Genomic DNA, 103601 nt, shown 5'->3' on the forward strand with positions numbered 1-103601 from the left:
AGCCACACTCATACTCGAGGGGAACCTTTTCAACCTGGCAACAACATTCTTCACGTGAACTCCAGTCATCCTCCCAGTGGATTTTGAGCCGTCTGGAACGCTCTTCCTTCTCATGTTAGAACGCCACTTGGAGCTATGCACTTTAAAATTATCAAGATGGAAAACTAATTTCTTTAAAACTCCTTTTGGTGTTCAGTTTGTTGTCCTTCCCCCGGCACACTCCCATTAGCAACGGTTGGCTACGTACGGTGCGAAAGAAGTTCAACATGCGTACGTTCTTCATTTCTATTCTTAATTGTTTTGCACTCCGGGCCTCCTGCAGTGAGTAAGTGGCTGAGGTATGTGTTTGTCAATGTCCTGCCGTCAAAGCTATCCAAAAGATAAGGATCAGCCCTGCTGGAAACTCTTCACCAAAATACACAACGAGCAAAAGGCTGTAGAATCACAAGGGGAAGTGAAACTAAACCAACTGGAAAAAAAAAACCTGCAATGTTATTTACCACATTTGAGGTCATTGCCACAAATTGTCCATACAATAAGACTTGGCTGTGGCGTGTTCTATGTTTTGGTTATATTATGATGCAACGCCGTTATTGGTAATGCAGAACACCACCAAGAGATAGCATTGTAATGCTGAACGCCACACTTCAATGTTGTGAGTCCAACTCTGTGCTGGTTATTACAAGGTCCTGGGTGGTGCTGATCAACGGTGTTGCTGTGAAAGCAGTGACATGTGACCACACAGACAAAGGTCACCCTTATAGCCTTAATAGACGTTACGGGTAAGTTCTGCTCGTGAGCACCTACGAAAGCTGGCACTATACACGAAGAGGTGGGTGGCCAGCACTACGCCCGACCGCCTTTGTTTCCCCAGTGCCAATGTTTAGACACTGCACCAGGTACTCATTTAAGGCTGAGTCAACCTATGCGCGGCCCATGACCGGTTCAGATAATCGTGACGGGTGTTGGTGGCCGTGAGTGGGAATCGAACTTGGGTCGCCGGGTTCATAGCGCAGCGAATTAACCGCTGCACCACTGGCTCCCCACATGTTACACGTGATCAAACGCACACACACACTTCACCAGTTGGACATTTTTCAGGACCCGTGACATACCCACAACTCAAAGAGGAATTTTTTTGAGGCAGCATTCCAACACGTAGTCCATATTTTTTGCTCAAGTTTGTTTTGTACTCAAAATGCAAACACCACATGGCATTTGCTAAAACCGTCAAGCAAGAGTTTGGTAGGCATATTATTAATATGATGCACACATTCTTATGGGACAATAAAACATAGAATATGTACAACAGCCAAAGCAAACCATGGCAAACACAAACATACTGTACACATAGGAATAGGTTTTACCCTTTTAACTGGCACAGTTTTGAGTTGTACGCCTTTTGGCGTCTTCTGGTCCAACACCAATGGAGACTAGGCTCTAAGAAAAGCTGTCTCGGGTGTGGACCAATCAAATTCAAGGACAGTGCATATTATTATCAGAGTTGTCTTTTTTGTTTTCATTTTGACTGCTTGTGTTGTGGTTATTGCAAACATGATGCCTTGAATAAAGGTGTCAGTTTTTGTGCCAGTTAAATGGGTAAAACCTATTCCTATATCTTGTTTCTGGCAAAGGAGGTCTCATAATACTGTACACAATTTACAAAAGGTTCATTACGCACTCGTAAAATAATGTTTTGCAAGGGTGGGGAAATTTCGCCGCACGTATGATGCCGGCTTCCCCACAAACAAACCCGGTCTATTGACCCACGCGTGAGCTTTTTTCACAATTATCTCACTACCGCAGCAAACCTGACTGCCAACAAACAAGACTCAGGTCGCCGCTCCCTCTATCAACGAGCAACAAGCAGTCCGATGACGCCAGAGCTCTCTCGTGTCGGAGCGAAAAATGTCTCGCAAAAGCTTAATATTCACGGGGCATCGGAAAGGACCACTCCGTGCCGCATATCTCAATTTGAAAAAGCCACAGCGCCGCTCACGTGAAAGCTGGTCGCGGTTGCAGCTACAGTCACGCATTTTCTACAAACATCAGTGGAGTGCAATATTAAATTTTTTTACGAAAAATCTGCCAAGACTCCTATGAGATATCACTGTGCTTTTCAGAGGGCCGAGTATATGACCAGTGTGTCCAAGTAATATATTTTGAGTGGGCATTGAGACACTAAAAATATTAATTCAACTGTGGGTAGGTATAGATATTTTAATATTGATAAGGGAACGTCACGTGCCAAGCGTGTTTTTTTTACTATTACAGTATAGTCTTCATAAAGTAAATCACATCGCAAGCTGTACATGGGCTTAGGTTGGTCTTCGTGGAAATAACAGCGTTTGGTTGAAGATAATTGATAATGGGTTACACCCCAAGCCCCCAAATGAATCAGCTAAGTTTGAAAACGCAAATGGCAAATGTTTTACTTAGCAACGAGCGACGAGGACCGCCATTCGCCACCACGGCGCTCGTGCCAGGCCAGGTGCACTCGGAGGCCACGTGAAGTGTCGAAGGCTCGCTGGCAGGAGGTCACGGGACAGACCCAGGTGGCCACGGGTTGACGGACCGAGATGAGCAACCACGTAGGCGCATCACCCATCCGAATGAACGATTCAACTTGCAATGCGTCGCGCGCTCTCTCTCTCGGTTAGACAACCACTCGGAGATGCAAGGAACCACAGAAGGGCAGCATTTGCAGCCATGCCCCCCCCTCACCCAAGCTCTGCCATCCTTCACATATTAAGATGTTTTTGGCCAATGAATAAGGGTCTATGCTGGAAGCATACACACCGAAACGCAATGTGGTATTCATCAACAACCTACATGTTTTGCAGGGACCTTTTACAATGCATGGTTCCCCCACCCCGCCCCCCCCCCAAAGGACTCATGACCAGTGCAGTGCTGACGTGCAAACTGTCACGTGTCCAGCAATGCAAAGCCTGAGTGGAGCACCCTTGATCACAGCAAAGCGCACAATCTACTCCACCTGCCATGGACTTCTCGACCCACAACTGCGGGAATATTATTTCCCATAATGCAGGTTTTTTGGATGAGATTGCGTAAATGTGTCGTTAAACCCGCCACCACCCGACACAGCCAATTAGTAAGGTTTGCCACGTAAACAGAACGTGCCAATTCGTTACTAGTACATTACACCGGTGTGTTGGAGAGCCAAGCCACAACATTTACAATCTGAGTACGACGTTTCGCGAGTAATTCAGATTGTAAATGTTGTGACGAATCCGACAACTTACCCAACATCTTAGCAGGAGCTTTCCATCCTGTGGTGTACTACAAATCCGGCATGGCACATTGAGGGGGTGGAGTGACCAGTACCGTACCCCATCCGCCTTTGTCTCCCCAGTACTGTTTGCACACTGCAACCGGGTACTCATTTGAGGCCGAGTTGACCTTGGCGAGGCCCAGGATGCGTTCACACACGGTAAATGCCGGTGATGTTAGTTGTGTGCGCCGGGAATCGAACTTAGGTCACAGGGTGCGTAAACGAGCGTGTGCAAACCGCTCCGGTGACGTCCCACAGAGTGCCGGTACCATGACACACTTGGCTTGATTTCAGTTGGAACTCGTGGTTTCACGACACTGGGGCAAGGGTAACCAACGCCGCATGTGCACCGGGCCACACATATTATTAAAGAGCTACGGCATTTGCGGTATTTACGTTACTGTTCTTCACTGATTTTCAGAGGGGGGAGGGCAGCGGGCAACTTTCGCCGATAAGACATCAGCGTTGAGGCCGCCACGCATTTGAAACCACGGGGAGGGGGGGGGGGTGACAGCAGCACGATGATGATGATGCATACCGTGTCAACCCATTCGGTTTAACCCGTATTCTTGTATAAGGAAATTGAGTTTTCAGGTCCATTCGGCGAACAGCCGTTTCAATGCGGACAAAACATTTTTTTGGTCTATTTATCTGTGTTTCTTCCTTGTGATGGGACTTTGCAAGATGAACGTTGGGATTTAGAAGGGGCACGGGATGACCAATCAGGTCTGAATTGGCCTATAATAAGCTAAGGGCACCGATAATGGGTGGACAGCTGTGATGATGGGGACGTGTATTCAGCAAGGCCACCAGGGGCCACCAGCGGACCACGGGGACTTGCATCGAGGACTCAAACACGGCCCCCGCACGGCGAGCCACGAGGGCCAGCAGGGAGCTGGGAACTGGTCCCTGTCGCTCGCATTCGCGAGTGTGGAGCGGAAATGTACATTTTCTTGCACGCAGCCGCGCATGTGTAGCTCTTTCATAGGTTGGCAGAGGGTGTTCATGTCAACGGTGGCCCCGTTACACACGCAGTGCATGCGCTTATTGCCCCGTAATGTTTCTCTTTCTGAGTCCACCACCCCCCACCTAAATACCTCCCACGTTCCACAAACTTGTGCCCCTAAAATGGAATGGGGAGGAGGAGTTGGGGGTGATGGCCTTTAGTGCCATATGTGTTACAAATGTGTAACACATATGGCACTGTGTGTTACACATTGTTTAAAACAACATTTTGAAACTTGGAATATCTACCCACATATTTTTTGCATTCCAAGTTGGCTAGTGTGCTGCACGGCCATAAACGTGTTTTTCGGAGCCGCTTCGCGCCCACACACAAAGACAAAGATCCCCCGTATAGCCTGAACAGACTGTTGGGGCAAGTGCTGTTAGCGAGTAGCACCTGTGAGTGCCGGCACGGCACACGAGGTGGTTGGTGGCCAGCACCACGGGCGGCCGCCTTTGTCTCCCCAGTGGCGACGTTTACAACACACCGCACCAGATACTCATTTGAGGCCGAGTCGACCTAGGGGAGGCCCAGGACCGGTTAAGACAATCGTCACCGGTGTTGGCCATGAGCGTGAATCGAACCCCGGGTCGCCAGGTTCGAAGCGCAGCGCACTAACCGCTACACCACCGCTCCCCGCTACACACACACACGCGTGGGTTTGTGCGACACGCGCTTAAATCACAAGGCTTGCCGCGTGTGTTTCTCGAGATCCTCAAGCCTGCCGAGCGTTTCTGTTCGTGTCGTAGCAACCCAAGTACAACACTCTGCACACGCGCGTCCGGATCTACACGGAGTCGTGACCAGCTCACAATTGTGATGTACGAATAACCTTAAGACGAATAAATATTTACGTTTCCATTGCTAAGGTTGGCCGGAGTTTCCCCCGTCGCCGGATGGGGAGCACATCACACGGTTGCGCGCATGATGAGTCACGTGAAAAAACAACTCGCTTATTCAAAGGCACATTCAGTGACCCCCCCCCCCCCCCCTTCAAAGTTGCTCATTTTCTCTCTGCCACTCCGTTCATCGTCTGTGACGTTACGCACACTCATAGGCGGGTCTACCTCTACGGCCTTTATGTGCCGTCGAAGGACCGTTGCCCGAAACGTCGTCCACTATATACTTTCCTTTCAACGCAGTGCCATCGATGAATGCGTTGAGGTTTGTGTTGTTGTTGTTGTTTATTCGTTGTGCTACAGTGCACCGCGTGTCAACACAGTATCGGAAAAAAATCAAACGTTTCACTTTACATAGGCTGGGTTCATGTTTTTGATTTGACAGTACATTATCAACAAACACTGCCCTCTGCACCACCAACAGTTTCATTTCGCTCGCGATTTTGGAACCTCGGTAACGTTGGCACGTCCACATGGGGAGTCACGACGTCTCGGAAAACAGCCGTCGACTCATCCCCTCGTTCCATTTGACAAAGACTGCCCCCAAACCCGCGCCTGCCTGCCCCCCACACAACAGGGCAAAACAACAATAAGGGGTAGGCTTACTGCGGCCAGCCAGCGCTGTTATCAATGCGTCTCCACGCCTAAAGTCCACTCTCAGCGATTAAATGACCAAAGCCAGCCGCAAAACTGTAACACTATTTAAACCATTTTATTTGTTGACCAGGTGTAAGTCCCACTGAGCCAAGTAGCTCTTTGTCAGAAGCGACTTGGACATCACCGACGATAGCTTCAGCGAAGCGGCTCATCGTCACGTGCAAATACATCGCAGCCAAACGTTCTAAACGCGCGATGTTGATTCTCAATGTGGAGGGGAAACACCGGAAAACCCCGAGCAAAATCCACGCGACCATGTGGAGAAAGAATCGCAAACTCCAAATATACAGCAGCAGGCGTCAGGGTCGGGATCGAACCCATGGACTCCTGTATACCGGGCGAGGGAGTTAACATCTCTACACCAGTCATCACCACGTGGTGCATAAGCGGGTAGCTTGTGCCTCAAACCAAAAGGTCACCATGGAATTGGTACAGGGAGGATCAGTTTAGATTTAAAACTCATTTTTTTTAACTGCTTTTCGTATTTATTCATAATAAAGGGGTTGTTTTTGGTTAGAGTAAATATAACTGTGCCGTTAACCCACCACCATCCAACTCAGCCAATTAGTGAGGGATGTCAAGTAAACAAAACGTGTCAATTAGGTACAACAAACTGGTGTGCTAAAGTAGTAACTAGCTGGGCACGTCTTGTTTACGTGACAAAGCTTACTTGCTCTTTGGTTCTTTACTTATTGGCAGTGTCGAGTGGTGGTGTGTTAACGACACATTTTTATTGACGCGATCTCACGTGGGAAAAAACAACCTTTATAATATCAGTTCCGAAAGCGTACGTGTTAAACTTTGTGCTTAATTTGTTGTTTTGCCCCCGCACCTCCGGCTAGCGCGGTTGGCTACGTACGGTGTGAAAGAAGTTCAACATAAATACACACAAGATGGCCAGCGAACCTTTCAGTGTTTAAGTCTAAACATTCCAACACGTTGGTGCCATGGTAGTTGTTTTGTTAGGAGCGGGCGCGTAGACGGGCGGAGGGGCGCTTGCCAATCTCAGTCAACAATGACCGCAAACAGTTCTCTTGCCGAGTCGTCTCGAACCATCACGTGTCAGCCACCAGTTCTCTTGCCGAGTCGTCTCGAGTCATCACGTGTCAGCCACCAGTTCTCTTGCTGAGTCATCTCGAGCCATCACGTGTCAGCCACCAGTTCTCTTGCTGAGTCGTCTCGAACCATCACGTGTCAGCCACCAGTTCTCTTGCTGAGTCATCTCGAACCATCACGTGTCAGCCACCAGTTCTCTTGCTGAGTCAGCTCGAACCATCACGTGTCAGCCACCAGTTCTCTTGCTGAGTCATCTCGAACCATCACGTGTCAGCCACCAGTTCTCTTGCTGAGTCGTCTCGAACCATCACGTGTCAGCCACCAGTTCTCTTGCTGAGTCATCTCGAACCATCACGTGTCAGCCACCAGTTCTCTTGCTGAGTCATCTCGAACCATCACGTGACAGCCACCAGTTCTCTTGCTGAGTCGCCTCGAACCATCACGTGTCAGCCACCAGTTCTCTTGCCGAGTCGTCTCGAACCATCACGTGTCAGCCACCAGTTCTCTTGCTGAGTCATCTCGAACCATCACGTGTCAGCCACCAGTTCTCTTGCTGAGTCGTCTCCAGCCATCACGTGTCAGCCACCAGTTTTCTTGCTGAGTCGTCTCGAGTCATCACGTGACAGCCACCAGTTCTCTTGCTGAGTCATCTCGAACCATCACGTGTCAGCCACCAGTTCTCTTGCCGAGTCGTCTCGAACCATCACGTGTCAGCCACCAGTTCTCTTGCTGAGTCATCTCGAACCATCACGTGACAGCCACCAATTCTCTTGCTGAGTCGTCTCGAACCATCACGTGTCAGCCACCAGTTCTCTTGCTGAGTCATCTCGAACCATCACGTGACAGCCACCAGTTCTCTTGCCGAGTCGTCTCGAGTCATCACGTGACAGCCACCAGTTCTCTTGCTGAGTCATCTCGAGCCATCACGTGTCAGCCACCAGTTCTCTTGCTGAGTCGTCTCAAGTGATCACGTGACAGCCACCAGTTCTCTTGCTGAGTCGTCTCGAACCATCACGTGTCAGCTACCAGTTCTCTTGCTGAGTCGTCTCCAGCCATCACGTGTCAGCCACCAGTTCTCTTGCTGAGTCGCCTCGAGTAATCACGTGTCAGCCACCAGTTCTCTTGCTGAGTCGTCTCGAGTCATCACGTGTCAGCCACCAGTTCTCTTGCCGAGTCGTCTCGAGCCATCACGTACCAGCCACCATCCACTTTTAAAATCATTTAGAAAATCTTAAGCACATAGACCGTGTTCCAAATCTGCATTGGGCATACAACTTGGTTCTGCATTTCATCATCATCATGAGCCACTGTCTGGATAAAGGTCACCCTTTATGCCATTACCATCGCATAACGTCCCGCGTTGCCAGTGTTGTGTAGCAGGGTTGGCCTTGGCCCTGGCGAAAGGAATGACACGGGCCCCCCCCCCCTCTCCAGCGTACCCCCTTCTCCAACGTACCCCCTCTCTTCGTAACCCAGCACCTTCGCACTCCGGCTTGTCGACCCCGGTGCAGTTGCACCGCCTGCACCCCCGCCGCACTCCCCACCTCATTCCTGCACGCACGCGTGACCCCATCTCACCGCTCCATCTCCGCGGCCGTCGTCCTCCCGGGCGCATTCTCTCCTTTGAGCCATCTCATCAGCGGTCTTGTCCATCAGCCATTACGCTCCTTCTAGTAGTGGATGCAAATCTTCCCAATCCCTAATTTTTTTATTTGTTTGTATAAACAGTGAAGATGACGATTCTGATTTACATTTAACAAGTGTGGGGGGTGGGGGGGGGTAGGGAGAGTACAAAAAGAGAGTTTTAAAAAAAAACGTCACTTTGGTCTTGAGCGTGGTAGAGAGGAGACCAGTTTCGCTTCTCTTTCGTCCCACGTCCGCTACTTTCCCGGGTACGGTGGAGGAGGGTAGCCAGGCCCGGGGCCCGTGCTTTGGGCCGCGTAGGGGGGCGGCAGGTCGGCTCCCACTGCCGGACTGTACGGACTGTACGGCGGTGGCGGGGGGAAGCCTGCACAGGCCGGACACAGGGTCATGGGTAAGGAAGGGGCAAGTCAGGGATGGGAGGGGTACTGCCAAAGGTCCGCCCCGCGACGCCTGTCACAGGCTGCTGGGGCGAGTGCCGTTAGCGAGCAGCGCCTACGAGGCACCGGCACGGCACGCGAGGGGGGTGGGTGGCCAGCAACCACGCCCGGCCGCCTTTGTCTCCCCCCAGCGGCGATGTTTTTTACACACCGCACCAGGTACTCATAGAGGCCGAATCGACCCTAGGGGAGGGCCCAGGACCGATTCAGATAATCGTCCCCTGGCGTTGGCCGCGAGCGGGAATCGAGCCCGGGTCAGCGGGTCCGTAGTCGTCGCGCGCTCACCGCTACGCTACCGCTCCCCCACGGAGACGGATGGGGGTGGGGAACTCCCAGGGCACGCGCACGGAGAACCGCTTTGCAACAGGACACCAGCTCCGCAGCCCCACGCACTGCACCGCACAAAGAGGCGAGCAAACGCCAACAGTGCAAAGGGGATCTCCGGTGAGGCTCCAGCGGGAGTGGGAGGGCTTATGGCCATGGGTTGTAAGGCCAAGACGACGGGACAGGGGTTTCTTCATTAGTTTGGGGTTTGGAGTAATGGTGCAGTTTGCTTGACTAACGTGGTTAGTGGCAGGGCAGGGGTCGGGAACCTTTTTGGCTGAGATAGCCATGAAAGCCACACATTTTAAAATAAATTTCTGTGAGAGCCATTAAATATTTTTTAACGCTGAATACAACTAAAGAAATGTCAGCTAAGATTTATTTGCGAGCCAGATGCAGTCATCAAAAGAGCCACATCTGGCTCGCGAGCCATAGGTTGCCGACCCCTGGGGTAGGGGTAGTGTTTACTTGGCTATTGTGGTTGGGGCTCTCTGGCCTCTCTCTATGCGCTGTGAAGAAGGCCCATTTACCAACACGCTGCCTATCATACGCCTTTTCTTTTTAAGGCAGTGTTATTGCCGAATGAGCCGAGTATTTTTTTTTCCTTTGTTATTGGACGGTTGAGTAATTTGTTTATGTTGGGAGTAGTGCTGGACCCTACTTGGGGTAGGCGTTTGGTTGGTTGGGGAGGTAAATATTCGGGCTACAGATTGGTTGGATGGTGTGGCTGTGGGTATGGGCAGGGTGAGCGACTGGGCCAGTTTGTTAGTTTATTGTGGTTAGGCGTAGCTGCAATGGAACATTTAATAATTAAACCAGCGCACGCATGCGCCGGATCGTGAAAGGTGCGAATGAGCACTGTTAATCGCCAATGAGGATAATCCGCCCGTGGATAAACGAGAGTCACCTTGCAGAAGCAACCCAACAGAAATTCGTATATTTCGTCTTCAACTGGCCGTCGACGGAGCGGCTGATGATTAAAGCGAGCGTGTGCCTTCAAAACATTCCACTAACTCTTTAACAAGCACGCTTTATCCGCAGCCCAGATGGCCTGGCTACAAATTGCCGAAGCGTCGCTAAATTCCACGCGGTCTGCGCAAGACCCATCCGTTGCGACTTGCCTTCCCATCAAATTCAAAATTAGAAGAAAAAAAAACCGCTATCCCTATTTATTATTTGTTTCATTTACTTCGGAGACTTTTTTTTTGTGCGTGCTAAATATTCGCCGCGCACGGTTGCACTTAATCTTGCTCGGTCGATGTTAGCCGCCGAGGTCGTGACGGGCTTAACTCATTCCTGTTGCTCCGTGGCCCCCTGTACCGTTTCCAGTCCTGCCGCGACGTGCACCCGATGCCCACTTAATATTTCGGTCCGATATCGGCACGCGAATTAAACACCGACCGACCGACCGACCGATCGACCAACCGACCCGCACCCACCGTACTTACTATAACCCTCGCCGGCCGGCACAGTGACGGTGCTGAGGGCGTTGGAGCGCGCCGGCGACGCCATGCCCACCCTGCGCTGGCTCGACTTGAGGCAGGAGCAGATGCACACGGCCACGGCCGCGATGATCCCCAGCAGGAAGACGAGGCCCAGCACGATGCCGGCGATCGCCGCACCCCTGCACCGCGCACGCAACCGCAATGACGCGACGGGCGCGCCGCACTGCTGGACGTCTGCGAAAAAGAGCTTTGTCGCTCGTCGGATTTCCTCCAGCGTCATATGTTTCCGATTGCGATTCTGAAATGCCCGGGGGATTTGTCACGCCCCGCATTGTGTTTTTGCCCCCCACCCCCCCCCCCCACCCCTTTCTAGCAAATGATGATCTGGCTGCTCGGTCATACAAAAGACGGGGATCTGAAAAACGAAGTTCGACTGGCTGGAGGAGTTTATTCACAAACTCGTAATACGACAAAAATGAGATTTTACATTTTAGATCCGGCCCTCTACGCTGCATCGCGCACCGCCACGCTCTGCTCTCCGCACGTTGAACTTCTTTCGCACCGTACGTAGGCATCCGTGCCTTGCGGGGGATTAGCTTGGGCAATGCTGCAGGGGGTGGAGGGGGAGTTATGTTGAAAGTGGCGGTGGGGCTAAACGCATTCGGCGGAGACCTGCTCCTGCAGATGGATGCCAACTCTGAGTGGACCCCTTCAGAACGGGGCCAGAAGAATGAATGGAGGAGGGGACAAGGAGGGGGGACCGGCGCCGCAGGCATGCACTCACGTCAGCACGTTGCCCACGTAGGAGAGGTACGAGCAGCAGTAGGCCATGTCGTCGGAGCTGCAGCAGTACTTCTCCAGGTCGCACGAGTCGTAGCACTGCGCCAGCGCCACGTCTGCCAAACACAGGCGCAGCGCGATCACGGCAATTAAAACGCATCGTGAGATGCGCGCGCGCGTGTGTGTGTATGTATGTATGCGTGTGTGTAGATATAGTGGGGAGCCGTGGTGTAGCGGTTAGCGCGCTGCGCTACAAACCCGGCGACCCGAGTTCGATTCCCGTTCACGGCCCACACCGGTGACGATTATCAGAACCGGTCCTGGGTCTCCCCTAGGTCGACTCAGCCTCAAATGAGTACCTGGTGCGGTGTAAACTTCGCCAAATAGGGAGACAAAGGCGGTCGGGTGTGATGTTGGTCACCCACCTCCTCGTGTGCCGTTCCGACCTTCAAAGGTGCTCGCTAACAGCACATGCCCCAACAGTCTGTTAAGGCTATACGGGGGATTTTTGTCTTTCTTTATATGGGTGTAAAATTTGAAATCACTTTCAGTTGTTTTGTTGATCCACTGTTGGATGAAGGCCTCCGCAAGCCGCGTGGGTCACGGGGAGGTGGGGTGGGGGGATTGTTTGACCATACTTCACCATGCTGGTTCGTGGGGGTTGGTCAAGTGTGGGGACCAGGACCAAGTTTGCTACGAATCGCCACTGATGTTGGCCGAGACTGGCAGGGTCGCTGGGTTCACAGTGCAGTGCGCTAACCACTGCACCGCCGCTCCCCCTCAAATGGCATTAACAGGTGGATTGCTCAATTGTCAAGAACTGCTCTCGCAGCTGTCGGAGCACACGTGCATGTGTTAATGCAGAGAGCCCCTCTGTCAATCCACTGCTTGACATATGTCTGTACGTTGAATTTCTTTCGTAGCCAACCCTGCTAATCGGAGGTGCAGGGGAAGGACAGCAAACTAAAGACAAAAAAAGCAGTTCGGAAGAAATGAGTTTTCAATCTCGATGATTTAAAAGCGCCCAGCTCCGGTGGCTTCCTAATGTCGCAAGAGCATTCCAGACGGCCGCAGAAGCGCACCTGGAAGCGCGCGCGATGCGTCGACCACCGTCTTTCTTCGACGGTTAAGCTAGAATTTCGATTTAAAGCTTTCGTGACTGCAATGATTCATCTTCTTTGGTTCTTTCGGTAAAGTCACGTAGAATGAGAATAAAATAGTCTCGTCCCTTCACCTGATGAAGGCCGCTTGTGTTGTGGCCGAAACGTCGTGAGAATATTATTGCGTTATTTTATTTTATCAATTTATTATTTTATTCTCATTCTACGTGACTTTACCGAAAGAACCAAAGAAGAGGTCGGCTAGGAGCCGCGGATGACCGGGGTTCGCGAGACGACGGTTCATGCTCCTTGACACAATCGGGAAGCACGAACCACCGCGTCTAGAGTGAGTTTCCAATCTATCGATACGGAGCATCCAGAACAGCAGCGGGCGGTAGACATCGAAGCGAAGAACGGACCCAGCAGCTGGCTCTTGCTGCACCGCCGCCCTCTGTTGACAACGCAGCTCCGCAGGGCTGTGCGCGAGCACTATCCAGGCACAATCACGTGTTTTCGCCGCGCAATCCGATGAGATAACCGCTGTCCAAATGAAGGAAAACGCGCGCATCTAAATAGTCTGAAGAAGAGGGGGGGGGGGGCCCTCCGTTTTGAGGGGCGTGGAATGCTAGACGGCAGAGGGGTACAGTTGAGATGGATAGATACAAACGAGATGGCTTCACGGCAGAAGCGTGTTTGGAGACGCCTTAAGAAAAAGGACAGAGGCGGTCATAGGCAAAGTAGACACATTCTCAAGCCCGCACTTAACCGGGGCAAGGGGTTTCAGCCACGTACACTGTCAGAGGGAGGGAAAAACACATTTACACATCCTAATCTGCCTTGTATAATGTATACACCGCAATGCCAAAGAGGCTTCATTTGGCAAATGACCCTGTCTTCAATACGGAGGGCAGATAACAAGCGCAACAACAGCAGCACACGATACACCATGGCTTTGTGCAAGTATCATTTGGATGCGACCGCTATCTCGAGACGCTGCACGGACAAAGTTGGGCGTGTTTACTCTGCAGAGAGACAGAGGGCTGGATGGGGGAGGCGGACAGTCCGCATGAAGGACGGAAAGTCTTTTTGCTCGAGCCTGGACTTGGAACAGGGCTGGGGGGGGGGGTAGGCTAAGGGTGGAAGGAGTCGAGGGCAGATTGGTGGAAGGTGCACTTCAGTTGCGGTGCCCGCAAGCCGACGGAGAAACGCCGACACGCGAAGAAGAGACACGTGAAAACGGTCCCCGCGTGGAAAACTGTGGCACGATCTTTCACGTGTGACCTGTAGTTGTTAGAAGAAGAAAAAAATCAGTCCATGGCTCAGCCCGCCCGCCCCCCCCCCCCTCCGTTTCAAACTGGATCCACCTCCAGCGACGTCAATGTCCATCAGAGAAGCCACTGATGTAATGCACTTTTACATCTTAATTTAAAACTCGTTTTTTGAGAACTGCTTTTTGTGTTGGGTTGTCCTTCCCCCGCACCTCCGATGAGCACGGCTGGCTACGTACGGTGCGAAATAAGTCAAATGTTTCGATTTAAAGCTTTCGTGACTGCAGGGATTCATATTCTTGGTTATTTCGGTAAAGGCACGTAGAAGGGAAATAATAAAATAATAAAAATAAAACAATAAAATTCTCACGACGTTTCGGCCACAACGCAAGCAGCCGTCCTCAGGTGAACAAACAGAGCTGTTGCGAGAATTTTATTACGACTTTACCGAAGAACCAATAATATAAGTTAAATGTTCACTTCATCCACCATACGCTTTGCCTTTTCCGTCATAAGGGACTGTTTACAACGACGGTGGCAAGTACACACGGACACTGCGGTCGATGTGGAAGTATGTATGTATGTTTAACACGTAGGCTTTCGCGACCAGTATCATCCATAACATAGGACAATTACTAAGGTTTAAAACGACGGTGTTGCTGTACTAGTAACGAATTGGCATGTTCTGTTTTCGTGACAAACCTTACTAATTGGCTGTGTCGGATGGTGGCGGGTTTAACGACACATTTATATTTACGCGATCTAACCCAAAAAAAACTATAGTATGTATGTTGAACTTATTTCACCCCGTACATAGCCAACCGTGGAGGTGCAGCAGGGGTAAGACAACAAACTTAATACAAAAAGCGGATCTAAACCAACAAGTGTTTTTAATCCACATTTAAAAGTGCATAGCTCCCGAGGTAGAAAAATAAACACATACGTGGGGTCCATTCCTAAACCCTAAAAAAGTCTTCAATACCTGGGTCCAGAATGGCAATTACCTGGCCACCCCCCTCCAAATAAAATCCTTCCCTCCCTTCCCACCTGCTCTGATGAGTCTGGTGTGCCCGATACCGTCGACGCAAATGGCGATGCCGATCAGAATATCAGGATGTTGCGATGTTGGATTGCGAGCGAGGATGTGGAAGAAAAAAAAACGTTACTTTAAAAAAATGGTGCATAGCTCCCAATGGCTTCCTAATATCGGAAGGAAAGAGCTTTCCAGACGGCCCCGCAGGAGGGCATCTGAACGCGCTCTCTCCAGAGCTCTGCTCCTCTCATAGAGGCAGGCTCTTCAGCCGGCCAGCGGTGGTCGTGAGCAAGCAATTGTAGGGCTGCACCTTTACCGCGGTTATAGCCCATTTAACCGTGACATGAGGTGCTCACCGCATGCAAGTGTTGTAAATGCACGCGGCACACTTGCGTTAATTTTGGTGACTCACTTAAAAACGACACGACCCTTTCCTGATGCAAACGGCACAACGTGTGGCTCTGGTTGGCATATCCGTACGTGTAAAATGTTCAGGGAACGTTATATCCGACTAAACTTTGACAAGACGCGATTATGGCTAAAGAGGGCGGCATGCGTGAGGAAGCTTTGACTTTACAAAAACGGACTCGGTTACGCTACATTTTCAAACTATTTGTGTAAATGCGCAGCCCCCCTTTGTTGTCGACCCACTGCTGGATGAGGGCCTTGTCAATCCACTGCTGGATGAGGGCCTTGTCAATCCACTGCTGGATGAGGGCCTTGTCAATCCACTGCTGGATGAGGGCCTTGCCAATCCATTGCTGGATGTGCGGGTTGGCACGATACTTCGTTCGCCACACCGATCAGTCAGCTGTTGGTGAAGGGCTAGAACCATGGAGCCATTGAGCTCCGCGAGTGGCTAGGAGATGTTAACTCCCTTGCCTGGTACACAGGAGGTCGTGGGTTCGATCCCGACCCTGACGGCTGTTGTATATTTGGAGTTTGCGTGTCTCTCTCTCTCTCGCTCTCCCCGTGGTCGCGTGGATTTTTCTCCGGGTCCTCCGGTTTTTCCCCCTCCACATTTAGAAACAATGTCGCGCGTTTATAGAGTGCTAGCGGTAAGTACCCGGCGTTGCCCGGGCGAAAAAGACAGACACACACATCGACTTACACACAGACATCGACGCACACACATAGAAACACATCGACTTACACGCACACATATGGACTCACACAGACATCGACTTTAGACACACACACATGGAGTTACACACACACATGGAGATATACACACACACACATCGACTCACACACACACATAGACTTACACGCACATATGGACTCACACATGTACGTACAGACACTCACACATGTACGTACAGACACACACATGGACTCACACGCACACATGGTGTTGGTGTTATACATGTTAACATCAGAGGAATTTTGATTTAAAGCTTTCGTGACTGCAGGGATTCATATTATTGGTTCTTTCAGTAAAGTCACGTAGAAGGGAAACAATAAAATAATAAAAATATAAAACAAAATTATCACGATGTTTCGACTGCAACACAAGCAATCATTATCAGTGATCACTGCTTCATTTTTGGGGTGAGATCATCAGCCAGACCCAAAGCCCCCCCGAAATTGGTTGAGAAGCACTCTATGAGACACTTCAGCACTCAGGCATTTACTAATGATGTGCTTCACTCGGATATTGACAAGGTCTGTGATATCCCCAACCTGACTACGGCTTGGCAGACCTTTAAGTACACGTTTCTCCAAATTCTTAACAAACATGCTCCGTTGGTTAGATTTAAAACTCAAGGCAACCGCCCACCATGGTTTGATCCTATGATTACAAAGCTCATGAAAACTAAGGACAAGGCTTGGGCATGTGCTCAGAAAAGTAATTTGGTCAATGACTGGCTAGAATACAGGATTTTAAGGAATAGATGCGTCAAAAAAATACGGCATGCAAAAAATGCCTACTTTTCCTCCACTCTCCTGGAATCACATGGAAATGCCAGGATTTTCTGGAAAACAATCAAATGTATCGAAAAGGCATCCAGAACAGACAATCTGCCCGTTGAGCTAAACCGAAATGGGGAATATTTTTCAGATCCCAAAAAAATAGTTGACAATTTTAACCTTCATTTTTCCGAAGCTGGTAATCTTTTTGACAATGTATTGGGAGTCACCCCTGCTCATGCAAATTCCTACACCCCTGTCCAAACATTAAACGAATTTAGTTTCCAGCCAATCCACGAAAGTAATGTTCTGAAACAACTGTCTTACCTCAAAGGGTCCTCCTCTACTGGAGCAGATAGTATTCCCATCTTTGCTCTACTGTTGGTCACCTAATATACAAACCTATAGCCCATATTTTCAACCTGTCCATCAAAGAAGCATCAGTTCCTCTAGAATGGAAACATTCCTATGTCCGTCCACTTCAGAAAGGGGGCCCTAAAGCTGATCCAAATAACTACCGACCTATCTCAATTTTGACTTGTCCAAAGCTTTTGATACAGTAAACCACAACACCCTGCTTAGTAAACTGTTGCCTCGTGTTTCCGAAAACGCAGTAAAATGGTTACAAAATTACCTCTTTTCTCGCACCCAAACTGTATTCACAGATTATGAGACCTCCTTTGCCAGTAACAAGATATAGGAATAGGTTTTACCCTTTTAACTGGCACAAAAACTGACACCTTTATTCAAGGCATCATGTTTGCAAACAGATGGTTGGAGGTCAAACAGTGTTAAGATAACAAAAGGGGTTCCACAGGGTTCCATCCTCGGCCCCCTTTTGTTTGCTCTTTATATGTCAATGACTTGGGCACTGACCTGGATCATTCCAGGGTAAATCTTTTTGCAGATGACACGATACTGATTTACTGCTGGCCGCTCTCCGGATGACGTGATTGCTAAGCTCCAGGGTGATTTCAATAAACTACAACATCAGCTAGTTTCTCTTAAACTAGTCCTGAATACCTCCAAAACCAAGGTGCTATGCTTCTCACCAGGACTAAAGCAGGATGTTATTTTTCCCCAATTACATTCCTTAAATAATTATCAAATAGAGCAAGTCAAGATCTGTAAGTATCTTGGGGTCATCCTGGATTCAGAACTGAATTTTGAAGATCACATTGATTATATTGGTAAAAAGACAAAAAATTAAAATTGGTTTTCTGTATCGACACAAGCACTGCTTCCCCCCTATGTTCCGTTTGGAATTGATCAAAGCTACCATACTGCCCCTACTTGATTACTGTGACATCGTGTATAAATCAGCCCCAAGTACTGTACTGAAGAAGCTTGATTCCATCTATCACTCGGCCTTAAGATTTACATTGAACTGCCCATATAGGACTCACCACTGTGATATCTACATTGGGTCAAATGTTCGACGGCTTGTGCACCAGATCTTATTTATTCACGATGTACTTACAAAAAAATCCGCAGACTACCTGCTGGATCTCCTCTCTGTTTCAAAGAACAAATTTGACCTCAGGTCTTCGCTCATTTACCAGCTTCACATTCCCTATTGCCATACAAAAACTGGAGGAAGGGCCTTTGCTATTGATGCCCCCAGGGTCTGGAACGCTATTGCCAATAAACTGCAACTTGAATCGCTACCAAAGAGATCTTCCCTCAAAACTGCTCTAGAGGAGTTGTACACCCCTAGCTGCAACTATTCATTGGCGTAAAATAAAATAAAATGTTTCTCTCCGGATGACACTGCAAAGTATTATCTGTATTTTGATTTAGCGTGCTGATCTTAAAGGTGCATTGAAAAATTTGATACTCCGACTGATGCTTCTGTTGTTGTGGAGTAACTCATGCAGCCAGCTATGGCTCTAGGGTTTGGTGTTACATGTTATTTATGTAGTTTATTGTTAAAAATTCGGTCACAGTCCCTATGATCACTATTACAATGCAATTATGGCTTTATTTTTTATTTTTTGGCGATTTCGAAAAGTTTTTTGGTTTGGACATGTTTATTTTGTTGTAGTACGGAGTTAGACTGATGGCCTTAATCTAAGTTTTCTTGTGGTTGTTGTTGTTGTTTGACTTGCATTCCACTGGGATTTTTGCACACAGCTTTGGTGTACGGTGCGTTTTCAGGAATATTTTGCTGTTGTTTTCATGGATTTTCTGTTTGCACAGTCACATAGTCACTTAAAGATGTTTTCTTGTTCATGTTTTTTGTTTGTTGTGGTTGCACCCGATTCAAGAGCCGATTGGCTCACAGGGCTATACCAAATGAATAAATAAAAATAAATAACTAAACACCTCACTACATCTGTGTATCGTGTCTTTGTGTCCCACACCTCACTACATCTGTGTATCTTGTCTGTGTCTCCCACACCTCACTACATCTGTGTCTCCCACACCTCACTACATCTGTGTATCTTGTCCGTGTCTCCCACACCTCACTACATCTGTGTATCTTGTCTGTGTCTCCCACACCTCACTACATCTGTGTATCGTGTCTGTGTGGCCCACACCACACTACATCTGTGTATCTTGTCCGTATGTCCCACACCTCACTACATCTGTGTCTCCCACACCTCACTACATCTGTGTATCTTGTCCGTATGTCCCACACCTCACTACATCTGTGTCTCCCACACCTCACTACATCTGTGTATCATGTCCGTGTCTCCCACATCACACTACATCTGTGTATCTTGTCTGTGTCTCCCACACCTCACTACATCTGTGTATCTTGTCTGTCTCCCACATCACACTACATCTGTGTATCTTGTCCGTGTGTCCCACACCTCACTACATCTGTGTGTCCCACACCTCACTACATCTGTGTATCTTGTCCGTGTCTCCCACATCAGACTACATCTGTGTATCATGTCCGTGTCTCCCACATCACACTACATCTGTGTATCGTGTCTGTGTGTCCCACACCTCACTACATCTGTGTATCTTGTCCGTGTCTCCCACATCACACTACATCTATGTATCGTGTCTCTGTGTCTCCCACATCACACTACATCTGTGTATCGTGTCTGTGTGTCCCACACCTCACTGCATCCCTTGTGCACATACTGTCGTCCATTCAGTCGTCTCTCGTCGCAGGGCGCTGTAAAAGTTGAAAAGGTCCCCCAACAAATGATTTTCTGTTTCGGGGCCCCAAAGAAGACATTGGGACTGACCCGACAACCACAGTAGCTAGGAGATGTTAACTACCTCGCCTGGTCTCCAGAAGGTCATGGGTTCGTTCCCAACCCTGACGACTGCTCTATATTTGGAGTTTGCGTCTTTATCTCTCTCTCCGTGGTCACGTGGATTTTTTAGAATCAACATCACGCGTTCAGAGTGTTTGGCTGCTGTTATAAATTCCGACGTAATGAAGATAAGCCACTTCGTTTGAGTTATGATTTGTGATAGCCAGGTCGCTTATGAAAAAAACAACTTTATAGCTCCGTTGACTTTACCTGGTAAAATTTACAAAAAAAATAGATTTTAGTGTTTTAGTTTTTAACCACGATGTCTCCCCTACACCATCCACGACAACCACGTGGCTCACGCAGACAAACACGTGGCTCACGCAGACAACCACGTGGCTCACGCAGACAATCACGTGGCTCACGCAGACAATCACACGGGCACGGCTCTGTGGCCGTGGGAACAAAAATAAACACAATGCAGGCACGACTCGTAGACGTCGTCGGACAAAAAAACCCACGGGACATGGACATTTCCCAACCACGATCGGGCACAAACCACGGACAAGCAAGTCTGTCCACGCCACGTGTGGGTGGGAGAGCGGACGACGACACATCGAGTGTGGATCGGTTCGGGACAAGAACACGCCAAGAGCGAGCACGCAAAAGGCACGCGGAAGAAGGCGCGCGCTCGCTTGTTGGAGTTATGCCGAAGAGACGGCGAGGGGGGCGGACATAACAAGGGGGTTATCAAGTTCAGGGGTTCTGCGTCTTCTCGGCCTGGGGGCACGCACGTCATGGGGGGGCACGCACGTCATGGGGGGCACACACGTCATGGGGGGGCACGCACGCCATGGGGGGGGGCACGCACGCCATGGGGGGCACACACGTCATGGGGGGGGGCACGCACGTCATGGGGGGGCACGCACGTCATGGGGGGGGCACGCACGCCATGGGGGGGGCACGCACGTCATGGGGGGCACGCACGTCATGGGGGGGGCACGCACGCCATGGGGAGGGGCACGCACGTTATGGGGGGCACACACGTCATGGGGGGCACGCACGTCATGGGGGGGCACGCACGTCATGGGGGGGCACGCACGTCATGGGGGGGTACGCACGCCATGGGGGGGGCACGCACGCCATGGGGGGGGGCACGCACGCCATGGGGGGGCGAGATGCCCTTTCTGGGGGGGGGGGAAATGCGAGACATGGCCAGAATTTTTGAGAAGGTAAATAATCGAAAACACAAGTTAAGCACGGGCACGTCAGCTACAACTTTTATAATCGAGGTGTTTTGGGTTAGATCGCGTAAATGTGTCGTTAAACCCTCCATCACCCGACAGCCAAGTTGTAAGGGTTGTCGCGTAAACAGAACATGCCAATTCATCACTAGCACAGCAACGTCACTATTATGGATGATATTAGTCGCGAAAGCTTTACGTGTTAAACTGACAACTTTGTCCCATCAAACCCTGTGTATGTGTTTAACATTATACACGTTGTGTGCGAATGAAACCCGTAGGGGGTTGCAAGGCCGCAGTAAGAAGGGTTTAGGGCCCACGCCGATCGACAGCGACAAGACCCCGGGCATGGAGAGAGACCGACTTGCTGAGAAAAGTGCTTGGACGAAAGTGGCCTTGGGCTCGGCGCGTCGGAACAAGGGACTGCTACGATGGGCGGCGGACGGGAAAACTTCGCCCGAGAAGGCAGCCCCGGAGAAGCACCGCGAACGATCGAGGGATGGAGCCGTGGAACGAGAAAGTCCGAGTGTCAGACGCTTCGCGGATCGTCCCATCGCATCGACCGCCAGAGATTGCGGAACGGCGCCCGGTGGGGTTGGCTCTCCAACCAGCAGTGGATTGATCGTGGCCGATGACGACGACGAGAGCGAGAGACGGCTTTGAGAGGCCTCCATCCAGCAGTGGATAAGACCGTGACCCGGCGCGGTGGGGAACAACTCACCGACAAAGGCGATCACCGCCAAGAGGGCAGGCGAAGTGGCGCGCAGACGCGAAGGCATCATCACGCATTCTTTCTTGCGAGACAAAAGATCTCCCTCTCTATAGCAGCAGCAGCAGCAACGGCGGCTGATAAATCTCGTGTCGTCTCTTCCCCCCCACCACCACCACCTCTCTCTCTTTCTCTCTCGAGCTCTCGTCCCACGCAGGGGATAGCGGCACAAATCACGACAGATTAAAAACCCCTAACCTAAGTAGGGCGGGGGGGGGGTAAGCGCAGGGTTTGAGAACTTATCGGCTGAGATGTTTTTGGATCAGCCCAAACTCTGTGTGGCGTTCCGTTCCCCTCCCCGCCACGGAGTTACAACAACGTCAGCTGCTCGCTTCGCGCTCCCTCTCACGGCACGCACGTGGCAGGGAGACTCTGTGGCTCTGCTGTGCTGCGTGCTGCCTTCTCTCCACAACCACCTCCCTCCCTCCCCTGCACCCTCCTCCTCTGCCACCTCCCTCTCCTGCCCCCGCCCCCCCTCCTACTCTGCCCCCCCTCCTCCTCTGCCCCTCCTCCTCCTCCTCTGCCCCCCCCCTCCTCTGCCCCCCTCCTCCTCTGCCCCCCCTCCTCCTCTGCCCCCCCTCCTCCTCTGCCCCTCCTCCTCTGCCACCCCCTCCTCCTCTGCCACCCCCTCCTCCTCTGCCCCTCCCTCTCCTGCCCCCGCCCCCCCTCCTCCTCTGCCCCTCCCTCCTCTGCCACCTCCCTCTCCTGCCCCCCCCCTCCATCCTCTGCCCCCCCTCCTCCTCTGCCCCCCCCTTCCTCCTCTGCCCCCCCTCCTCCCTCCCTACCCCCCTACTCGCGTCACATTTGTTGGAAGTAGAAAAGAAAACCCAATCGCGCACACAAAGACCACGCTTCCCCCGCCACCCCACCACCACCAAAGACAAAGGTGTCCCGGATAGGCTTTTAACATACAGATTTTACACAGCGCACCAAGCAACTCGTTTGAGGCTGAGTGAGGCCCGAGGACCGGTCCAGAGAGTGGGAATCGAACTCGGGAGGCTGGGTTCGTAGCGGCGGCCCGCTAACCGCTGAACCACCGCTCGCCCACCATCACCACCCCGATCATCATCATTCCCCCACCCCAGGCCGCATCTTCCCTCCCACGCTATGCGCCACCTCGTGGGCTGGCTCTCGTAAGAGCATCAATTGGGAGGAAACCTTGGCTTTCACGACCAATATTGTGGTTCGGAATTGATTTCCAATGGGTTACAATGTTCCATAGATCGCGTTGGTAAACTGCCATTCTCTAGCTACGTAACCCTCCGTCACCCCGACAGAGCCAATTAAATTAAATGAAGCTGTCGCCGACGGTGGAAGGTTCTCGTGACACATGTACGCTGACCACTCAATCTTCGGCTGCCCATCGCGAACGATGGTGCCTTGCTGAGAACAGCGAGTGGATTGGCAGCAGCTACAGCAGCTACAGCCAGCGTTTTCCCCTGCGCGCCGGTGGGATGAGAGGGCACCAGACCCCTGAGCAGAAGCATCGTCCGCAGTGTGGTCAGATAGCCGCTCCTCGTCTGCTGGATTCGTGTTGTCCCGCTGCTGCTCTTGCTTTTGTTATCCTTTTCTTTTCAAGGGGCCGTCCATAAATGACGTCACATACCTTGGGGGGGGGGGGGGGTCAGACATTTGTGACGATGTGTGACGATGTGGGGGGAGGGGGGTTTGAGAAATGTGACGTCACATCAAAATGCGCAACTTTAAATAAATATAAACAATATAATTGTTGTGACAACACAAATTTTGATTAATTTTAATTAACTATATTATTTAAATTGACTAAGGTCACCTTTTATTTATTCCATGAATGAGCATTTTGCTTCTCCATGGGAGAATAGAGAAGCATACATTTTGTATTTTTTAATGATTGCTATTAAACATTTTTATTTTAATGATTCTTCCAGGGCTTTTCATTCTGTGGAATATGTGATTGTTATAATTGTACTCTCCATTTTGCTTCGTTCTACTACAAAGTTTCAAGTATTTTTTTATATAGTTATAATTACCTTTAATATTTTATAATTATAAGATAATTTCAATATAATATTCTGAACATCTGCAGTTTCATGCTAAATTTCAGCTTTCCAACGCCTCCTTTTTAATAAATGTTTTCTTTATAACATCAGAGTGCAGCGCCACATTAAATACGCACTGCAATGACAATAGTTTAAAGTGATTTGAAGCATGCTTTATTTTCAAAATGGAAATATGGTTTTTGGGGGGGGGGGGCAGAGCTTTGTGACGTCATATTTGAGGGGAGTCTGACGTTTTTGTGACGCCGTGTGAGGAGGGGGGGAGGGGGAGTCAACAATCGGCCAAAATCGCGTGACGTCATTTATGGACGGCTACCAACCCTCTTCACCGAGTCGGTGGCAGCGAGCGCTTGGGCTCTGACATTTCCTCCCACGTGTCCACATTGATATTGTTGGCTGTCTTGAGGTGTCTTTGTAGCGACGTTTGTTTTGGCCACCGGGAAGACGCATGCTTCAGCCTCTCTGAGTCCACCGTCAAGAAGGGTTTCTGGAAGCCGACGTTCTGGCATTCCGAATGTTCGTGCCCTGACCATTTCAACCGAGAGGGGGTAACTGTTTCCCTTCTACACTGGGAAGTCCCAGCTCTAGCCAGCACCTCGGTTGCTCTGTAATTAAGTCTTGGCCAGTTCGTCCTCGTGATTTGTTCCAAATGTGCTCAGCTGTGGACGCGTCAGTTTCTTCACGTGCCGCCTGTTTGGTGCCACGTGTTTCCACAGAGTAAAGTGGTGGACGAATGACCAGTGGCTCTGTTAGGCCTTTACTTTGGTGGACATTTTGATACCAGGCTGGGGACCGGCCGCGCCTATCGAGGCTACCGAATGCCTGAGATGCAGCTTGAAGGCCCTGCGTGATCTCCGCGTCTGCAGAGTCGTCGTTACGAGCTCCACCAATGACGAAAACATTTCTGGGTGAACGTCGATTACATTTTCGTCTGTTTTTTGCTGGTTATGATAACATCTCAGTCTTATATTCTTTGGGTCTTTCTGTAAAGTCACGTAGGTATAGGTTCAAAGAAAATAACAAAAATAACCAAAACTACGATGTTTCGATCACAAAACAAGTGATCGAAACGTCGTAGTTTTTTGTTATTTTTGTTATTTTTTTAACCTATCTACGTGACTTTACCGAAAGACCCAAAGAAAATTAATTCCTGCAGTCACGAAACCTTTAAGTCAAGATCTCAGTCTTACTCGTGTTGATTCTTGGCCCCAAATTGGTTCGCAGCAGCAGCAACAGCACTTGGGTTTCGCGATTTCTTGAATGTCACTCCGCCTGCGTCATCGGCCAAAAAAAGCACAAGTTCTCGAACACACTGTTCTCTCACTTTGGTGTGAGCACGTAGCCTGACCAGATTAAACAGCGTGCCATCGCTCTGCGGTTCGTGTCTATAGACGCCGGTGTGAAGATTGACTCTGAGCACTGCTGCGAGGAAGAGAGTGAGGTGGGTGGGGGGCACCACACAAATCCCTCTTTCACTCCATGACCAAATATTAAAAAGGGGTCTGCCCAAATTTCCCGCGACCGATACCCTGCCAGTCGTGTTCTCATGAAACTGTCTGCTGACGTTTTTACAAAGTGCTCTGGACATCCTAGAGGCTCTTAGAACTTTCCAGAGTGTGTGTGTGTTTGTTTTTCAGTCCACCCTGTCGAAGGCCTTCGAGAAATCGACAACAAAACCCCACAAACAAATCTTGGTGCTGCCCGGCCGCTTTTTCGTGTATTTGTCTAAAGGGTGAAAAAAATCACGTCGTTTGTTGATCTTCCTGCACGAAAACCACACTGACTCTCGGGTAGGACTCGCTCCGCTATGATTTTCAGCCTACTCAGGAGTATCTTGGCAAGGATCTGCAAAAGCCACACCACCATCTCTTCTTTCCTCGCGTGTCTTCCCACTCCAGAAAACGGTGTGCGTCTTCCTCTCTAGTTTTGGTCTCTCGGAGGGCTGCGATATCGATATCGATATGACGATGACGAGCTCCTTTCGCCGGACACACATATCAGTCATTTCAGGTCGATCAGAAGCAACCCTGTCAAGGTAAGTGTCCGGACACCCCAAGGAGTAATTCCCATCTTTACGTTACCCGTCCGTTTTTCTTACCGCGCCCCGCTGGCCAGAGTTGTGCTGAATCAATGCCCCAACACATCGTTGTGCAAAAATAAGTTCGAGACGGATACAAGAAGGAGGCATTGCCTCTCGTGTACGAGGTTTGTGGTTGGAGTGGTGGCGCATCAGTTAGCGCACTGCTCTACAAGCAGGGCAGGTTTGAGTTTGATTATTGGCCCAGGCTTCTGGAGGACATCACTGCTCGTGCTGACAACCCATTGGGGGCCGGAGGCAGATTTTATTTTCTGGGCCACCTTTTCAAATGATTTTTTTAAATCCCAGTGAGGTGACAGAAGACACACTCTGCAGACTGGAGATAGAGGTTAGAAACAATGTAGACAAAAACAGAGATGGAGTGCTGTGAAAAAAGAGAGATTGATGTACTCGCTTGCTCTTCATGTAAATGATCTAGTTTTGTTTATAGTGATTTCAAAATGAACCAGTATTTCATACAGCGATATTTTTTCATGAACCAGGGGCCCCTTGAGCTATTTGGAGGCACTACGCCTTTCCCTTTGTTTCGCTTATACCTCGTGTGCAGAGTTTAGTGAGAGACGCGTAAAGTCATTGAAATAAAAACAAATCTATATTATCCCCTCCCCCCATGTATTGGGGTATCTATAAATGGATCACCCTGTTCGTACATTAAACAGCGCGCGTGCCATCGTGATGAATCATTAACAGCTCTCCGTTGGCATGGCGGCAGAGTCATCGCTATCACCTCCGTGCGCTAATCTGTTTGTCGATTGTTTCTGGCGGGAGGGGGGGGAGCGTCTTTCGCGGGTTGCAATTCGCGTTGTTCCCCCACCCACCACTCACCACCCGCGCCCACTCCAAATCGAAAGGAGAATCGCGCGAACAAACCCGCGTGCGTTGCGTTCGAGTGAGCGCAAATTGGGACAAATGCGGGCAGATCAAAGTGTGGATTACGGCAGGTGAGACCAATCACCCAGACTCTACATAAGGACCCGCCGATGACAAATCGGGCACTCATCTCCGCCCTCCCTCCACGCCGTGTGGAGGTTCGGACGGCCATGGGATTCCGCGAGACATTCGAGAAGTCGGTCAGGCGCCTGGCGCCGCTCTCCGTGGTTCTGGAACTTCTCGTGCTCGGTCTGCTGGTGGCTCCGAGTTCTCCCGAGGTGTCGGCGGTTCGCAACGTTTGCCCAAGCACCGTGGGAGCCGACGCAGGCGTTCTTGGGGAGACGTTGCGATGGACGGTGCTGCAGGTACCCGCGCATCTTCTTCCTCGTCCTGGTGGTGATGCTGATGCTGTTGGAGAGCCTGCGAATTTGCAGGCAAGTTCGTGATGTTGGTGGTGATTATGATGATGATTACTTCGTCGTCCTGATAAATCGAATTGATGATTATATGATGACGCCTGTCTTGCTGGTGCTGCTGGTGATGAATAGTCAATGAAGGCTTTTGTGATCAATATTATCCTTAATAGGTTTTTACCATTTAGGATGTCTATGAACAATATCCCTAACTATATTTAGCATTAAGATTGTTTGTACGATATTACAATTTTTGCTTTATTTTTTCAACGTTCCGGTTTGCTTTAGAGGGGAGAGGGGAACTATGAAATGTACGCACGTGACAATCGAATTAATTGGCTGTCTGGCGGTGGAGAGTTTTCGGTGCTAATTTATGTTACAGCTGTTCGTAGTGGTGATTTGAGTGGGGAGAGGTGGTGCAGTGATTGGCACACGGCGACCCGAGGTTGGGACTAATATATCCGAATCGGTGCTACGTCTGCTCGAACCTTAAATGAGTAACTTGTGCGGGTTGTGAAAACGGCACTTTGGTGAACACACCGGCAACCGAGCGGGTGAGCGCGGTGCTGACCCCACACGACCCCAGAGCTCGCGTGTGCCGGCTTGAGACGCTCGATTAAATCCCTTTGCCCCCCCCCCCCCCCGTCTGTTTTAAAGGCTACACGGGGGGGGGGGGGTAGAATCTTTGGCTTTGTAGAATTGTAAAATGTAGCGGTAATGTAGTACTAATTGGTGATTCTACCATCCTTCAAGTCTCGACTTGCGCTTTCGGTGGCGATTTTTTTTTGTTAACTTAACTTGCATTGGCGAAATGCAGTGACGGTGGTTGTGGTGGTGCCGGCATTCTGATTCCACAATATTCACAGGAGGTGGGTGTGTGATGGCCGAGCTGCTAGGTGTGGTGTGCGAATGGCGAGAGATGTTGACTACCTCACCTGGTATACAGAAGGACGTGGTTTCAATACCAATTCTGACGCGTGCTATATATTTTGAATTGCATGTTATCTCTCCTCTTTAGTGGCGTGGATTTTTCTCCGGGTCCTCCGGTTTTTCCTTCCCTTTACAAACCTGCGTTTTGGAGTATTTGTGGCTGCTTGTAAATTTACACATGACAAGCCACGTAGTTGAGTTAGCATTTGTGGCCAGGCCAATTCTGAACAAGAGCTACATATCTCGGTGGGCCTTGTTCAAATTGAAAACGGGGGAGGGGGGGGGCGGTGTTTGTCTGGACAGCCGTAGTGACTGCTGCGCCCCTTGACCCCCAGCCGCTCGGCCTTGCTAACCCCGCGGCTCTCCACTGGCGACCCCAGGTCCTCGTCGAGGCCACCGTGGCCGTTGCGGGCCCCGGCACCTGCGAGTGGACCGCCTCGTGGCAGTGCTCGCCGGGCTGCGAGCGGCCCCTCGCGGTGGTCCGGGGGCGGACCGTGATCGCGTCCGGGCCGAGATGTTGGACCTTGGCAGTGGCTTCCTTCACGGTGCCGGTGTGGTCCTGCGTGGGGTGCACGCTGCGGTAATGCCATTCGCTGCCCCCCCCCCCCGCCACCTCTCTCTGGAAAAGGTGGCAAGATAACTAGTTTGTAATTGCCAGCGAAACGTCACGATACTCGAATTGTAAATGTTGTGGGTTTACTGTCCAATACACCGGTGTGCTGAACTAGTTAATAACTAGTTAATAATTGGCACGTTTTGTTTACGTGACGAACCTTTAATTTTTGTAACCCGATTCAAGAGCTTCTTGGCTCCACAGGGCAATTCTAAGATCAACTGTGCCCGCAGGCACGAGTGTCTCTGCAGCCCGGACGGGGTGGCAGGCGCACCAGCAATGAAGGGCCAAGGTCGGCCCGTTGCCATGGTGGCGCACCTCGACGTCCGTCGCCGTAGCGATTCCGGGAGGCCCAACACCCCACCGTGGGCAGCCTTCCCGCTGGTCCTCAGGTGGGTTGGTGCATCTCTTGCTGGTGATGTTGAGGCCATCTGGGGTGGAGATTTGTGGCAGGTGCAAGCTTTGAGCGAGCCACCAACATCCATCCCATCTCGGTGCTGGCTTACCAGTGTGGACCCCTTATCACATCTCTGGGTTGCTTTTTAAAATTTTGCCATGCTCTTTTACATTTTCACGATTATGGCGATGTCAGTTTCCTCTAGTTTCCAATATGTATTGCGTATGATTGTATTGTCTTGCCTTTACTGGACTTGCAGTGCAAGTACAGATTAGTTGCGTTTCTCGACCACCTCGCTATAAGCCTGCCAAAATAATCCTAATCGTTGCAACTGTTTTGGCCTAGAACTCTTGTACCACGTACATCAATTAAATTCACAACCAAAATTATCAGCTTCTACAGCTGCTATTCTGTCAATTACACCAGAGTTTTGCAAGGCACTTGATAATTGCTAATCATTATTGATGTCACTCTTTTAATCTTGCCATATTTGTTTTTTGATTAAGACAAAAATAAAATGTTACGTACAAGCCACGACATGAGCTTTTTCAAAATACACTAAGATTATGTACATGGCATCGTACGAGATATCAGCATCGCCATATCCTAGCAACTAAATATTTCAAGAGACGTCTGATTTCGTACGGCCTAATGAAGGGCGAGCGACAGACCTATTTGGAGACTCCTTTGCAAGCGTTTCATACCCTTTGCATTGCCCCGCGTTTGTGGCTTGTCGATGAGATCGCCCACCTTTAGTTTTGTACACGTCTTTTTGGGCAGTGTGAAGTTGACTGCTTTCTGTGGTTTGTTTATTCATAGCCACGGCCTCGTACAAGTGTCAGCTGTTGTGTGGCATGCTGTATAAAGTGTTTCTAGTTGCACGTGTGATTTACGGCTACACCTTTATGAATCCAGCGCCCGCCGGGTTCGATTCCCGCTCACAGCCAACAGCCGTGACGATTATCTGACCCGGTCCTGGGCCTCCCCGAGGTCGACTCTGCCTCAAATGAGTACCTGGTGCTGTGTGTAAATATCGCCAATTAGCGATACAAAGCACGGCCGGGTATGCTGTCCCCTGGCCTTTTAGGTGCTCGAACAGCACTTGCCCCAACAGTCTAAAGGCTATACGTGGGATCTTTGTCTTTAAAACGGGGGGGCTTTTTCAAAGGGGGACGTCTGTGCTTCGTTTTTCTTTGTCTGGCGACCAGAACTCCTGTGCTAAAGAGGCCCATGGCTCCTTTCCAACTTCGTAATGAAAAATCTGACGTTTTGCTTGTTGGGAGATTATTTTTCAAGTTCTCTCGTTGGTGGTGGTGAGCGGCCCACACTTGAAACTGTTGCGCAATACAATAATAATAATATTAATTATGTAATGTTGCTGCCTTCGAGTTGGCAACTGATCAAAACGTTATTGGGGTGGGGAGATTGTTCTGCAACCGGTCACACGACTAGTATAATAGCGTTTTATGTTTTGACAAAATGGGGTTTGAGCGCTTTATGCACTCTTTTGCTATACTGTTTTTAAAATGTGTCCCATAACATTAGCACTTTATTGTGTTCTTTGTCGCGATCAAAAATTTGAAATTAAGTCGCGCATGATTTCTAAAGCAAATTAATATGAAAAATACCGGTTCCATCTTGACATTTTATCCCGCCAAGCTAAATCTAGATTGGACTTTGCCTCTTCCGGCGATTTTATTCCATTATAAATGAATCGTTACCCATGACCAAATTTCCTGCAATGCACCCGGTTTTCATATCTCGGAAGCCAAGCAGGAATGAGCTTGGCTAGCTTGTGCATGGATGTCCAACGTGGACGAAGAGTTTATGGGTTGCAGGGCTACTTGGTGGGCAAGCGGATGAGCGGTGCGGGAAAAATCTGTACTTGACGTCCACGCTGCTTCGTCATCGCCAACGTGCACTGACCAGCATGGTGAAGTAGAGCCGAATAAATTCCTTTGACACTGCGTTGGGGGGGGGAGGGCCTCGTCCACCAAGTGAATTGACTGACACAAGGGTTGACACTTGTAGCGTTGTCATCTATGAGATCGTTTTCAAGTTGCTGCTTTTTTCGTGCAACCCAGGGAGAGCATCTCGACAGCAAGGCATATAAGCAATGCAAAACAAATGCAAATGTTAAGTACAACGATCAAGCAAATAAAAATTGGCACAAGCGGTTCACATGGGGAAAATTAACCGTATCGCAGCCTGCCAGTGGCGATAGATTTTAATTGGTGGGTTGGGGGGGGCGACAATTTGGATGTAATCCCAATTGTGTACTTTGCGGGTAATTTTTCTCAAGTTTAAATAAATGTGGGCCCTGAATGGTGGCTCACAATGGCCTGCCCCTTGCTAGTGGCATCGGTGGGGGGGGAGGGGGGAGAGCTTTTAAGGTCTACCATGGCAGATGGCAGGTAGTGGTGATAATACACTTGCAGGAATAATCAGAGGGGGTGGCCATTGGATTTGACCCGCAAACCGTTAGAATTAAAGGCGAACGCGCTGCTGCTGGGTAATTTTTACACCTTTTTGTGTTTTTTGGCAGTGGAGTGCTAAAAACGTTTTGGGGAGGGGGGGGGCAAATTCTGCTAAATCAAGTGAAACGGAGTTTGGCTCGTACTCCCAACTACTAAATTGATGTCGGATCGGGGGTTCTTAACCATTACTGCAGCCTTGCACCCCTTTGAGTCTCAAAGGGCATCTTGCACCCCGAGTTGGGAACTACTCTTAGATAGATTAAAAATGTAATGCCTCCCCAAGAATAATTAATGGTTTGTAATATAACTTGATGTGCCTGTTTTTTTTTCAGCTGTCGATCTCCTGGGTAACCTGTTGGGGGTGTGGGAAGAAGTGGAGGGGGGGGGGTGGGGCAACTGCTCCCTTTGTCCCCAACCTCCAAATGCCCTCGGGTTGTCGGCACCTTCCCACGACCAGGCTTTGTCTTGTCTCCGTGCCGGTGTCCGTCCTGCGCACCAGGATAAGCAGCCGGTGCCTTCGGCCGCTGAGGATCTCCACGTGGGACAAGGACGGGGATCTCGTCCGGTGCCGCTATGCCACGCAAGAGGAGTGTGACGCGTGCGACGCTGCCGTGCCCGGCATGACGCTGCACGAGGCGAGGGCTCAACCCAAATCTATAAACCATTAAACTAGATTTGTTGTTTTTTATCAGGTGTAGCCCACTGAGCTGTGTAGCGCTTTTTCCATAAGTGACATGGCTGTCGTTAAATTATTGGTGCAACGAAGTGGTTTATCACGTGGAAATTTGATAGCAGCCAAATAATCCTGAATGTGGGGAGAAACCAGAGGACCTGGAGGGGGGGGGGGGGGAAGGAAAAAAATCCATGGAGGCAGAACATGCAGACTCCCAGATATATATACAGCAGGTGTCGGTCTGGATCGAACCCACGACCTCCTGCTTGGCAGGCGAGGCAGTTAACATCTCGCCACCGCGGCGCCCTAAAATTGTTAGTTTGGCTGCTACGGTCCCGGTTTTGGGAATGGATGTCCTGTCGCAGTATGAGCTTTCACGCAGTACATGGCCAACCTTGCTCAATGGAGGTGCGGTGGGTGAAGGACAACAAACTGAACTTTATTAATTTCTTTAACGTTTTCAATCTAGATTTAAAAGTGCATAGCGCTCGGTGGCTTCCTACTATCAGGAGGAAGAGCATTCCAGCCACTAACACGTGCTAGTAGACTTTCGCAGCCACTAACACGTGCTAGTAGACTTTCGCAACCAATATTTCTAAAAGGTTTTGTGTTAGATCGCATAAATATAAATGTTGTTAAAACCGCCATCACCCAACAGCTAATTAGTAAGGTGTATCATGTAAACAAAACGTGCCAATTGGTTACTACGTCAGCACATAAGTGTGGTGAAGACTTAAGCTGGTGATTAGAACTACCATCGTCGGTCGCTTAGCCAGCATTGTGGTGAAGTCTTCCTGTTTTGTGGCATTCTCGATTGCCTCTATAGCAAAGGGGTGGATGTCTCTGCTTGTAACGGTTGCCCGCGTGGTGGTGGTGCTGCTGCAGGAGGAGTGTGCGTTCACGTTTGGCAGCTCGCGACACGCCGTCCCTGGGCAGTTTGTCGTCTCTGTGGTGGTGGAAGATTTCCCCGCGTCCCCCGTGGGCCCAAACGGCCCCGCGAAGTCCCCATCTCGAGCCTTGTCGTCCGTGCCGTTGCAGTTTACACTGATCGGTAAATAAAGCGTCGGACACTGGACCGGGGCCACGTTTATCCTCGGTTGTGAAGTGGTGCGCTAACGTAGTGGTTCTCCACTGCGCTGTTATCCAGGGTTGGGCTCGTGTTCACGATGCTAGCAGCGTTGGTGGTGAGTTGCATCTGAACTCTTCTGGGCCCCATCGACAAAGCTGGCAACTCGTACGGTTTACCCCATATTCTTGTAAAGGGTTAATTTGGTTTTCAGGTCCACATGGCGTGCAGCCGTCTCAATACGGGCAAAAAACTAAAGGAAATTATTATTTTTTCTCTCTTGTGATGGGACTTTGTAGGATGAACGTTGAGATTTAAGGGCACGGTGTGACTAATAAGGTGTGAATTTGGTCTAAGGTAGGCACTGATATAAGGGGTTGACGGGTATACATCGATGTTGCGTTGAACTTGAAATGAGTATCTGGTGCAGCGTGTAAAATAAATGTCTATATTGTCACGTGACAAGAATGGGCAGGCTTCATGCCGTGACCTTGCCACCACATTGGCTGTGCTTGCTCTCCTAGCAATTGGTCCTAAAAGGCCAAGACGGTTCCTTGCCTGACCTGGGAAGCCTTGTATTTGCCACCCAGTGTTGAAGCTCATCGGATTCCTCTCGGGTTATACATATTCCGTAATAACACAAATGTAATGTAGCTTTTGGCCCTTTGCGATTGTCCGCTTCTCTCCCAAGTCTCCCAGGCGGATGGCGACTGCTCTGCGGAGCCGGCGTTCACCGGGAGGACTCCCGAGCACGGTGCAGTCTTCCGCACGGTCGCCGGCACCCGTCTGGACGTCCCCGTTGACGTCTTGGTGTCCCGGCATCCCCGGGGCAGGTGAGCGGCGGCGACTCCTCCTTCAGCCAGCATCGTCGTCCAGCAGTTGCCATTCGGGAGGGTTGTACGACTGACGCGTGGGATACTTCACCCCCCCCCCCCCCCCCCCACGTAAAATGAATTGCCAATCATGATATTGGTCGGTCGTGACAGCTCTGACTGCTGTACTGTTTTTTATTGTTGCAAATGGTAATTTTGCGTGGCTGTTGACTGTGAGTGACGTCTCTCGTGGGCCGCCGACCCCCACCCTCCGTGTGGAAATGAAGTCGCGGATCACCGGTGGCTCATCCCCCCCCGCCCCCCGAACCCCCAGCCATACGGTGGTGCAGTACGCGAGTCTCGGAGCAAGCGGCGTTACGGTTGGCGCGCTGCGATCCCTGCCCCCGAGTTCGATTCCCGCTCACGGACAAACACCGGTGACGATTCTCTGAACCCGTCCTGGGCCTCTCCCCTAGGTCGATTCGGCCTCAAATGACTACCTGGTACGACTTGTAAATATTGCCACCTGGGAAGGATCGGGCGGCTGGGGGCGTGGTGCTGGCCACCCACCTTCGTGTGCTGTGCCCCCCTTAAAGTGCTAAGCTCTTGAACAGCACTTGTCCCCCCCCCTGCCCCCCCAGCAGGTGGCCGTCAGCGGAGCTGCTCGTGGTGTGTGGCGGGGCACTCGCCGGCGATGTAATCGCCGACCCCGCCAACCCCGGCCTCCTCCGCGCAACCCTGCTGTGGGTTCCGCCTGCGGGGGATGGCAGCCCGAGAAGGATTTGCTTTTACGTGGAGGACTCTGCCGGGTTGGTTTGCTCCCCCCCTCCCCCCCCCCCCCCCCCCACATCGTCTCAAACCAGCAGGAGTGGAACTTCTACATTCCTCCATCCCTTGGGGGTTGGCTGAGGTGGGAGGCAGTGCAATATCCTCGGTATAATTGTGGACGGGATGTACAGTGGGCCCCTGCATTGGCGAGGGAGGTTTTTTTTCCCCCCTTTTGGGGAGGTACCTGAAACTAAAAAAAATTCGGAACGGAATGACATCATTGACGTCGGTCTTCACTCTGCAGACGCGTCACATCCCAGACAGGCCCTATATGTGAAACGGTAGCGACCGATGGTATTGAATTTTGGCTTCGTAATTGGCTTTTTTTTCGAGTCTCGGTTTCCTCCACTGTACTTTTTGTAGTTTAAGTTAATAATTGGTGTTCGTTTTTGGTTTGGTGCCATGTTGCTGTAATGCCACGTGTTTCTTCTCCATCCCTCCACCACCCAATGGCCGTTTTTTTCATGCAGTTGTCACATGGGCGAAGTGTTTTGGTTTGTCCAGCAAAAAGTGCAATGTTGCTAAGCGCTCGCAAAATTAACATGTAGGCTTTCGCGACCATGTTATCCGTAGAGGTTTTTGGGTTGGATCGCGTTAATATAAATACTTGACCAAATCTTGCTAATTAGCTGCGGTCGGGTGGTGATGGGTTTAACGATGCATTATATTTATGCGCTTTAACCCAATAACTTCTATGCTCAAGCAAAATGTACAATCCTACATTAATTTCACTATTCCTTAATTACAGTACAATGTATTCTTTTAAAATGAAAAAAAGGCTTGTACATTACACGCTGTAAATGGGCTAAAGCTTGCTCTTAATGGAAATCGTCGGGGTTTTGTCCACAACTGACTTCAATGGGGCACTTCGCCCCCTGCATTTGCCCCGCAATTTTTTACGTTACGACCTTAAAAGCACAACTGGTGACCGATATTTGATTGCCTTCATATTCAACGGTGTTGTAACATGTTCGGACCAGGAGGGGGGGGGGGGGTGTCTTTTTTTACGTGGGCGACCCCGGTTCAAAATAAATGCCTCTTCCCCAAAACGTAACGTACCCCGGAAATGGCTTAAACGCCTTGCCCGCGAGGTGTGCACGTGGAACTTCTTGAGCACCGTAAGTAGCCAACCGTGCTGATTGGAGATGTGGGGGGGGGGGGACAAATTAGAAAAAGTAAATGCAAAAAATAAAACGATTCTAACCCCAATTAAATAAAAAAAACTGATATGTAACGATTATGAAGTGGGGGGCGGTGCCTTAAATTGACCTGTGCATGACTAACCGCTCCACTATTAGATCTTAATGTAAAACCGATGCAGCATTTTTCTGTGTGGGGGAGCTTCGCTGTTTTGAATTGTGCAGCCTGGTTTAGTACACCTGGTCGAAGCCCATAAATAATGCCTTGGTGGGTCCTGTTCGCTGACATTGGAGCTTGGCGTGGCTTACAAGGAGTGCAACGTTTTTCCACTTGAGAGCTGTGGTGCGTGCAATGACGATTCTACACGTGGATTCGAGCCTTGTTATGGCCTCTGAGAATCTGAGGTCCATTCGCGTGTAACCTGGGCCAAAGGCAAACTACGAATGCACTTTGCATAAATGAGAATTTACATTTAACAGCCCTTCTGTCAATCCACTACAGGAAGAGGGCCTCTGTATCCCATGACATCACCACCATGATCGGTGCAGATTGGCGAAGGCAGAGAGCATAGATGTAGGATTGTAATGCACGTTCAACGATGGCTATTGATGAATGCCCTATGCATCACGATAGAAACAACTCCCAGTCGTGCTCGAGCCACGGCAGAAGTTTAACCGTAAATGGCTTGGTGATAAAGTTTTTTTGGGGGGGGGAGGATTAGGAGATGATATTTTGGTCGTGAAAAGTCAAGGTGTGAAACTGGCTTCGTGTTTATTTTTTTAAGCGTACATCCCCAATGGTACGGTGCCTTCGTTTCAGGCGACAGAGCGAGGTGAGGTGTTTTACCGTGGTCGTCACGGCAAAGAAGTGGCTCTCGTTCAAAGGCGCAAGACTCCTGGGTACGACCTTTAAACTGGACCGGTGATGGTACCTCAACGGGCGTGGGGGGGGGGATGGAACTGGACATCCCCCAGCAATACCCCTCACCAACTCGTGGCTCTCGCTCCACCATTGTCAATGACCATCCTGGTTGGCCCTCATCCATTCTAGTGATTTTTAGTTTTTGTTTTGGCGTCGTGCTTTTTACCTCAAAGCTTTGAGTGACACGGGTACTGCCAAAAATATTTGGGGGGGGGGGGGTGTAAAATTCCAATCAAAATAATTTTGGAGTGTAATTATTCTTATTTGCCAATTTTTTGACCACGACGCCGCCACACAAGTGGCCTATGCTTTGCGAATGACGCCACCCGGAATCTGTTAATGTCCATTATGGAGCAGACTGTGTTCAAGTAGTCATATCACGGTTATTACACCAACTAATAACCAAGGTGGCTGCTGAGAAATTTAACCCTGAACCTCTAGCAAGTGGCCAACGTGCCTTTACCCGCATTGAGTTCCCAGCCCACCACGCCCAATTGTCTTGTTTAAGAGTGGCGGTGGTGGCGTCGGAGCGTTCATCGTGCAATTCCGCTTGTATCGGTCCCACAATACAGGCGGAGGGCATCACGGTGGCCGTTCACGCCGTGGATTTATGCCGCCTGGAGAGCTCAGGGCCACGGGGTTCACTGTGGTGGGCGCTCGCAGCAACGTGGAGGTCGTCAACTTCACCGTCACGTTCAACCAGGAGGTGAGGTCGTCGTCTTCCGGCCACGGGCAGTGGCCTTTGGTTTCTGACCGAGGTAGTTTTCCGGAATGGAATGGCGTGGGGTTGGAGAGGTTTTGTGTACGACTTTACCCACGTGTAGCGACGGGTTGCATGCTGGGGATGTGCAAGATCTCACCGTGTTGGTCCAGTGCCCTCAGAGCTGCATTGGATTGAGGTTGCTAAACAAATGCATTGTAAGTCATTACAACCAAGTGCTTGCCACAAATTAGCCACAATACCTTGCTGATCTCGTCAAGGCGCATAAACCATCGCACAAACTCCGGTCACCGTCGTAGCAGCAGCTTTTGGATGGCCATCAAATAGAAAGTTGCCACATCGCGTGCTATCGGACTCGCTTCTGCGGCCATCTGGAATGCTCTTCCTTCCAATATTAGAAGGCCACTTGAGCTATGCAATTTTAAATCCTATAGATTGAAAGTTCAGTTGTTTTAGAACTGCTTTTTGTTCGGGTTGTCCTCCCGATTTTAACACTGTTGGCTACGTCCAGTGCGAAAATAAGTCGGCAGCGGGACGATGGGATGGAAAGTTGCCGAACAAGGCTACAAAATTAGCTGCTGTGCGTTCTGGCAAGCGAACAAACTACCCCCCACTGCTTCTCCCGCACAGTTCTCGGCGACGCGCGTCGCAGCCTTCGTGCGCCTGCTCTCGGTGCGCAGTGGCCACGAGGCCCTGCGGCTGGACGCGCGCACCGCGGCCGTGCGAGCGTCGCCCGCCCCGCGCACCGTCGCCTTTGCGGCACCGCCGTTCTCGCTGCGCGGGGGCGAGCGCTACTGCGTGACACTCGACGAGGGCGTGGTCCAGCTGAAGGCCAACAACGTCCGCATCAACTCCCAACCGCGCCCGGCCTGCGACTGGGTCTTCGCCCTGCCGCGCAAGGTGTACGGTAAGGGCGGTGCGCGGACCCAAAGGTGGCCGGGCGCTATCGGCTATTTGTTGTGTTTTATATTGGACTTTTTTTTCTCTTGCACGCTTATCGGTTTTTGATTGTATTGTTTGTGGTTGCGACTTGCTGACCCTGCCCATACTGAACATCTGAAAAAGAGCTTCATACCTCCATTAGATTCCTTCAGTCATAAATAAAAATTCTGATGCTGAACAAATGGCAGGGGCTTTGGGTAAGGTGCTGGCCAGAGGTGACATCTCCCGCTGTGCTGGAGGGTTGTAGGTTTGGTCCCTGCCCTGGCGATGCCCGTTGTTGTATATTTGTCCTCTCCCCGTGATGATTGCCTGGATTTTTCTCCAGATCGGTTTAACCCCTGCGCATTTTTAGAATCGACCATCGCGGTTCAGAATATTTGTCCGCTATAAATGTCCAGTGATAAGCCGCTTCGTAGAGCTATCGTTTGTGAAAGCCCAGGGTCGCTTTTGAAAAATAACTAGCTCGGGTGGACCTTACCTGGTAAAATAAAAATAGTAAAGTAGTACAATATGTTTGACCTTTGACTTCTTAAACCTTTTCCACTTTATTCCCGTCCCTGCCACGTGGCCCTCCGGCGTGTCGCACTGCTGCCCCCTGCAGCGTCGTGCTACGCCCAGTGCGACCCCCACTTCAAGTCGTTTGACGGGCGCCTCTTCGACTACATGGGCACCAAGCCCGTGCTGCTCGCCGGCCTCTGCGAGCCCGCGGGAACGGACGACGAGGGCTGGGCCGTGTACGGCAAGAGCGAGCACTGGGGCAGCCGGCGCGTAAGCTGGATGGAGTCGGTCGTGGTCGAGGTGCACGGCTACAGAGTCACCCTGGAGCAGGGCTATGTGAAGGTGATTCTGCAGAGGTGGGGGGGGGGGGCTTGCGCAACACTGGCTTAATTTAACCCTTTCCTCTACCGATGAGGTCGTCAATGTACGTCGGTCTGGTTTGTTGTTTGTTTTCCTTCCAATTTGGTTCCGGAATCTGAAAGGGGAAACTAAAAATAAAACGACTTTATCGGTGATTTAAAGCTTTCGTGACTGCAGGGATTCATATTCTTGGTTATTTCGGTAAAGTCACGTAGAAGGGAAATAATAAAAATATGAAACAATAAAATTCTCACGACGTTTCGACTGCAACACAAGCAATCATCAGGTGTGAAAACCACAGCAAGAAAATTTGAAAAAAGTGAGAATTGTTTTGTTGTATATTTTTATGATTTTATTTTCCTTCTGTGTGACTTTACCAAAAGAACCAAGAATATGACTTTATTGGTATCGAGTCTCTTCACAAGGCCATGTGGGAGGGCGTGTGGCACAGTTTTGGCACCAGCTAGCGTAGAGTGCAGTCGTGTCGCTATGCTTCTCTGCCGTGGGTAACGTCTTAAAAACAACGGCACTAATGCCTCCTCTCAATAAAATTAAACGCCGGGCCACTCGTGCATTCCGAGATTCGGCAGTGAACAGGGATGCCCACACCCTGCAACTTGCAGACGTCTCGAAACGAGAGAGGATTAAGAGAACAAAGCTTCTACGTCTTGGGCACTCCCTCCAAATGTCTCCTTGTCACTCCACGCACGCCTGCACTCAGCCACTGCTGAGCCCTGGCTTGGATAGCCAATTTGCTTGTTTTTGTGTACAGGGTCGCGCAGTGCCGGGAGAAACTTGGTCCAAATGTCCTTTGGGGTTTCTAATGTGGTAAGGGTGGGGAGGCAGGAACGGGAGTTGGTTTGCATGACAGTTAAGGACGTCCAATACCCAATGTTCTTGTTGAACGTTCAAGATTTGTACGTTTTCCCCGCGCTCGGTTACCGTATTGGCCACTACTTTGTAAAAACCGCAAGGACCCATTTCACGAAGCTGGGTGGCAAGGGGTCTGCCTGCGGTTGTAACGTCGCATTGTTAACACGTGCGATGCATTTTGTTTCTTTTTCAGGTGGACGGCGCTTTCGTTAACATGCCGTACGCAGAACCGGACTTCAAGTTCAAGATCTACAGCTCCAATCACTACTTCGTGCTGCGCACCAACCTCCACTTCTCCGTCAAGTTTGGCGGTGAGAATGGGGCAGTTTTTTTAAGCACAACACCACTGTCCCATGGCAGCACCAATAGGTGTCGAGGCAGAACACTGGGGGGGTGGTGGGATCCACCTGTAATAGAGAAAGCTGATGATGAAAACTAGATGCCTGCAACACAAAGGCGTCGATCGCCGTTCATGCGCCCGTATAGATAGGGACCACCCACCTCCACCAGGAGATAGCGGCGGATGAATGGAGGAAAACCCCCAGCTATATCTGCTCTCGAGCTCCAGCCAGCAGGGAACAGGAGCGGTCCCCGAAAACTTCCCAAGCGTCCAGCTTGGAGGACGTCAAGCGTCGCCTCGGTCTCCGTGTGAATGTAGCCCGAAAGTGGGTGATAAACGTGCCTTGTTTAAGTGTGTGCGGGAACGCGTATCCTCGGGTGCGAGTGGGGACAAAGTGGTCGTCCTGGGGTATAGTGTAAGCGCACCGTGTTTGTACAGATGCGCTACGGTGTGAAAGCAGGCAGGGGGGAGCTTGTCTCAAAATTAAAGACGAACCAACCCTCTTAAATCGCCTCGGTTTTGATATACATTACTATCTTATTAGACTCGACCCACACTATACACGAGAGTGACTTGGCTGACCAAAAATTATGAAGGGGAGTCTTAAAGAAAAGCTGCTCCAACCACAAGGAATGAAAAACCGTGCGTGTAGCGCATGGGGCTGCAAAACTTCGCCATGGGGCCAATTTGCCTCTGCTTGAATGATTGTAGGCCACGGGGGAGGAACGGAGCAAGGATAGGCTTCTCTTATGCACAGGCCATAGCAATCTTTTGATCGCTTTAGACTTTGTTTTGATGGGCAAAGTTCCAAATGGCACCAACTTGATAATCGAGTGTTCATTCTGCATCATAACAAGAGTTTTCACGCTCCCCTTTGTAGACATGGCCAACACAGATGCCTCCATAATAGAGGCTTTTGGGGTTTGATCACGTAAATATAAATATCCCAGATTTGGACCTAGATCTAACCCCAAAACCTATATTATTGATGAAAGTGATCGCAAAAGCCTACGTGTTAAACACACAAATGCCTCAATTGGACGCTGCAATCCTAGTTGCCTACTAGGGCAAGCAGAAATCGTTTTTTCCTCCGGGGGGGGGGGGGGGCTGGTGGATTGGTGCGGCTGCCTCGCGCACGAACCTTGCGAGGGAACACAAGTTTTAGCAAAGAACTTTGGTGTTTTTTTCATCCACTTTTGGATGCATCCCAAAGTGCATGCGCGTGTAACGCTTGAACGCAAGTCGCGTGCTGGATAGAAAGTGTTGGGGGGGGGGGGGGTGTTCGGCACTCGACGATTGAAGTGGCAGCAAGGTGGGGGGGGGCTGATAGGGAGTGAGAGGGGAGCAAAGTGTTTTGTATGGAGGGATGTGGAACTTTGCACCGTACGTAGACAACTCTACTAATTGGAGGTGTGGTTGGAGGGGGAATAAACTAAATGCAAAGCAGGATGGAGTTCGAAGGTCACAGGTGTGACAGCGTGCTGGTCTTGGAGACTGCAATGAACGCCGTGGCTCTACGCTGCACCACCACCCCCAACTCGTTACTTTTGCCTTTCCCTGCTTGTGCTCCAATGCCACGTTTGTGCCAACTTCTACCAGAAAGTTGGCCAGAAGCCCTATAGTGGAGGGGGGTTTGTGCGTTTGTCTTTGGGTTTTGGGGAAGAAGTCGATCGCAATGCAGGTCGAACGCAGGATGTTGCCGAACGCAAGCAACATGTTTGAATGTGGGCACTTGCGTGTGGGCACTGCCAGTCAAGGTTACGAAGATTAACGAAAGGAGAAGTTTCTCAGTTGTTTGCAGTGTTCCGGTGCGGGTCTACGTTGGTGTGATATGGGCCCCGTGGTTTGATGGATACATGCAGTTTTGTGCTGTCACCTTAGCACGCAGTGCATGATGGGAGGACCGATGCCTTGACGGCAGTTGCTGTTTTCAGTGTTTTTATTATGAATATTATCCATTTCCAATCTAAGTACTCTTTGTCCAAGTTAACGCTTCGATTCAAACATTTCACACCGTTAGGAATTGGCTTTCTGTTTCACGTGTGCTTTGCATGTGGGAGGAAATGCCCCAGTATGAGGAATTGCATTTCCTTCTGGATCTAACCTTTTGGCTTTTTTTTTTAAGGCTGACATTTGTAAAAAAAACGTAACTCGAAGCAATAACCCCAAGTTGGAAACTTTTTTTAAAATGGAGAGCCGGCGCGGTGGTAAAAATCGTACCTCACGGGAGGCAGCCTCCTGGGTTCAGTTCCTGACTCGTGTCCCTTGCTCTGGCGTTTTGCTCTCCCCAAGTTCGGCATGGGGCATCTTCCCATTGCTGAAACGGACAAAAGGCGGATCCCTCGTGTAGCCTTAAGAGACTGTAGGGGCAAGTGCCATTTAGCGAGTAGCACCGATAAAGGCCAGCATGGCACACTGAGGAAGTCACGCGGTTTCTCCTCTAGCTCCAAATCCCAATAGATCCTGAAGTAAAGAATATATTTTTGTATGGGCTACTTATGATGCACGTGCCATTTCCCATGTTTTCGAAAGTTACCTTTTCATACATGTCAACCCCTTTATCAGTGCCCTACCTTATAACAGACCAATTCGGACGTTATTGCTCACCCCATACCCCTTATAAATCTTAACGTTCATCCTACAAAGTCCCATCACAAGGGAGGAACAACATTTTTGTTAGCCGTATTTGAAACGGCTGTACGGCGTATGGACCTGAACTCGATTTCCCTGGACAAGAATATGGGGCTGACGGGTTTTTTGCTGTTGCTGCTACCCGAGATTTTGCCAAATGAGACTTTAACGACGTCACGATTTGGAACGCTACATTCTGTTCCTGTGGCTTTTTTGTTGTCTCGCAGAAGTGTCTAGACTGAGGTACTTGTGATGGCAATCTATAATTAGTGGTCTCAGGATTTGGGGTTTGCCATGTCCTATGCTCCCGCAGTGGTGTGTAATGGTTAGCACACTCGACCTTGCAAGCCAGAAGCTGTTGGTTCTGTGCCCTGGAACCTTGGATTTTGACGTCCCCTAAAAATATATATATATTTTTTTTATAATGGTTCAAATACAATACTGTTGCAGCTGTGATACATCCCATAAGGTAGTTTAATAACCAATCCATTGCCCTACTAGTTTTTTGAAATTCAAATGGCAAGGTTGTAAATTTTTATTCACCTTTTTAAAGTTCGTGTAATCGCTTTTTACAAACTGGGAACTAAAATAACAGTGACGTGAATGTCCATAGCATTGGGCATGGGCGGTGGGGGAGAAACGGCCAGAGGAAGGGTGTTGTAATGCTGGATGCCCCCGCAACCATAACAGCGCTGGGACCCTTCCTTGTGTGTCATCAGGCCCTCTTGGCAGCAGCTTCGGTTACGCAACTTCTGTGCCAATGAGTCCTAACAAAGATAACCGCATTTACAGATGCGTCTTTCGTCGTAGGATAATTCATGGTTGTGTGGGGGGTGGGGGGGGGCTCGAATATCGCGTTCAAACAAAACGCTGTGCGTGTTTCCATGAAGACCAAATGCAGCATGAGCTTGTCATGTCAATCCCCAATGGGGAATTTTTTTGCATCGTCATGGCTATTGGGTGCCCGTGCCCCCATTAAATACCGACTGCGGTTGTCTTTGCCAGACGTGGCCCTGTAGTGCCCGGAGTTTCAGAAATGGAATATTTATTTGTACTGGAGCAATCCGATGCGCTATAAAGCTCTTTTCACAGTGGCCAGTAGACGGATGGCTCGGAACGCTACAAGAAGCGGTACAAAAACGCGATAGGGGTGCAGTGTATAGTAGAAAATAAATAAAGCGCTGACAATCTACAAAAAAATACTACATTTCTTAACAGGTACAGCCGACCTAAGCGTCTCTTTTCAGAAGTGGATATTGCTGAATATTCTGTGGGGGTCTTTGGTGTCGTTATATTTGGAAGGTCATTTCAGTTTAAGCCTTTTTGTTCTATTTTGAAATGCGATATCAGTTGTGTTTTTATTGCGTTTGCAATCCAAGTGGTAATTCTTCACAATGGGGCTGTTGCAGGCAAGGCTTGTTTTGTTTACCTCTACCGCCAAGCAGGTGTGTGTGTGATAAATGGCAACGGTTTTAGTTTGCGGCCAAACGCTGGTTTGTGTCATGGTGACAGCTTCCCTTTTGTAATTTGTGTATATATATTTATACTTGTGCACGAATCGGACGCTTGTGGACGAGTACAGTAATCGGCCGTAGCCGCAATCCACTGCTGGCTTGAAGGCCCCGTCGCCAAGCCGTCGGTCCTCCCCGCGGCTTGCCGACGTGGCGATCCGCCCGGCCTCCGGCGCAAGGAGCCGAAGATCGCAAACTCCTCGCCTTTTCCCTGCGTGCCATTGACGAACACGCGATATTTACTGCCGCATGTTTGGGGGGGGGGGGGAGACCTTGCCACCGCTGTAGCGGTGCACTGGAAGATTGAACCAACGACCTTCCTGGATCGCGAGTCTCTCCAATGTGACCGCTTGAAACAATCAAAGTGGTTTTTTTCGGGTTTCATCATGTACATATAAATGTCTTAAACCCATCACCACCCAACACAGCCAAGTTTTGTCACATGAACAGAACATGCCAATTCGTTAAGTGACAAACCTTACTTATTGGCTGTCCGGTAGTGGCGGGTTTAACGACGCATTTATATTTACACGATCTAACCCAAACGTCTGGATGATATTAGTTGCCAAAGCCTACTACGTGTTCTTTTAACCTAGCTTGAAACGTTTGCGACTATCCAAACTCATTCCCACCACCTCGCTATGTCCACCCCAGCGCTACACCAGATAATCCCTTTCATATCACTATAGAAAGGTCGTGTAATACACAAGCACATCTAAAAAATGTTTGGGGGGGGGGGGGGGGGAGAACGAACCCAATAACATTCTCGGTACCAAAGCACCCACAAAGCCATACAGGAGAGTGGCACAGTTTGGCGCCAGCTATCCGTGTGGTCGTTTCGCTCCGATTCTCTGCGGTGAGTAAAATGTCTGTTTTTAAACAGCGCTGTACCTCAATGACATTTAACGCTGAACCGCTTGCACGTTCTGACATTTGGCGGTGAACGCAATGCCCACCCTGCAACTTGCAGACGTCTCTAACGGGGAAGCGTTTAACTGCTCATGACTGTATGCGTGAACTTCTTTAGCGCCGCACGTAGCCAACCGTGCTAATCGGATGTGCGACGTTGTTCTCGCCCCCACCTTTCCCGCTGCAGCCTCTCGTGTGGTGGTGGAGCTGGAGAATTCTGCCCTCTACCGGGGTGCCCTCTGCGGGCTCTGCGGGAACTACAACGGGAGGAAGGACGATGACTGGCAGCTGCCTGGGCAGGGTGCCACCCTCACGGCGCACGACTTCGGCAACTACTGGGTCAGCAGCAGCATCCGCATGAGGTGAAGGGATGCCGCGCGGTGACGCCAGAGTGTGCAGTTGTAGTCGTTGCTTTGCATCCACGTTGACCGTAAGGAAGTAGAATGAAGACTGCGCCAAGTTGACCGTCGCGGGCCCCTGAGTTTTTTGGTGGTTTGCTTTTTTTTTTGCTGTTACTGGTGGAATGGTTCACGAACTGGACTCGGGACTGACATTTTTTTTTTAGGTCTGGTAGTGGAAAATAACTGGGGGCAGGTTTCTGAGACGTCCACCCAGTTATGAATAAATGGGGTACGCAAGGTTGGTCAAACGCGGACGTTGGCTGTCAAGCGCGCGCGTCAACGGCTCCCCCAACTTGTCCGTTTTGCCTTTTTCATGTCTCCTCCCTCCGCGCACTGCACGCTCAAGCGGCGTTCCCGACGACGGCTCCTCGGCGCTGCTGCAGCTCAACGCGAGCCTGGTGGCCGTGGCCTCCGAGGGGCAGCGGTGCGGCCTGCTGACGGACCCGCGGGGCCCGCTGGCCGCGTGCGCCGGCGCGGTGAGCCCGGCGCCGTACTTCTCCGACTGCGTGTACGACATGGCCGCGGAGGAGGGCGGCGTGCAGGCCTACGTGGCGCTCTGCCTCGCGCTGCAAGCCTACTCGGACGACTGCTACACCGCCGGCGTGCCCGTCGACCCGCGGTGGCGCACCGTCACCGGCTGTGGTGAGGTTGGCGGCGATGGTGGCGAAGGCTTCAACCGTTTTTAACCAGGGTCGGGCCCACCTAAGGGATAATATATGTAGCTTGTTTTCAGAGGCGATGTAGCCACAACGGATGTGGAAATGTATAGCAACCAAATTATCTTTTCGTGTGTCTCTGAAATGTGGAGCGAGGTGGGGGGGAAAGCATGCAAGACTCAACCGTAACACGTGGCGAGCTGGAAGCGTGGTCCATAACATCCGTCCAGCCCCTTGAGACTGCAATTTGTGTATTTGCTACCCCTGCACGGTGATCACCCGTGCAAGCAATAACCAAGCTTATCGGCCTCATTCTGGGTAGGTTTTTTTTGTCATGTATGATATAAGGAGTTTTGGTATGCAGGCACTGGATGAATTGTTGCCTTTTGCAGGATTATGAAAAAGTGACGTGGATTGGGGGCCTTTATCCAACAGTGTAGGAGGGCTGGGTAGTGTGTAGGTGGGTGATGCAGAGTTCTTGACCACTGGTGCCGCATCCTGCCGTTACCACCCAGAGCTGAGCTGCGGGCCGATGCCGCTGTCGGTGCTGTCGCTGGCCGCCTCCTCGTGCCCGGCGACCTGCGCCGACCCCGACGCGGGGCTGGACTGCGGCGACCCCGTGGTGGAGGACTGCGTGTGCGTGCCCGGGCACCTCTGGGACAAGACGCGCTGCGTGGAGCCGGCCGCCTGCGGCTGCGTCGTGGACGGGAAGTACTACTCGGTAACAAAGTGCTGGCAATCGGTGGTGAGGGGTTGGGTAAATTGGCAGCCTAAGCTTCTTTAACTTTCATTTTTTTTTTTTACCAGGCAAGCCCCACAAATGAGAGCCAAACGAAATTAACGGTTTATCACGTGACAAATGTATAGCAGCGCAATACTCTAAACCAGTGGTTCTTAAACTGTGGCACACGCACACCCTGGGCATGCGAGATGTGGCCAGATTTATTTAAAAGGTAAATCATCAAAACGAATTGAGCATGGGCACCCAAGTACAACGACGTTTCATGATGTATAAAAAAACTATTTGATAACCAAAGGGGGGTGCAAGGCTGCAACAAAGGTTAAGAACCACTGCTCCAAACGCACGTTGATTCTAAATGTAGAGAGAAACCGGGGGACCCGGCGAAAAATCCATGCGATCACGGGACGACAGACGCCAAATATACAGCAGCAGGCGTCAGGGTTGGGATCGAATCGACGACCTGTATACCAGGCGAGGTAGTTAACATCTCCTAGCCACTGCAGCGCGCTCCCTCTTGACCGTCGCTGGGGGTGGTGTCGGCGGTTGTGCAGATCGGCGAGAAGTTCTACAGTGAGGACTGCAGCGAGCACTGCGCCTGCCTGGAGCGGGAGCGGGTCGACTGCGAGCCCGTGTCCTGCAAGCCGCCGCTGCAGCACTGCGGCGTCAACGAGTACGGCACGCATGGGTGCCTGCACAGCTGGAGTAAGTCTCTCGCCAACATGTTGTGCTCCTTGCGGTTTTGTATTGTTTTGCTCTCGTAACTTCACTTGGCCCCCAGGGCCCCCTCCATACTGGTGGACATCCGTCGAAAAAGTTTTTTTTTATAGTTCCACATTCGATTCCTTCTGCACGCTCGCTTAAAATTAAGGATTCTGATTTTGGTTTAACACGTAGGCTTTTGCGACCAATATCATCCATAATAGAGGATTTTTGGGGGGTTTTACTGCGTAAATATATGTGTCGTTAAAACCGACACCGGTGTGCTGTACTAGTGACGAATTGGCATGTTCTGTGTGACAACCCTTACTAGTTGGCTGGTCTCGGGTTTAACGACACTATTACGTGATCCAACCCAAAAAACCTCTTCTGAAGTCTGGTGCTGCCCCCACCTCCACTCTCGTTCCCATCCTCTAGAGCAGGGGTCACCAATCTTTTTTCACAGCGGGCCGGATAACTGATAGAATGACGAGCGCGGGCCGCATAATCATTCTGTTCAATACTTGTGGGCGGGAAAGATGCGTATTTATGTGTGTTGCCATGGAAACCATGGTAACGTCAGAGCGTAGGCTCTGACGGCGGGGCCTGATGGACTGACGTCGTGGGCCGGATCCGGCCTGCGGGCCGTAGTTTGGTGACCCCCTGGCTCTAGAGTGTCTCACACTTTCCACAACGTCGGGGGCCTGAACGACATTCCCCCCCCCCCCCCCCCCTCGTGAGGGGTGTCTCGCTCTGCTGTCCTCGGGCCCCCTGCCCCTGCTGCTGCTGCTTTTGTTGCGACAGTGATCTGCTCGAGCGGTGGAAGGCAGCACTACGCCACGTTTGACGGGCGAGCGTACGAGTTCTACGGAACGTACACGTACGCGCTGGCCATGGTGAGCAGCGGTGGGGGAGATGCTACGGCGTGAACCGCGTGCCTTGCCGACCCACAATGCACCGGTACACACGAGGGGGAGTGGGGTGGAGATCGTAGAGGGCCAGGGGGGACCGGTGGTCTTGATTTTTATCGGGGTGGATTGGATGCCTGTTTAACTGGGTTCATACCTTGGGCATGAATTGATGTCACATGGTGCTCTGGCTGCATAACATCTACATATTTAGTCATTTGCTTGTGTATCTGGTGCGCTAACTGCGCAAATAAAATAATTAGCTAGCTGCTCCTATTATCCCGTATGAGGTGACATCCCCAGAAGGGTGTGTATATACTGCTGCCCTTTATTTTAAAAGTTCATTTCCGATTACACCTTTCACCCAGGGAAGCCTCGCCGTGTCTCGACTTTTTTTTTTAGGAGGGTTCTGCCACGTTGGGAAAACATTTTGGTCAGCATTAGGATGTTAGGCCAATGGGACGCCACGTTGTTATTAGAAAAAAGACAACCTAGTTTGGGAAAACTTACAGAAAACTGACGGCTCGAGTTGACCTGAACAGGGACGGTGGTTGCCGCGAGAGACCACACGAGAGTTGCCGCGTGTTTACGACGCCGTCGCCAGCGTAGACTTTTTTTAAGTCTCCCTTAACGGCGCTTCCAACCTCGTGTCGACGGCTGTTTGTGTCACAGCCTCGGTTTTCAAAACCACGTCCCCTTTTTTGCCATTTGCTAATTATAATAACACATTCCGGTTCGTTTTTGCCCACCTCTCCCATTTGTTTTGTTTTCGTTCTCCTCCCTCCCTTCCCAACCATTCTTTCTGAGGAAGACTCGCAATGACTCGTCGTCTGGCGCGTGGCGCGTCTTGCTGAAGAACTCCCCCGTGCCAGGCTCCTTCATCCAGTCTCAGCCCAAGGCGGTGTACATTGAAATTGCCGGCCTCGCAATCGCCTTCCTCGCCGGCAAAAGAGTCCTGGTAATGGTGTCATTTTGTGTTTCTGTCGCGAACTGTTTGGTTTTTCGGGTGTCTCCGTAGGCCGGCTTCCGTCCCCACCACCCCCGTGCAGTTGCACCGCCTACGCACTGTGGCCGGGGTGGGAGGGGGCTTTAAATTAAACCTGAAATTTGCCTCGTGATTAATGCAGTTGTCCATGCGCAAAACGGATTTCGTGCAATTTGAAAATGTATACGTTAGGCTCTTACAATGAGTGACATGATTTAACGACGACTTGTTTATCTGGGAAAGCCACAGGACTCTTTGAGCAGGGTCCTGCATTGCCTTTTTCATTGTTTTCTGCCAACTTATGAGCTTGTAAACTTGTGGTGCACTTGGTGGCACTGTCTATTGAACTTCTTCCGCACCCTACGTAGCCAACCGTGCTAATATGGAGCTTTGGCATTATCCAGAATATGTATTTGAAAGCGATATGACTCCAGTTGATCAACTATTGGACGACAACTATTTGACTGTCAAAAATCCCTCGCAACAACCTCCCCGATAGCCAATCGCTGCTCCTCATAGGCCGCGCACGAGACTACGTGCGTGTACCGTGCGCACGCGAGGACTGCTCGCCACGCACGTCGGCGTTTTGACTGCGTGGCGCCTTGCAGGTGAACGGCCGGTCGGCCCAGATTCCCTTCTACTACCCGGACACGGGCAGCGATCCCGAGGTAGTGCTCTCGTACGCGGGGAACCACCTCCTACTGGAGGCGCGCGTCGGCCTGCGTGTGCTCTTCGACGGGCAGCACGTGCTGGTGGCGGCGCTGGCGACGCACGCGGGGCTCGTGGCGGGCCTCTGCGGCAACTTGGATGGCGATGCATCCAACGACATGAGGCTGCCGAGCGGCGTGGCCACCAGCCACGCCGGGACATTTGGAGACTCGTGGAGAGTGATGCAGCCGTGGGATAGGTGAGGTTGGTGGGTTAAAGATGCGTTTTATCCATAAGAGGTTTTTTTGGGTTGGATCGTATAAATATGTCGTTAAACCCACCACCACCCGACACGGCCAATTAGTAAGGCTTGTCGCATAAACAAAACATGAGTATAGCACACCACCGGTGTGTTGGAGAGAAAGCCTTTATATATAAGGGAAATTTGTGAATGTCTGTTAGAAATGTTTAGCATACTTCCCAACATGCAACAAACTTGAAATTTGGCCTGTGGGTAGCTTCCAAACTACACTACAAAAAGTATAGAATAAACTATTTGGGGGGAGGGGGCACATTAATGGATATTTTGCACGGCAAGTGAGTGGTGACGTCAAATCTGTCACCCGCATGCTGAAGCGTCACGCAGTGCACCTGCAGACGTCACGCCCCCCCCCCCCCACCCTCTGCGTAGGCCGTGTATTAATCCAAAACAAGAATCCATGTCTCGGGCGAAGCCGGGTAGCAAAGCTAGTCTATTCATAAATGTGGTGGCAATTCCCAAATTTGAATTAGAACCGCCAGTGATCTCTCCTCGAGCAATCCCAGTCGTCCTGCTTCTTGACCGCTGCCACCACCCCCCCCCGCCCCCCACCCAGCGGCTTTGAGCAGGGCCAGGCCAAGCCGCCCAGCGTCGCGAACCAAGATCTGGCGGCCCGCCCCTTGTGGTGCGGCCGCCTGCTGGACGCGAAGCTGTTCGGCGCGTGCCACGGGCAGGTGGCGGTGCAGCCCTACTGGCAGCGCTGCGTGTGGCACGTGTGCCACTCGGCAAAGCCGGCGGCGATGCGCGCCGCGCTCTGCGCGTCGCTCGACCTCTACTCCGTGGCGTGCGCCCTGCGGAGTGTCGCGCTGCCCGACTGGAGGCCCGCGGCCAGCTGCGGTGAGCGCCGCGGCCGTCGGGGAGACGCGTGGCGGTGGGCACCGCGCTGTGGCGGCGGCGGTGGCGGTGGCTTTGCGCGTGGCGTGTTAATCCAGAACCTGGTGGAGGCGGCGAGGGTGGTTGGCGGATCGCGCAAGCGTTGTACAAACGGCCCTCCTGGCTCGCCAGGAGGATGCAATACAGAAATTTGTGGAATCCAGTGTCCCCCCCCCCCCCCTAATTTGCTTTCGCCAGGTGCCTCAGGTTACCTCCCACGTGTAAACACTATTTGCCCTATAATGCATTCATATAAAAGGGGACTGCAGAGCTTGGGAAACTGTTTGCGCCGGCTCATCGCGTCCTTCCTTGCTCATAGAGGTAGTTCTCTCTCTCTGAGCGTTGGCGACCTTTCCGTGTAGTGTTACAAATTGAATTGCGATCTTGATGCTTTGCAGGGTCCCCCCTGGCACACTGTTCATGGTCACATATGGGCCTTGAAGATGGTGGGCAGGCCCGACCTAGGAAACTAGCACGGTGCTAAAAGTTTACATTCGTGTGGCGGGAGTTGGAGCCGGTTCCTGTTCCCTTTGCGACTGGGATGCTCTCCTGTCCCCCCACCTCCCTACACTGTTTAAGCATAATTTTTAAATGTAGTACAAGACTAATCGATGCCCAGGTATGTCGTCAAGTGATGGCTCAATACTGGTCATCAATAGTGACACGTGCTGAAGACTTGGTAATTGCAGCTGCCAAAGGTTGGGAGTGCTGCTGGAAGCCCCACAAAAACATGAACCTGCCTGGGTAATTTGTTATCAAACACTCCAACTCGGTGCGTATTCGGTAGTTGAGGGAGCGGGAGTGGAGTTCCTCTACCTGGACGGTGTGCTAAACACAAATAATAAGAAAATGAGTTCAATCCATGGCTTCGGTAGCTTCCTAATATCGGAAGGGAAGAGCGTTCTAGACGGCTGTGGGAGTGCATCTGAAAGCGCGTGCGCAACACTAACGGTTTGTTTGACCGGTTGGCCAAAAGCTGCAACTGCAAGGGATGGCCCTGGGTATTTGCGTGCTTGACGGGTTTATGCTGCTTGAGATTGGCGATTTAGTAACTCTGCTGCTTCTGCATACCCTGGTTACTTTGTCACAAAACCTTCAACTCTTCGTGAGTATTGGGGCATTTGGAGGGGAGTTCCAGTACTTGAAGTGCGCTCCATTCTCGTTTTTTGGCAGCTCGGATCTCGCCCAAATCGGAGCAGCATTATCTTTTCACCCATTACAGTAACTACGTTTTCTAAAGACTGCCTGGCCTGTCGCTGCACAAGGCTTCAAGGTCTTCTCGACCACAGTTATAATACCGACTCCTGTGGCAAATTGAAACGTTTTAAAATTGCCATCGCCACCACTCCATTGGCAAACGATGGCCATTCAGAATGCAAATGCTCCTCCTGGCTTTGCTTTTTCTGGGGGTTATGGATTTGGAATTATTGATGCAAGCTCCTTGACTTGTCTGCACGGGGGCTCCCTTTGTAGTGTTGTCCTTGCGCAACGTTCCATCCCATCCCGCTACCCATTCCCAACTCTTCCTTAACCCTGTCCCGCTTCCATCGCCCGCGCGCAGCCCTGCCCAGGTGCCCGCCGGGCAGCCACTACGAAGCGTGTGCCCCCGGCTGCCCCAGCACGTGCGCCGTTCCCACGGCGGACGGCCTGTGCCCCGTGCGGCCGCCCTGCCTCGACGGCTGCGTCTGCAACTTCGGGCGCGTGTGGAGCGGCGACCGCTGCATCCTCCCTGCGCAGTGCGGCTGTGTGGCCGGAAGCTCCTACTACCAGGCGAGTGGTGTGTGTGTGTCCACGTGAGTGGTTGGCGTTGTTAGGTCCCCCCCTTTATTGAATGCATCTACTACCACATGGATGTATCAGCGGTGCAGTATAACGCACCACCGGTCCTCGTCAAATGGTCTCAAAATCCAAATGTCAATTGACCTTCGACTTCTGACTGCTTCGACGTCGTAGGGAACAGATTTTGATGCACCACCAACCCCGCAAGATTTTCTAACGGGGTTGCAAATTGTGGGGAAGTAATTATTGTGAAAAAATGTTTCCTTCATATTGTACACCACCCGGTGTACCGCCAAAACGTTCACATAAAAAAAGTGGAAACCTTTTATATTTTTCCTCAAGGCAACGCTGTTTTATTGACATTGTTATGCTCCGCTAGTTTGAGGGGAAGGAGTTTGGTTTTATCTATCTCCCGCAAAGATTGACCCGCCCCGTCCGGCCCTTCCTCCTGCCCTACCGTGTGTCCTCTGCCCCACCGCTCAGGCTGGAAGTCTCTTCCTGAACCGTAACTGCACGGAGCTCTGCTCCTGCCGGACGGGAGGAGCTGTCGTGTGCTCGGCGTTCCGCTGCTCTGGGCAGTGCGTCCTCGAGGACGGGGAGTACCTGTGCTCCCAGCGCATCAGTAAGCAGCCGTAGAAGGCTAATGGATTGTGCTGCCCTCCTGCTGCTGCCTAATAACTCCTGTCCATTGTGTATGGTGGTCGCCCATCCAAACGCTATGCAGCCTCCACCCCTCTTGAGCTTCCGAAATCTGGCCTCGGAATTTCGTGTTGTTTTGGTCTTGGGACGGTTTCACGTTTACGGTACAAATTAGTCTAACGTGATGGTTGCTCGATACTTATTGGAAAAAGGCCTAATGGCAATATTGCCTGCTTCTGGCTGACCTAGGCCCACTTGGAGCTGGCACTGGACTGTCCCCTTGGCCAGACTGCAACGAGGTATTGAAACGGTTGTGGTGCCATGGTGGTTTAGATTTTATGCTATAAATTTCCACATGACAAGCCACTTTGTTGAGCGATCATTTGTGGTCGCGTAGCTTCGGATGATAAGCTAATAGCTATGTAGGCTTTACCGAGATTCCTCCCAGTACAAAATATACATTCTGATTTTCTAATCGATACAAATCGTTAACACAAATGGCGGCCATGGTTCCTGCCTACCCAACCACCCATCTCGTCTGTGGGGCAGAGCGCTGCCAGGTGACGGGAGATGCTCACTACAGCACATTCGACGGCACGGCGCTGGACGTGGACGGCACCTGCAGCTACACGCTCTTGACCGTCGCGCGGAGGCCGGACTTGTTGGTGTACGCGCGGCACGAGCGCAGTGCCCTGCCACCCCACGCCACCGTCGCGGTCGGGGTCTACATCCGCGTCCAGTCGACCACCATCGCGCTGGAGAGGGGATTCAACGTTTACGTACGGACACGCCCGCGCGGTGCCGGGCCGGGATGATGGGCGAACAAAGAGCTTTGAGGGTGGGCGTGGGCAGGCGTAGAATAGTGGTGCATTGGGATATCGGCTTTTTTTTTTGTCGGCTATCGTATAGCTGTCGCGTGAACAAACGTGCCAATTGTATTACTACTTTGTGGCACTACCAACATGGTGGAGAGCAAGTCACTAATTTTTACAACGGTACGACATGTTGCGGTTAGTTGGTGAACATTTTCAGCCCGTTGCCAGATCTAATTTCTAATTTTAACAGACGAAGACAAAAGGGATGTTTTCTCCATAGGCCAATCCGTTCCAAGGACGAGGCATACTTTATCAAAGCCTATTTGTTCGTGCCACCAGGTGCGCTGTTAACTCCCTCGCTTAGTATGCAGGAGCACGTGGGTTCTATCCCGACTGATGCCTGCTATGTATATACATATTCTGGAGTTTGTGCGTCTCTCCCTGTGGTTGTGACGGTTTTCCACTCCACATTTTAAACTCGACACGCGTTTTTAAGAGTTCGGCTGCCATTTTTAAATATCCACGTACTAGGCCCACCTTCGTTGAGCTATAATTTCTGATGGCCAGGTTGCGTCTGAAACTGTCCTACATAGCTCATTGGGTGGTCCGTGGTAAAGGTTTTTTTTATAAATCGCACGTCTGTGGCGTAGTGGTTAGTGCACTGCACGACCACCTCGGCAACCCGCGTTCGATTTCCACTCGCGGCCAACACCGGTGAAGATTGTATAAACCAGTCACGGGCTGCCTCTCGGTACTCCTGAGTGTCTGGTGTGTAAAATATTGGCACTTCGGAGACGAAGGCGGTCGGGTGTGGTGCTAGCCACCCACCCCTTTGTGTGCCGTGCCGGCCTTGAAAGGTGCTCACTAACAGCACTTAACCCCAGCAATCTGTTAAGCCTGTACGGAGCTGTCCGTTTTTTGGTGTGCGGGGTGACCGCAGCTGAACGGAGTGCGCCAGAACCTGCCACTCTTCAGGATGCCCTTCACCGCGTTTGAGAACGCGCGCGACATCGTCGTGCTCGGCCACGACCTCGACTTGCTGGTGCGCTACGACGGCTGGGCATCCTTCTCCATCGAGGTGGGGCCGGACCTGGCCGGCGCCACCGCGGGGCTGTGCGGCAACAACGACGGGCGGCCGGACAACGTCACGAACGCCGTGGGCTCGTCGTCGCCGTGGCTCATCCGCCCCGTCGACTCTGACGCGCAAGTTTTTTTTTTTTGCTTTGCCTGTTTGTCTTGCCATGCGGTGCTCCCAAGTCGGTTGAGCGGTGATTCTAATAGCCCAGCGGTAGTCGAATCCCAATATAAATTTATTTGCTTAAACGCGCATCTCCTTTGTCGCAAATTTTCCTCGCTCAAAGCGCCATTGCATTTTTAATACTCGTTGAACATAAAAATGGCCGTAGTGCATTCACGTGATTTTGGGTGCTACGGAAGTTCGCTTCAAATCTAGCAGCCGCGGTGTGTGTAATGACAGCCGTAAACTACTACCGCGTGCCATCTGCTTCGGTGGATGTTAAAGAATCCGGCGACGGCATTTGCAAAGAGGCCATCGTGTGGGGGGGGTGGGAAGGGGTTAATTTGCGACGAGTGCTTTGTGTGCGTGGTAAACGAGTGAACTAACGCCCCTGCCGCTTGCCCATTCGCCTCCCGCGGGCCCCGTTCCTCGCGCCGTGCAGCTGCGTCCCTTTGGTCCGTCGGCCACCTCCTCTGCCACCGCGGCTGTTGGCGGCGGCGCAGGCGGCGTGCGCGGTGCTGAGCGACGCCACGGGGCCCTTCGCGGTGTGCCACGGCGCCGTGCCGCCCGCCTGGTGGGCCGGCGTCTGCGTGGCAGACCTGGCGGCGGCTTTGTCGGCGCCGACGCGCGGTGACGGGCGGGAGGCGCGGTGCCGCGTGATGCACGCGTACCACACGCGCTGCCGGCTGCGGCGCGTCTTCATCGGGGAGTGGAGGACCGTGGCGGGCTGCGGTGAGGCCACTGCCACCCGTGGGTTTTGTTGTTGCATTTAGCGTGGCAGGAGACTTATTTTTGGTCGTTTACCCCGGGACAAGCTGCACCTGAGGTTCATAGGACGTTAATTCTGGAGGGTCTTGCTGCTGCATTGGGTTTTTCAGATGCTTTCAGCCAATTAACCCTTTGCCGTTCTGATGACGTACGCGATTAGTCTTTGTTCCCACCCTGCAAGGTGCAGGGTGGGTCCTTGAATGGAGGAAGACTCCAGCTATATCTGGTGGGGTGGTCCCTACTTATTGCAAGCAGGCCGCACTAGTGGTGATTGGCACCTTGTTTCCCTATTACAGGTGGACCCCACCACCCTCCATAGTGTTCTGCCTTGACACCTTAGTGGTGCCATATGACAGGCCCTTATACTAGTAAAATAAAAATGGTTTAATGCTTTAAACTGTGGACGATGTTGATGATTTAAGGTGGTGCTGCGCATTGTCGCCCAATCCAGACGAGGCCTGCCCAGCGAACAGCCGCCTCGAGACGTGCACGTCTGTGTGCCCGCCGTCGTGCGCGATGACCACCTCCGACTGCGAGTGGCCGTGCGTGTCGGGCTGCCAGTGCAAGCGCGGCTTCTTCCGCCAGGGCGGCACCTGCGTGCCCCCGGAGGGCTGCGGCTGTTTCGACGGCAGCTCCTACTACGCGGTGCGTCCCCAGCGTCGGTTGGTGTGGGTGGGCACGACTGCCCTTCTTGGGCACACCCTACCCATGGGAAGGTATGGGTAGTCGAGAGAAATTGGCATTCAGTATTTTTTTCGGTAAAGAATGATGGGATGGACATTGCCGAGGTGATGACTCGCTCCGAGAAGACCCACTAAGGACTAATATTGACATGGCTTAATGGTCCCGTTTTTGCCACTTGTGGGGATTTGTGGTTCAAATTCGGTCACCACCCTGGTTAATACTCTGGGCGCATTAACCAGAACATTGCGTGCAGGAGATCTTTAAAGAGTAGGCCACATTGGGTGGGTACCAGTGTCCACGCTTTCAAATTTGGAAGATGACCTGAAAATGTATTACATTGGAATTACACATGGCAGGCAATTATTGGTTGCCCCCTAATTCCTATTTGCAGGCCAGTTGCGCAGAGTCTCGCTGTGCCGCTCAAGGACGGCTGCCACGTGGTAGGAGGGGGGAGGGCCTGCTAATTGTTTGCTGGTGAAACGTGTGGTTCTTATCGTGCGCAAGGGGACTCGAGTTGCCTCCCCGAACGCGAATCGCTGCCATTTTTTTACGGTGACGCGGAGCCCTGGCTCGCCCGTGCGTCCCTCCGCCCAGGTGGGGCGTCGGTTCAGGGAGTCGGACTGCTCCACGCTCTACACCTGCCATGGAAACCGCTCGCTGACCCAGCGCCGTGACCCCTGCGAGCCTGGCTACAAGTGCCAGCTGCAGGACGGCGACTACGGCTGTGTGGCGGGTGGGTGGGGTCGCTTCCTTCGTCGTGGCTTCTCGCTGGAAGTGCAGCAGGTGGAGGGGGGGGGTTTGCTCGTGAATTTCTTAAAATTCGTGCCACTGCTGGCGTGAAATAAGGTCGGGTGGAGGGGGGGAGGGAGGGATGGTACTTCAGAAACTTGCAGCAGTTAATACAAACTGGGCATGCTAGGAGATCTAATGGATCGGCGGACCTCCTAGATTACAAGTACCAGTCGACAGAGCGGGATGTAGTAATGAATGATGACGAGCCATAATCCACTTCTGGGTGAAGGCTACCGCTATTTCCCACCACCCCCCCCCCCCCCATGCCGTACTAAAATTTCGGAGTGAAAATGGATGTCGCCATATTTCACTGTAATAGTCTGTAAATTGAAGCTTCTGTTCAATCTCCACTTATTGGAGTACCAAAGATAAGCAAGTTCAGCTTTCTTGTTTTCATGCCCCGTTCGTTACCTTTTTAGTGTTTAGCAACCCATGGATTCTACAGCCTTGACATATTTTATATTTGCACCACCCGGAGAGGGCGGTAGCATGGTGGTTTCGCACTACCCTCCTGAACGTTGCCCCACCCCCGTTGAAGGCTAGGGCTTTAACGACTGCATCAGTGGAGACTGTCTGCTCCGGCACTCGGTGGCTGGTGTGAAGGACACGTACATGATGTGCGAAATGGATATGTTGACTTTACATTTCCCCACTTGAAATATTAATCATAATAAGCTGATACAAATTGTGATCTTGATGCTCCCCTGGTGGCGTCGGGCCTGTCATAGCTGAGTGGTACATTGGGTGAGTGCCGACCCTGGTGAGTGAGAGGTCTGGTATCCTGAGTGGGTGAGGGTTGGGGTGAGGTAGGCTACTCTGCGGTGAGTGTGTGGTGGCGATGATTCCTCTTTGCAGTGACGATAAAACCGTGGCACAGTGACGCAAGAGGCCGAATTTTTGTTTATTATAATTTTGCTTGTTCTCCCAGTTACATACAAATTTTTGCTGTCCATTTTTGATAAGCAGAAATGTCCCATCCACAACTCTGTTCTGACAACTGAAATGCAAATGCGCACTCCTGAGACATTCTTGCAACTTTTTTTTTATTGGGTCTTGCAACCCTGTATCATTTTAAATGCTCCTCCTACATGATCAATTAGAATTTGTTCTGTAGAGGTACTGAGACCAACTTGCCACGCTTGAAATTGTATTTTAGTTGTGGGAGCGGCCTAAGCACAGATTTCAAACTTTGAATCTCCTGGCATGGCATTAGACCAATTGAGCGATGCCATCTTGTTTGCCATTTTTTTACTCCATCACGCCACCGTGTGCTGATTGCTCCCCCACCCAGCTGATGAGATGACCGTGGGGTGCTTTAACGAGCGGATGATGGTGGCCATCTCGAAGCGCCTGGTCCTGGGCCAGAACGTCTCTTCCCTCTCGCTCATCTCCTCTGGTCCAGGCTGCGAGCTCCGTGACACGGGGCCGATCATCTCCTTCAACATCTCCCTGCGCGAGTGTGGCACCATCTTCAAGGTGCGCCGCCTCATCTTCCCAAAGAACCCCCCCCCCCCCTCCCCATTGATTTTTTTTTGTGGCTCGTTGCAGGCACCGCGGTGGCAGGATGTTTACAACCTTGCCTGGTATGCAGGAGGTCGTCGGTTCAATCCTAACATTGAACGCCTGTATAGTTGGAGTTTGTTTTCGTGCCCCCCCCCCCCCAACGCGTTTTAGAGAATTTGATTACTATATATTTCCACGTGATCGGCCGCTTGGTCGAGCTATCATTTGTGGCCATGTCTCCTCTGAAAACGAGCTAATAGTAGGCCTGAGGGCTAATGAAAGCCACCACAGGTCGACGGGCATGCCGGCGGTGTAGCGGTCATCTCAGTAGGCCTGCACACCATGGTAATTTTGTACACGCAGTCTGAGACTTATGGTGCTGGGCTGATCGTGCCGTTGCACACGGCCGCGTGGCCATCAGCAGGCCACGCCACGGACCCTTGGAGGCCACGGCCCAACATTTCATCAACGTGCGTTTTCGAATATTTGGCTGCTATAAATTTTCGCACTACTTGGCTGAGCGATCATTTGTGGCCAGGTCACTTCTGAAAAAGCACTACATAGCTCGGTGGGCCTTACCTGGTAAAGTAAAAATGTGTTTTGTTTAGCAATAGTTTATTTTTAACACTTAACCAGCAAGGCCCTCTGCATTGGTTCAATCTCTAATGCAGGGGGCTCCAAACTCATTGTCCATTATGTTATGTTATGATTTCTTGCACCATACATAACCAGTCGTGCTTATCGGAGGTGCGATTGATGTGTTGCATATTCCGCGCAGTTAATGCTGGGGTCTTCGGCTATTGGTTTGACCTGAAGTCAAAAGCGACTTCAATTTTCCTTGGCATCGTCTGCTCCCGTGCTGCGTAGAACTGCACGGTGGGTAAGCAAGGCAACTGGGAATCACGTTCCGAGCACCTAGGATAAGGGAGGGGGAGGGTGTTTAATCTCTCCGCAGGAAACGAAGGACTACTTTGTGTTCAAGCAAACGGTGACGTTGAAAAACATCTCTGCGAACATCATCACCTACGAGTGGCTGATCGTCATCATCACTGCTGTGTGAGTGCTTGTGTCCCTGACGACGGAATGTCCTCTCGACTGCCTCCCCTGGCCACGGTGGGTCACACCGCCGACTTTGCCATGTGAACGAGAGACCTGTAGGAGGCAGTGGCGTACAGCAAGTGGGCTGTGGGGTAGTCGCCGATGAGTGGTTCTGAAGAAATGTTTTTTATATTTGTATGTGCTGGTGTTCACTTTCAACCCCAGGCCCTTGCCCCATCTTGAAATGAAGATTTGTTTTCTATTTGAAACAAATAAAGAAATATATTTATTCTGGCTTGAACATGTTGAGGGCTGCCTGTAACAAAACTCTCTTGCCGACTTCTTTGTGTTCATACATTCTCATGGCGACTCGATGACTATCAAAATTTCCAATTTTTTTCCCAAGTTTTGTTGCACCTCCCCAATTTGTAGCATGGTTGGCTACAGTGCAGAGAAGTTCTACATACACATGCATTACTACCAATGTTTCAAGAAAAATATATAATTCCCTAACGAGACTTGGTTTGAATGTCTGTTATTCCTCTTACCCCCCCCTCACCCTGGGAGTCTACCTTAAACCGCTTTTCTATCTCCATGGCCCTACCCTGGGGCATGTGGCAATTAAATGGACGCAGATTAAAGATCGTCGTTTTCCAACTCCATCGTCTATTCAGACGCAGAGTGGATCTCGTCCGCTCCTGTTCAAGGAGTGGAGGCGGCGGAGTTTGCGATGCGGTCGATTTTGGTTTGGGATTCGTGGCCGCACTCGCAGGCCGCCGGCTCTTTGGTAGCATCCGGTAGTCGGCATTGGCCGCGTTGCCTGGTTCCTGATCTTCGGTTGCGGGAGGGGGGGGGGGGAGATCCCCCCCCCCCCCCCCCCCTAATGAGAGGCTTATTTTTCACCTCGGCCATAGTCCAGACTCTCGCTTCTGTCTCTCGCCTTCAACTGTCTTCGTGGCGTGACGCTTCGGCTGCGAATCCAGACGGGAGGTGGTGTGATTGTGGGCAAACAGTCGTCGCTGGGTTTGTCCCAATTTTGTTATCGGAAGGTGCCGGTTGACAATTTTTTTTTTAGTACTTTCACTCAAGCGAGTAAAAGGAACGGTGCCTTTGTTAATCTTTTTAGAGCCAGTGATGGGGAAAATCTCTCCTTCCTGTTTCGCATGACATTTGACCTCTACGAGGATAAGTTGCATCTCTCCAGGCTCAACCTTCCGCTTGAGGTCATGTTTAACCACGAAGCCACCCAGCCAGATTGCGTGCGTATTGTACAGCAAGTACTCGCTTAACGCGCTTTTTTCCAGCGCGTTTGCCATAATGCTGTTTTTGAACCGTCGGACAAATTACTTTGGGCTGTGGCCGAGCCGTATGATGCTGTACGTGGCACACCCTCATCTCGGTTCTTTTGTCCTGCCGTGGGGATGACAGCGTGCTGATTTTTAAAGTGCACATGTGATTCTGGTACGGTTATTTTCCCTCCAACGTGGAACTTTGAGTATACGACTCCTTATTTTCTCATGTCTTTCACTTAAACCTTATTTTGTCTTTGCATTTTATTTTAGTGTGCAATGTTTTGATACCCCCTTCAGTAGAAGTGATATTATTTTTTTTTTAAATACGGCTTACACGGTACTGTGTTTTTAAACTATTGGCTTGCCCTAACGCCGATGCTTTTACCATTTTCACTGTCTGTTCCGATCCTTTAAGATGCAAAATCCCAAGGACAAAGCTCCTGAGCGAAGACCCGTTCCGTGTCAACACGACCAGCGTAGCGCTGAGCCAAGTGGCGTACAGCGACCTGCACCTCCGGATGGATCTGTTCCAGACGCCGGACTTCGCGAGGCGCTACGAGCCGCTCGAGTACCCCATCGCCGTGCGGCCCCGACAGCCCCTCTACCTGCAGGTGTCGATCCGCACCGGCCTGGAGCTCGCCGCCTTCACGGTGGACTGCTTCGCCACGCCGGGCAGCAGCCCCCAGGGACCCTACAAGGCCTACCTCGTCCGCGATGGGTGAGGTGGGGGGGAGGGGATCTCTGACAGAGCTGCTGCTGGGTGAGATGAGACCAACCCGTGTTTCTGTTTTTTTTTTTCGTAGGCCCTAGAAACAGATTTACTGCCAAGTTGGTGATCCTTGTAGTGATCCTGAATGGACGATTTGGTTCACTTTTACTCCCACCCCCGATCCTTCCATTACCAACTGGTGCTCGGCAAACAATGCTCGCTTGAGAAAGAGAACCTGCTGGCCTGAGGTGGGAGTTTGGCACCGAAGCTGATCCTCGGCCTGCTGCCCGCATCTCCCTCACACCCCCCCCCCTCCCCCACAGTTGCCTCCAGATGGATACCGTCAACCTGACGCTGAGCGACATCGTCCGGCGGTTCTCCTTCAAGGCGTTTGGATTCGCCGGCTCTAAAACGGTGAGTGCCATTGTGACCTTGCAGGGAAGAGCGACGGTTACTGGAACCTTCTTTTCAGCTGGCAAGGCCCACAGTTTGAACTAAACGGGAGTCGTATGTCCATTGAATTTCATACGCACGCTGTATGTAGCTTGATTAATCGGAGGCACGGAACGGATGGCCACAGCCCTGTGGAGACCTGTCAACGGAGACTTCCACGTCATGCAGGTGCCAAAGCACGTGCTTGGCAACTATGTAAACAATAAAATCGCCTCCAGTCTGCTGTGAAGACCTCGGGGCCCATTGACTTCTCCACCTGTTTCTCCCCCTGCCCTCGCCCAGCTGTACGTCCACTGCTCGACCATCGTGTGCGGGAAGACCAAGGCGGCGTCGCGGTGCCGGCAGGGCTGCCTGTCGCAGAGGAGGCGGAAAGAGGCGGCGAATGCGGTCGAGGGTGACGAGGAGACGACGGTGTTCGTCCTGACACGGGGGCCCTTCGTATGGGAGGGGGACGACGACAAAGTGGTGGCGGAGACTGAGGGCACCGACAGTACGTGTCACACCCCCCCCCCCCCCCCCCCCCACAGCTACCATGTGGTTGTCGTTGGTGGACGAGCACCACACACCACCCCACCGAAAGAATCTAGAAATACCACTGTCCATCCAAAATGCTGTTGCCATATCTGTGTCCTCGTTCATGGTGCCGTAAAACACCTGCTTCATGCTGATGCCGGAATCTATTAAATGGCACCGTGCACGGGGGTAGTCGGCTATGTACATAGTCGCTAGCCAGTACGCATGTTGAACCTCTTCTTTTTGCACCATACGTAGCCAACCGTGCTCGTCGGAAGTGCAGGTAATGGTGTTGATGTAATTGGCAGTTCAGTTGAACTCCCATCTGGTGCAAAAATGCCGGAATATTATTTGCAGTCCGTGCTCCCCTCCCCATGTAACGACCGGGGGAATCGTTTGCGAAATGGAACGCCTGCAACTTGCACACGAGGGTAAGGCGCTTGGCCTTGCTCCCCCAGTGATGTGTTTGACCGATTTCACTTCATTTGCAGCCCAAGGAACTTTTGCAGCCGTCGCTGGGATCTTCGTGGCCCTGCTTCTGTTCCTCGTCCTCCTCGGCGGAGTCCTGTGCATCGTCGAGGCCCTCTGCAGCATGGACGCTGGACCGCCTGGCGGGTTGGGGGATTTAAAAGTGGTGCAAGACGGCAAAAAATCTTGTGCGAAACATTAAAACGAGAACCAATAAAGGAATCCGCAAAAGAGCCCTCCCGTGGTCATTAATGTGTGGATGCGGCACTCTCTATGGAATCATGGCCTTGGGTCCAGGGCGACCTTGAGGGGCCCCAAGGTCATACCGGTGGGGCGGTTACTCTGCAAAGGTTGTAGCTTGGCCAATCCTCGCGACTTGGAGTGTGGAGGAGCCCTGCCATTGTAATGCGGTCGCAACTAAAACGCAGCAGCCAAAGCTGTCCTCTTCCTGCGTTGTGTTTTTTAGAAATCTTAAAGATGCGCAGTGCTAGATGGGTGATCGTTTCCCATCGGTGCTGCGTCGTGTGCATTTTCGTAAATCGACACGTGTCCACGTGATATTTTATATATTTATATTTTTCCATTTTTAAGTGGGCCTTTAAGTGCTGCTATGGTTTATGCAGGCACTGAATGCCCATGAGGGTTCTTGATAACTCCCCGTGCTGCCCTCTCTCTATCTCCTTCCCGTGTCTCTTGCCGATCCCATCACGCTCTGTTCATTACAACTTCCCAGTCCCTAGAAATCCAAAGCCTGGGTGGAGGGGAGCGGGCGGGGCAGTCTTGCTGTTTTGTCCTGTTTTTTCAATTTGAACAATTCGCTAAAATAGTTGGTGGGGGATTGGAAATGCTTGCCCCTTTTTAATCTTGTGACCCTTTTCCTACGTGCGTTTGTCCTCGAAGTGATTCGTTGGCGATCACGGAAGCTGTCGGGAGGAGGGGTAGGGAGGAAATGTGTTCTGAATGTTTTAAGTCTCTTGCTTGCTCCATCTCCCGAGTTTTCAGGAGTAGACTCGTCAAATTGGCTAGCTTTTAGATGGTTGCAAGTCCGCTAACGGCAACACCACTACTGCAGGTTGCTTCTTATTTAGGGGGCATCCTTCCTGTATCCCATTTTCGGGTAGATGCGCTGAGGTGCTGTCGTTTCAAACTTTTAACCTTCGTGAAAATAAATGAAACTCTCGATGCTGGAGGTTACCGGACGCCGGCAACGGTCTCAAAGTCGCTTGAATTCAAGCCCTGCATCAACCTTTAAGTCCTGGTGTTTTTCCATTTTGGTCCATTTTTTATTTTAAATCTAAAGCGAGTTCAGTTTAAATCGGCCATCCCAATGTTTTTGTTTAAATCGGCAACGCGTTTTTTTGGTACGAGGGAAGGGTGTTGGCGTTTTGAATGCGGGAGAAGGGAGCCCAAATCCTCGTCCGATCGATAATTCGTTCACGCCGAGATGTGTAGCTCGGCAAAGCAAATATCGGAGTCTTCCCCCCCCCCCCCCCGTGGGTGAAGTTCATCCCCCCCCCCCCCGTGGGTGAAGTTTTAATACGAGAGAAGACGTCGGCCCCTCGTCTCTAGGTCCTGCGGAGGGACGTGGGAGGCGAGTGCCTTTGGGCTTAAATTCGACCCTTCATGGGATGAAATTGGTAAGATCTAAACTACTTGACTAATAGACAACATTTAAGGAATGTTATTTCAGTATTGTGAGAATACAGGGTGGAAAAATATACGGTACAATGTAGGATGATCATGGGTAGACGAAGTTTCCAACAACCCCAAACTCCTAACCCAGCCGACCAGCATTTGGGAGGTGGGGACATGGTGAGTAACGAAGCCGTGCCTAGGAGTGAATCGTTGCACAATTCCACTCTCCCAGACATAACCCACCACGCCCCTCTACATGACAAAATCGATCCATAATACAGGTTTTTTTGGGGTTGATCACGTATAAATGTATCGTTAAACCAGCCACTACCCGACACGGCCAAATAGTCATGTTTGTCACGTAAACGGAACATGCCAGTTCGTCACTAGTACAGCACACCGGTGTGTTAGAGCCAAGCCACGACATTTACAATTCGAGTACGCCGTTTCGCTAGTAATTGCAACTAGCTTCATCAGGCGACAGCCAGATGTGGGCAAGTCCGGCCTGATTCATTCCTTAGAGGTGTAGATGTGATGACGTCACTGCGCTATTACGCGAAGTGGGGGGTTAATAAATGCGTTTAAATGACTGGGTATCCAGAATGTTATTTATCACGAAAAGCTTACGCGTTTAAAAATAACAAAAATCCACTGCCAACGGCATTGCGCGCCGTGTGGGGGTGCCTGGCGTTTGTGGGACGTTCTCGTGATCCGCGGGGTGCCACACGTGGTTATGGGAGGCGACGTCCATGGCGAGCCACGCCGGCTCTCGGGCTGTCTGCTCCAATGTCTGTGGAGTGGCTCATTGAGATGAATTGCTCATTAAACATTCACGGATGTGGGGGGGGGGGAGGCGTGCAGGTCCGCGTGTCTGTTTTGCGATCGCGTGTTTTTGTACTCCCCACCCCCGACAGAATTTGTTAAAGGTAACCTTGCATAACAGGCCTGTCCCAGTCGGATTGGGTTAATGGGTCCGTTGGCCAGGATTGATCCACTGCTGGATGAAGGTCCCCCACCCAAACCCGTGATATCTCGTGGCGCTCTGACGAAGCGATGCACTCGGCACTTCCATTGGGAACCAACGCGAAGTACAGAGCAGTAAGACTCGTTTGGTTTAGTATGCATGTTGAGCTTCTTTCGCACCGTGCGTAGCCTACCGTTATCGAAGGTTGGTGACATCGGAAGCGTGGTTTCTAATATGTACCAACCTTCCTGTCCGCTCGGTTGCTGGAGGAGCCCTCTCGCCGCAAGTTGCGGGGGTTATTGACCGTGCTTCACGACCTTTGGTTTAGCGTGGGTTTGCGAAGGCAGGGGAGCATTGGCTTGGAAGCGTCGAAGTCCAAAACGATGGATTTTGCTTCACTGCCCACCTCGTAGCCCGATGGCAGCCCGCTGTGTGCATCGTTGGTCACCCGTCCAAGCTCTCGAGACCAACCTTACAGCGTCAAGCCCTGTCACAACTCCCCGGGTATACTCCACGCGATTCGGTCACTTGCTAAAGAACGAGGGGGTGGGGGGTTCTCCCACAAGTGGAATTGCAGAGGAAGAGAGACCAAGGGGTTGAGTCGAGAACGAGATGGAGTGGGATGTTTAGGGAAGGAGGTGAGGGCTGGTGAGAGGTGGATGATGAGATGGGAAGGACGAGAGCGCGTAGAGAAATGTACGAAAACTTGACACTGGGGCGATGATTCATGGTGGTGGTATGTTCTTTAAACTTTCTTTTAAACCAGGTAAGTCCCTCCTGAGATTCTACATAGCGCTTGGCTATCACAAAACATAGCGCAACGAAGTGGCTTGTGGAAATTTATATTAGCCAAATACTCAAAGCATGTTTCTCAATTTAGAGGGGGAAACCGGAGGACTGAGAAAAATCCACGCGACCACGGGGAGCGGGACATGCAAACTCTAAATGCGCAGTCGTCAGTGCTGGAATCGAACCCACAACCACCTGCATACCAGGCGAGGTAGCAGACGTCTCGCCAAATATAATAACGGAGTGGCAGCCAAGGAACGGAACGAGTCTGAGCGCGACTACTGTGGAGACGGAGCGACGATACAATCGACTCGTGTGTAGAGCAAATTCTGGGTGAATTATTACATCGCAGGATGGCGAAAGATGACCGGCGGCTGGGAAGAAGCCTTCGTCGAGCAGTGGATCGAGCAAGTCTGAAATCATGACGGCGATAATCCAGTTATTAAGTCTCCGATGTTGTTTCTCGCTCCCGAATCCCACAGTCGGAATAATTCAGACTTGGAGGACCGGGCGGCCGAGTGTGGCACGGCAGATAGTTTAATGCCTCGCCGATGGCCTCCACCTAATCCGGCCGTGGCCGCGCGGGGCTCGGCGTGGATTAAATAAAAACACTGAATAATTAATGCGCAATATTTTCAGGGGGCTCGTGAATTATGCAAGGAGTTGGAGAGGGGGGGGGTGGTGCATGCGCGCGGTGCAATGCAGGCCGGGTGGGCGGGTGGACACGACGGAGCGTGGTGGGTGAGTGTGGGGGGGGGGGGGGGTGAGCGTGGTGGGGGGGTGAGCGTGGTGGGGGGGTGAGCGTGGTGGGGGGGGTGAGCGTGGTGGGGGGGGAGAGCGTGGGGGGGTGGTGATCGTCGCTCCTGTCTCATCGCATCGAGCAAAGTGGCACCGACTCCTGTGAGAAAGTCGAACATGAAGCCGTTCGTCCGTGACGCTTACCTGCCCGCACGGAGGCAGCTGCTGCTGCTGCTGCCGTGTGCCACGTGGGTACTGGTCCTCATCGGCCATCGAGGTACGCGGTCGTGCTTGGTGGGAGGGGGAATAAGACAGACGTGGAGATGCCGTGCAAAGACGAACAAAATATTTTTCGTGTAGCCTGTAACAGATTGTTGGGGCAAGTGCTGTTAGCGAGCAGCACCTGTGAAGGCCGGCACGGTACACGAGGGGGTGGGTGGCCAACAACACCACGCCCGGCGGCCTTTGTCTCCCCAGTGGTGATGTTTACACCCCGCACCAGGTACTCATTCGAGGCTGAGTCGACCTAAGGGAGGCCCCGGACCGGTTCAGATAATCATCGCCGGTGTTGAGTTGGAATCGAACTCTGGTCGCCGGGTTCGTAGCGCGCTAACCGCTACACCACCGCTCCCCACCGCGATACCGGGCACGCAAACCTCGCAAAGGACGCGGCAACGATGACATCGTTCTTGTTGGTGGGGGTTTCTCTCTGTTTCGTTAACGTGGCCCTGCGACTTCCCGCCGCTGGTACCCGCGTAGGGGAAGGGGGTTGGCAAAGCGACTTCCCCAGCCTCGTGCTCCCACTCCTTGTCGTTCTCCTCCGCTGGGTAGTGGCCTCCGAACTTTGGTTTCCAGATCGCTGCCGTTCTCGTCCGCCGCGTTCGACCGCCGCGCTGTTCATCTTGACCAACCTCCCCCCCCCCCCTCTCCGCTGGTCATCCTTGCCACCCACATTCGCCTTGCGTCTGGGGGACCAAAATATGGGGACCAAGATAGGGGCACCGGTGACGGCTTGGAGATGTTAACTCCCTCGCCTGGTATGCAGCAGGTTGCGGTTTCTATCCCGACCCCGACGCCTGCTGCTGCTGTACATTTCGAGTTTGCATGTTTCCCTCTCTCCCCGTTGGCGCGTGGCTTTGTTTACGGATCCTCCCGTTTTCCCCCTCCACATTTAGAACCACGACTTAAATTCGCTGCGATAAATTTCCGCGTGATGCGCCGCGACCGTTGTTGAGCCGTCATTTGTGAGTGCCCAGGTCGCTTCTGAAAACAAATCGCTACGTAGCTCAGTGCGCCTTATGCCCGATAAAAAAAGATAAAATGTACAGAGTTTCGTTCGTAGTTTAATGTGTACGTGTAAAAATAAATGCGTACCTGATGTCCTGTGCCCTGCACCCATCTGTGACACAGCAGTGACTGATTGGCCTACGCCAGACGAAGACGTGTGTTTGCATGTTCCCCAGAAGCACCATGTGTGGTTGATGCAGTAACTTTGTTCCACGCAAAATGTACATATTTGGTGTTTGAACATCTTAACACCCGTTGTGTTGCCAGAAAGAGTAAAATCTGTTCTTATTTTTCATACGTTGATGCTGGCCAAAAAAGGTCCAATTAAACAAACATGAAGAAGTGCATTGCGGTTCCTCGTCTTAGTTCATTAAAGTTAATTTAAGTCCTTATTTGTTACTTATATTCTCTCCACAAGAACGCTAATTGATATTTTGAGTAAAGTCAAGTAGAAATAAAAATGAAATAATAGAAAACGACGTTTCGATTGCAACACAAGCAATCGTCATCAGGTAGAACTAAATTTGAGAGAGAGACAAAACACAGACACGGAGACACACAGTCAGACACACATTTAGTTCTATTTGATGACGATTGCTTGTGTTGAAACCGAAACGTCGTATTCTATTATTTCATTTATTGTATTTCTACGTGACTTTACCGAAAGAACCAAAGAGTAATTCCTGCAGTCACGAAAGCTTCAAAATCAAGTTTGATATTTTGAGTTTAATAGAATATTTTGTAAAACAGCTCCCCCCACCCCTCCACATCGCAATGTGCCGCGGAATTTTTGGGAATCGCACGTCCCATCGGGACGTGCGAACTCTCCGTGTCGTTCAGCGCGTTGATTCAAGCAGGCCTGACTGCTGCTGCTGCTGAGACCGCCGTGGTGACGAAACCAGTGGAGAGCTTTTAGTATCTTTTTTTTGCTCCTCTTTCGACCAATGCTGCCCAAATGACGCACACTCTCCGAAGGCCGGTGCAGCTGCTTTGGGGGTTGTGTAAGAAATGACCTTTAATTATGTTTTGTATTTTGGTGGAGAGACGGTTATATGTGGACAAGACATTGTCCGCTTATTTGATATCATCAAAAGAAAAATGTGGGCGAGTGTGACCGACTGACAGCAGTGGCGGGCTCGACGCTGTCCGGTTGACGCTCGGTCTGTGTTGACTTCTTTTGGGCGTCTTTTTGGGAACGACGATATGGTTTGCCTGGCTACATTCAGTGCTTAAGAATGCCTTGTTAATTCTGTGTATGTCCCAAAGGTTTCTTTTCCGTGCTTTGTTTGCATGCTTGTTGTAAAATGAACGTCGCTACCGTTATATATTTTATATTTTTGCGCGCTCCTCAATCACGTTTCCGGCAATTTTAGACATCGGCTCTCACGACCAACATCACGATGTGTTCACGAGAGTTGAGCTTTTTGTTTTTTTCCGAAGACCCGATGATGCTGCCTGTGATCTCCGGCGAAACGTCGGACATGTTTTTTACACATTTTGTTTGGGCTTTTCAGCATTCATCCATCGGTCTTGCAGAAGACATAAAAACAATTTTCCCCACACGTGACAACTTGCTTTAACTGGCTCTGTCGGGTGGTGGAGGGTTATGGTGAAAAAACGACATTATACACTACACGGCGCTCTAAGCCAAGAGATACGAAACATGAATCAAATGTGCGGTGATACTCATAAGTTTTACTGTCAATAACTCGCCCGTGTTTTACCTCGTGCGGCATTTGCACGAGGGGTGGCGGTAGTATTGCTGTAGTTGTCCATAACGCTGCGTCCGTAAAATGACACAAACAGGTAACGTTTCTGACTATAATCCTTCTTGATAGCACATACATTGCTAATAAGTGGTCGTCGTGGTAAGTACGATATTAAAATAATGACCTTGCCAAAAGTAACTTTCATTTATTTTGTATGAACGTTTGGAGAGTGTTAAAGTTAATGTTTCCATTCGAAGGGTTAAAGTAATCTACAGTTCTGTCAAATTCACTGTTGGAGCAAGCCATCCCTAAGCAGCCATTGCTGTTGTCTGACCATACTTCACCACCGGTCACCAGTTCAGATATCACTCGCCACTGATGTTAGCCGTGGCTGTGATTCGAACTCTGGTCGCCAGGTTCATAGCGCACTGCATTAACCACGGCGCCATCGCTCCCTCGTCGTATTACTTGACAATAATGAATGTTGCATAATAATGTCGATATAATGTAACATGTTCGTTATAAGGCAGGACGGTGAGAGATAGCGATCATTTGGGGGTGGGCGAGGGAGGCCTTCATCCAGCAGTGTGTTGATGTCGACTGATGATGAACGTGGCATATTCACAAGCGCTTTAATATGATCGTACTTTATTTTTAAATACAGCAACAGACCCAAACAGCAACAAATCTGTAAATCTATAAACATCAAGGCTGCAGTCGGAATACCGTGAGAGCATCTTAAGCTATACCAGCAACGCTTTATAGGAGCGGTAAATGGCAGCGCATTGATATTCTCCGAAAATTCCCCCCGAGGTTACATTTTGCGCTGAGCCAAGCAACGGGCATCTCGTGGCAGCTTTGACATTAATGAGGCGAACGGATGGGCATTAAAAAGGGTCTCTTGTCATGCGGCAGGACAGATCCCCTCCGGTCGTTATGGGGGTGCAATATCTAGGGGGTACGATGATGAGTGGCTAAACGGTGACTAGGAACAGAGATGATGTGCTCTTTTCATGTGTAACATGTTGCGCAATGTGTAACATGTTGCGCAATGTGTAACATGTTACGTAACTTGTTACGCAATGGGTAACATGTTAAGCAATGTGTAACATGTGCGCAATGTGTAACATGTGCGCAATGTGTAACATGTACGCAATGTGTAACTTGTTACGAAATGTGTAACATGTTACGCAATGTGTAACATGTTGCGCAATGTGTAACATGTTGCGCAATGTGTAACATGTTGCGCAATGTGTAACATGTTGCGCAATGTGTAACATGTTGCGCAATGTGTAACATGTTGCGCAATGTGTAACATGACAATCCAAGTAAGCTTTGCTGTGAAAATAATAATACAAATAACCGAACGAGGATTCACGATTATTTTATTTTGGGTTAGATCGTCGCGCCGATTTAATGTCAAATCGTTTTACCTGTAAACCCTCCTCCACCCAAGAGCCAATCAAATAAAGTTGTTACGTCATGGGGTAAATATACCAATTCATTGGGCAAATACCATATGCATTTAATTTTACCCAATTCAAATATCAGCAACACCAGGATTGTTGAAAAACCCAAGCAAATGTTGTCAATTTGGTACAAAATGTGACAATATGGTATAAAATGTAACAATTTGGTATAAAATGTGACACTTTTGTACGAGATGTGACAATTTGGTACAAAATGTGACAATTTGGTACAATATTTGGCAAATTGGTACAAAATGTCAACATTTGCTTGTCAAATGTTGTTTGTCAAAGCAATCGGCACATTTCCCATGACGTAACAACCTGATTTGGTTGGCCCCGTCGCTGGGTGGTGGAAGTTTATAGTATTTTTAAAGTGACATTATACCTCCACTATGATCTAACAACAAAAGTGAATTTGCTACCCTAACTAGCTTTAAAAACCGTCCAAAGCACGAGTGTTGTTTGTTTGTTCATTTATTTATGTTCGGGTTTATTTATGTTGGGGCTGTGCTAGGTTAAGTGGATTTAAGTGGCTGTATACATATTAATAAACAAAGACAGAAGACATCCCTTTCAGACCGCATGAAATGTTAGGGCGAGTCCATTTAAGCGAGCGCCTATTAAGGCTGTTCACAGCCCACCAGGGGATGATTCTGGGGCAGGCACTAACAACACCCTCGTCTCTCCCTCGTCTCTCCCTCGGTCCTCCAAACACTGACGCGTTCAGCTTTCCGCACCAGACATGGTCATCATCTCAACCATCTCAACCAATGCCATTAAAGCACCACGTTTTTTTGCTATTGTTGCTCGAGTCCGACTCAGATCCCACAGTTGTGTTTGTAAATCCGACGGCAGGTTCCACTTTTAACCGTGTCCCGTCGTCTTGCTTCGGGTCGTTGCTCGAGTCACCGACGCGATGCCACCACAACCTCACCATCGCGTGATTTCTGCCCGATCCCTTCAGGCGTTGCACTGTCAACACCCGTCCCTACAGTCTCATCACCACCACCAGCGTCTGGGCTTTAGGTCTTCCCCTCGGTAGATGACCTCTGAATGCCACTCCAAGCCTGCCCTCCTCCACCCTGCTCACTTGTCCCACCCGTCACAACCTCCTCCCTCTGCCTCATTACACCTCCATCACTTTCCTGCCACGTTCTATTCCCAACCTCCAAGTTGCTTGCCATATCCTCCTCCACCCTGCTCACTTGTCCCACCCGTCACAACCTCCCTCTTCCTGATTGTATCTGTACAGCGCTCTCCTGCCATAGTCTATTCCCAACCTCCCAAGTTGTTTACCCCATTGGATTGGTCTGAAATGATCGCCCAAAGGAGCTGACGTCACACGTCATGCGTCGTCTGACATTGTCGGCCTGGAACGGAACGTGACGCTATCATCGCTCATTAAAATGCATCGTGGAAAGCGTTGGTCATCTCGGTGAGAGTACATCTTGTGTTCTGGTCATGCGTACCAGCGCAAGGCTCTAACGAAGCTACTGTCAGTTCACGTACGAGTATAGAATAGTCTGCCAGAAGGAAGGGGGTGGCGATGTTACGACAGTATGTGGTTTTTACACACTTTTATTTCACTTTCCCTGTTGTCTGTTTATATTATTTCAATTGTTTGACGCTTACGTATCTTCGGATCTACGAATCAGAAGGAGCTGAAATTATGTACACAGACTCGTAGCCGTCTCGCGTGACAATTCAAGATTTCATTCAAAGAACCGGTCCAGGTCCCACCGATCCTGGGCCTGTTTGTGTTATTTTACTTTAAAATGTTATTGCACTATTTAAAATATATGATAATTATACAAACAATAATGGACTATTGCTATTTTCTAGATTGAGTACCTAGGGTGAATATATACGTATACATATTATTTTGCAAGATCAACATGAAAAAGGTAAAAAAAAATCAATGCACACACTTTTATTTGCGCTCAAACGTTGACAATACATTATTTTAACCCAAGAATTAATCAATTTGATGTGCTGAATAAAAATGAGTGGCTTGCATGCAGCAAATTAAACATATCGAAAGGAAACTACCCCCTTTTATTCAGCACATCAAATTTGATTAATTCTGGATTCAAAAAACATAATTTTCTACTTTTGAGTGCAAATAAAATGTGTGCATTAAAAAACTATTTTTTTATTTACCAATTTTTTTTGTTTACTACCCAATTAAATAATTGCCAAGTAATTATTTCAAACGTTGGACGGTGACGGCCGACGCGCAACGGCACGCTGCTCCTTTTTATTTTTCGAGTAACGTCACGGGATCCTAAGCGGTCCACCGTTAAACGCTGACGGCGCGCAGTCGATAATGACAATGTCAAAGTCGTAGCGCCGCCGCCGCTGACGCCGCCGCTGACGCCACCAAGCCATCGAACAGCTTTTTTGGCTCGGCCATCGAACAAAGACGGCCCCAACTGCATCGCGCGGCGCTTTCAGTCGCTCTCCTGCGGGCCGTCTGGAATGCGCTCTTCCTTCCGATATTAGGAAGCCGCTGAGAGCCGCGCCGCTTTTAAATCATCATCTAGGTTGACAAACTCATTTCTTTAGAACTGCGTTTTGTGTTTAGTTTTTTTGTTCTTCCTCCGCACCTCCGATTAGCGCTGTTGGCTACGTACGGTGCGAAATAAGTTCAACATGCATACAGTGTTTGCTTACTTTCGTAAGAGAGAGAGAATAACTCAAGAGGCGGGAGGAGTATCCAGGAAGGCAGCAACCATGTGGTGAGCCAAGGCTACCAAAATTTCCCAAGCTCTGCGGTCCTCTATATATAAAAATGCTATCAACCAAATAATGCGTGTTTGTACACGTGGGAGGAAACCCGAGCGGCCGGAGAAACCCCACGCGTGCGAGGGGACAACGCTCTACCCCGTACAAATGGAACAGGTGGAGTCCACATTTGCTGTATGCCACCTTCTCCTGGCGTGCCAGGCTTTGACACCTCGACGCCCACGGGAATGGAGCTGCTCAACATCTGTGCGGTCAACACTCGCTGCCTCCACACAGCGCTGGGTTACAGGCAGCCACGTGCACAGCCGACACCGCCCAGCTATAATCAATACACCCGCAGTAATAACCAGGGAGGCCAATGGCCTCGAACTGCGAACCTCTCGGAAAAAATGTTCTTCCTCGTACCCCCACCGCCGGGGCCAACGATAATCCGTGGCGTGTGTGGGCATGCGTGGGCACAACTGCAGCGGCTCCGTGCTATGGAGCGGTGCTGTGCGACACCTCCTCACGCAGGGCAGCCTGGGAGAGAGGCGCGGGCACCCAGTGTCCCACGGACAACTTCGGAGGTATCTCATCATCCTCCTCATCCTCCTCATCCTCCTCATCCTCCTCCCCCCACCCACACACCCACTCAATTCATGCTCGTCATCACAACGTGGTGGTGCACGTGCACAATTAAGAACAACAACAAGAACGAAAACAGGTTCATCAATAACAAATATATAGAAGAGATTACTCAGTTTAACACGTAGTAAGGCTTTCGCGACCAATATTATCCATAATAGAGAATATTTTTGGTTGAGATCGCGTAAATATCAATGTGCCGTTAAACCCGCCACCACCCGAAACAGCCAATTAGTAAGGTTTGTCACGTAAAACAAAACATGCCAATTCGTTTCTATTACAGCGCACCGGTGTGTTGGAGAGTATTGTAATGTAATGGGTTTACTCTCCAACACAGAACACGTGGCTCTGATACTATTTGATGCATTGTCTTTGCAACTGAGTGGCCTACACCAGAGACAGCCTCTTTATGACCTTGTCTCACCGCAGTACAAAGCCAATGCAGGCATCAGAGCGTTCATAGCTCGGGTCGAGCAGCTACATCATGGGACATCATTTTCGCCAGTATCAAAGTATGAAAAATAAGAGGCTATTGCATGATGCTGAGTCTATTGAATTATGGAGACTTGATTCCTTGCTAAAGGTTTAATATATTTGGTGTTTGAAGAGCGTAACGCCTCCTGTTTTCGTAATAGGTTTTTACTCTTTTAGCTGGCACAAAAACTGACACCTTTATACAAGGGATCATGTTTGCAATAACCACAACACAAGCAGTCAAAATGCAAACAAAAAGAGACAACTCTGATAATGATATTGGCACTGTCCTTGAATTTGATTGGTCCACACCCGAGACGGCTTTTCTTAGAGCCTAGTCTCCACTGACACCAGTGGAGACTAGGCTCTAAGAGTTGTCTCTTTTTGTTTGTATTTTGACTGCTTGTGTTGTGGTTATTGCAAACATGATCCCTTGTATAAAGGTGTCAGTTATTGTGCCAGCTAAAAGGGTAAAAACCTATTACGATATCTTGTTACTGGCAAAGGAGCTCTCATAATGCCTCCTGTGTTATTGCAAGAAATGATAAAACCTCTTCTTGTTATTATTTTTCACAGCAGGTTATTTGGTGACGCTGCCGCTGCGTTGGCAGTGTTGCACCAATCAACAACTCGACACATTCATCACTTACACAGTTGTGGCCTTGAAAGGATGGAAAACATAGAAATGTAATAGGGGACGTTACAGGCGATGTTCCTTCTTCATAGCTTGTGCACGCCGTGACATTTCTCAGCAGCAACATCACCCAGTAGCAGCGTAACCATCACCATCATCATCATTTAGCGTTTGTACGTACCGCACCAGCTTGCCACGTGAGAACGTTTAGAATCTATTGCTCAATCATTATTATTACGTCTGTTTAACCAGGAAAGCCTAATTTAGTCTCAAGAGGCTATTGGAGGAGGGTCCTGCCAAGTGTTTTGCAGTCAGGGGCGATGCCGCTTCTGCTGCTGCTGCTGCTGCTGTGTGCAATGCTGACTGTATCACGTGCGGGCAATATTTCAGTACTGGGACGTTTGACCAATTCCAGTTGCAAAACAGGGGGGAGAAATAAAATAAAAATTATACCAGATCATGTATGTTGAACATCGCCTATGATATATTTATTATTTTGAGAGTGTTTGTAACCAATTCCTTTAATTAATTGTGCAAGGGCACCGACCCGAGTAGCAGCGGGCAGGCCTAGCAGGGTGCCACGGTGGCCAGGAGATGTTAACTACCTCGCCTGGTATACAGGAGGTTGTGGGTACGATCCTGACCCCGACACCTGCTGTATATTTGGAGTTTGTGTCTCTCTCCCTGTGGTCGCGTAGATTTTTCTACGGGCCCTCCGGTTTTTCCCTCCCACATTTAAAATCAAAATCACACGTTGAGATCATTTGACTGCTCTACATTTCCACGTGATCAGCCTCTTCGTTGAGCTATCATTTGTGGCCAGGTCGCTTCTGAAAAACAGCTGTATAGCTCAGTGACCCTTACCTGGTAAAATAAACATGGTTTATTGTCAGCACCTGAGCAGTGATTGGTGCTAGTAGTGGAGTGGGCGAGGGTTCAAGATCACCACGGGTCCTGGTTGAAACAAATCCGTCAAATGGTGTCCCGGAGTCACTCTTGCGAATGAGACTTCATCCGAGTCTCTTGAATCCTCAGCTGGTTAAACGTGGAAAGTGCTGCCCGCCTCCCCGCCCCCAGGGGAAGCGGAGCGTCCACTTGCGCCCGAATGCGGAGTCATCGTTTCGGACCCCGATCGAGACGGCGGCGAGGGCGGTGCCGGTGGCGCCGCCGGTGCTGGAGGGACGTCGCCGCCACGATCGGCGCTCGCCGCCGACGGCCCCGTGTTCTACGTGGGCAGTGGCAGCACCGTGGGCTGGAGGCGTCGCGCCTTCTCGCTGTACCCGGGAGGGCGCTCCGTGCTGAGCGCCGCTCACTGGCTGGCCCGCGCGGGCAACTGGACGGCGTGCGAGGTGGTGTACGACCCTGGTACGCGTGCCTCTTGTGACGTGCGCGCTGGGGGGGGGGAGGGGGGAGGGGGGGGAGTGGTGGCGCAGCGGTTAGCGCGTTGAGTTGTGAACCCAGCAAGAGCCGAGCTTGATTCCCGCTCGAGGTAAACGTCAGTGGCGATTAGTTTCACCGCTCCTTGGCCTCCCCTAGGTCAACTCGGCCCTGAATGAGTACCCGCTGCTGTGTGAACGTCGGCACTGGGGAGTCGAAGGCAGCCGGGCGTGATGCTGTGATTGGGTCGCTGGGGATGAGGTGACAGGGATGCGGGGGGTGGATAATGGGAGAGGGGACTGTGGAGATAAGAGGAATAATCGGCGGCGGGATGAGCGGCGAGAGCGGTGTATGAAGGAGGGAGCTGTGTGTGTGATGGAGGTGGAATAAACGGACAGAACCACTTGCCCGCTGCATGTGCGTTTTATCTCTGCTCGCCGGCTCGTCTGTTCATTTGGCCATCGACTTCACCGTCTCTTCGCGAACTCGTGCCGTGGCCTCCCCAGGTCTGCACGTGTCCTTGACCGACACGGAGATGTTCCTCACTGACCCGGGCCTCCAGTTCTACCTCAACAGCATGCCCCTGACCCAGGACGGCCTCCTCGACGGCCTGGCGCTCTCCTCCACCCTGCAGCGCATCCGCCGGCGCGGCGTGAGTATTAATGGACGTGGTGACATTCGTGGATGATGATGATGATGATGATGATCGTGATGTGATATTTGTAGCAGATGCTGGTGGTGGCGATGATCGCGGTGATTGATGACGACGGGGGCCCAAGTGAACCTTGATTTAGGATATTTGACCGCGGGGGGGGGGGACTTTGCGATCACGAGCCGGCGTCGCTGCGCTGCTCCGCACCGCACGGCGTGACGCGAGACGTGGGGGCGTGCGTGTTTCTCTGAGTCATCTCTCTGTGTCCACTCCTCCCCACTAGACGTTCACCCTGATCCTTCACTGCCGCCAGTCGCTCATCCTCCCCCTGCTCGAGAAGGTGGGTGGGGGACCGCATTTTCCACCTAAAGTTAGTACGCCGCCGCACGTTGGTTCGGCATCTGCGCCCAGGCCCAGGGAGGTGATTTTGAAGCTGCGTGCGGTGGCTGGTAGCCAGAGGGGCAGCCACTGTCTGGTAACATCCCCAAAAAGTGTTAGAGTTAGCAACAACAACAACAACAAAAAACAAGATATTACGAGCAGAAATCGTGGTATTTCAGAGTCCCTGTCACCAATTGATATGGGCACCACTGTGGTGAGATATTAACTACCTCGCCTGGTATGCAGAATCTCGACCCGGATGCCTGCTGCTGTATATTTGGAGTTTTCGTGTCTCTATCTCCCCGTGGTCACGTGGATTTTTCTCCAAGTCCTCCAGTTTCTCCCTCCACATTTAGAATCAACGTCACGCGTTTAAGAGTATTTGGCTGCTATAAATTTCAACATGATAAGCCGTTGAGCTATTATTTGTGATAGACAGGGCATCTCTTAAAAACAGCTATATAGCTCAGTAGGCCTTACCGGGTAAAATAAAATAAAAAATGCTCATAGTTTAGACATGAATGCAGGAGTAGGCTCACTACCCAGTCAAAATACTGCTGTACTGTTTAGTTATCTTGCAATCTAATGCTCTGCTTTGGTATGAGTGTAGTGGTAATAATATTTTACAGCCCCCCTTTGTTAAACCACTTCTGGTCTCCACACTCCGTGTACGGGTTTGTGAGAGTCATTTACCCATACTTCACCACGCCCGTCAGTTCGAGGTTAACGAAGGCGGGGGGCATAGAAGTGTGGTACAACGATGCATTTTGCCGCACCACCACTCTGCACACCACCGCTCGAAGCAGCTCCCACAGCGGTCCGTGACGACCTGGCGTACATGGTCGCCGCCTATCCAAGCCCTCTGCAGACTCAACAAGCTCGCTCGGCTTCAAAGAGCTGACGAGATGAGCGGACATTGCGGGCAATCTGGTCGCAGGGAGGGCCACGTTAATAATAACGTGTTGCTCAGCTCAGTGTGTGTGTTCAGGCGGTAGTGTATGGCGGTTAGCGCTACACTGCGCTACGGAGCCTTGCGACCCGAGTTTGGGCCTCCCCTAGGTCGACTCAGCCTCAAATAAGTACCTGGCGTGGTGTATAAACATTACCACTGGGGAGACCAAGGTAATCGGGCGTGGTGCTGGCCACGCACCCCCTCGTGTACCGTGCCGGCCTTCATAGGTGCTTGCGAACAGCACTTGCCCCAAAAGTCTGTTAAGGCTATACAGGGGATCTGTGTCTTTGCCTTTGTTTTGTTCAGGCGCTGTACTTTGGGATGATCGCGAGTCCTTACAACTGGATCATATCTCTCAAGGTGTGTGGCTTTGCGCGAGAGGAAGCAATGTCACGCATACATCAACACTGAAGTGCAGGGTTTCCAGATCTGCAGTCCTCACGACCCACCACGTTTACCAATTTACTCCCACATTCACCACTGGTTCCCCACTACACTTCACCTCACTACTCTCGCCTTGCACTGAAGCACTACTGTACACTATACACTACACTATACAGGACTCCACACTACACTATGCACTACTGTACACTACACTATATACTACACTACTGTTACAGCCTCACGTTGGTTCTCTGCCGTCGCCCCCTCGGTGTGGTACTCACTCTATCCCTTTGCTCATCCGCAACATCACATTCACTCTGACTTTCATGAAACATCTCAAGGCCTCTCTCTCTCTGTCTTTCGAGCAGCCCTCAGCATGGCTCCACACCTCTCAGTTATTGACTTTACATCATGAGGCCTCCTTTGCCAGTACCAAAATGTAATAATAGGGTTTTTCCCCTTTTTTCCTGCAACAAAACTGAAACCTTTTTACAATGAATCATAATGTCTGCATTAACCACAATACTTGTGGTCAAAATGCACCAAAAACACACTCTGGCAACGTATGCATTGTCCTTGAAACTGATTGGTCCACACAGGAAAGCTGTCTCTGGTGTGGACCAATCAGTTTCAAAGACAATACTTATATTATCAGAGTGTTTTTTGTTTGCATTCTGACCACAAGTATTGTGGTGAATGCAGACATCATGATTCATTGTAAAAAGGTTTCAGTTTTGTTGCTAGAAAAAAGGGGAAAAACCCTATTATTAGTTATTGACTTGTCTGCAATATCTGGCGCATTATAAATGTCATCATTATTATTCATATACGAATTAACTCGTTTCACGCTGCACGCGCGCGATGATTGTGAAACACACCCGATGTGACGCGCTGAGCAATGCATGGTGTTGCACGCGCACAGTGGAGATCTCAATCTTCTATCAATTCGTCTCCATGAACTCAGACGGGGTTGAATGCTAAGCACGCCACGGTGGGGCATTCTCGAACGCCGAGGGGTTACACTGCCCCGCGAGAGAGACCGGAATGGATTCTCCGACTAAACACGTCACGCACACAGCACAATTGGGATAAAACTCGATTTAACAAGAAAAAAGAAACATTGGCGAATCGATCTCGGCGCCTTGCTACATGACATCCCGCATCTGTTCGCAAATACCTCTTCCACGGTGACGGATTGACCTTTTTGCCACGAGAGAACTTCCGCTCGAGAACCGCTCAAGTGAACGATTGTGACTCTGTCCACACTGTGGTCCACACCGTGGTTCACATCGTGGTTCACATCGTAATCCCACACGTAGGTCTGCGCTCCTTCAACAGAGGAGGATGAGCAAAACTCCACCGGCTCTCTCTGCTGAAGCCCTCTCGTCGCGGCTAACAGCAGCAGCAGCAGACCTCGATATTGGCATTCAGATCCTCGACGCAATGCTGCTGCCATTATGCGCAAGAATAGAATCGCTTTGAGTGAAGCTGCAAATGGGAAATCAATAACCACTCACGTTTGAGACGAAACAAACATGTACTGTCACACAAATAAACTACAATTTATTTGAAGCATATATGTATACGCATGAAGGTGTGGAGATATATTTTTTTCTTTCTCGGCCAAAATTCATTGCAAAACAAGTCCCTGCAGGGTGGGCTGGTAGGAACATTGGAATGTTGCGCAATTTTATTTTTACACCCCAACAGCACGAGATTTCACTTCGTTAAAGTATTGAAAGGGGACGGACGGACGGACACATTAATCTATTGCAGGCTGGTACACACAGTTTACAACTTCGTTCCTACCAGTATAAAGTGAAACCTTACCCATAGAATTGGCAGATTTATCAGTTACATGCCCATTACTTTTCTACATAATCCCCTTTGACCAAAACGGCTTCACGCCATCGAGAAGCGAGAGCGATGTCTTCGTCGCCAGTGGGGCGTTACTCTTTGGACGATCCCCCGCGTAACACGGCAACTGCTCACGGACGCGGTGGTGTTCACACGTTTTCGAGATAAACGCGGTTCTTCCACCGTTATAACACGCACCGTTATAGCGTGTACCGTCATAACACGCACCGTTATAGCGTGTACCGTTATAACACGGAACTCGCACCGTTATAACACGCACCGTTGTAGCGCGTACCGTAATAACATACCATTATAGCGTGTACCGTTATAACACGGAATGCGCACCGTTATAACACACACCATTATAGCGTATACCGTTATAACACGGAACGCGCAACCTTATAACACGCACCGTTATAGCGTGTACCGTTATAACACGCACCATTATAGCGTGTACCATTATAACACGCACCATTATAGCATGTACCGTTATAACACTCACCATTATAGCGTGTACCGTTATAACACGGAACATGCACCGTTATAACACGCACCATTATAGCGTGTACCGTTATAACACGCACCGTTATAGCGTGTACTGTTATAACACACCATTATAGCGTGTACCGTTATAACACGCACCGTTATAGCGTGTACCGTTATAACACACCATTATAGCGTGTACCGTTATAACACGGAACGCGCACCGTTATAACACACACCGTTAGAGCGTGTACCGTTATAAGACGCACCATTATAGCGTGTACCATTATAACACGCACCATTATAGCATGTACCGTTATAACACTCACCATTATAGCGTGTACCATTATAACACACCATTATAGCGTGTACCGTTATAACACGCACCGTTATAGCGTGTACCGTTATAACACGGAACATGCACCGTTATAACACGCACCATTATAGCGTGTACCGTTATAACACGCACCGTTATAGCGTGTACTGTTATAACACGGAACGCGCACCGTTATAACACGCACCGTTATAGCGTGTACCGTTATAACACACCATTATTGCGTGTACCGTTATAACACGGAACGCGCACCGTTATAACACACACCGTTAGAGTGTGTACCGTTATAAGACGCACCATTATAGCGTGTACCATTATAACACGCACCATTATAGCATGTACCGTTATAACACTCACCATTATAGCGTGTACCATTATAACACACCATTATAGCGTGTACCGTTATAACACGCACCGTTATAGCGTGTACCGTTATAACACGCACCGTTATAACACGCACCGTTATAACATGCACCGTTATAACACACACCGTTGTAGCGTGTACTGTTATAACACGGAACGTGCACCGTTATAACACGCACCATTATAGCGTGTACCATTATAACACACCATTATAGCGTGTACCGTTATAACACGGAATGCGCACTGTTATAACACGCACCATTATAGCATGTACCGTTATAACACGCACCGTTATAGCGTGTACCGTTATAACACGCACCGTTATAACATGCACCGTTATAACACACACCGTTGTAGCGTGTACCGTTATAACACGCACCGTTCTAGCGTGTACCGTTATAACACACACCGTTATAGTGTGTACCGTTATACGTGGAACACGCACTGTTATAACACGCACCGTTATAGCGCACAACACGCAGTTATAACGCGGGACGCAGAACCGTTACAACGCGGCTTCCGAGCCGTCGACGACGAACTACTTTCTTGAGCTGCACGGCTGAGCGGTACAATAACAGTACGCGGAATGACACAGTACCGTGGCATGCCCTCGAGTTATTTGTCCCGCCATCACACTGCGTTGCGCGTACGGTTCACCGTACCTCGCCAAACTTTACCGTCACTTTATTTGTGGGGGGGGGGGGGGGAATCAGTTTCGCCGAGAACGCGGCACTCATTGCAGTAACGTACACTCCTGTCACGTCGTGTTATCGGCTATCCCTCGCACATCGATACGTTAGATTATCTGTGGGTGCGAAGATGGCTGAAGAGACCGATCTGGGATCGACAAGATTCTGCCTCAGCTCAGGCACACGCATGTGTGTGCCTCTTAGAAAGAGTGGTGTGGGTTGGAACTGGATCAGTAAGTGAGCTGCAGCCTGCTGCTTCCGCCGGCCCTGGCCATTCCTCTTCCTTCAACTCCTACTTCATCGCTTGCGTACCGCTGTGTGGAAGCTACCTGGTCTGTCGCTCCGCACTAAGCTTCAGGTCTTCTCGGCCACGGTCATGCCCTCCCTTCTCTACGCTTGCGAAACGTGGACCCCCCCTAATGGAACATCTTCGCCGGTTAGAAACATTTAGGCTGGCCTGCCTACGATCCATCCTGGGTTTAACCAGGCTGGATTGTGTAAGGAGCTCACAAATCCTTGAAAAATTTAGACAAAGTCCCATCGGTGAGCTCCTCCAGCAGGCAAGGCTGCGTTGGCTGGGTCATGTAGCCCGCATGCCCAGCCACCGTATGCCTAAGCAGCTTTTGTTCGGCCGGATCGAGGGGGCTAAACGGGCACGACATGGGCTGGAGATGCAGTACAGGAGGATGTGGAGCTGAGTGGACTTGCCAATGACTGGTACCAGCGGTGTCAAGATAGGCCTCTGTGGAGGAGGCTCGTGAAGGACGCTACTGGGCAGTTGGCGGCAGTCGCCCTCCAACAACAACGGAGGGCGGAGGAGCGACGCTCACAACGACGAGCGGAGTGCTGGGTGGCTAAAGCACAGCAGGTTGGCACAGTAGGGGGCACAGGTGGTGCATCAGCCAGTCATCTCAATCAGTCGACCCGTGATACCTGCTGGGTCTGTCCCGTGACCTCCTGCCAGCGGGCGTTCGACACTTCACGTGGCCGCCGCGTTAAACGAGTCGCTCTGCTGCACGTAAATTATCTTCGCGCTTTGTTACGCGCGCGGCTCCGGCGGCTCCGGCGTCTCTCTTTCCCGCGCACGCGGCTCAGATGCTGCCGCCGAGCCACCTGGGCGTGTTCGGCCTGACGGGCGTGCGCTTCTGGTTGCTGGAGCTGTTGACGAGCCGGGGCGCGTGCGGCGCCGGCACGCCCTGCAGCGCCCTCAACACGTTCCGCGCGCTCCAGTACGACGCCGCCAACTTCGGGCGGCGAGTGGCGCACGCCGGCGGGGCCTGCTCGGCCGGAGCGATCCTCAACGTGAGCACCCCCGACCTCGCCCCACCCCCCGCCCCCCACCCCCCGCCCCCACCCCCCAATCACCTTCCCCTTTTTCTAACCGATTCCAACCGTCCTCCCTGTCAATCATCCTCCATTTCCCGCTCTTTCCATTTTTGAATTTCTTCTTCAGTCCCTTCCATTCCCTGCCTCTAACCAATCCCCCCTTTGAGGCCCGTTAAGTACTAATCAGAGGGCTTGTTTTTACTCTGTCCGTGTCATGCACGCCGTGTCCATAACGTCGGGTGAGTATTTTTGTTTGCGATGGAATCACTACCTATGTATGTACGTATGTTGAGCTTCTTTCACACTGTACCGTAGCCCATCATGCTAATCATAGGTGGCAGCCTGTAGGGTCCTGACGGCCACCTCTGTGCTGCTGCTGCTGCTGTCGTTGCTGCAGACGAGCACCGTCGGCTTGAGCGGTCTCATCGGCTTTGACAGGGAAGGCTTTCGTAGAAATGGGACCTTGGTCGCGTCCGAGATGCACCACGACGGCCTGCAGCAGGTGAGCGTTGCACCAGGCCCAGAAAACACCGCGCCATCCACCGCTGTTGGCCACGCCACCCCCTTGCGCGCTGTCGACCTTCGTAGGTGCTGCTCGCCACCACTTCTCAAAAGTGTTTAGCGCACTGCGGTATGAACCCTGCGACCCGAGTTCGAGTTCCTGCTCGCGGCCGGATAATTATTGCCAATTGATCCTTATGGTGGTACCCCGCGGTCCCAAATATTACAAAATGGCCTATGCAATTAAATATTTTATTTCTCGGACACTTTTTTCCAGGGGTGTACTTCACTCCGCGACTGGGGCACCAATCAATCCGAAATCGGTGCTACTCCGCGACATCGAAATGCCAAACATCAGCATAACAAAAATCCTTTGAATAGTCCATCGAGATGAGTTGATTGCCACATTGCCGACCATCGACAGACTAAAAATGACTGCATCACGGACATTATGCAAGAGCAGAGCCGGGGTACTATGGTACCCTGGGGTACCTCCATAAGGTTCAATTATCCGGATCAGTCCTGTGCCTTCCCTAGGTCGACCTCGCCTCAAGTGAGTACCTGGTGCAGTGTGTAAAGGCCACCACAAGGGAGACGCTAAGGTGGCCAGGAGTGGTGCTACACAGCACTTTCCCCAACGGTCTGTGAAGGCTACATGAGGGACCTTTGTCTGTTTGTGTGCCTGCAGGTGGGTACATGGTCTCTAAGCGAGGACAAAGGTTCCCGGACAGAAATTAAATCATCCAAGTTTTTCTTCCCACGAGATACCCTCTACATCCTCGCTCCAGAGGTATGGTTGCCACCTGTCCTGCTTTTCCCAGGGAGTGTCCTCTTTGTTGATGAGGCTGCGCGTGTGAAATTTTGCAAGTCTTCCCGGCCCGTGAAAATTTCCAGATCTTGTCAGTTGTGCAATAACACGACACTCAACTCAGCGCCTTCACATCCAGTCCTCCACTATTCCAGTATTTTGAGATATTCCCCTTCCCATGATACGCCCTGGTTATTTGTACCTTCGAAGGTGGTAACCCGATCCAGAGTACAGGGGTCATCAGTCACTTTGTGGTTAAAGACCTCTTGGAGATGCAAGCGTTCCTCATGCAACCGCTTGATAGAAAAGGGTTTTCTTTTTCACTGTGGCTGAAATTGGATAATCGACACAAGTTTCACGGGAACTGGCAAAACGATGTTAAAAGTACAGACATTTCAATCACTCCTTCGTCAAGCGAGTGTGGACCAGCAGGTCACCTCCTTTGGCAGGCCCTGAATCAGAGGTAAAATTTTGACATGGGCCCATGCTATCCATAGGACAACCAGGGCTATATTATCCAATAGGCACTGTGCCTAGGGCACAGAAGATATCTTCTTGAATAGATATATTTATATAGCAAGAATAGGCACAGTATTTTTCACACAATTTAATTCTCGAAGGAGAGTAGTGCAAGGGAACACAAGCGTTGTTGTGCTACGCGCGAAACAAGCGAGTGATAGCGGCGGCAGTACCTGATGATGCTAGATGTAATCTCCAGTGATACGTTATGTAAATTTGTCTAAATGTTAGCTTGGGCTTTTCAACGTTCTCACTCTGGTTGGCTGATAAATCAGATGAAATTGCATATTTGCCCATGACGTAACAACTTTATTTGGTTGGCTCTGTCAGGTGGTGGAAGTTTTATAAAATGTAAATTATACCTGCACAAAGATCTGACGCAAAAATGAACTAATTATGAACCCTTAATTACAAGAGATTGAAAAGGCAATTTAAGGGTTTAATGAATTGGTGAACTGACAAAACTCAAACTCTACTTTTTTTTCTTTCACAAGGCCGACTCTGATGTGACCCAGAAGGCTGAAGCCATCCCAGAAATTCTTTCAACAGGTTTTAATGGATAACGTTGGTTCGGAACGCCAATAGGCTGATGGACAAAAACATCATTTTTCTTTATTTAGAGACCTGGAGCAGAGTTCTGCTTATGAATGATTGGGAGGTTGTTGGGCAGTTTCTGAGGTCAGGGTGCTAAGTCAGCGTCGCCTAGTTCCTGGGTTCGAATCCATTTAAAGGGCAAAGACAGTTATATTCGAGTAACTTTGTTTCACTACATTTCTCTGACCTTGGCTATAAGAGACCACTCCCGGCGGTCTGGAGTGGACACCAGTAGCCACAGTGGGTTTTTTTTCCTGGTAGTGGGCAATCACTGTTTGTGGAAATCGGACAGTGTTGCATCGGGTAGGATTACCGGGGGCTCAAGGATTACCGGGGGCTCAAGGGAGAGCGTTCAGAGCAGTGGCTTTACTCGCTCCAGAATGATGGAGAAAGCACTCAATTAGTCCATTATCCTAAATCCCACATCGTTCCCCTCACTCTCTGCACTGGCAATTAACTGGATTCTGGTTTACGTGAGCTTACGGCTGTCACAAACGCGGGAGCCGGAGAGGTATATTTTTTAAGGAGTGTCACGTACTCGCTCACCGATCAGACTGGCGCACATATAATCCGACAAAATTAATCGTGCACTCCGAATGCCAGTGGAATTGCACCCTATGGGAAACACCGGTTGTTTTGATTAATGTCATCCTGTCTGCTTCTGACGACTGTTAAATTATAGGCGCGCGTCCATCATCCGTGGCACGCTTTAAGGATGAGTCGTTCGGTTATCCCGGGCCCGTGACAAGGCCACCGAGAATGCAACCGGTCTCATCAGATATCAGAAGCCAAGCAGGGTTGTTCACGTGGATTTTGTTCAACCCCAGTGAGAATTCCAGAGACTGGGATCGGAGTCTCATTTGCAAAAGTAACCTGGGTCATTTAGTCCTGCCAGTAGGGGTGCTATGCTTGCTGTGAATACAGCTGTCACAATTGAGGACTTTTTTTGCGGTGCAATTTTGTTAGAATTTGGAAAATATGGACCACGACGCCGGCACACAATGGCCTACCCATGCGACTTACATCAGGGGATATTTAACGCTCGCTGTGAAGCAGACGGCACGCAGCGTTGTCACGGTTACTGCTCCCGCAGCGATGATCAGGGCGGCCGCTCAATTCCAACCGTGAACCTCTGCGAGGTCGAGTCGGCATCGCGCTTTGATAGTGGACCACTACGCGTAAGCAGGTTTTCATAAACTTTGCGGGGCAAACGTGGTGGGGCAGCAGAGGGCAGTGCAGAATGAAAAAATAACATTGCTGCACTGTACCTCTATGATCCCATGGCTATGCTTCCCGCATTCACCAACCCACACTGACCAGTGTGCTGAGGTATGGTCTAACAACCCCCACGACCTGCACAGTGTGGGGAGACCCTCATCCAGCAGTGGAGTAACAAAAGGAGCTGTACATGGACATGCACTGATGTGTTCACTCACCGCACCCGGTACTAACTTAAGGCCAAATCGACCTAGTGGAGGCCCAGGACCGGTTCAGATATTTGCTGTTACCCGTGGCTGGGAATCAAACTTAAATTTCCATATTTGTTGCACAGTCCACGACCACAATGTCACTGCTGCTCTGTGCCATACAAGACAAAGATCCCCCATGTAGCCTTAACACATTAGCGGTGCAAGTGCTATGAGCAAGCAATACCTATGAAGGTTTTAATGACACACGAGGGGATGGGTGGCCAACGCCACGCCCGGCCACCTTTGTCTCTCCAGTGCTGACGTTTACACAGTGCACCAGGTACTCATTTGAGGCTGAGTTGACCAAGGTGACGCCATGGACTGGGTTCAGATATTTCTGACCGTGAGTGGGAATTGAACTCTGGGTGCCGGGTTCACGCCACAGTGCGCTAACCATTGCACGATCACTCCCCACGAACACGCACGCACACACACACATCCACACACACATGCAGGTTGCAGGCTTCGTGTCCTATGGGCAGGCCAGCGTCTCCAAGGCGTCCGGGTTCCTGGTGGACCTACTGGAACTCATCGCCGAGAAGCTGGAGTTTGAGTACCAGCTCATTCCGTACGACCGCAGGCAGCTGAGCGACGTGGCGCTCATTGCAGACATCCGACGCAGGCTCCTGCTGCGCGAGGTGACGCTCGGGCTGCCAAACTGCCTGGGAAAACGTTTTTGCCCTTCTGAGTTCACGTGCGCTACTACCTGTGTGAAACCCCACACAGAACCCAAGTAAAAAAACCACGTTGAGCTCACGTAAAAACCCACCTAGAACCCACATGAACTCACGGAACACCCACACAGAACCCACGTGAAAACCCAACAGAAGCCAACATTTGTCAACTGTTGATGCAAAATACCGAGTTGAAAAATGACTACACCTAGAACTGAACCACTTGCAAGCGAATTGTACGCTTGGAATTACATTGACTAGAAGAACGCGTGGTTTAGGGCAGCGGTCCCCAACCTTTTTGGCAGAAGGGACCGCTTTCGTGGAAGACAATTTTTTCACGGGCCGGGGGGGGGGGTTCATCATTGGGTCTTTCCCCCTTTTCAACAAAGCTCTCCAGAGACGTTTGTTTTTTACTCATTCTGGCTACTAGGGTTAGCTTGTGGGTTTACCAAAACTGTGAGACAAGTGCGCAGTGCGGGAAAGAGGCACGGCCGGAAGTGGCAAATAATAAAATAATTGGCGGGCCACATGCGGACTCACCGCTCTCACCTCCTGCTGTGCGGCCCGGTTCCTAACAGGCCACGGACCGGTAGCAGTCCGCGGCCCGGAGGTTGGGAACCCCTGGTTTAGAGGATATGAACAGGCTAAAGAAAAACGTAGTGACTGTGTAGAAAAGTAAGCGGACTTGGACCGGATATGTTGCTTAGGAGGAAGGGATGATGGCCAATGGTTGAGACTGTCGACAGAGTGGCAGCCAACGGAGTGCACCGCGGAGAGGGAGTGCTGAAATCAGCTGGCATGCAGGTGCTCGATGAATTGTTACGCCGCCGCGGGACCAGGAGAGATGGCAACGAATTGTGGAGGCCCTCACCCTCGCAGTGGATTGATCATGGCCGACGACGACGACAATCACGATGATGTTGACGACGATGAAGATGTTGACGACGATGACGATGTTGACGGCCGCCCGACTGCCCGTGCGCGCGTGCAGGTGGACTTTGCCCTGTTCGGTTACCCGATAACGAACCAGCCGGAGGACGAGCGGCTGGCGCTGTCGCCGCCCATCCTCGAGAACGGCTACCACATCATCATGAAGGGCAAGGAGGTGAACGAGCCGCGCATCTTCCAGTTCCTGGAGCCGCTCAACACGCTGCTGTGGATCTCCATGCTGTCGGCATGCGCAGGCATCAGCGTGGTGCTCTTCGTGCTGTCACTGCTGCACCCCGACGAGTGGTACCACCTGGCCAAGCGCAAGCTCGTGAGCCGCGAGCAGGGCCAGAGCTTCAACCTGGTCAACAGCTTCTGGTTCGTCTTCTCGGCGATGGTGAAGCAGGGCAGCGACCCGCTGCCGCTCTCCATGGCCGGCAAGATCATCGTGTACACGTGGTGGTGCTTCGTGCTGGTCGTGTGCTCCACCTACACCGCCAACCTCGCCGCGTTCCTGACGGCCGAGGGGCAGACAAGCATCCGCTCGCTCAAGGACCTCACGAGGCAGATGGACGCTCGCTACGGCACCTACAGCGGCTACCGCATCGTGGGATTCCTCAACAGCTCGGCGAGGGACCCCTACATGACTGTGTGGCGCCACATCCGCGACAACAGGACCATGGTGGCGTCGCCCAAGAAGGGCCTCGAGCAGGCCGAGAAGGCGGGCTACATCTTCATCGGGGAGGCCTCGGCCGTCTTCACGGCCAAGAAAGACCACTGCGACCTCATCATCTCGGACCGGCGCTTCTTCCGCCACCGCCTCGCGCTGCCGTTCCCGCCGGGCTCGCGGCTCGCCGCCGAGGTGTCGCGCGCCGTCACGGAACTGGAGGACTCGGGCCAGCTGGCGGAGTTGGAGCGGCAGTGGTTCGCGCAGGAGGGCCAGGAGTGCGTGGGCCTCAGCAACGAGCACCAGATCGAGATGAAGGACTTCAAGGGCGTCTTCTACTTCCTCATGATGGGCATCGCGGCGGGCTGCGGCGTCTGCTTCGTCGAGTGCCTCTGGTTCAAGCGACGGGACGAGGAGGGGGGGGCGGCGGCAGGGGCCGCGCTGCCCCACGACGGAGGCACCATCACCATCGACCAGCTGCAGTTCAAGTGACGCCGGCCCAAGCGGAGCTCGGGTTGAAATGTGAAAGGCAAAGGCGGCGCGGGCCCTGCGATCGCCTGCTCGCGCCACTGCTGGCGAAAGGGCCTCCCCCCCCCCCCCCCTCCGCTAGACGGGGCTCTGGAGGGCCCGCCCTCCCCTCTGCACGGGGTGTTTTTGGCCTCCTCTTCCGCGCTCAGCAAAGGAAGTCTCTTGGAGGAAGCGGGAGTTTCCCGCGCTTTAACCCCACCGCACGCGGACCTGCCGATCGACTGACGGCGGCGGACCTATTTTACGCCGCTAGGTGGACAGAGGCGTGGGGGGGAGGTTCAGGATGGCGGTGGTGGATTTAAGAAACCCGCACCATTGTTTCATCTGTCGCGCTGGGAGATCCAGTGTGCTAACCACGGTAGCAGCGTCCAGCGAGTCGCGAGGGGGGGGGGGTGTGGAGGTGGTGTGGAGGTGGTGTCAATTGGCAGACGACGAGTAATCGTCTGGCTCGGCAGAGGAATGTAAATAGGGGAGCCGCTCCGGAGTTGTGCAGGGCTCGCTCCGCGAACGCCGGGATGACGTGGATGTTCTAACGTGGTGTTTGGGGATGGTTCCAGGATGCCGCACGGTTCAACGACGATTTTTTTTTACTGTTGCCAGATGTGCGGTTTGCTGTTAGTCGGAGAGTAAGATTCGCTAAGGGGGGGGGGACTGACGGGGGAATGGTAGAGTCTATTGCAAGGGAATGAGCGATGAGTGAGCCGGAGGAGGCCTGGGCACTGCCCAAACGTTTAAGAAACAGAACGGTTTGAGCATCACACTCGCTTTATGCGGTAATAATAGGAGTAGATGCGTTCCAAGAAAATGGCTCACAAAGCGGAACGGCACGAGACAGCTGATGCCGCGTAGTGCACGCAGTACACGCACACAATGTCGCCCCACGTCCGACAGCATAGCCGCATGTGCATATCTGTCAACCCATTATCAGTGCCTACCTTATTACAGACCAATTCAGACCTTATTGGTCACCCCGTGCCCTTATACATCTCAACGTTCATCCTACAAAGTCCCATCACAATGGAAAAACACAAATATATATATATATATATTTTTGCCCATATTGAAACGGTGTATGCCATATGGACCTGAAAACTCAATTTCCCTGTACAAGAATACAGGGTAAACCGTGTGGGTTGCATGTGAGTGAATTCAAACCGCATAATATAGCGAATGTTGGGCATTAATAGGCTAGCCGCATATACGGCACAAAATAGCACAAAATGAACCCGCGCAGAGCGAGGGAAACCTGTAATTGAATTTACGAGGCTCCAACTCCCCATCATTAATGGTTACCTTGCGCTGGTGAGATGCGTACATAAAAGTGCAGCCCTGCAATGTCTTGCTCACGCCACTGATGGCGAAAGGGCATCCACCAGAAGGGTGCGGAGGGGGGCGGAATTATGAAACCCAGTCCAGCTGCTGCGCCAGGGAATCGAACTGGCGACCTCTGGATCACAAGTCGAGTGCACCGACCATTGCGTGCCGGAGTCCGAATTAATATTGTATTCACGTGATGCATTTACAGGGCTTCGTTCCACCACCGTTACCGGGAAATTTGCGGCGAGATGTCGATAAAGTGTTTTTCTTTTTTACTGGTCCGTCACGGATCCTCCCTCGGTCATTTGCGTTTCTTTTCCAGCGTAATGGTTTCAATGACGGCGGGGTGGTTGGGTTTCCTGCAAGGCCATTCTTGGGCGCCATCACAAACCCCTTAGGGCTCAGCATCGTCTCTGCTAGTGGTGGAGGGCTCTGGGGGAAATCGCGTTTGAAGGCCACGCCCGTCCTCGGTCCCAGCAGCGATGGTGGCGTTTTAACCCCTGGACTCTCCCGACGTGATCGTGTCTCTCCAGACGTCCACTTCCGCGGGAGATCGCTACGTCTCCTCTCTGCCGTTCCCCAGCTATATTCAGTGGCCTCACCCTGGCTGGCCAAAATGTACAACCTCCTGGCCCAGTAGCCTTTAGCGTGGTCGTCACCAGGGGTGCCGCCACACTGTGTGTAAGTTGGGGGGCTGTCCTGTTCGCCATTTGGTTCTCAGTGGTTATTGGTTCGATTACAGACAGCATCCTGAATTTCACCCAAGCCAGTACACCACTGCACTACAATCACCCTCAAAATACCGGCTGCTGACTTGGTACCGAGCACCCCCCACCCCCGGTTCAAGCGCTATTATTGTATTTCTATGTATTTAAAGGTTGGCCGGTCGTCGGCATAATAGGCATGTACGTCACAAGATGCCGACTCAAAAATACGGCAATACTCCGGTTTACGTCGAATATCGAATCGACATCAAAGCGATTTTGTTTCCACGAGAGCTAAACGGAGACAACGGTGGGGCATGCTGAAGCTGTGTTAACGCGCGCATCTTCATCCTAAAAAAAAATACTGCACGCAACACTAGTGTATAGCGGTAAACTTAAACACAAATTATACAGGGCACAATATGAACACAGTACACTATCAAACAAATCACCAAAATACTGTACATAAATAATATGCTGGACTCTAAAAGTACATTTATTTATGCGCGACGCAAAGTATTTTTCGTGTGCAGGGTAGGTGGAGGCGGAGTGCTGAAGCGAAGGATTCGAGAGAGGGGACAGACGATGCTGCCGGCGACTTAAGTGTGGGTGTGGGTTGAGGCGACACAAGTCAGGTAGCGGTGTTCATAAGGAAGCGACGGTGTGTTTGCTATAACGACGTAAAAGGGGCGAGACGTAAATCAGGGATATTGCCGGGCCACTACTTTTTTGCCCAAGGTGTCCAAAATGCTGTGGGCATCTCGTAGCCATTATCTAAAACTATTGGGAGTATTATTTGTTGGCATGGGCCCTGGCTAAATAAAACGGGGGCCCCCCCTGTCCAATTTGCCCCCCGTCCGTCGTAGTCCATCACCTGAGTCCATCGGAGACAAATGGGACCCAGTTGCACACCGCCTGCACACTCGGTCGGTAGCTACATCACTGGCTGCTCATGGGCTGTATTAAAATACAGGCAGTCGTAACCGAATTTTCCGTATGTCGGAAACTGAACAATTTCCCCCCAAATTCAACGATAACAATCCCATAGCCGCTAATAGTTGTGCCTCCCCTGCCCGATTTCTCGTTCTTTTTCTCTCAGTCAATACCGCATCGCGTTGTCGTCCATATTCTATCGCTACCTCTATCGTATCGCTGTACATACGCTCTGCACTTCCTATGAGTCTTTAATTTCATCGAATATCTACCGTAACACTACCCATAATTGAACTAATGGGACATATACCGCATACAATTGTTTATGAATGCCACGAAACATTGAAATATTTTTGCTGTTAACAGAAAGCTGTCACCTCCGAATGTTCGTTTACCGTGCTTTAGGCTTCGGCCTAGACTTGTCCGATCGCTGTTGGCTGAGACCATAAGCAATCGAAGTGTAATTGTGTTAAATAAACTAGCAATAGAAACATGGGGGGGAAAAATAGTTCGAGCATATAAAACGAACAATGACGTATTTCTACAAAAGTAAAATAATTACGTAACGCGACAAAAAAATCCATTTACCTCAATCCGAGTGCAGCTCGGGCTGGGCCAAAGCGACGTTTTGTTTAGCACGTCGGCTTTAGCGATTGATATCCATAATGTAGGGTTTTTGTTTGGGCGAGGGAGCGAAGCGTAAGGAAGGGCCGGCTTATGCCTCGCATCCGCGGTATTTCATCTGCAACCTCACCACGCTGCACTATTTTCGCTTATGTAACTAACGCAAACATTTCCGCATGTGAAAAAAAATTGTTTTAACATGGTTTTATGGGAACGTTTCCGTAAAGTCGGATTTCCGTAAGTCGGGTCTTCCGCAACCCGGGAACTTGCTGTAACAAGACTTCTGCTGCATGTCGACGTGACGCTCAACGACAAAGAACTACCGAGATCAATTCTGTCATTCACCGATGCCGAGAGAGTAGCATCCACGCCTTCATTTCACCTCGACCGGACGACTGTGACGCTCCGTTATGCTGCGCTTACAAGGTCGTGCCTTACCACGGCCGTAGTTCGTGCAGAATTCAGCCACGAGGGGTTCTCAACATATCAAGACGACTCCTGTGCTGGTATCTCTGCACTGGCTTCCCTCGAAATACAGACTTGATTTTCTTAAACTCCCGTTACTCAATTTTAAAGCACTAAATGGAATGGCGCCAGATTACTTTTTTCAGAGCTCTTGTCTCCCTATCGGCCTGCCTCAGCGGGCGCGGAGGTCAGCTGGCAGTGGGTGACCCCTAGGTCTGCATCCCGAGGGTCAGGATCAGGAGGAGGCTCTGCGTCGGACTCCACGACTATGGAACTCTGTGCCCCATCGCATCAGAGGTTCTATGCCCACAGTGGCTACATTTCATTCAAGGCTTGAGGCCAATTTGTATAATTTAACCTTTTTTATTTTATTTTCGCCTCTTGTGATCATTGTACTGTTTTATTCATGTTTCCTTCCCTATGTATTATATTATAAGCGAGTTTTTCTACATTTGTATTTGCATTTTTTGTTGTTTTTATCTTAAATTGTATGAACTTTGTGTTGTGGCCGAAACGTCGTGAGAATATTATTGTGTTATTTTATTTGATCAATTTATTATTTTATTCTCATTCTACGTGACTTTACCGAAAGAACCAAAGAAGATAAGGCATCCTGTGAAGGCTTTGTTATCCAACCCGCATATCACTGTCATGACCACGTACATATTAACGGAGATTCAGTTAGCATTTTAAGCTTGCTGCAGCAGCGAACAACCCGTGGATGCTGTCTGCCAACTTGTATAATAAATCACGTGCATAACATAACTTGCTGTGGATGATCGCTATCGACGTCGTTAAATTCTGCAAACGTGTCGTTATTCTGGAAACGTAGAGCTCTCGCGTTTATAGATTCCTCTGCAGTATCGCATTGCAATGTCTGTTCATTTCAATATACTCATGTTTTACTGTCGGTCGATTTCATTACGATACGTGCCGCTCATCCTGACCGTAAAACTACACACGTTAGATCCAGAGCTTAATACCAGCCAGGTCTGTCCATGTCAACCAGCCAGAAAAGATTTCCACAACTGGAACACGTACTCTTTGGTTCTTTCGGTAAAGTCACGTAGGTAGAAATAAAATAAAATACCTACATGACGTTGCCGAAAAAAACAAAGAGTATGGATTCCTGCAGTCAAGAAAGCTAAAAAACCGGAACACGATAACTGCTTTACCCCTCGCTATGGTGTGGCTACTCGTCAGGTGCCACCCCACTGGTCGACTGACGACCTGGGAAATATTCAGTGAGGCATAAAAGCTCTGCTTACGGATGGTTATCTGCCAAAAACTGTGGTGAGATTTTTTTTTTAAAACGTTATTAAGAAAATGCAGAGCTCTCGTTTTAAATACCTCTGCAGTATCCGTAAATATCGTCTGCTCATTCTAATGGCCCCGTTTATTTCTTACTCTCAGTCCTATTTTCGTTTTGATAAACGCCACTAATTTCAACCATTTAATGTGAGCCAAGATGAATACAGTCTCTTACATCAAATAAAGTGACACTCGCTAAGACCAGCGTCTGTTTGCATCTTATTCTCATTTCCATTTTAAAACGGCACAGTGTGTAGGTGGCCGGGTGGCTCCGAGGTCAGAGCACTGGGCTGGCACCACTGAGGTCATGGGTTTGAATCCAGACAGCCCGCCAGTGATTAATCCAGGTTCTCAAGTGTAGTGATTTCATGATCTCAGCCCGATCACCAGTGACTGTACACTAACAATACCCATCACGTTAACATTGGTCCTGCACTTAATTTAGATCAATTTCAACTCTAAAAAAATAAATATTGGCACGACCGCCATGCAATGAGCATTACTCTCATGTGCGGAACAGGTGGGAAAGTGCTGCCCCCTCCTATGTGGACCGCAGGTCACTAAATATAATCTCGGCGGTAGCTCTGTGATATCCATTTCCCTGGTATGTTCTCACATGAAGTGCTTCACTGTTCTGTGAGAGATCTGAAAGGATACTTCAACCTCCGCACTGTTATTTTGTTCATGAAATTAGTGATGAAAATATTCAACGAGATGGGTTTGTTTCGTCAACTATGACTGAATGGATAAAAGTGACCAAACATGATGATGATTGATTACCGAATTGCACTAAACACTGTGCCACCACTCCTCAACAACAACAACAGCACGACTTGGCGGTGATATCACCACGGCGCTTATGCCAGGCCAGGTGCACTTTGAGGCCACGTGAAGTACCGAAGGCTCACTGACAGGAGGGCACGGGACAGACTCAGGTGCCATGGGTTGACTGACTGAGATGGCTGGCAGATGCACCACTTGTGCCCCCTACTGTGCCAACAATTCCCAACACATGCACACACGCATGTCCACACACATACGTACGCGCGCGCCCACTTGCAGACACGCATGTGCGCACACATGCACGTTTTTACGTAAACATTTCACAAATAAGAGTGGACTACACGCTTGACTCCTTTGGTCAACTAGGCTAGGAGTCTTGACTAAAATTCCACAGGTTGTCCTCAACTATACTAAGCCTGGAACTAAAATGAGAATAGATGGTGACGAGATAAACCACCGTTCTCATGGAATGCCACCGGCGGCACAACCAGATCAAATGTAGGGAAAGATTTTTGAAAGCCAAATAAAAACCAGCCCAGCCACAGTGGCTCCTTTGGCACTCCTGCCTCAATGTCGGATACGCTTTTCAAAGACTGCATTATGATTAATGTTAAATTTAATGTCGTTACAACCCAACATCACAAACGTATTTAAAGCTCATGGCTGTGTTTGCAGCGTTGGACCGCCGGCTAATGCAGTGCACATTAGCGAGTTATGGATTCCGATCATTTGTTGCTAGCGGGATTGATGGGGCCTTTTGATCTAAACGCTAATTCCCACATTGATCCTTAAGTGACTGGCTGACGCAGGATAATTCCTGCAGCCCTATGAGACGTCCCAAGGACACCTTGTAAAGTGACTAATTAAAATAACAGTAATAATAACAATGTCATTTGTTTAAACCAGGAAAGCCTGAAATGTACCAAAAATCTAATTCGCCTAAATTTTAAAGAGTATGCTTGCACGCGCGATTGGATGCGTGCATGTATACATACTGAACCTTGAGGAATCTATATTAATTGATGCGCTGATCATCATCAGCCATGAACAAACCACTACTGGAATAAAAGTGTCCCTTCCTAAGCCGTCGCAAACACTTATGGGTCCTGAGATATAACAATCCACCGTGTATTGGCATGAAGCAATATAATTAGAAAATTAATCAGGACATCGCAACAAGTAACTTATTGATGGCACCATAACTAGTAATGTAAGTATGAAATCTGAAAAAAAGGTCGATTTGCAATTCGCAACTGGTCGCCCTTTTGTGAAGATACATTGGAACCACAACACATGTGCGTGTGCAACCCTTGTCTCAATCCACTGCTAGATGGGGGCTTCACCCCGCTATGGGTATCATGGGGGTATGTGACCATACTTCACCACGCTGCTCAAGGGGGAGGTGATGAAGGGGTGGGGGGCGGGGCATAGACGAATGGATGTTGCACCACTGCCCTCTGCTGACATCGTGGACACGCAGCAGTTTACGCAAGCTGTACCGGTGGGCCCTCGGTTAACGATATTATTTGGTTCCACGATAAATCGCCGTTAATGCAAGTAATCGTTAATCGAGTGTGGGAAATGCATGTTCAAGGCTGAATTTGTTCCAAGACAATCGGAGGTTGAGCTTTTTCACCCTAAAAACACAGTTTATAATATTTAAACTCGCAATTTTAATAAATAAACGTGAAAAAACATTAAATCATTCATATGGATAGAAACATGGATAAACTATGAATAAATAGAGCCTAAAAATGTGCATAAATAGAGCACAAAATAACAATTCTTACCTTAGGCTAAGAAGATGGATGATTGCTGAGCTTTGCTGCTGAGTCCACGTAGGAGCGCTCCAATTGCCCGAAATTGGCGGGTCCGTGTAATATCGTAAACACTTCGCTATTCAAAAATGTCTCATTATTAGAAACAATAGGACCCTATGGGAGGCGGATCGTTAATCGAAATATCGTTAATCTATGGCACTGTAAACCGAGGGACAACTGTATAGTCTTCATCCAAGCACTCAAACCTGCTCTAATTGTCATATTATTTTAGAATCTTGCAGACCCAATTCGGTGTATTAATGTATCGGTTCGAATCTTGTCAGCCTCTCTGATTAAAACTGCGGGTGTCACAGTGACGTGATTTGCAAGAGTTGGTGAGGTCATTGTGTACCAGCGTCCTCATCCAAATTTGCCAACATTTAAAAATGACTCGATCGATCAGAATGCATACCTGTCAACCCCTTATCGATACTTACCTTATTACAGACCAATTCAGACCTTATTGGTCACCCCGTGCCCTTATACATATCAACGTTCAAGGGAGAAACACAAACAAATGGACAACCCATTTCTTTACCCGTATTGAAACAGCTGTATGCCGTATGGACCTGAAAACTCATTTTCCCTGGGCAAGAATACGGGGTAAACCGTGTGGGTTGACAGGTACGGGAATATTTAGCAACCATCGGCACCCAACTGCAAAAACACTCGGTATGACCCTCCTGAAAGTCATGATACCCTGAGCGACTTTCCTGGTCAATAAACGCAATACAATTAGAAACCATATTAATCGATATTTATGTCTTCAGAATCAGAACATGTATTTATACTAGAGGAATCCGATGATCTTTGCACTCTTTGTTCACAGATGTCCAGTAGGGGCACAGGGTAAGAACGTGACAACAACAAATAGTACGAAAACACGATAGCCGTGCAAAGTACAACAAAGGTTCACAAATCTCCCAACACACAAACACAATACAACACTAAAACCATCCCCATCATACCAAGTAAAGCCCACCGAGGTATTAACTTATTTTTGAGAAGCGACTTGGCCACAAATGATAGCTCAACAAAGTGGCCCATCATTTGGACATTTATAGCAGCAACTTAATCTAAAGAAAAATGTAATGTAATATGCGACTAAATTTCGATTTAAAGCTTTCGTGACTGCAAGGATTAATCTTCTTTGGTTCTTTTGGTAAAGTCACGTAGAATGAGAATAAAATAATACATTAATAAAATAACAATAAAATTCTCACGACGTTTCGGTCACAACACAAGTGGCCTTCTTCAGGTGAAAGGAACGTGGATGATACTTTTGTCATCTGGCCACATGGCCAACCTGCTCTAGACCAATTCCGCGACCACATCAATTCCATACACCCAGCCATCAGATTTACCATGGAACTCGAAAAAGATGACAAACTACCCTTTTTGGATGTCTTAATTTAAAGGAGACAATGGTTCAATGAGCCACTCTGTCTACAGAAAAGCTACCCACACAGATGCTTACTTGAAACCGGATTCCCACCACCATCCATCCCAGAAGAACTCCCTCATCAAGACTCTATACCATAGAGCCCAATGCATTTCCGACCAGGAACACATTACCAGTGAACTCAAGCACGTAGACCAGGCTCTCAGGGCTAATGGTTACTCCGACTACACAATCCGCAAAGCCATCACTCCAGTCATGAAGAAGGATCTTCTTGTCGAGCCACTCAAAACCATCACCTTACCCTACATTGCAGGGGTCACTAAAAAGATCTCCAAAATCCTGAATAAACACAAGATCCAGGTCCGATTCAACACAGTACATAAAATCCGTGATCTGGTTCCATCTGTAAAAGATGCTGTTCCAGACATACAGTACCCGGGCGTTAACAAACTAAAGTGCCTCTGTGGTAGTAGCTACATTGGAGAAACCAAACGACATATCTCGGACCGCATCCGCGAACATAAAGCAGACTTGAAACACGGTAGAACGAACTCCTCTGCCGTGGCAGATCACTGTTATAATTCAGTGGGCTCACATGACATTGACTTCTCCAAGACGGAGGTTCTTTGCAA

At 50.5% G+C, this 103601-nt stretch overlaps 3 protein-coding genes and 1 long non-coding RNA gene across 8 annotated transcripts; 2 read left to right on the forward strand and 2 right to left on the reverse strand.

Annotated features, from left to right (window-relative positions):
- Positions 1-5463: 5463 nt before the first annotated feature.
- Positions 5464-22506, reverse strand: CYYR1 (cysteine and tyrosine rich 1). The gene is made up of 4 exons (XM_032976578.2): positions 22033-22506; positions 11545-11656; positions 10764-10939; positions 5464-8918 (listed from the first exon to the last, which is right to left on the reverse strand). The coding sequence occupies exons 1-4, from the start codon at positions 22091-22093 to the stop codon at positions 8791-8793; spliced, it is 477 nt and encodes a 158-aa protein (XP_032832469.1). The 5' UTR covers positions 22094-22506; the 3' UTR covers positions 5464-8790.
- A 4694-nt stretch (positions 22507-27200) lies between these two features.
- LOC116955551 (alpha-tectorin-like) lies at positions 27201-65290 on the forward strand. 5 transcript variants are annotated; one of them, XM_076053335.1, is made up of 33 exons: positions 27201-27518; positions 28808-29007; positions 29274-29432; positions 32414-32549; positions 33473-33638; positions 34345-34486; positions 35107-35274; positions 37253-37332; positions 37927-38060; positions 38706-38982; positions 39619-39857; positions 40942-41059; positions 46327-46501; positions 46887-47182; positions 47712-47917; positions 48490-48640; positions 49376-49530; positions 50354-50500; positions 51136-51434; positions 52051-52331; positions 53929-54137; positions 54630-54768; positions 55335-55564; positions 56541-56803; positions 57280-57569; positions 58057-58250; positions 58884-59022; positions 60373-60557; positions 61540-61640; positions 63330-63632; positions 63947-64037; positions 64359-64566; positions 65081-65290. In XM_076053335.1, exons 1-33 carry the CDS (start codon positions 27255-27257, stop codon positions 65257-65259), a joined length of 6324 nt encoding a protein of 2107 aa, XP_075909450.1. In that variant the 5' UTR covers positions 27201-27254; the 3' UTR covers positions 65260-65290. The 5 variants fall into 5 exon arrangements, 4 of the variants coding, with proteins under 4 accessions (XP_075909450.1, XP_075909451.1, XP_075909453.1 ...); XM_076053336.1 differs by having other exon boundaries at positions 35110-35274; XM_076053337.1 differs by having other exon boundaries at positions 27202-27518; positions 49439-49530.
- Positions 65291-72810: 7520 nt separating this feature from the next.
- On the reverse strand, positions 72811-97655 carry LOC142905995 (uncharacterized). Its single transcript, XR_012930021.1, has 2 exons — positions 97153-97655; positions 72811-79517 (listed from the first exon to the last, which is right to left on the reverse strand). It is a non-coding gene; the product is annotated as an uncharacterized LOC142905995 (long non-coding RNA).
- On the forward strand, positions 86693-99165 carry LOC116955559 (glutamate receptor 2-like). Its single transcript, XM_032976702.2, has 5 exons — positions 86693-86899; positions 87321-87425; positions 88113-88214; positions 91270-91452; positions 92480-99165. The coding sequence occupies exons 1-5, from the start codon at positions 86693-86695 to the stop codon at positions 93572-93574; spliced, it is 1692 nt and encodes a 563-aa protein (XP_032832593.2). The 3' UTR covers positions 93575-99165.
- The last annotated feature ends 4436 nt before the right edge of the window (positions 99166-103601 follow it).

The sequence above is a fragment of the Petromyzon marinus genome, chromosome 60 (assembly GCF_048934315.1).
Source record: "Petromyzon marinus isolate PM22_M1 ecotype Great Lakes invasive population chromosome 60, UKy_Petmar_22M1.pri1.0, whole genome shotgun sequence".
Taxonomy (NCBI): Eukaryota; Metazoa; Chordata; class Hyperoartia; order Petromyzontiformes; family Petromyzontidae; genus Petromyzon; species Petromyzon marinus.

What these genes read in the sequence shown, in the direction of transcription:
- LOC116955551 (XM_076053335.1), top strand. Translation starts at nt 27,255, where the DNA reads ATGGGATTCCGCGAGACATTCGAGAAGTCGGTCAGGCGCCTGGCGCCG. An exon ending in CCGGAAGCTCCTACTACCAG is followed by an intron (nt 54,138 to 54,629) that starts GCGAGTGGTGTG and finishes CCCACCGCTCAG; the next exon opens with GCTGGAAGTCTCTTCCTGAA. An exon ending in AGAGGGGATTCAACGTTTAC is followed by an intron (nt 55,565 to 56,540) that starts GTACGGACACGC and finishes GGGTGACCGCAG; the next exon opens with CTGAACGGAGTGCGCCAGAA.
- CYYR1 (XM_032976578.2), bottom strand. Translation starts at nt 22,093, where the DNA reads ATGATGCCTTCGCGTCTGCGCGCCACTTCGCCTGCCCTCTTGGCGGTG. An exon ending in TACGTGGGCAACGTGCTGAC is followed by an intron (nt 10,940 to 11,544) that starts GTGAGTGCATGC and finishes TGCGCGGTGCAG; the next exon opens with GGGTGCGGCGATCGCCGGCA. An exon ending in GCCGGCCGGCGAGGGTTATA is followed by an intron (nt 8,919 to 10,763) that starts GTAAGTACGGTG and finishes CGGCCTGTGCAG; the next exon opens with GCTTCCCCCCGCCACCGCCG.
- LOC116955559 (XM_032976702.2), top strand. Translation starts at nt 86,693, where the DNA reads ATGCTGCCGCCGAGCCACCTGGGCGTGTTCGGCCTGACGGGCGTGCGC. An exon ending in ACCACGACGGCCTGCAGCAG is followed by an intron (nt 87,426 to 88,112) that starts GTGAGCGTTGCA and finishes GTGTGCCTGCAG; the next exon opens with GTGGGTACATGGTCTCTAAG. An exon ending in GCAGGCTCCTGCTGCGCGAG is followed by an intron (nt 91,453 to 92,479) that starts GTGACGCTCGGG and finishes GCGCGCGTGCAG; the next exon opens with GTGGACTTTGCCCTGTTCGG.